This window comes from Lutra lutra, chromosome 15 (genome assembly GCF_902655055.1).
Source record: "Lutra lutra chromosome 15, mLutLut1.2, whole genome shotgun sequence".
In the NCBI taxonomy this organism is placed as follows: Eukaryota; Metazoa; Chordata; class Mammalia; order Carnivora; family Mustelidae; genus Lutra; species Lutra lutra.
Window position 1 is genome coordinate 68,196,717 of NC_062292.1, and position 133,537 is coordinate 68,330,253.

The 133,537-nt window shown below is 57.4% G+C and overlaps 8 protein-coding genes and 1 non-coding gene across 31 annotated transcripts; 6 read left to right on the forward strand and 3 right to left on the reverse strand.

Annotated features, from left to right (window-relative positions):
* Nucleotides 1-2,004: 2,004 nt before the first annotated feature.
* Nucleotides 2,005-12,384, forward strand: MEX3A (mex-3 RNA binding family member A). The gene is made up of 2 exons (XM_047705347.1): nucleotides 2,005-3,202; nucleotides 6,749-12,384. The coding sequence occupies exons 1-2, from the start codon at nucleotides 2,749-2,751 to the stop codon at nucleotides 7,852-7,854; spliced, it is 1,560 nt and encodes a 519-aa protein (XP_047561303.1). The 5' UTR covers nucleotides 2,005-2,748; the 3' UTR covers nucleotides 7,855-12,384.
* An 865-nt stretch (nucleotides 12,385-13,249) lies between these two features.
* Nucleotides 13,250-18,971, reverse strand: RAB25 (RAB25, member RAS oncogene family). Its single transcript, XM_047705349.1, has 5 exons — nucleotides 18,671-18,971; nucleotides 15,691-15,886; nucleotides 14,781-14,974; nucleotides 13,913-13,993; nucleotides 13,250-13,511 (listed from the first exon to the last, which is right to left on the reverse strand). The coding sequence occupies exons 1-5, from the start codon at nucleotides 18,711-18,713 to the stop codon at nucleotides 13,384-13,386; spliced, it is 642 nt and encodes a 213-aa protein (XP_047561305.1). The 5' UTR covers nucleotides 18,714-18,971; the 3' UTR covers nucleotides 13,250-13,383.
* A 1,083-nt stretch (nucleotides 18,972-20,054) lies between these two features.
* On the reverse strand, nucleotides 20,055-22,754 carry LAMTOR2 (late endosomal/lysosomal adaptor, MAPK and MTOR activator 2). Its single transcript, XM_047705350.1, has 4 exons — nucleotides 22,617-22,754; nucleotides 22,252-22,414; nucleotides 20,437-20,526; nucleotides 20,055-20,243 (listed from the first exon to the last, which is right to left on the reverse strand). The coding sequence occupies exons 1-4, from the start codon at nucleotides 22,682-22,684 to the stop codon at nucleotides 20,187-20,189; spliced, it is 378 nt and encodes a 125-aa protein (XP_047561306.1). The 5' UTR covers nucleotides 22,685-22,754; the 3' UTR covers nucleotides 20,055-20,186.
* UBQLN4 (ubiquilin 4) lies at nucleotides 22,683-37,596 on the forward strand. 2 transcript variants are annotated; one of them, XM_047705345.1, is made up of 11 exons: nucleotides 22,683-23,228; nucleotides 25,174-25,325; nucleotides 25,876-26,093; nucleotides 26,678-26,940; nucleotides 28,270-28,428; nucleotides 32,416-32,641; nucleotides 33,628-33,767; nucleotides 34,152-34,235; nucleotides 34,356-34,468; nucleotides 34,647-34,836; nucleotides 36,088-37,596. In XM_047705345.1, the coding sequence occupies exons 1-11, from the start codon at nucleotides 22,683-22,685 to the stop codon at nucleotides 36,238-36,240; spliced, it is 2,244 nt and encodes a 747-aa protein (XP_047561301.1). In that variant the 3' UTR covers nucleotides 36,241-37,596. The 2 variants fall into 2 exon arrangements, with proteins under 2 accessions (XP_047561301.1, XP_047561302.1); XM_047705346.1 differs by lacking the exon at nucleotides 22,683-23,228 and adding an exon at nucleotides 23,617-23,784.
* Nucleotides 37,597-42,102: 4,506 nt separating this feature from the next.
* LOC125086173 (uncharacterized) lies at nucleotides 42,103-43,984 on the reverse strand. Its single transcript, XM_047705351.1, is given in 5 exon segments — nucleotides 42,103-42,496; nucleotides 42,784-42,843; nucleotides 43,355-43,445; nucleotides 43,447-43,481; nucleotides 43,580-43,984. Coding segments are annotated over 5 exon segments (609 nt in total). The 5' UTR covers nucleotides 43,628-43,984; the 3' UTR covers nucleotides 42,103-42,121.
* Nucleotides 43,985-49,670: 5,686 nt separating this feature from the next.
* Nucleotides 49,671-53,827, forward strand: SSR2 (signal sequence receptor subunit 2). The gene is made up of 6 exons (XM_047705412.1): nucleotides 49,671-49,825; nucleotides 50,733-50,831; nucleotides 51,244-51,250; nucleotides 51,884-51,985; nucleotides 52,640-52,717; nucleotides 53,286-53,827. The coding sequence occupies exons 1-6, from the start codon at nucleotides 49,671-49,673 to the stop codon at nucleotides 53,394-53,396; spliced, it is 552 nt and encodes a 183-aa protein (XP_047561368.1). The 3' UTR covers nucleotides 53,397-53,827.
* Nucleotides 53,828-60,996: 7,169 nt separating this feature from the next.
* Nucleotides 60,997-100,154, forward strand: ARHGEF2 (Rho/Rac guanine nucleotide exchange factor 2). 18 transcript variants are annotated; one of them, XR_007122956.1, is made up of 27 exons: nucleotides 60,997-61,118; nucleotides 63,335-63,630; nucleotides 64,842-64,959; nucleotides 72,843-72,960; nucleotides 73,541-73,580; nucleotides 74,916-75,009; nucleotides 85,348-85,492; nucleotides 87,485-87,552; nucleotides 87,837-87,900; nucleotides 88,472-88,601; nucleotides 88,824-88,933; nucleotides 89,017-89,163; nucleotides 89,622-89,872; nucleotides 89,973-90,098; nucleotides 90,427-90,544; nucleotides 90,646-90,894; nucleotides 92,310-92,386; nucleotides 93,123-93,292; nucleotides 94,657-94,724; nucleotides 95,979-96,176; nucleotides 96,496-96,615; nucleotides 96,708-96,790; nucleotides 96,899-96,934; nucleotides 97,091-97,193; nucleotides 97,344-97,787; nucleotides 97,959-98,142; nucleotides 99,049-99,080. XR_007122956.1 is itself a non-coding variant. In XM_047703922.1 (27 exons), exons 2-27 carry the CDS (start codon nucleotides 63,356-63,358, stop codon nucleotides 99,092-99,094), a joined length of 3,516 nt encoding a protein of 1,171 aa, XP_047559878.1. In that variant the 5' UTR covers nucleotides 60,997-61,118; nucleotides 63,335-63,355; the 3' UTR covers nucleotides 99,095-100,154. The 18 variants fall into 18 exon arrangements, 17 of the variants coding, with proteins under 17 accessions (XP_047559878.1, XP_047559880.1, XP_047559879.1 ...); XM_047703922.1 differs by having other exon boundaries at nucleotides 98,025-98,142; nucleotides 99,049-100,154; XM_047703924.1 differs by having other exon boundaries at nucleotides 97,143-97,193; nucleotides 98,025-98,142; nucleotides 99,049-100,154.
* Nucleotides 100,155-115,373: 15,219 nt separating this feature from the next.
* KHDC4 (KH domain containing 4, pre-mRNA splicing factor) lies at nucleotides 115,374-133,233 on the forward strand. Of its 5 annotated transcripts, none has more exons than XR_007123041.1 (14): nucleotides 115,374-115,820; nucleotides 116,398-116,614; nucleotides 119,708-119,836; nucleotides 120,197-120,276; nucleotides 121,835-121,887; nucleotides 122,159-122,322; nucleotides 123,078-123,289; nucleotides 123,826-123,886; nucleotides 126,444-126,501; nucleotides 126,740-126,993; nucleotides 128,525-128,698; nucleotides 129,597-129,681; nucleotides 130,859-130,950; nucleotides 131,943-132,000. XR_007123041.1 is itself a non-coding variant. In XM_047704898.1 (14 exons), exons 1-14 carry the CDS (start codon nucleotides 115,633-115,635, stop codon nucleotides 132,140-132,142), a joined length of 1,995 nt encoding a protein of 664 aa, XP_047560854.1. In that variant the 5' UTR covers nucleotides 115,376-115,632; the 3' UTR covers nucleotides 132,143-133,233. The 5 variants fall into 5 exon arrangements, 2 of the variants coding, with proteins under 2 accessions (XP_047560854.1, XP_047560855.1); XM_047704898.1 differs by having other exon boundaries at nucleotides 115,376-115,820; nucleotides 129,569-129,681; nucleotides 131,943-133,233; XM_047704899.1 differs by lacking the exon at nucleotides 115,374-115,820 and adding an exon at nucleotides 115,837-115,939 and having other exon boundaries at nucleotides 129,569-129,681; nucleotides 131,943-133,233.
* LOC125086480 (small Cajal body-specific RNA 4) lies at nucleotides 122,608-122,736 on the forward strand. The gene has a single exon (XR_007123218.1). It is a non-coding gene; the product is annotated as a small Cajal body-specific RNA 4 (non-coding RNA).
* Nucleotides 133,234-133,537: the final 304 nt, after the last annotated feature.

Genomic DNA, 133,537 nt, shown 5'->3' on the forward strand with positions numbered 1-133,537 from the left:
CCCCCACCGTGCTACAGGTCCACGTGCGCTCACACCCCTATAGCCTGTCCTCCAGCCGCACGCCTTCACTTCTGCCTCTCCCAGCCTTGGGTATGGGTCTGGAGCCTCAGTGGGACCCGGAGGATGAACGCGGGGTGCATGAACACATCCAAGGGGCTGATTCGTCTTTGTTGGCCTCCCCTACCCCGCTCCTTAATCTACCCCTTCCTGTTCAGCAGCTGTCCCCCTCCCCACTCACACACACTTGTTTCTGTCCTTTGTTTTCCACCCTGGCCAAATCCCCAAGGCTTCTTTGGTCATTAACCTCCTGCTTTAATTAGCTTAGTAGAGAGGAAGGGGGAAGCAGGGCAAATTCAGGGCTGGGTGTCAAGGGGGAATCTTGTTTCGGTGGGGACAGGAAGGCTCAGACCAGCTGGTGACAAAAACGCCTGGCTCACAGTAAGTCCCATGGAGCTGGCTGCTATTTCTCTTAAGGTGAAAACCAATCACCCGGGCCGCAGAGTAGGAGCCCCCCCTCCCCGTGAGAGCCCCCAGTCCCCAGGGGCACAGGTTCCCCAATCCCTGTTCCTGGGGCAGAGGGACCAGGGACAAGAACCCACCTCTCCACCCCCTCTCCCACTCAAGCCATAAAGCTTGTTAATGTTACATGACCTCCCCCATCCAGGGGGAACCCCTGCCCAACGCTGGGGCCCTCCAGGGTCTCCTCGCAGGCTCCCCTCCCCTAGACCTTCCGCTGAGCTGAGCGGGAGTGGGAGCCGGGCAGGGTGCCAACCCCTCCTGAGACCCTCCAGGGCCCCCATCCTCTCCACGGTGCTCAAACCCACTCTTCCCAAGAACCCGCTTAGTGAGCTGGGCTGCACAGCTGGCCCTCGTGGCCTCACAGTGTGGCCTCTGTGAGGCCACCACCTCCTTGGCTCCCTGCCTCCAGGCAGGACTCTACCTCACAAACCAGTTCAGATGTTTGGTTTCCAAGGCACCCCAGAAAAGGACACCTTGCCACGGGAGGCTCACCCACCCATTCCCAAACAGTTATTTTGGGAAATTCTCCTTAAAGCCCAGCCTCCAGGCCTCAAGCTGCAGCGTCTTCTTCCGTGGTCTCAGAGACCCGGCATGAGAAGGGCAACAAAAGAGAGGCTGGAGGTCCGGGGGACGGGGAGGAGGGGAGGAGACACCGCATCACACTCCGACTTCCCGAACTCCCTCCAGAAGTATCCTACAGTCCAATTCATGCCTCAAAAACTTATTTTTTACTTTCACCAAATGTCCAGAGTCAAAGGAGCTGCAGTAATGGGTTTTCAGTGGGGGGGGGGGGGGGAGCCGCGTGGAATGATGGTGGAGGCCAAAGAGCAGACGCCCCCCAACCCCCAGCCGTCTGCGGGGCCCGGGCCTGAAGCAAGTTTGGGTCCCGAGTCGACCCCGTCTCCCCTCCCTCCTTCTGCCGAGCCCTGAGCTCAGGGCTCTCCCCCGAAACCGTTCAGTCCCATCTTGCCTTTAAGACTCCCCCTGCCTCCCCACTCCCTGCCCTCCGCTTCCCCCTCTCCCTGCACCCGCCCATCCTCCACAGTCCGCCCGCTCCCCTCTGCCGCTCGGAGGGACGAGAACTAACTCACCTCCCAGTCGGTGCCGCTCAGATCTCCGAGACTGGGGGGCGGGAGGGCATGGGGGGCGGCCTGCCGCTCGCCGGGGAGCGCACCCTGTCTTTTGCCAGGGGGTCCCGCCCTCCAACCCCGCAGCCCATCCTGGCCTCCACCGCGCGCACGGCCCGGCGGCGCCCGCATCGCGCTGCGGGCTTTGTCTGCTCTGCGGAGAGGCTGTCCCCGCGGCCCGCAGCCGGGACGACTCCGGGGGAGGGAGGGGCGGGGAGGCCGCGCGCGGGGAGGGGGCGAGGCCGGGGAGGGGGCCGCGGCGACCCGGCCGGGCGGCTCCCGCCCCTCGCCCCCTCATTACCATAAGAAGGGGGGACCCGGGCCGGCCGGGCGGGGGCGGGGGCGGGGGTGGGGTAGGGGTGGCGGTGGGGGGGGACCCCGTCTGGGGAGGGGGCGCTCCGCTAGCCTTTTCCAACCCGCTCCGTTTCCGTCCCCCGCGCCCGCCCCTCGGAGAAATTAGGGACCTCGCCTTCCACCCCGCCCCCCGCTTCGCCTCCGAGCGGGGCTAGAGACCGAAGGCACGTCCCCATCCTCCGCGGGGCGGGCAGCCCGAGCCCGCGCCCCCGAGGGCGGGAAACTACAACTCCCGGCATGCCCCGGGCGCCCCCGCGGCCCCCCCGCAGTTCCATGCTGCTCCCTCCAGTTCATTTAAAACAAAAGAGTTTGAGCGCTGGAAGGGGCTGGGCTCGACTGGGGGCCACTGGGCGCCGCTCCCGGACCGGGGCTTGGTGCGGGAGCCCGAGAGGGGCGTCTGGACGGCGGGGTCTAGAGCCGCCCGGGTCGGAGGCGGGAGGGGTGGGGGCAGAGATCCCGCAGCCCCCCGCCCCGCGTCACCCCCGGAGAGGAAAGGAGAGCTGCTTCCTCGGTTTTGCTTCTCTTTCCCCCACCCCCACCCCGGGGGCTGGGGCGAGGGGAGTCGGGTTACAGGGTGTTTGGGGAGGGGGGCTTAGGGGGAGGGTCTATCTTTCTATCTCGCTTTCTTCCCCCCTCCCCAGTTCTTTGTTCCCCCTCCCCACACGCCCCCCTCCTCTCCCCTCCCCTCCTCGCTCCTCTCTTCCCTTCCACCTCCTCTCTCCCTCTCTCCCCCAGCTTTTGTTTCGCCATGCCTAGTCTAGTGGTATCTGGAATAATGGAAAGAAATGGGGGCTTTGGAGAACTAGGATGTTTCGGGGGAAGCGCTAAGGACCGAGGGTTGCTGGAAGACGAGCGCGCCCTTCAGCTGGCTCTCGATCAGCTCTGCCTCCTGGGTTTGGGGGAGCCCCCCGCCCCCACGGCGGGCGAGGACGGGGGAGGTGGGGGGGGCGGCGCCCCCGCGCAGCCGGCCGCCCCCCCGCAGCCGGCCCCGCCGCCGCCGCCTGCGGCGCCCCCGGCCGCCCCGCCGGCGGCCCCCGCGGCGCAGACGCCCCAGCCCCCCACTGCCCCCAAAGGGGCCAGCGACGCCAAGCTCTGCGCTCTCTACAAAGAGGCCGAGCTGCGCCTGAAGGGCAGCAGCAACACCACCGAGTGTGTCCCCGTGCCCACCTCCGAGCACGTGGCCGAGATCGTGGGCAGGCAAGGTAAGCGGGCGCCGGGACCGCGGAGAGGGACTGGAGTGGGGGGCACCCCATCCCAGCACCGAAAGTTCATTTCCTCTCTCCTTGCCCGCCTCTGGCTCTGTCCCTTCCCCACAAAGGGGGACCCGCCCCCTACCCCGATTCCCGAGTGCCACAAAGTTCCCTGCCGCCCCCAGTCGGGACTGTTCTTCAGATAGTTCCTTCCCGAGGGCCCTGACTGTAGACAAAGGAATACCCTCTCCTCGAGAGAGGGAGAAGGGAGGGGATCGGTCTCCCCATCCTGGAGGCTGTCCGGAGGGGATGTCCACTCCTGGCCAGAAAAACTGGCAGAATGTGCAAAGAGTTACTCAGAGGCCCCTGCTCCAGGATCCGCTGGTGGGCTAGGGAGGAGGCACCCCTGGGACCCCCTACAGCTGGAGTTACAGACTTTGGGGGAGACCTGGCAGGGGAAGCCAGACTGAGTATCTGTCTCTTTGTTGGGCTGAGTGCAGGAATGGAAGGGGGTGTGGCTCATGGGAGGGTCCCAGCCCAGGGGAGAGGTGGGGAGGGGGGCTGCTGGGAGGAGGGAGTCCTGTGGTCACCCACACACCAAAGTTGAACGGTCTGTGGGGTTTGGGAAGGGTTGCCTCCGGAGAAGTGCGGCGTCCTGGCGTGGACCTGTCCTCCTCTCTCTCAGGCTTTTGTTCTGGGCTGGCCACGGCCAGGGGCCAGAGGCCTGGCGAGGGGTCTCTCCTAGTTCGAGAGTAGGACGGGGCAGGAGGGGGCATGCCGGGCGGTGGGGGGGGCGAGAAACCTTCACGTGGAGGCTTGGTCAGAGGGCGTGTGTCTGGGTGTGCTGTGGGGTGGGGGGGTGTAGAATTAACCCAGCCTAGTGTGTCTGATACCACACCCTCCTGGGCTCCAGCATCCCTAGGCGGGTGCGGGTGGGAGTGTTGGTGAGGGTCCAGATCGAGCAGACGGGATCTTGGGGACCTTTCCCTCTCCCGGTTTCCCAGAGGGGAGTGGGGGGGGCGGGATTTGGAAATTGCAAGAGGGCTGGGCTGGGGAGGTCTGGGGTGGGGGAGGAGTGGGGGAGGAGCTGTCCCACAGTGGGGAACAATAGAGGGGCTGCATTCCGGCTGGGAGTGAGGGAGGAGGCCCGCTGCCGGCAGGCCGGGGGGTGAGGGGAAGCGAGGCCAGGGGGGCACCCCCCCAACAGCACACCCCGTCTCATCTCCCCGAAGTGCTTGGGGGTTGGAGGCATTTTGCAGTGAGATCCAGAATGGAGGAAGGGAAGATACCACTCCCCGTGCATGGCCCTCATCCCTCTGGGGTGCTCCATCTCCTGAGATTTCTGGTTCAAAAAGTTGGATCTCCTCTTGTTGCCAGAAACTAGGGACCCGGAGCCCTGGAACTGGGTGGGGACACTGATATTTTCCCTTGGGCGGCTGGCCTTGGGAGGCCCCAGGATTTCATGGAGTCATCCTTCTGCCTCTCAGCACATGGGCCTGTCTCTCTTACAAGTGGGGACATTTCTCCTATTCTAAGAAAAGAGGCTTCCCCTTGGTCCTTAAGTACGTGGAAGTCCTTCCTCTTGTCTATCCTCCCTCCCCCGCTGCAGTGCCAGCACGCCTCTTTCTGACCTCTGGAAAGGTGAAGTCCCGTGGCCTTCCCTTCCAGACGTGTTTGTCCAGGGCTCCAGACCCCAGGGTGAGGTCCACCCGTTCTGCACCTCCGGGCCCCGCCTGTCTGCCTCACCCCAACCCCCAAAGATACCCAGCTCCCACTTAAGTTGATGGACCCAGAACTTAGAGCCAGCACCCAGGTGCCTCTCAGAGGTCGTGGGAGTAGAGAGTCGTAGGAGGAGTCAAGGTTCCTCACCCCTTGGTGCCTCACACTTAGGATGAACACTGACTGCATTAAAGCAGCAAGGATGTGGGCTTGACAACAGGTAGGACTTCTCACCTGCCAAGAGGTCTGAAGACAAAAGGAGGAGCAAATTCTCCTTCCTGAGGTCTCTTGAAGGTGAGGAGCTCCGCCCCCAATCCACTCCGTCCCCCCACCCACCCCCACCCCCGCCATCGTGGGGGGGATAGTTAGAGAAGAAGCCTGTGAGCTCACCGCAGGCCTGGGGCTGGAGGCCTGGGGCTGGAGGCCCTGGGCAGAGTTTTTGGGGGAAGAGGTCATGTGGTGGGGGGATGAGAAAGGGGTCAGGGAGTGTGTACCTGGAGAGGAGTGTGAACATGTGTGCAGGGGCCTGGGGGGCAAAAGTTGTGGGTGTGTGGAGGAGTGTGCCGTTTGAGGGCCGGGGATGTTGGAGGTTGGAGCGTGGGGCGTATGGAAGGTCAAACACAGGCCATCCGTGTGCGTGTGTGTGTGTGTTGTGGCACGTGTGTGCACGTGCATGTGCACGCGTGTGCACCCTGGGTGTGCACCGCCAATACTGTTTAGATAAAGGCACACAGTTCATCGTGACTCTTAGGTCCATGTGTGTGCGAACTCACACACGTGTAGCATGTGTGCCCCGAGAAAGCGCGTGAGCCTGGCTGTGCGTGAAGCTCGGGGCAGGGAGAGGGAACTTGGGAGAGGAGGAGAGGGGCCCGCCCGTGGGCCATCGTGTGACCGCAGCCTCGAGAGATGCCGTGGCGGTGCCAGCCTCCCTGACTCTTCTCTTCCCCTTCTCCCTCTTTGTCTCTCTTTGTCTTGGCTTTCCTCTTTCTCTTCCTGCCTCTCCCTGCAGTCTTAGAGCTGGAACCCACTCCTGCTTCAGAGCACGAGGATGGGTCCCCCCAATGCCTCAGTCCCCAGCCCGGCTCAGCTCCCCTGCCCCCAGCGGACAGAGTGGCCGGAGTGTCCATGGGGGGTCAGGGGTGGGCCCTCAGACACCATTCTCTGCATCTTCATACTTCTTTCCCTCTCGAAACTCTGGTTCTCAGACCCTTCCCAGTCTCCCACACTCAGCTAGCTGCTGCAAACTTGCTGTGAATCTGGGGCCCTCTGAGAGGCATTCATGGGTGGAAGGCATGGGAGGGGGTCATAGGTCACACAGCAAATGGGTGCCAGTGGTCCCTGAGTAGACCGGAGGACACTTTTAATGAATGGAGCTCAAGTCAGGAGTAGATTGTGGGGTTTTTGAGTACTTTGGGGTTCTGTGGAAAGCTCAAGGTCAGTGACAGGCTTCGGTGGTGGGAGGGAGGGGTGTGTGAGGAAGTGATCTGGAAGTCTGAGTGGAGTCAGAGAAATTGAGGGCAGGGCACATGGTTGGGTGGAGTTAGTCGATTTGAGGTTAGCAGCTTGTCTGGGAGGGTCAGTGGTTTTTTTCCTGGTTGCAAGGAGTGATTGGGTTGGGAGGGTCCTGCATGGAGCCGGAGGGAAGGCTGGCACATTTGGAAATCTGTGGTTGACGTGGCGGAGATCCGAGAGGCGCTGGGCGGACTGCTGGAGGCGGGGTGCGCTCGCCCCCGCGGCCGGGAGTCTCGGGGTGGCGATGGGGGAGCGGACTGTCCCCAGCGCAGACCTTCTTGCCCTGTGAGTTTCCTTCTCTCTGCACTCCCCCCCCCCCAATCCCAGGCTGCAAGATTAAGGCTCTGAGGGCCAAGACCAATACGTACATCAAGACGCCGGTGCGCGGCGAGGAGCCCGTGTTCATGGTGACCGGACGGCGGGAGGACGTGGCCACAGCCCGACGGGAGATCATCTCGGCGGCCGAGCACTTCTCCATGATCCGCGCCTCACGCAACAAGTCCGGCGCCGCCTTTGGCGTGGCTCCCGCCCTGCCCGGCCAGGTGACCATTCGCGTGCGGGTGCCCTACCGCGTGGTGGGGCTGGTGGTGGGCCCCAAGGGGGCCACCATCAAGCGCATCCAGCAGCAGACCAACACGTACATCATCACGCCGAGCCGCGACCGCGACCCGGTGTTCGAGATCACGGGGGCGCCGGGGAACGTGGAGCGCGCGCGCGAGGAGATCGAGACGCACATCGCCGTGCGCACCGGCAAGATCCTCGAGTACAACAACGAGAACGACTTCCTGGCGGGGAGCCCCGACGCCGGGCTGGACAGCCGCTACTCCGAGGCCTGGCGTGTGCACCCGCCCGGCTGCAAGCCGCTCTCCACCTTCCGCCAGAACAGCCTGGGCTGCATCGGCGACTGCGCCGTGGACTCGGGCTTCGAGGCGCCGCGCCTGGGCGAGCAGGGCGGGGACTTCGGCTACGGCGGCTACCTGTTCCCGGGCTACGGCGTGGGCAAGCAGGACGTGTACTACGGCGTGGCCGAGACCAGCCCCCCGCTCTGGGCGGGCCAGGAGAACGCCACGCCCACCTCGGTGCTCTTCTCCTCCGCCTCCTCGTCGTCGTCGTCGTCCGCCAAGGCCCGCGCCGCGCCCCCGGGGGCGCACCGCTCCCCCGCCGCCTCCGCGGGGCCCGAGCTGGCCGGCCTGCCCAGACGCCCGCCGGGGGAGCCGCTGCAGGGCTTCTCCAAACTGGGCGGCGGCCTGCGGAGCCCCGGCGGCGGGCGGGACTGCATGGTGTGCTTCGAGAGCGAGGTGACCGCCGCCCTGGTCCCCTGCGGACACAACCTCTTCTGCATGGAGTGCGCAGTACGCATCTGCGAGAGGACGGACCCGGAGTGTCCCGTCTGCCACATCACAGCCACGCAAGCCATCCGAATATTCTCCTAAGCCCCCTGCCCCGGGCCTCCGGGCTCCCTCCCTGGGCCGAGGGCGCCCCCACCTCCACCCCCTGCCCTGGATCTGTTTTCCACCCGGGCCTTTTGGAAATCAGTGGGCTCAGTGGGCAAGGTGCTTAGACGTACTCGATCCGTGGGGAGGGGGCGGGGAGGCGACGGTGGCTGGGGTGGGGTGGGGTGGGCCACCTTCAGAGCCTCTGGCCACCCCGTCCTGGAAAGGTTGGGAGGGGGCCAGGCAGGAAATTTTACTAGAGTTACAACTCTGATACCTCAACACACCCTTCTATCTGGAAGCAGCTACGAGAAAGTTTTGTTTGGCTAGAGGGGGTCGCTAAGGCATTCTGACCCCCTCTGCCCAGCCCCCCATCTGCACCACACCACCCCTTCCTCTCTGGAGGGGATTGGGGAAAGGGAGGGGGAGAATTACCATCTGTATCTGGAGGTGCTCTTTCCAGCCCTCTCTGGCCCTGACCTTTGACCTCCTTATGTGACCCTTTAGACCCCCCACCACCACCCCCCAACCGCCATATCCCTGTTTGGGCATCTGCTCCTGGGTTTCCAGTGGTCTGAGGGAGTTGGGGCCCTTTCAGAAGTCTGCACAGATTCCCTGGGGTTGGAGGGGAGGCGTGTCCATCCATAAAGGGCTCAGAGCTCATCTCCCCACAGAGCTGGATGGAGGGGTGTGGAGAGCAAGCTCCTCTCACCCTCTCTTCCCCATCTCTCCTCCCCTTGGGCTGTCCTCTCCTCTCCGCTCCTCCTCCCGCCAGCTCTCCTCTTTGCTTCCCCTTGAGGGCTGTCGTCCCCAGCTCTGTCCTCCTCTGTCTCTTTCTTCCCTACTCCCCCCTCCTTCCTGCCCCTTCTAGTCCAACTTTGGGCTCACCATCCCCTGGGGGAGAAGTAGGGGAGAAGAGCATTTGGATGAACCCCCCCTTAATTCCTCTTCTGGCACCTGGAGGCCCTCCCCACTCCTCCAAAGAAACACCTCGAATTCTTGATAGAATGTATCCCCATTCTCAGTGAAAATTTGAGGAGGGGACTAATATTGGGGTACATCAGGGGTCAAACCTCTGCCTCTACCATCTTTGGGCATTGTATTTAGGGAGCAGTTCTTGGGCTGGATCTTCTGGCGGCAGGCAGAGGAGAGACAGGGTCGCGTGTCTGCTATTGAAGGGACAGGAAGGAGCCTGAGGCAGGTGGAGAGGCTGGTGCATGGAGGGGCTGCTCCTCCCCCTGCCGCTCCCAGGGCCTGTGCCCCCTCTCTGGACCTGACCCAAACCCCTATTAGCAGGCAAATCATGAAGTCTCTGTCCCACCCATTGTGGTTGTGGGGAGAGGCTGGGGCTTCAGAGAGAGTTCAGTCCTGGACCAGGCAGGATTGGGGTGCGACATTTTGGTCCGGTATTGCTAACAAGCCTAGGACCCCACCCCCCCCACCCCCACTGCTTCCCTAAGGCTCACTTGGGGCTGCCACCAGCCTCCCACCCTCCTGGTTCCGCTGGCCGGGCCAGGAGAGGGTGGGGGGTGGGGGTCCCTGGGGGGTTCCCAGGTGATTCTTGTATATAGCGGGGTAGGACTGTCCTAGGTGATCTCTGAGCACTTAGGCTCGGGGAGTCCCATTCTGTCTGATGGAGAGGGGGTGCAGGGATGGAGGTATGGGGGGATTTCCTCCTCTCCTTCCTCCTGTTGTGAATTCACTCACCTCTCCTCAGCCTGCCCCTCCAGACCACCAGCCAGGGAGGGGAGAGGAAGGAGGTCACAGTCAGGAAAGTGGCCTGTGACAGCTTCCCTCCTTCCCGCCAATGTGAGCCATCCCGAGATGTGTGTACAATAGAAACCAAACCAAATGGGTGCTCTCGGCCTGTCGGTCGCCGAGGGGGGTGGGGAGGGGGGTGGGAAGAAGGGATGTCTGTCTGTCGCTCCCCTCCCCCTCTCCACTTCTTACCCTCAAAGGCAGAAGACTGTTAGGCTAGGGGGCTCAGAAAATTAAGTCCCGCCCTGGCTAATTGAGCCAAACCTAGAAACCAACGCAAAACACACATAGTGAGAGACAAAACAGAGGAGAGAAAGAGCGTGAGAGGGAGCGAGATAGGCAAACAACACAGAGGAGACAAAACAAAAATAGCAAAAAAAAAAAAAAAGCAGTTCTTTATAATTTAATATTCTATTTTAATAAAGGCGTTTATTACCGTATAAATGTAGCAAAGAACCTGGGCTAATATGAAAAAAAGACTTTTTATTAGGTAATTTATTATATGAAAAGGATATTTTATTTTATGATAAAGTGATCCTTAAAAAAAATAAAAAAACTTTAGAAGGTTTAGAATATATGTAGGGAGAGAAGAAGAAAAAAAAATACATTTGTATTCAGAGTTAAATCTTAAAAAAAAAGTGTTTTTAATATATGTTCGGGTTTACGTTCCTTTTTTCCCCCACTTTTATTTGGGGAGGAATGTCATTTGCTTTTTGTGGGGAGCGTCCTGGGATGTGTGGTGGAGATGGGGGTCCTGGGGGAAACCTGGTCCCTCTGGGGCTCCAAGTAGATTGGATTTCACTCCATGGGCCCCCCTCCCCGCTCCCCTCCCCCTCGGGGGGAGCCGGCAGAGCCAAACAAAGAAAGGGATTAACAAGAAAGGAAGAGCGCTTGGACTGAGGATCCTGGGCTGCCCCCCCCTCCCCTGCCCTGTCCCAGGGGCGAGTGGGGAGGGGAAGTCCAGAGCTGAGGCCTAGCAGGCCTGCGGGAACCCTCAGAGAGGTGCGAGATTTAAGAGAACTAGTTTTGTTTTGTTTTGTTTTGTTTAACCAAAATGAGAGAGAGAGAGAGAGAGAGAAGAAAAAGAAAGAAACCGAGGGGTTTAAAAGAAAAGAATACTACAAAATAATAATTATTAATAATAATAATTCAAATTTATTTCATATAATCCTAGAGAAAAAGAAAGAATTACTAGTTACTTAGTAGACGATATTCAGATAGCTTAAAGTTTAGTAGCATCGAGGGCCCCTGGGTCCAGTAGAATGTATAAAAGTTGTAACGAAAGGAAAGTAGATGAGGGACGCGGTCAAGTGCACCCTGCATGTGGGGAACCCCATCTCCAGATACTGGGCAGGAGCAGGCTGCTAGCTGAGCTCAGAGCTTCTGGTCTGCTGGGGTTGATTCTGAGAATCCTTGGATTTTTAAATTGTAGGACAAACAGATGAGGGGCTCCGTCCCCTGGGTCTTTGAAAGATGGACACTGATCCATTTCAACTACATGGGAGCTGGGCCGGCGGGGGGCGGAGGGGAAGGTGAGCGCCTTCGCCTGTGCCCTTGCCCCTGGGGGCCCACCACCCTGTCCGTCCCCAGGTCTCTGCAGAGCAGTCCTTACTCCTAAGTGCTGTGTCTTCTTGGGGCTCTCGGGGAGGGTGGAGGCTTCCCAGCTCAGACCCTCCCGGACCTGCTTCTCCCAGGCCCGAGGAAGTCCTTCTTAAAGTGTAGCCTCGATTCACCCCGCGGGGAATTGATTCAAGAGCCTGGTGGGTCATTCTAGAAACAGACACGCACACACCCCACCTTTCTGGGGCTTCATGAGGGCTGGGGGTCAGGCCCCTGTCCTCGCTCCCACCCGGTATCCCACTTAGTTTTTGCCCTCCGTGGGATTAACAATCTCAGTCATGGCTCTTTCTCCGGGCCTGCTTTGGCTCCTAGAAGTTAGATTCCAAGAAGGACTTCCCACCCACTGGGGTACAGTGGAGATACTGTCCTTGAAGGCCTGGGAGAATGGGGGCCCCCAGGGGTATGAAGGCAGGGGGTGGGCAGCAGGGACTGGGTTGGGACTGGGTGCTGCCCCTAGCCCTGTGCTCCAGGCCACCTGCAGCTCTAAGTGTTCCAGACGGGGCGCCCCCGGTGCCCTGGCCTGGGGGCACCTCGCCCTCCCCACAGGAAACCTGGGAGCGTGGCTTTGCATGTGAGAAATAACCTCCTGTTTTCTAGCACTTGCCTTCCACCAGCCCCGCTCAGGGCCGGCCCTCCTTCCCGTCCCAGGGAGCACAGGGGACCTGCTCCAACGTCATACTTGAGGCTCCGTCGTGCCCCTCCCCGGCCCTCAGCCCCCAACACATCTCCCTCTCCCCAGTTTACTCTTCTCACCCCACCTAGGGAGAGTCCCCCCTGCTCTTTTTGTCCTAGAAACCCCGCTAGTTTGGGAAGGTAGAGTCTGGGGTGGGGAGGGCTTCCCCTTCCCACTGGAGGGTGCGGGTGGGGTAGGGTGGGAGGGGAGACAGCCCTGGGGCAGGGGGGTGGTCTCCACTGTAGAAAGTAGAGTAGGATTGTGGTCAGACTTAATTTGAGGCATCTAGTGAGGACACGTAAAAATCCACCAAGGAAAAATATTTCAGAAGCAAAATAAAGGCAGGAAACAAAACGAACCCATGGATAATCAAGTCAAAGTGATGTTGCACAAAACGCAGAGAAACCAAGAAGGGGGAGGGCTACTGTATTAAATGTGCTATTAAGAACTTAATTTTATTAAAAGTATTATTAATTAAGGCTCTGGCCTCTTTCTCCACGTGTGGGTCTGACCTGTGGTGGGGCAGAGTGAGGGGGCCACCTCGGGAATCGCCGGGATGGGGGCAAGTGACTCTGGGGGCCCTGCCCCCTTGTGGGAAACGCCATAGGGTGCTGCTTGAGTCTCCAGGTCCCTCCCTTTCCTTCCCATTTACCACCTAGTCCTCCCAGGGGTGGCGGTGGGGGTGGAGGGCGCAGCTTGTCCTGCAGAGCAGGGGACGGCCAGGCCCAGGACCAAGTGCTGGGAGACCCTCCCCAGTCATCCCACTGGAGTGGGGCCTTCGCCATACCCCACACCCCCCTCTCTGGGGTCAGGACTGCATACTGGGCAGGAGGCTCGGACCTCCCACATCCAGGTGCACACAGACAGGGCTGGCTGTGACCCCCCTTCTCTCTCAACACCCCCCCTGCCTCCTCCCCTCACCCCTGGCATTGGAGTGAGCTCACTTCTTGGCACCAGGGCCCTGGGCACCAGATGGCGCCTCACGGTGATTTCCTTTGTCTCTCCTTCCAGATACCCCTTCTTGGCCATGCTGCCCCCCTCCCCCACCTGCCCTGGGGGTTGGCAGAGGGAAGGGTGGGCACATCCCTCCCCCTTGGCACTGTCCCCAGACCACAGGACTCCAGAGGCAGCTGGCCCTGGGGGGCAGTGGGTGTGGTGGGGAGGCAGGGGGGTGGGGGAGGGGAACAGGAGCTCAGAGGGGCCAGAGGTGAAGGGGAGGCAGGGATGGGAGGCAGCAGGCTGGCCAGATGTTGGTACAAAACACAGCTTTATTTGAAGGCTTGATCTGTGTGGTGGTGGCAGGGCAGATTTGGGGAGGGACAGGTAATAGAGATACAGGGGTGGGGGGAATGGGAAGCTCGTGGAGCTCCATGGGGCCACTCTGACATCTGGAACCACAGGGCAGGGAGAGATCCTGGACTCGGGGAGGGAGCGGGGCACCAAAAAGCCAGCGGGGGCCGGGCAGGGGCAGGCCGGGGTCAGAGGCTGATGCAACAGGCCCTCTTCTCACCTGGGCCCGGCTCCTGCCCAGCCTGGGCACCGCCTAGAGTGATGGCGTTGGTCCGGCTGCTGCTTTGCCTCTGCTTGGACACTTTGGTGAAGATCTCTGAGGGGGTGCGGAGGGCAGTGATGAGGTCAGAAGACAGAGAGCCCGCACTCCCCCTACACACACGGCGCAGGCTCACGGAGCACAGGGTGTGACCACACTTCAAGGAGGCTTTGCTGGAAGGAAGTGGAGTTTGGGCACCTTCGTCCCTTCTACTGACTTGGGTGAAGAAGGGCTAATGCTTAGCTCTGTGGGAAATGTGGCCTTCTGGTTCCCTCCCCAAACCTCAGGCTTGGGGGTGGGGTGGGATGGGCGCTGAGGAGGCTCTGAGGAGGCTGGGGGCCCACGGAGGGGCGGAGGGATCATTGGGGTAGGCCAGGGCTGGCGGGCTACACTCCAACCACTGCCCACGGAAGCCTCGGGACCGGAATGGGGCCACCAAGTGGAGGCAGGGCTCTAACCTTTGAGGACCGTCTGGAAGGCCAACTCGACATTGGTGGAATCCAGGGCTGAGGTCTCCAGGAAGAGCAGCCCATTGTTTTCTGGCAGGAAAGGCAACACAGTAATAACAACATTGACCCTGTGTTTACTGGGTACATTTGCAAGGTGCTGACCCCTTGGCATGTGCGGCTCATTCCACGGTTGAAACCACCTGCCAGGGAGATTTGAATAGGATCCTGGTTTCGAGCAAGAGGAAGGTGAAGGCCAGCGGCACAGAGAGCTAAACAAAGGCCCGGCCAGGCGAGGGCGCGGGACACCAAGCCTGTACCCTTGACCGTCTGCTTCTTGCCTCTGACCCCAGAGGCCTCCCCGGGAGATCATGAATGGAGAAGGTCATGGGGAGCGCACTTCCCACACCCCGGGGTCTTGTGGAGTGGCCCACTTTAAAGTCAATGACAGGGGCGCCTGGGTGGCTCAGTGGGTTAAGCCTCGGCCTTCGGCTCAGGTCATGATCTCAGGGTCCTGGGATCGAGCCCCGCGTCGGGCTCTCTGCTCCGCGGGGAGCCTGCTTCCTCCTCTCTCTCTGCCTGCCTCTCCCCCTGCCTGTGATCTCTCTCTGTCAAGTAAATAAATAAATAAAATCTTTTTAAAAAAATAACATAAAATGAAGTCAATGACAAATAATTGCCCATAAAGACAATCCTGGGGCAAGTGGTGGGACACCATAAGGGACACAGGGCGACTGAGAAGAAGGGCTGGAAGACTGCGAGGAAGAAGTGACGCACGTGGGGGCTCTGTGGAGGAAAGCCAAGCTGGGGCCCCAGGGCAGGAGCAGGGGCTGGGGAGGTGGGAGCTGGAGGGGCCGGGCTGGTGGTGGCGGGCTCTCACCGGCAAACATTCGGGCCTCTTCTGTTGGCACCTCCCGGGCCTGCTGGAGGTCACTCTTGTTGCCCACGAGCATGACCGCGATCGTGGCCTCGGCGTGATCGTAGAGCTCCTTCAGCCAGCGCTCCGCCGCAGCGTAGGTCTGGTGCTTAGTGACATCAAATACCAGCAGGGCCCCCGCCGCGCCACGATAGTACCTGGGGGGGTCGAGAGGGGGGCAGAGGCAAGATCAGAGGTGAGTACTGGAGATGGAGAAGTATGAAAGCTGAGGTCAGGGGACCCACGTCTCCAGGCTCTGGGCCTGACACTGAGCCCTTCTGGGTTGCTGGTATGGCGGGGCAGGGGGGACCCCAAAGCAGCCCCTCCTTCTCTGAAACCACCGCCTCCATCCTGCCTTTCTAGCCACAATTTCCTTGGGTCTTTTGTTCCGATGTTAGCCCTCGCTGTCCACCCACGAGCACCTGGGCCGCGATCAAGTCGGCCTCCCGGATCCCACCTTCAGTGGCACGTTCCTCACGTTCCTCCTGCAGGGGGAGGGGGGGTCTGCCCTTCAGGTGTGTCGAGAAATGGCCAAATGTGAAGCAGACGTGAGCCCGCTTCTCCATCCATCCCACAGCCTCCCCCATCCCGGTGCCTCTGACACCCCTGCTTGAGCCTGGGGTTCTTGTATTAAGCAGGGATTAATTACAGCATCTTAGTCCTCCGGAACTTGGAGGATTACACCACATGTCCGACGGAGAGTGCCTGGTACCCCACTCCCGGCACGCAGCAGAGGCTAGGGCAGTCGGTACCACTGTACCCGCACATGGGGCTCACGGGAGGGGGGTTAGGGGCACGGAGCGCAGGGCCCCACGGCCTCTCCTCCGGAGGCACTCCCGGACTTCCCCAGCGCCCCCCAGCCCCGGGGGCTCACGCGGAGGTGATGGCTCGGTACCGCTCCAGGCCAGCCGTGTCCCAGATCTGCGCCTTGATGGCGGCCGTACCCAGCATGACCGTGCGGGTGGAGAACTCGACCCCGATGGTGGTGCGGCTGTCCTGGCTGAACTCGTTCCGTGTGAACCGGGACAGCAGGTTGGTCTTCCCCACGCCCGACTCGCCGATCAGCACCACTGTCAGCCAGGGAGAGACAGGGCTGAGCTGGGGGCCACCGTTCATCGGGAGCGGGAGCCGAGCCCAGGAAACTGAGGGAGGAGCCCAGCCTCCTGGCGGAGGGTTCCAGACTCCCGGGTGAGGGGCCGAGAGTGGGGGCTGCAGGCCTGGCAGGGCTCTTGGTCTGGTCAGCCTGCACTTCCACTGAGGGGCGCCGGCCACCGGCTGTTCATGGGTGTCGGTGCTCAGGGCTATGAGGTTGGCAGGGCGTGTGGATGCGGCCAGGGCGTAGGTCTGGGAGGGCTCCCGTCTAGGCAGTGTGACGGCTTTGTGCCTGCCTGCGTATGAGCCGCAAGGACAGGGAGGCTCCGTGTGCAGGTGTGCGTGCGTGTGCGGGTGCACGTGTGTGTGTGCACATGTGCGCGCGTGCATGAGGGAGCTGCCATGTGAACGCGAATGCAGGGAGAAGAACATTTGGCAGCGACACATCTGGGGAGGGAGGAAAGTTCGGGGTAAGAAGTTAGGATCCGAGGGGCGCCTGGGGGGCCCAGTCTGTTAAGCCTCTGCCTTCGGTTCAGGTCATGATCCCAGGGCCCTGGGATAGAGCCCCACATCGGGCTCTCTGCTCAGCGGGAAGCCTGCTTCTCCCTCTCCCACTCCCCCTGCTTGTGTTCCCTCTCTCGCTGTCTCTCTCTGTCAAATAAACAAATAAAACTTAAAAAACAACAACAACAAGAAAACAAGAAGTTAGAATCCAGCTGTCCCCAAGGAGGGACAAAGTTAAGAACACGGGGCTGGCCTACCCTGACATGTGTTTTCACAGGAAACATGGGAATAAAAATACTATCTCTTTTCTAGATTGTTGTGAGAAGTGAGATACTGCTCAGGCTGATTGTTGGGGGCCGGCCGGCCGCGCTGTCACCGTCGTGTTTCCAGGGGCCAGGATTTGCCGGGGGCTGTGAAGAGCCTCCGGACTGATGTGCGACCTCCAGGGCCCAGCTTGACCCGCGGGGCAGAGCTGGGGGCTGGCTGGGGGGTGCGGGGCCGATACAAGGACAGCCCACAAATTGCGTCACCCCGAGCAAACACCCGGGATTCTGGGAGGACCCCCAGGATTACAGGAGGACCCCCAGGCTGGTGCCCGGGGAGCCACATTTTTTGGGCACTGGTCCCCACTTGGCCTCTCACTCGCTAGAGACCTCGAACAAGCGGCTCAGCTCTTCTAGGTCTCGGTCTCCTTGTTACAAAATCTAAAAAGTCCCCTGGAAGGTGTGCAGGGCGGGAGGAGGGCTGGGAGCACTGTGGGGGTGGGGGGTGTGTGTTCCTGATCCCCCGTGCCCCCGTCCCCCGGCTGGGACCCTCCTCCCGGCTCACCAGGCTCAACCCTGCCAGTGGGCGGGCTCCTCGCGCTGCCCTCATGCCCAGAAGGTGCTCCGGGCAAGGGCTTTAGAGCCCCACACACTCGGGTTTGAGGGTCAACTTTGTGACCGTTTCAGCTACCCCCTCCCTCATCCTCATCCAGATCGGAGACACCAGGTGGTGGCAGCGGCTGAGGGCCTACTATGTGCCGGCACAGTCCTGCAAGCCTGACACTATTGATTCCTCTAGTCCCCAGCATGGCGCCATGACGCCAGTACCACGATCATGATCACCCCCTTTCACAGATGCGGAAAAGCTGGCACCAGAGGGAGAGGGGCTGGCACCAGACAGCACGGCCGGCCTCGCAAACACAGAGCTGTGCTGCCCCAGTCTGCCTCCGAGGAAGGCCAAGCCCCCAGCCGCCAGCCCCCTCCGCGACACCCTGTACCCCGACTTCTCAGTGTCTGCTTCCGGAGACCCCCACCTGCACGAGCTAGTCAGGGACGGAGCAGAGATCTGAAGACTCAGTCTGGCCTCTGGCTGCCGTGCTTGCAAAAGCAGAGATGTGTTTTAGGGATGTTGTGGAGGCTCCCAAACCCCAGGCTGGCACAGAGAAGGGCTCGGGGAAGGGCAGCAGACTGGCAGCCGCCGCCTGGCCTCCCCTTCCTGGAACAGGGGCCCGGAGTACAGCTACCCCAACCGGAGTGGCCTGAGTCCCAGCTTCCAGGAGGGTGGGGCGTAGGCTGGGAGAGGCAGTGGGGTGGGGTGGCTGCCTCTGTGGTCCACCCCTCCCTGAAGGAGACAGGGAGGTGGGGGTGCCGGGGGCTGGGGTCTGAGGGGTCCTGCGCAGGGGCGGAGGTCAAGGAGTAGGAAAGATACCTGTGTGCCTCCAGGATCAGCAAAGTGGACCCTATGCCTGGCATTTGGGCCCAAAGGGGCTGCCAAGGGACAGCAGACAAGGCCGCAGCCCTCAGAGTCTTCCGGGCTCTGTCAGACCCTGCTCTCAACCTACTACATCTTCCCTGCCTTCACCCCGAAGTGGACAAAGCTCTCCTTTCTCTTCTTGCCTGTGTGTCCACCCGGAAACAGGACTTCCTTCCCTCCAGGTTATTCCCTCTCTTCTCCGGAGGGAAGTCCCCTCGGAAGTCTGACCATCTCTCGTGCTACCACGCTTGACGGCTCCTCGGGGCTCGGGCTTCCTCCGCCAACCAAACAGAGGGACCTAACCCGGCCCCACCAGGGCAGTGGCCAATATCATTCCCTTCAGGGCAGGGCACCCCGGCAGTTCCAGAACTTCTGTCCCAGTAACCAGACCCTCCCCGACTCCCTGCAGCTTGCTCTCCTCTCTGAAGGAAGGACGGCCCCGGGAGGCTCCTAGGAACAGGTAAAAAGACAGGAGACGCGCTCTGGCTCTGTCGTCTCGCTCCCTACGGACCCCAACTCACCCTTGAAGACAAAGTTATAATCTTCCTCAGCTCTGTTCCCCATCCTGGCTCTGCATGGAGGGGACGAGTGGCTTCAGGGGCAGAGGTGACAGGTCTACGTGTCGGCTCAATGCCCTCCACCCCTCGGTTCTCCGGAGACCCGGATCCGCAGCTGCACTCATGGGGGGTGAAGAAACTTCCGCAGGCAGAGGACTTGAGGGCCTGCTAGAGGCTGGGGAGGGCCTGGGAGGCTCAGCTCCGGCAGGTGGGGTGCTGTGAGGAAGACAAGGGGAGGAAGCTGAGAACAGGAAGAGCCGGTGCCAGACCTGCGGCCCAGGTGGGCGGAGAGAAGATGACGTCAGACAAGTTAGGCAGGTTCAGTGTCTGCTCTCTACGCCCGCCCGCCCGAGCGAGTGGGCGGTCCAGGGGCTGGGGACGCAGAGCTGGGGGGAGCTGAGACAGGCACAGGACCTTCAGAGAGCAGCTGAGGGCTGAGTACGTGGTGCTAGGGCTCCTGGGGCCAGGGACCAACCTGGGCAGCCACCAGTGAGTGAGAAAGAGCCTCTCAGGCAGAAGCCTGCTTCTCCTGCTTTTCCTTCAGCGCCTCTGGTTGGGGGGTGATTGGGGGCACCAGGGGAAGGGCTGTTGGGGCGAGGGGCCGGGGCTGATGGGTGCCATCCACCCTGCCGCAGTTCAGAACTCTGGGAGCAGCACTGTGGACAGGGCAACTTCTGCCCCTCCTGACAGCCCAGGGCCTGGGATGGGCCACGTTCCTCACCCAGGGTGAGGCTGAGACTCGCAACCTACCTCCCCCCTGGGATGGTCCCTTCCGGCGGCGCCCGGCTAAGGGCTGGTAGCACCCTGTCCAGACCCGCTGTAAGGACCCAAGCTGGGGGAGACCTGCCGCAGAAACAAGACAGGCGAGCTGAGGAGGCTGAGCGCAGGGCGGGATCTGGAGACGGAAGGCCCCTGAGAGGCCTCGGACTCCCTCCCCAGGACCTGCAGTCCAACCTGCCTGCAAAGGGCTTCAAGATCTGGAGGGTCTATGTGAGCGGGGGGGCCCTGGTAGGCGGCTAGTGCACACTCTTCCAACCCCAAGAGCAGAAAAGCCACCCCCCCCACAACTTGGGACTGAACGATGCTGGCCTTACAGGGCCTTATATTCTTGCTGTCCAACACGACCACCACCAGCCCCCCAGCAGCCTGCTGCTCCTCCGAGATCACTCCCAAAGGTATGCCAGTCAGGGAGCCGAACTTCCAGAAGCTCAGAGCGCAGGGCTGAGCCAGTCGCTGCGGTGCCCCTGCTGTCAGAGGACAAGGTGCGAGGCAGGTTCTCCGGAGCAATGCTCGCTCCATCCCACCTCCCTGGGCTCCCCAGGGTCAAGAAAGCAGTCAGCACGCAAGATAGGAGTTCAAGTTTATTCTTGGAAAAAGCAAAGTCTCGCTCTCCCCCCACCACCCAGAAAGGGTTCCTAGTGGGCCCTGCCCCTCCACACGGTCATTGCTCTTTTCCGAGCCCAGCTTCAGCCGAGGCTCACTAGGAGGCGGCCACTTGAGTTAGGGGTTCCTCCAGGTACCGCACCAAGGCCTGGGCCTGCAGGAAGGGAGGAGAAGTCAGGCCGGCCCGGGGTCCGCTGCTGGAGGGACTCCCGCTGCTGAGCACCCCTCCCCGCCCCGCTCCTGGGAGCTGGCCCACAGCGGACTCCAGGAAGGTGGTGGGGTGGGAGTGGGCCGTGAAGAGCACAAAGGCTGGGCCCACAGGCCCAGAGGGACGGGCATATACACACCTTGGCCTTGAGCATTCCAAAGCCCACTGTCTCCTTGGCATACATACACAGCAGAAGGTTGGCCACCCGGGTGATGGCGACACGGCCCTCCTGGTGGGGGTGACATGGAGGGATGTGAGGTTCCACTTGGCACCCTTAGCCCTCGCTTTTGCCCAAGGGCCCCTCTTCAGAGCCTATCATCTTCCTTCCATGCCCTGGGCATGGCAAGGGCTTCAGACGAAGGGCTCTGGCCACAGCCCTGGACGTGGGGTCCTGAGCTCAGACTCCAGGATCAGCCCCTGCTAACTGACCTCCCCTAGGAACCTCGACCTCGCAGAAACTTGGTTTCTCTTCCCATGACTCCAGTGTCCTCCCAGCTGGTGAGGGTGCTGGTACACAGGACGGAGTTTTGAAACTGGCCAGGGCTGTCCAGATGGGTGATGTCATTATCATGGGTACATCCCAAAGACCCCGAAAGGAACATGCAAGCAAACCCAATGTAGAGTTCTTTTTTCCTAAGGTAAAGACTTTCTAATTGCAGGTCTGACTCTAGGGTTCGATCAGTTAAGGAGGTGGGTCGGCATGGAAAAGAGTAACGGAGCACACTGCATGTTTGTCTTAGTTGGGGGGTGTGGGCTCTGACTTCACAGGTACTTCTTACGGCTGGGGCGCAGACAGGACATTGGAAAGCTACGGCCCTACAGCACCAATTCGAGGTTAGGCAGCGCGCAGGAGTCGTCAGCAGAACGGAAATGGCATCCTTGGTTGGACATGGGGTGAGGACGAGGCAGGGAGCCCCAGGACAGTGGAAATCCTTTGGGAAGAGTTCACTCTGGGCCTTTTCAATTTGGTTCAGCACACTTCCACTGGGCATCTGCTGTGCACTGGGGCCCAGGGGCAGCACTCCCTGCCTCTCTGGCCTCCCTCCTACTCACCTCCCCCATTCCCAGGCCGCTTGAGCTACATCAACCTGTTGACCCTCGACCAGACATTAGTGCACCTCAGGGCCTTTGCATCTGCTGTTCTGTCAGAACTGTTCTTCCCCTAAAGGACCGTACGGCTGGCCAACTTCCTTTGGATCTTTAATGAAATATCTTTTCAGTGAGACTGTCTTGAATACGTGCCCTCCTCACTTCCATTTCACGTAGCATTTTCGATATCTTACGTCCTAGTGTTCTGACTCACATACATATTTTATAATACACATAAAACCCTGAGCTGCCGTGAGACGTCAGGGCCGCAGTTTCGGTCCTGTTTGCTCCTCTTTCCCTAGTGCTCGCGAATACCACAGGGACCTCAACATCTGTTGGCTGAACAAACGAAGGTGCATGAGACAGTTCCCAGAAAATTCACAGTCTAATGGCTACTTCCCCTTTCTGGACTGCAGCTCCTTCTTCTGTAAACTGCAGGGACGGCCTAGGGTCTGGAGACTCTGCTGTGCTTCCGTGAGCCTGTGGCTCTGGGGTAACGACACTGCCCAGTTTACATCCTTTCTCATGATCTTCACAAGCTCGTGTGCACGAGCTCCTGTTGGGGGTATTACTGCAGCGTTAGAGTCGCGGTAAGGAAGTTCAGAGAGCTTCCCAGGCGCTTGCAGGGCTCCGGGACTGACCAGCGGCCAGCAGAGACCAGAGGCCCAGGCAGACACTGGGGCCCCAGCTCCCTGCTCACCACCGCACGCTGCCTGGGGTCCTGCCTACCACAGAGCTGCAGCAGACCAGCTCTTAGTAGCCCTCGGAGATCCTGTCCCTGCCCCTCCAACCATCCAGGCTGGGAGCGAGGTCGCCCCACGGGGATCTCCTCGGGGGACAGAGGGAGTGGCTCCCTTCTCCATACCATGCAGTCCATGAGGATGAATTTGAGATTGTCTTCATTAAACGCTTGGTTCCCGTTGCGGTCGTAGGCGGCCCAGATGTTGCTGGCGATGGCCGCGGTGACCCGGGCGTCCGTGTCCCCGTAGCCGGAGTAGGCCAGCAGGGATCCCTCGTTATTCAGCAACCTGGTGGGCGGCGGTAAGCGATAGGGACGCGCTCGGGCGGCGAGAACAACGCCTGCGCTCTCGCCCCACCTCCCGCCGGGGCGCGTCCAGAAAGCAGGGTCCGGGCAGAGCGCGGTGCTCCCCGCGGGCCGCGGCCGCTCTGCCCCCGGCCCTCCCCGAGCCCCGTCCCCAGCTCCCCTCCGCGCCCTCCGGCCGCACTCACAGCGTGCTCTGGACACCGCCGGTGTTGGCCTGGCTTAGCACCTGGGTCAGAGCCTTGGGACGCAGCATGCCTGCGGCTCCCAGGCCCGGGCCTCCGCGCCAGGCCCCGCGCTGCCTCCCGCGGGCCTCCGCGGGCACCTCCCCGAGCTCCGGTCCGCTCCGGAACGCCGCGCGACCCGGAGGTCCCAGCCCGACTCCGGGGAGGCGACGCAACGCCGCCCCGCCGCGGGGGGCGCCGGGAGTTGTAGTTCCGTGGGGCCTCGCGGCGCACCCTGGGAACTGTAGTTCGCCTTTCCCCGGGGACCACGCGGTTGTTGGGGGGAAAAGAGCGGGAGCGAAAGGACGAGGACAGGACCGGAAGGTCGTTGAACAGCCCAGTCCCGTCCCCGCCCCCCGGGGAGAGAAGCGTCAGCATGCCCGCTTGACAGTCCACGACCAGAAACCGAAAAAGCAACCCCAGTCTTTGTCAGGCACACGTCCGGTTACTTTCCCGAGCGGTTCCCTACGTCACGCACGGCCCCGTGAGACGGGCCGAGGCTCCGAAAGGCCCCGGGAACCGCGCTTAGTAGACTCGTGCGGGCCACGGCCTCCGGGGACGTGGTCGGTCCTAGAGGTGAGACCTGGGCGGACGTCCAGACGCGGGCCAGCCCAGCCTTCGGGTCGGGAGAGGCCCGGGGCGGCGCGGCGGCGACAGGGACATGGCGCTTTGTCCCGGAGCGTCAGTTGCCGGGGAGGCTGCGGGTCCGGGCGGGCGGCTGGCTGTCTCGGGGAGCCCGCCCCGCCGCGCCCTGCCCCGCCCCGCCCCGCCCCGCCCGCGAGGCCCGCCCCGCCTCGGCTGCAGTGCCCCCACCAGGCCGCCCGGGGCGCTGTGGGCGCGGCGGGTCCGGAGGGCTGCGGGGCCGTGGGGAGGGGAGGGCAGGGCAGGGGAGGGTGGAGGCTGGAGGGCGGAGGCCGGAGGGGCGGAGGCCGGAGCCGAGCCGGCCGGGCTGCGGGGCGGGGAGGAGGAGGAGGAGGAGGAGCCGGGACGGGCTGGCGGGCGGCCGGGTGGCGGCGGCGGCGGCATGGCGGAGCCGAGCGGGGCCGAGGCCAGGCCCCCCATTCGGGTCACCGTCAAGACCCCCAAGGACAAGGAGGAAATTGTGATCTGCGATCGAGCCTCCGTCAAGGAGGTAGTGCGCGCGGCGAGGGCGGCGGCGGAGGGGTCTGCGGGGAGAGCGGCGACTCCGAGGCGGCGGGCGGGGAGGGCGGGGGCCCCGCGGGCTCTCGGAGGGGCGGCGGGGCAGGATCGCGGCTGCGGGCGTCCCGCGCGGGAGCTGGGGGAGCGCGGCGCGTGCGGCGGACGCCAGGCCGGGTCTCGCCTTGTGGCCTGGGCTGGGGGCGTGGCGGAGAGCGGGGAGGGGGCGCCTCGCACCGCGGAGGGCAAGGACGCGCGGGCTGAGGGCAGCGTGCGCCCCGAGGACCGGTCGGGGGGCCGGGGGGCTGCGGCCGGCCGGCCCCGGCCTCGGCGCTGTGCCGGGGGAGCGGACGGGGGGCGGCCCCGGCTGCCAGGGCGCGGGCGCTGGGGGAGCGCTTCCCTCGGTGGTCGTTCGTCCCACAGCCTCACGCTGAGGGGGTTCCAGTGGGCCCTCGGCCCCTCCGGGGCTTGCGGTGTGCAGTAGGTGCTCAGTGAAAGCGCGTTGGTTGAGTGAATGAGGGGACACGGCCCGTGTCCGCCGCCCCCCGCCCCGTGGCTGCTCCAGGATTTCTCACAGGCGGGGCGTGAGGTAGGCCGTCCGGTTGGAGGGAGGGGAGCTGGCAGCCGCCTCGCGGAGCAAGTGCACTCTGGACGGAGAGGGTCCCGTTCGGGCTGCTTTGGTTGTTTCTGGGGGGGGAGCTGATAGATCCGGGCGGTCCGACCCTCCCAAGCCAGTCTCCGGGGCCATCACTGCCCCCTCCCCTGCCGTAGAATGCCAGTGCCCGCCTGCCGCAGAGCTCCGTTGGGAATCAGCTTAGCTCAGAGCCCTGTGTTGGGTCAAGAGCCAGGGCTTTGGTGTCAGCGCCCAGTTCCAGGCCGCCCAGGGCAAGTTACCTAACTGTGCTGATCCCCAGTTTCCTCATCCTGAAAGTGGACGTGGAACTTCTTATCTGTCTCACGGGACAGAGACTAGCTGCTGTGAGATCACCGGGGTCTGGGTGCGGTGATGGGTGCAGGAAGGCTGGATGGCAGGAGAACCCGGAGTCTAGAACCGAGGGCTGAAGGGAGGCAGGCCTGGGTCCAAGCCTGCCGAAGGAGTTGGGACAGAGAGACCCGCGCACAGCGCCATGGTCCCCAGGGGCTGGGGGAAGGGGCGGAGGAGGGAGGCAGAGGGAACTGGCTGGGCCTTCTAGGGCGCACGACCGTGGGGTTAAGCTGAGACAGGAACCTGTCCCTGGTTGTCTCTTAGGTTAACAAGGGAGCTGCTCGTGGCCGCTGGGTGGATGGGGCCTTGACTGCAGAGGGGACTCCCCAGATCAGAGGCAGGGTCCCTGTGGGTGGAACCCAGGGGGGCTGAGCCGTGACCTCTGCCTCTTGACCACAGTTCAAAGAGGAGATCTCCAGGAGGTTTAAGGCTCAGCAGGATCAGCTGGTCCTGATCTTCGCAGGCAAGATCCTCAAGGACGGGGACACCCTGAGCCAGCACGGCATCAAGGACGGGCTCACTGTCCACCTGGTCATCAAGACCCCGCAGAAGTAAGTCCAGGGCGCCTGCGGGGCGGTCAGTGAAGCGTCTGCCTTCTGCTCTGGTCGTGACCCAGGGTCCTGGGATCAGTCCTAAATCGGGCTGCCTGCTTGGCGGGAGCCTGCTTTTCCTTCGGCTTCTCCCCCTGCTCCTTCTCTCTCTCTCTCAAATAAAGGAATAAATAAATAAAATAAGGAAGAAGTAAGTCCCCGAGAGGACCAGATACCGCTGCGGACTGGGCTTCCCCATCCAGGCCTCACTCTCACCTGTGGCTCCCCGAACCCGGAGGGCCATGCGGATGCCCAGGAAGGCGGCTCCCAGAGGGCTTGCCAGGCAGCCCTGGGGTCTCCCCTGCAGGGGAAAGGAAGCTCACCTCCCTCTCCGCAACACCCCAAGGCAGATAGATAGGTGGTACCAGTTCCTCCCTCCTGATCTCCCCCCCTCCCCCCGCCCCCAGCACCACCTGTGGTTCCTGAGGCCGCTAAGGTTAGGGCAGGAGGTGCCCCGAAAGGAACTCTGTCTCCCCTTGCCGGTTCACCTCAGCTAGGACTTTGTCCTCAGGGCTCAAGACCCAGCTGCTGGCGCTGTGTCCTCCCCCTCCACTCCGGACCCTGCCTCGGCACCGTCCACCACGCCTGCCTCGCCTGCCACCCCCGCCCAGCCGTCCACCTCTGGCAGTGCAGCTTCAGACGCTGGCAGCGGCAGCCGGAGGAGCAGTGGGGGGGGGCCCTCCCCGGGGGCTGGGGAGGGACCCCCCAGTGCTGCTGCGTCCATACTCTGTAAGCCCTCAGGGAGGAGTGCTCTATCCTGTCCGGGGCTGGGGAGTCAGGGAGATCCAGGAGGAGGCAGGAGTGTGGTCCCTGCTCCCGGGCTGGTGGGGCGAGGGACCCCTGGGCCTGAGGTTCCAGACACTGGGACTTGGGTGGAGCTGGGGCAGAAACTGGCCTCCCAGGGCCTCCTGGAGGAGGGGAGCATGGATGAGCGTTAAGAGGGAGGGCAATGCAGCTAGGGGTGTGGAGCACGGAGGGTGAGGCTATCGGAGCGGGGCTGGGGGGCAAGGGGGTCCAGCAGCAACTGGTTGGGGGAAGTTTGTTGTTCATTCGGCAGGCCCCCTGCAGGGCACCCCCTCTCTGCGCTGTGCCCAATGCTCAACCTGTGCCACCAGCGAGGTCTGAGGTCTCCGTCTAGGAGGGCAGTGGAGCAGGGTGGGGGTGCGGGGGTGGGGAGGATGGAAGGACGGACAAGGGGAGAGGCGACAAGTGGAGGAGCAGCTGGTCCCGGAGCCCTGAGCACGTGGCCGCCCTGGCTGCGGCCTGGTGGGGGCGGGGTCTCTCGGCCGCTGGTGACCCCGCCCCTCCCGCAGCTGGCTTCGGGGGCATCCTGGGCCTGGGCAGCCTGGGCCTGGGCTCTGCCAACTTTATGGAGCTGCAGCAGCAGATGCAGAGACAGCTGATGTCCAACCCCGAGATGCTGTCGCAGATCATGGAGAACCCGCTGGTCCAGGACATGATGTCCAACCCCGACCTCATGCGCCACATGATCATGGCGAACCCGCAGATGCAGCAGCTCATGGAGCGGAACCCCGAGATCAGCCACATGCTCAACAACCCCGAGCTCATGAGGCAGGTACGTGGGAGGCACGGCGGGGGTGGGGCCGCCTCCTCCCGCCTGGTCTCATGTGCACATGCACCGCCCCGTGCACCTGTGTTGTGGACCCCGCAGCGGGAGGCCTCGCTTTCCGGGAACATCCGGTCTCCGAGGTGAGTGGGCCAAGCGGGCTCGTGGTTATCATGCTGAGCAGTGGGTGCCATCGCAGAGGCACCCGCAGGAGCTCCCAGGAGCCCGGACAGGGCTCCCAACCCTGCCCTGGGGCTCAGGGGAGGCCTCTGGAGAAGGTGTCCCCAGAGCTGAGACCCAGAGGAGGAGAAAGAGGAGCGCGCCCAGGGTGAGGGACAGCAGGTGCGGGGGCAGGAGGGCACTCTCGGAGCCCCGGGGCTGGGCAGGGCTGGTGGCAGCCAGAGACCCCGCAGATGCAGTGTCGCGTTGGCCTTTGGGAGCTGCGGCTCACTGCCCAGCTCAGCGAGGGACACAGACAGATGCTGGCTGCAGGGCTGTGGGCACCGGGCTGGGTTCACTGGAGAGAAGTTCCCTCAGGGCGAGGATTTGAAGGTGTTGTCTTCACCGTCTAGAGCAGTGCCTGGTGCGCGGAAGTCCCCGGGGAAACACTGAGTGAGGGCGGGAGTCACAGGACCAGGAGTCAGGGTCCCAGCATGGACATAAAGGTGTGGCAGAGAGGCAGGTGCGGAGCGGGCTTGGGAGTAAGGACAGGAAGGCATCCCCAGTCCGTGGGGATAAGGCACAGTGTGTGGCTACCTGCGTCACGGACTGCTTGTCTCCTGGCCGACATCCACACGGGCAGCCCTTAACTGACACTGAGCCTTGCTGGCTCCAGAGAGAAAGCCCCCATCCTCGGGTTTCGTGTGGTCTGGCCAGCCAGAAACCCCAGGCCAGTGTGAGAGGGTGTGGGGAGTGTTGTCCTGGCTTGAATGCCTTCCCTCCCCGACTCGTGGTCATCGGCAGGAACCACAGTCGGTCTCGGGCAGACAGACCTTCCTGGCCCGGAAACCTGGTTCCACCACTCCCTGGCTCCGTGTCCCCAGTGAGTCTCAGCCGGTTTCCTCATCTGCAGAATAGGGACAGGAATGTCTCCTTGGGACGAGTGTTGTGGGGATGCCACGACTTCGGTCGAGTACGTGGCTGTGCCTGGTGTCTGTATGCAGTAGGTGCTCAGTAGCTGTTGATTTCCTCTGCTGCCTCTTCCTCCTTCTCATGTCCTTTCTTACTCAGTTTGCCCGCCTGATGCAGGACCCCCCCGCCCCTTCCAGGGCCCACCCTCGTCCAAGCTTGGTACGTCCCTGGTGCTAGGATTCTTCCTGTCTCTCCCTTCCCCACCAGACCATGGAGCTTGCTCGGAACCCAGCCATGATGCAGGAAATGATGCGGAACCAGGACCGGGCCCTGAGCAACCTGGAGAGCATCCCCGGGGGGTATAACGCCCTCCGCCGCATGTACACAGACATCCAAGAGCCGATGTTCAGTGCTGCCCGGGAACAGGTGGGGCCGGGGGCCGGGCTAGGGGCGGGCTGCTGGGGCTCAGGAGTCCCTCCCCCGACCCAGGCAAGCCTGGGGTGATGTCTGCTCCTCTTTTCTGCTCCAGCCCTCCGAGAGTGGGCCTGGGCTTGAAGCACTTCTGCAGCATAGGCAGGGACGGTCCAGCCTGGTGAGGGGCCAAGGCAGTGGGGCGGCTGGTAGCGGAATTCCCTGGGGATGCTGGGCAGGCGTGGTGTCCAAGGGATCTGACTGTCTCGTGCACCAGGGGCTCAGAGGTCATGAGGTAGAGCTGGGGTGGGATTGCTGAGCCCAGCACAGTGTGTCTCCTGTGTGGCCCACAGATCACCTGTGTCAGCGTCACCCCCGGGGCTTATCAGTAAGGAGCTTCCTGTCCCCTTCTTTGAGCTCTTTATTGGTTTAGTCTCTGGGATCCAGCTTGGGAAGATGCGCTTTCGAAAGTACCTTAAGAATTATTCCAAGTGGGGGCGCCTGGGTGGCTCAGTGGGTTAAGCCTCTGCCTTCGGCTCAGGTCATGATCTCAGGGTCCTGGGATCGAGCCCCCGCATCGGGCTCTCTGCTCAGCGGGGAGCCTGCTTCCCTCTCTCTCTTTCTCTCTACCTGCCTCTCTGTCTACTTGTGATCTCTCTCTGTCAAATAAATAAATAAAATCTTTAAAAAAAAAAAAAAGAATTATTCCAAGTGCAGAAACAGTATAGGAAAAACACAGCGTTCTTTTGTGTCCCTGCTGCCCTAACGTGCTGACACGTGTAGCTTCATAAGAGCTTTGGCTCTTTTTTTAAGTTTAATTTATGCTAAATATGTTATACATTTATACACTTCCACGTTCCGAAGTTACACAAGGTAAACCAAAGGGGTCCTTCTATTTCCATGTCCCGGCCACCTCTTGTCCACCTCAAAGGCACCTGATGTTAGTATTTTTTAGTTTCCTGGACGTGTTTAGTATTTGCAAATAAGATGTTCCAGATAGAATCGCAGCCTCCAGGTACCCCTGCCCCATTTTACCCTTTTCTGTCTCTAGAGCGAACTGGCTCCAGGAAGTTGGGCTGTTTATCATTTTCCTTCTTTCACGGCCTGTGTTTGTAGCCTTTAAGAGCCCACAGCACTGATCTGCATGTCTTTAAACCTCACAGAAGTGGCATCCTGCTGTTCCTTTCATTTTTAACTTGCTTTTTCAAAAACGTTTAAAAAATGTCTTTCTGGAGAGTAATACGGCTTCGGAAAGGTACCCCTGTTGTAATGTGTGTCTTGATGGAGTTTCGCACACTGAATGCCGCCCACCCTCTGCCCAAACCTTTGCCCAGGTGGGAGGGTGGGGTCCCACGTGACCTTCTCCTGGAGGAAGAGAAAATCCCTGGCTCCTTGTGGTTCATGGTAACCCAACAGATTTCCTTGCCCGCGCCACCTCCGGCCTGCGGCACATCTCCACACAGATCAGTGTGTGTCTTGCTGACTGTCCAGGGCTCCGCTGGTCGGTCTGTCCCTACAGCAATACCGCGTTGTCTTCACTAAGTCTGGGTTCCCCCGTAGAGTAAACCCCCGCCTTATTCTCCAACGTCTTCTTGGTTATTCTTGGCATTGCTCTTTCAAATTTAGAAAGTGCATATAGGGATCAATTAGGAGTCTTTTAAACAAATTTCTTCTTTTTCTTCTTTTTTTTTTTAAGAATAAGCTTTTTTCTTTTTAAAAGATTTTATTATTTGACAGACAGATCACAAGCAGGCAGAGAAGCAGGCAGAGAGAGAGGGAGAAGCAGGCTCCCCGCTGAGTAGAGAGCTCAATGTGGGGCTCGATCCCAGAACCCTGAAATCATGACCTGAGCCGAAGGCAGAGGCTTTAACCCACTGAGCCATCCAGGTGCCCCTAAACAAATTTCTTCTTAAGATTTTTCTTATTTACTTGAGAGAGAGAGAGAGCACGAGAGGGAGGAGGGTCAGAGGGGGAAGCAGACTCCCCACTGAGCAGGGAGCCTGATGTGGGACTCAATCCCAGGACCTTGGGATTCTGACCTGAGCTGAAGGCAGGTGCTTTACCGACTGAGCTACCCAGGCATCCCTTAAAGAATTTATTTTAATAAAAAGTTATATAAAGAAAAAAAGGAACTTATTTATTTGAAATTACATGTAAGTAGTTAATTAAAAATGTTCATAAAAGTAATGCGTGCACATGGTTAAAAAAAACCCAGTAGCTGAGAAAGGCTCCCGGCAGGCACTCTGGCTCGCTCCGACACACGCCAGGCGCGGGAGCCCCGGGGAGGAGCGGAGAGCTGGCGTCCGCGAACTGGGCTTCGGGCTCGCCGGTTCCTGGTGGTGTGGGCGGGTCCCTCCTTCCTGAGACTTAGCTTCCCGCCTGCAGACTGGAGACGACGCAGTAGAGCAGAGGTTCCTGCTCCTTGGGGCCTCAGACCACCTTAGACGCTTAGGAACCTGGGGACCCAAAGAGCTTCTATTTCTGAGGGTTGGAGCTGTCCCTCTTCACCGCATCTGAATTACAGCTGGGAAACGCAAGGAAGGTGTAGTAATTGGTTTTAAAATAAGAGGAAATGTGCTACACGTTAACATAAACGGCATAATCTTCTAAAAAAATGACTTCGTTTTCCTAAACAGCACGTGAGCGGAGCGTGGCCTTGCTTTAACGTTTGCCGACGTCCTTAAGGTCTGGCTTTACCGCCGGCCAGCTGGACTCCCAGCCGGGCTTCGGAATTCGGGCTCTTGCAATGTCCCATGTCACGGAGCCTCTGGAAAAGGCCACTGTGCAGTCAGAAAGACAATAAAAGGGAAGAAAAGCAAACAACCCCCCAGAGCTATACAAAGCCGTGGACGGGCCCCAGGACCACACTTTGAGAGCTGGTGTATCGGAGGGCTGCTGTAAACATTAGAATAAATGTGCCAGGCACAGAGTAGGTGCTCCATAAATGGCGCTGTTACTGCTGGAGGGAGGTTGGAAAGGGGTTTGGTCCCCAGAGCGTACCAGAACCCAGCCATGGTGGGTGTGGGGCATCAGGACAGGACGGCAGAAGCAGGCACAGAGCCGTGGGGTCGTGCGTGGGCCTGGGCCCGTTGTCAGCAGGCATCTGGTCAGACCAAGGAGGCGTGGCTCAGGGCTGGGGTCCTGGTGAGCTCTGCTCCCCGTAACAGGAAGTCCCACGGCGAGTTCAGTGCCTCCTGCTTAGGTGCAGCCTACCCAGGCCCTCCGGAGAGGGAGCCTGAGCGGGAGCATAGGGTGCGGATACCCCCGCACAGGGCTCTTTCCCAGGTGCAGTGGACCCGGAGGGAAGGACTTCCAGGGCTGCCTTAGGCAGCACACCATCTGATGGGGTGCAGACCCCCGGGGCAGTGACACAGCGGGGAGCCTGGTGCAGAGGGCCTGTTTAGCTGAAGCAGGCCTAGGAGGAGGAAGCGGTGTGGGAAGCAGCGGGGGGAGGGAATGCTCAGCCAGAGATGGGCTTGTGGCCCTCGGGGGATGGAAAGCCATTTAGGGGCCCCGGTGGAGGGGGGCAGATTCTGGGGAGTGGGTGCTAGAGCAAGACGGCTGGAAAAGGGGAAACCTGGAGGCCAATCTGGGCTGAGCTAGAGGCAGCTCCTGTCAAGCCAACAATTACATCAGGGGAAGGTGCAAAGAGGAGCCTGTCTCTGCCCCTTAAGAGCTAAGGAAGACAGATATGTTGTTTTGCAATGGGAAGGGTGCGTGTGGAGTCCCACGGGGCGCAGAGGAGACTAGAAACCAAAAGTTTAGAGCCACCGGGAGGGACGGGAAGTTTCCAGTTATCTGTTGTGACCCGGGTCGCCAGCACTGGCCAGCTCCTACGCTGCGGGATGAGGGGGTAGCTGCCCATTGTGAGCTGCCCTTGGGGGTCTCAGGCCCCTGTCCCTTTTCCAGGGAGGGGAGGCTGTTAGGAGAGAGGACGCAGGGGCCTGGCCCTAAGCCCTGGTTTGTTTCAGTCCTTAACCCAAAACCTTTCCCTCCTCCCAGTTTGGCAACAATCCCTTCTCTTCCCTGACCGGGAACTCCGACAGCTCGTCCTCCCAGCCTCTGCGGACTGAGAACCGAGAACCCCTCCCTAACCCCTGGAGCCCCTCGCCCCCCACCTCCCAGGCCCCCGGGTCCGGTGGGGAGGGCACCGGAGGATCGGGAACCAGCCAGGTGCACCCAACAGTCTCGAACCCCTTTGGGATCAATGCGGCTAGCCTGGGGTCAGGTATGTCCTAGGGGGGAAGGAGTTTAGTGGGGTCATCAGGGTGGTCCCTGTGCCCCAGGACTGAATGGGGTTCACACTGCCCCAGAGTATGAAGACAGGTGAGACTGTATTGAAGCCACGGAGGGGGCTCTGCAGCCTCAGAGGACGTGGGGTGGTGTGGGCTGCGTCTCCTGTCCCTGGGAGCAGCCTGAGTGGTGGCTCACCTCTGAAGTTCTTGTAGCCCCTAATGGAGCTGTCCAGCGGCACTGGGTCGGACTGGGGAGGAGCTTGCGAGGGAGGACTCGGGGCACACATGGGGCAGACAGGTGTGAGGCTGGGGGAGAGGGATGTGCAGAGCTGCACGGAAGGGGGGGTTATGCACTGCACAACTGTTGGGGATGCCCTATGTATCTGGGCTATGACTGTACGTATGAGCCCAGGGGTATCTTTGGTAGATGCCCTGATTTCTCTGTGCCCCAGGCTGGGGGTGGGCAGGTACCTTGATCTGAAAGTCCCTTTCCCTCCGTATGCTTCATTTCCCTTGTTTGTAAAATCAGGGATTTGATCCTGATCCACTGCTTTAAAATTGTACTCCAGTCCTGGGGTGCCCGGGCCAACCCCGGGAGAAGGAAGGACCAAGTGGGAGGGGCTCCAGCCATCCTGCCGGGCTCTGAGCAGACCATTGGCCTACTTGGTTTTGGAATGAGATGTGGATTGAGGAAAGGCTTCTGGCACTAAGACAAGCCTGCAAACTGCGAGTCTAGGTGATCTCTGTCAGACCCTTTGCAACCCTGACGTCAAGCCTGGGGTAGGAGCAGTCGGAGGGGCATGAATGAGAGAGACCCAGTTTCCAACCGGGAAGAGGGACCCGTGCCCCTGTACTTGGGGGCCCGTGTTGCCCTCTGAGCCAGGTAACCGGGCAGCATTACAAGGAGGGAGATGGAAGGGCGGCACCTGGTTTCCATCTGGACCCCTTTTCTCCTGTTGCCTTTTCTTCCGTGTGCCAGGGGTGTTCAACAGCCCAGAGATGCAGGCCCTTCTCCAGCAGATCTCTGAGAACCCCCAGCTGATGCAGAATGTGATCTCGGCTCCCTACATGCGAGGCATGATGCAGACGCTGGCCCAGAACCCCGACTTTGCTGCTCAGGTATGCAGCTGCCCTGAGGGGTGCGCCGGGGGCAGTGGCTCGCGCTGGGCCGCTGGGTCCCGAGTCAGCCGCGGGGCGTGGGTCTCAGGCCCACACGGAACCTCCCGGTTTGTTGGCTTGCCAGCGGTCTCGGCAGTGGCTCCTCCATCCCGGAGCTGTGCAGGCTCCGTGAGTTCTTAGAAGTGCCCAGAACGGGCGTGGCGCAGTGAGCGCCGTGACCTTGCGGACACTGCCATCAGCGCCCAGCGTGGGGTGAACACCTGGGCTCGCCGCCCAGGAGTATGCCTCCGGGGTACCCTGAGAGCCACGCGTCCCTCAGACCGGGGCAATGGGGACTCTTGAGGCGGACAAGCCCAGCCTCCCCTGCTGCCTTCACCCCTGCAGATGATGGTGAATGTGCCGCTCTTTGCGGGGAACCCCCAGCTCCAGGAGCAGCTCCGCCTGCAGCTCCCTGTCTTCCTCCAGCAGGTGAGTGAGGCCCTGAGCGCCGGCTTGGAGGGCAGGGCAGAGCTCTGGCCTTGGGGCGCAGGTGGCCTCCTCGTCCATCAGGCCACCTCCCATGGCCTTCCTGTGCCTGTTTCCCACCAGATGCAGAACCCGGAGTCCCTGTCTGTCCTCACCAACCCCCGCGCCATGCAGGCCCTGCTGCAGATCCAGCAGGGCCTGCAGACCTTACAGACCGAGGCCCCTGGGCTGGTACCAGGTGAGGGGGTACCCCGGGGGGCAGCAAGGTTCGGGCTCCTCCTCCCTTCCCCCTCCCGTGGCGCACCTCACAGCCACCATGGTCTGCTCTCCTGTTCCCGCCCCTCTTCCCTCTGGACCTCATGCGCCCATCACAATCTCAGAGGCTGCCTCCCACCTCTTGGTCTCTCCTGCCTGCAGCCTTGGCTCCTTTGGGATGTCCCGGACCCCAGCCCCCTCAGCAGGCAGCAACACCGGGTCTGCACCCGAGGCCCCCACCTCTTCGCCCGTGCCCCCTGCCACATCTTCTCCAGCGGGGGCCCCCAGCGCTCAGCAGCATCTCGTGCAACAGATGGTCCAGCTGTTGGCTGGGGGAGGGGGCTCACAGGTACGGGGAGTAGGGCTGCACTGGGGGGCGGGGCCGCAGGATGGAGACAGCGGACCATGTGCAGTCAGCCAGCCCGGCCTCAGGCTCTAGTTGGCCACCCGCTGGCCTCGGATGGGCTGCTGCCTTCCCCATGTTCAGTTCCCACTGCCACGACATGGGGCTGAGACTAGTGACCGTCCCTCCGGGCTGCCACGCACCGTTCTGAGCACCTTCTGTGGGAGGGCGCGTTTGCTCCATGTTCTCCCAGCCATGAGAGGGGAGACAGAGGCCCAGAGAGGCCAAATGGCTTGCTCAGAGTCACACAGCCAGTAAGTCGGTGACAGAGCCGAGATTCTGACCGAGGCATGCCGGTTCCCGAGTGGGAGCGTCAGCCGCTGTGTCCCATCGCTGGTGCTGCCATCAGGGGGCTCTCAGGGACTGCAACCGCCTCCAGCGCCAAGGAAGGGGAGGAAGCTTCTGGGGGATGAGGTCGCTAGAGCCCTGGGGCGCCAAGTCAAGGCCCGGGCATCAGCTGGGGAGTCGGGTTGACCCCGGGTGAGGCCCTTCTTTTTCTGGCCTTCGTACCTCCCCTGGGAAAAGCCTTTCAGCAGAACCTTCAGCGAGCCCAGTTCCATAGGAGGCTCTGTGCTGCGGAGCCCGCAGAAAGCTGGCGCCCAGAGTCCCCGGGGCCTGGCCTGCGGTGGGCGATGGCACAGAACACCGCCGAAGGTTCTCGCACGTTTCCTGTGGGGGTGCCGCCGTCCCGTCAGAGGACGGTGGGCTCCTGAGTGAAGATCTAGGCTCCTCCCGCCTCCATGTCCCACAGGGAAGCACTTCCAGATGTTTACAGGAGGGTCCAACACGAAAAGCCTTCGCTTTTCTAAATGCGTGTATTTGTCGATTGGCTGAGCAAAACCCAATGGGGTCTTTCTCGCCCAGGCCCTTCTCCGGCCTCTTCCCTGGCTCCGTGTGGACGCGGCTGGGGTTGGCTGCATTTGGCTTCCAGAACTCCGCGAACGTGTCCCGAGCGCTGAGGGGAAGCGGTCAGGAACGTGGGCGGATGAGTCGGACGTGAGACACGTCCCACCTTCTATCCCAGTCGTTTAGTGGCCTGGGGTGCGGGCTCCTTGGCCCCTGTTGGCTGATCACCCCTCCCTGGCCACTGGTTGACCATGAGGACATGCGAGATGACTTCCTGCTCCCCCTCCCTTGGCCCCGGGGTGTGGGTCCTGTGTGTCCCTCACAGGTGTGTCCCTCACCTGTCCCCTCCAGGTGCAGACACCAGAAGTGCGGTTCCAGCAGCAACTCGAACAGCTTAATTCCATGGGCTTCATCAACCGTGAGGCCAACCTGCAGGCCCTCATTGCCACAGGAGGGGACGTCAACGCAGCCATTGAGAGACTCCTGGGCTCGCAGCTCTCCTAACCGCGCGCCTGCGTCTCCCGCCTCTCCCCTTCCCGGGCGCCAGCCCCTGCTCTCTGTGCCTGCCGTCCCCATCTTTCCCCATCCTCTCCAGAAAGGAGGTTGGCTTCAGGGCCGCAGGCCTGGCCCCGGAGCTCTGACGATTCTGGTTTCACTTGTACATCTCCTACGGAGTCTTCTGTCCGGGTCCTGCAGGGCTGCGCGGGCTGTTTTCACAGTGTCACGGCCCAGTCCCTGCTCCTGGCCCCCCTGCAGGGCCCCTCGTGCAGCCTGCAGACGTCCCGGAGGTGGGGCAGGGATGGGGTCTTCCTCGTGGCCCATAAGGGCTTGTATGGATGCTCGTGGGGACTCCCCCTTCCTCCGCCCCCCTCCTCTCACCGGCAGCCTGACCCGAGCCAGGGTCACACGCTCGGAGGGAGGAGCAGGTGCACAGGCTCTTGGCGTCCTCACCCCTTGTCCTGGTCCCCTCATCCAGGTTTTGTTGGGATGTCCCAAGAGAGGAAGCAGCCTGTCTTCCCTGCCTGAAGGGGGAGGCAACCGCCCTCTCTGTACAAGGAGCTAACGAGCCCCGGTCCAGCCCTGTGGAGATCCGCTGGAGGAAGGGAAGGGGGGAACGACCGAATCAACGGCTCAGAAGTTGGACTTGACACTTGGGGACAGAAGCCCTGCAGCTGCTTTAGGTGGGAGAGTGCGGGCTCAGGCCAGGTAGAGAAGGCCTCGAGATGCTAACAGAGCTGGAGCTGGAGGAAGGGGCTCCTCCCGGCTCCGGGGCAAGGACCCGCCAGTGTCCCCGCGTACCACTGGTTGGAGCCCTCTCGAAAGACGTGAAGGGGTTGGGGTCTGTCCCGGCAGTGGGTGTGTGTGTGCGCGCGTGTAAGTGAGTTGCACAGGGGGTATTTTTTTGGTTCCGCGCTCTCTCCTACCAGAGAGAAGTGGGCAAAAGGGCCAGTCTCTGGCGGGAACACAAACAGTCCAGAGAGCTGGGCCCCTCGGGCCCCTGGTGCTGCATCCCCGAGGGTAGTGTGGCCGCTCCTCCGCCTCGTGGGAGGGGGTCGGTACAGGAGGCTCCCCCACGCCCCCGCGTCCTTGGCCTTTGGAGTCTTCACTGTTTGCTTCCAGGCCAGAAAGTTCTATTTGAGGAAGGAAGGGACAGGGCGGCAGTCATGCCTCTGATCTGGAATTGGATGTGGCTCTCGGAGCGCGGGGAAGGCTCATGCACAGCTGAGCGTGCGGAAGTAGGGTCTCCTCCAGGTGGGAAAGGGTCCCAAGAAGTCCAGAGAGGATGGCTGTGTGGCTTTGCCCTCCCTCCCCAACGTCCACACTGGCCTTTGTAAATAAATGACGTGGTCTTTGATGTCACTGTGTCTCTCGGAGTCGTTTTTTGGGGGCGAGGAGGCTCGCCGAAAGCAGCTTGGTTCCAGGGGTTTTACCAGGCGGGACCTGGAAGGAGTGGCCCTTGGGTTCAGTCCACCAAGGTGCTGAAGGTGCTGGGAGGGCTGCGGGTGCACAGCTGGTCCCCAACCCCTCCGGGCTGAGGGAGGAGCGCAGAAAGGTCCTTCCTGCCAACCAATGCGATGGCAAGACTAGCGCCCCCTCACCTCAGGGACAACGGTCAAAACAGTGGGGGGCCTCTCCGCCCAGCCCTTCTCCAAGTGACTTCTGGTCTTGAGCTCCGAGACCAAGCGGGGCCGGCTTGTCCCGCTGCTCATGCCAACTGAGGAAAGTCAAGTGATGATGGTGTCCCATGCACGAGGGTACGGACTAGGCCACAGTGCGACACGAGGGAGCCGTGAGTGGGAGGCCCCACTTCAGGTAACGTGGGCTAGACGTCCCTCGCCAGCACTTCAACTACACGGTTTTGGGGTTTTTTTTTTTTAAGATTTTTAAGTTTATTTGACAGAGCAAGAGACCACAAGCAGGGGGAGGAGGGGGGGGAGAAGCAGGATCCCCGCTAGGCAGGGAGCCCGATGCGGGGCTTGATCCGAGGACCCCGAGATCATGACCTGAGCCGAAGGCAGACGCTTAGCGACGGAGCCACGCAGGCGCCCGCTACAAGTTTCCAGAGCCGGGGGAAGAACAGAAAGAGCGTCCAAGGGCCGACAAGAACCCGTGGGGCCGCCGCGGACAGGGAAGGCCACTGGCCTGCAGGAGCCGTGCCTCGGACCCTGCGGCTGCTGCCCTCGGGGAACACGGCCGAGGGCTGAGCTGTGCTTTGAGAGCCTGGAAGGACGGGAGCCGCGGGAACAGCAGGCCGGCGTCTCCAGGACCCTGGGATCATGACCTGAGCCGAAGGCAGAGGCTTAACCCACTGAGCCACCCAGGCGCCCCTCAACAAGATTTTTTATTTATTATTAGGTATAGACCACAAGTGGGGTCGGAGGGGCAGAGGAGAGGAAGAAGCAGGCCTCCCGCTAAGCAGAGAGCCTGATGCAGGACTTGATCCCAGGACCCCGGGATCACGACCGGAGCTGGAGGCAGACGCTTCACTGGTTGGGGTCCCCAGGCACCCCCGGGATGGATGTTTTCTCGCTCAGCAGACAGAAGCACAATGTGTTCCTGCCAAACGACTGGAGGGAGAAAATAAAGTGAGGGCTCTGAGGCAGGACAAGAAGGAAACACCATGTCAAGAAATGCGGGAGCTTTCCCAGCACAGCGGAGCCATCGTGCACAGTCCTGTCCTGGTGGATACGTGACACCGCCCGCGCATTTACCAAGACCCATAGAACCTTCCAGCAGAGGACCCTAGGACATGCAAAGGAGAAACATGTCATCTAGGAGGTCAGGGGACCCCAGGACGGGATGAGGAATGTAACCAGAGGCTCAAACTGTGTCATAAATGAATGAAATCAGCTCCCTGAGGAGGGGCGTAGCTGTGGACCCAGGAACTCAGAAATGAGCGGCATCTGTGAAACAGCGGCAAGGAAGGCTAGCCCTGGGCTCTGGCCGCTACGCATCCCGCGGACGTCTTGTTAACAAGCTCAGTCTAGCCCGCTGGGTTAGACCTAAGTAAATGCCAGATCTCTGGGGCGCACGGTGCTCCCCGGGGGAGCAGGAGTCTACAGATAAGTGAGGGGCTGAGTCTAGAAGGACCCGAGTCATCATGGATTAGAGGTGAGACACCAGCGCGAACTCATGTTTAGCTTAATGCAGCCGCAGAGGGAAACACCCGGGGAGCGTGAGTTGGCACCGCCTGCGTCCTGGTTCTCTGTGGCAAGGGGCCTGAGGAGGTGTGACACGTGGGGGCGTCTTGGGCACCTGGCAGCCAGGTCTTGGTCTCTGACGCCATCCTCCAGGGAAGTTCCCCAGGTTTCCCAGAGGAACGGCCGATGCCGGGACAAGACACCTGCTAGATGAGCGGGGAGCACACCAGGGGGACCGGCAGACCCACAGCGACCGGGGTGTGGCAGAAGTCACGCGGGAGCCCCTGGAAGGCCTCCCAGTGGCGGCGTAGAATTGAAACCCAGAGTGTAAAGTACATGTCCATGAATCTACTGATACACGTCAATAATGGAATAAAAAATAGGTGAAAAGAGACAAATGTGTGCAGAAAAATTCCCAACAGCTTATGTCAATATTCCACCTAAAGGAGGTTGAGCATATCTGCCCACTGCCCGCTTCTGGCTGTGGGCTGTACAGGCCTCCCTTTCAGAGCAGGGAAAGGGCACGGCCGGATGACTTTAGAGAGGGACGTGACCTCAGCATGGGGATGGAGGTCAACAAGAAATCGCGCTGGTAGCATGTGCTCATGACAGGAGGCGATAAAAACAGCATTTGACCTCTGTTCTCTTCTCCCCCAAAACTCATAACTCCCGTCTAATCACGAGGAAAACACCGTGCTGTCCCGTCTGCGTCCTCCTCAGAAACGTCAAGGTCATCGGAAACAAGGAGAGTCTGAGGAACTGTCAACGGTCGTGAGGAGCCTAAGGAGATGGGACCATCAAATGTGATGGAGCATCCGGGGTGGGAGCCCCAGAGAAGACATTAGCTAAAAACTAGAGAAATCTGAATGAAGTACGGATGTTACTAATAACAATGCATGAGCCACGCAATCGCAGTAACACATGTGACAGTAAGGGTTACCGTAGGTGGGGGAACCGGGCCCGGGGTCTGTAAGAACACTCTTTGCTTTAAGTTTTTTTATAAATCTAAAATTTTTCATAATAAAAAGTTTATTTAAGAGAGAGGGTGCCTGCATGGCTCAGGGGGTTAAAGCCTCTGCCTTCAGCTCACGTCATGATCTCAGGGTCCTGGTATCGAGCCCCGCATCGGGCTCCGTGCTTAGCGGGAAGCCTGCTTCACTCCCTCTCTGCCTGCCTCTCTGCCTCTTTGTGATTTCTCTCTGTAAAATAAATTTTAAAAATATCTTTAAAAAAATTAAATTAAATTTAAAAAAAAAAAGAGGGGCACCTGAGTGGCTCAGTGGGTTAAAGCCTCTGCCTTCAGCTCAGGTCATGGTCCCAGGGTCCTGGGATCGAGCCCCGCATCGGGCTCTCTGCTTGGCGGAGAGCCTGCTTCCTCCTCTCTCTCTGCCTGCCTCTCTGCCTACTTGTGATCTCTGTGTCAAATAAATAAATTTAAAAAAAAAGGAAAATTAAAAAAAAAAAAAAAGAATGTAGAAGGCTAGGGGCGCCTTTGGCTCAGGTCATGTCCCAGGATCTCAGGGTCCTGGGATAGAGCCCCACAGTCAGGCTCACTGCTCCACAGGGAGCCTGCTTCTCCTTCTCCCTCTGGCCCTCCCCCACTCGTGCTCTCTCTCTCTCTCTCAGAAATAATTAAAAAAAAAAACAAAAACAATAACGGGGTGTCTGGGTGGCTCAGTGGTTAAGTGTCTGCCTTTGGCCCCGCCTCGGGCTCCCTGCTCCTCCCTCTCCCACTCCCCCTGCTTGTGTTCCCTCTGTCTTTCTCTCCATCCAATAAATAAAATCTTAAAAACAAACAAGCAAACAAAAAAACAACAGCAGCAATTGCTGGTGAAGATGTGATGAAACTGGACGTCAGCACTGTTGGTGAAAATGTGAAATGGTAGAGCAGTTGTGGAAGACAGGGTTGCAGCAGCGTCTCAAAACACGAAAAATGGACCTAGCACATGGCTCAAATTCCACTTGGGTCTAAGCTCAAAGGAATGGAAAGTGAGGTCTTGAAGAGATGTTCGTACACCTGTGTTCATAACAGGATTATTCCCAAAAGCTAAAACGTGAAGTCAGCCAGCTGTCTGCCCATGGGTGACAGGAGCCGCAGAGTGAGGCAGAGGTCATCGCGGGACTGTCGCTTGGGCCTGAGGAGGAGGGACCTTCTAGTTTCGCTGCGACAGACAGGCAGGAGCGTGGAGGACGTCACAGCGCCTGAGATAACCGGTCACCGTTAGGAGGAGCCCAAGCGATGTCCCTGCGGGCTGCCCTCCCAGCCAGCCACATGCGGGGCAGGGGCAGGAAGGAGGTCCTGGAGGGAGAGGCCCCCTGTGCCCCTCACTGAGGCGGGAGGCCAGGCGGGTTTCCTGGCAGGTGAGGCGGGCCAGCAGCCTTTGTTCCCGTCTCACCTTTTGCTAAGTGAGGAGCCCACAAGCTTTGTTTTGAGCTGAGGGTCTGGGCGAGAGCCAAGCTCTGGAGGGGGTGGGGGGCTGAAGAACACCCCCCCTAGGCCTCGCCCTTCACTGGTTCCCTTCTCCAAGCCGCAGTCCCCCCCACACCAAGGCCTCACCCTAGAGACGGAAATTCAGATGCAGCTGGAAAGGGTGCTCAAGGGTCCAGAGACACGCGGGACGGGAGGGAGAAAGTGGGTGCGTGTCCCCCCAGATCAACCCACCCACCATCCAGTCTGTCCATCGGAGACAACCCGCAGTCAAGGGGCTGGGACCTGCCATCCTCAAACATAAACTGGGCTTTATTTACAAAGGATGACCGTCTGGGGTGCCCGGCTCTGGGCCGGGCCTCTCCCTGGCGCAGCCCCAGTGAGGCCTAGCCGTCGGGCCGGGGGTCCCGGATCCCGACCCCCGCCTCGGCCTGCGAGCGCAGCAGCAGCCGCACAGACAGCGGCGCAAGCCCGCCAGGCTCCAGCGGGAGGCCGGGGCTCTGGGGCGCGAGGCCGCCGGCGCCGCTCCCCAGGGCGCTGGGGCTGGGGCGCTCCTCTGCCGTGACCTCCGGGACCTCCGGGGCGGGGGGCCCCTGTAGGCCTCGTCCTCCTCATGCTCGTCCTTCTCCCCCTTGTGCTTCCTCAGGCTCCGTTTCTGCCTCCGGGCCGGTGCCAGGCTGGGCTCTTCTTCCTTGGGGAATCCGAGAACGAGGTGTGACCCAACCCGCGACCCATGGGCCTCGGTGTCTGGGGGGGCAAGTGAGGCAGAGAAGGACCAAGGTCGGAGGGGAGGTCAGCAAAGCCTGCCCTTCCCCCTTGGGGGCCGTGGGCAAGTCCCCAGACAGCCCCTGCCCAGGTGGGGTTGCTTCGAGGCTCCCGATGCAGATGCTGTGGTTAAACAAGACTCATTCTGCAAGGCAGATCCTGCCCCCCGAGGGGTCCCCTCTGGAAATCCTGGCTGCTCCTGCTTGGGGGGACGGATATTTCTCCCGTGATTGTGATGGTTTCCGAGTATGCGCACCTTCCTCCTAGGCAAACCTGCACTTCAGATATGAGCAACTTGCGGGTCAGCGACCGCGGCCCCGGACAGAGCCCCCTCCAGCCCACAGGCCACTAAGTCCCTCCACCAGCCGGTTTCCTGCCCAGAAATGTTGCAAGGAAGCCCTGGAGGAGGGGTAGAAAGGTGGTCCGGGACTGAAGCACTTGTGGGGGAGGACCTGGGGTCAGACACCCGGCGAGGCACCGAGCATCTCTGCTTCTAACACATGTCATCTTGGGAGAGTTATGTCCCTTGCCCGTGCTTCAGTTTCTTTATCTGAAAAATCGGGACAATAATAGCATCTACCCAGAGTGGCATATGTAAGCTGTGCTTTCGATTACTGTTGGCCTTTTATTCTGGAAGCAGTAATTTGAGCCATGCTTAGTGTGGATGTGGACTGGAAGGATGCAGAGAAGGTCGGGAAGGTGGCCGCAGGACATTGCCGCGCAGTGGCGGAGCACGGGCTGTGGGCCCCCAGGGGAGGCGGGGTGCGGGGGAGGCGGCACTCACGCTGCTCAGCTCCCGGCTCCCTTGGTAGCTGAGGTCATCCGTGAAGCTGTGGACAGACGTCGAGGATCCGGCACAGGAGTTAAGGAGGGATCTTCCGTCCTGGGGCTCTCCTAGCTTCTTTGGTCCCCTGAGGGAGAGGAGGGATCAGGAGGGTGCAGCTCACACTGAGCAGGACCCTAGGGTCAGGGGCCGTGCCCCTGTCTGTGCCCCAGCCTGCCCCCTGACCTTGAGGGTGGAAGATAAAGACGCATTCTCTTTCTTCCTCATGATCATGAAGTTCTGGGAGCGCGAATGCGGAGTCCGCAGGTCCCCTCCCTGCCCATCGCACACTCACGATTCTAATTTCCATGTCCTCACAGAACTGGCTGTCATAGCAACAGGAGGGGGGGGGCCCAGGGCCCGGGGGTTCCGGGGGTGGGGGCTGCTCTGAGGGGCCGAGAGGGCACGCTCGCCCATGCACACACACACTCCTGCTTCGCTTCTCTCAGGAGGAGGCTGGAAATGCTCACTCCCCGGCCCCGACCCACCGGGGCTGGCAGAAGGAAGACTGGGCTTAACTACAGACTGCGGTCCGATTCCGAGAACGGCGCAGACCCTGCAAGGGCTTCAAGACGAGGCTGACGTAGCCAGGAACTTCAGGTGCCGGGTCTGTCTGAGATACTCAAGGGCCCCTCGGATGTCTGTGCCAAGAGCCAGAGCCACCTCTCCCTCTCTCCTCTCCCTCAAATGGGACACTGCGATATGTAACCCTTCGCAGGACCTTAGGGTCTCTTTGAAAGTTCCTAGAGGGTGTTTGGGAGAAAACTGAGTATGGACTCTGTAGCAGAAAATCGTAGATTATGTCAGCGTCAAACTTTGTGGGTGCAATAATGTTATTGTAATTATGGGAGAAAAATCTTGTTTTTGGTCCGCTCTGTGATATGCCCAGGCAGGGGGCCTAAGGCATCCTTCAAAATTTCTGCTCATCCCAGTTTGCAGATCTGAGGAATGCTCTCGAGTAGCAAGGAAAGAGGGATTGGCTTGGAGAGGCCAACCAAGTCCGCCGGGACGCAGGAGAGGAGGGGAAGTAGAGGGACAGAAAGGGGGGAAGGGGACTATGCCAGGGAGCCTGGGATAGGGCTGAGGGGCTGTGGCTGGGCTCAGAGGGAACCTGTAGTCTGAGAACACACAGGATCAATGTCTTTAATGGATACCAGAAAGGAAAAGTATTGATAACCAGGGACACCTGGGTGGGTCATTCGGTTAAGAGACTGACTCTTGATTTCGGCTCAGGACATGATCTCAGAGTGGTGAGATCAGGCCCCACATCAGGCCCCACGCTCGGCACAAAGTCTGCTTGAGTTTCTCTCCTTCTCCCTCTGCCCTTCCTCTTTCTCTCTCCTGCCTCTCTCCCTCTAAATAAATAAATAAGGGGCACCTGGGTGGCTTAGTTCAATAAGTGTCTGCCTTCGGCTCAAGTAATGATCTCAGGGTCCCGGGATCGCGTCTCGCATTGAGCTCCCTGCTCAGTGGAGAGCCTGCTTCTCTCTCTGCCTCTGCTCCCTCTGCTTGTGCTCTCTCTCTGTTAAATAAATAAATAAAATCCTTTAAAAAATAAATAAAACACTAGATGGCAAAGAAAGGTATACTTTTTAGGGGCGTCTGGGTGGCTCAGTGGGTTAAGCCGCTGCCTTTGGCTCAGGTCATGATCTAAGGGTCCTGGATCGAGCCCGCATCGGGCTCTCTGCTCAGCAGGAGCCTGCTTTCTCCTCTCTCTCTGCCTGCCTCTCTGCCTGCTTGTGATCTCTGTCTGTCAATAAGTAATAAAATCTTAAAAAAAAAAAGAAAGGTATACTTTTTAAAATAAAATAAATAGATAACATCTTTAAAATATACTCTCCTGATGGTTCCTAAGGACTTTCCATAGTTAAGAGAGAGAAAAAAAAAAGTGTTGATCACGAATCATCATGCGTCTGGCACGTCAGGAGTCCTCCCAAAAAGTAGAGGTGGCTCTGGAGAAAGTGACCAAGAGTCCGTGCATTAACAGAGATCAAGTTGTTGCTAGTCTGTGGAGAAAGGGCTGGACACAGAAATGCCGCTCGGTTCCAGAAGAACGAAGCAGCAGCCAGCAGTTCCTGGGCATCGAAATTTGCATCCAGACATTTAGACTCACTATTTCGGTATTTGATTTTGTTTCACTGAGAATATAAGCCTGAATTATTTGTGTAAAATAAAACGAGTTCATTGCATGATTCCACTGACAGGAAGTACCTAAAGTAATCAAATTCATAGAAACAGGAAGTAGAGTAGTGGTTGCCAGGGCTGGGGCAGGAGGCAGGAACGGGCATTCCTACTTGGTGGGTCTGGAGTTTCAGTTCACGAAGTTGAAAACTTTCTGGAGAGAGATGGCTGACAACGAACAACGGGGACGTTCTTCATGCTACTGAACTCTATCCTCTAAATGGTTAAATGGCAAATCCCGTGTTCGATATATATTTCCCGCAATAAAAAAGAAAAAAGACTCTAAAGAGAAAAAGTTAAGCATTGCTGTCATCCTGTGATTCTGGATGCTTCTTTTTTTTTTTTTTAAGATTTTATTTATTTATTTGACAGAGAGAGATCACAAGTAAGCAGAGAGGCAGACAGAGAGAGGAGGAAGCAGGCTCCCCACCAAGCAGAGAGCCTGATGCAGGGGCTCGATCCCAGGACCCTGAGTCCATGACCTGAGCCAAAGGCAGAGGCTTAACCCACTGAGCCACACAGGCGCCCCTCCGGACGTTTCTTGAAGAGTGGCGTGGCTCCGAGTTAATCCATAACCACTGTCGGAACGCCCCCCACTAGCTTGTGCCCGTCAGAGCCGCCTTCATCTGGCAGTGAGGCTCTTTCCGGGTGCCTGTCAGGCCGCCAGCCAAAAAACAGTTGGCCATTTCCTTCTCAGCTTAGCCACACACTATCTTGGTTTCTTTCTTGTTTCCGATCCCGAAAGAGAGGTCAGTGGGCAGCGTGGGCTCCATCCTGACCATTAGGGGGAACAGGGCAGGAAAGCAGCAAGCGGTCACACGGTTCCCTACACCCTAACAAGGTTCTGCCCAATCTCTTGGTCCTGTGGTTCCTCTGAGGTGGCAGGAAGGAACCGTATTTTGTTTGGGAGTCTTTCAGCAGAAACATTTCCGTCTACGATTGGTTGTGAAACCTCTTCTCTCGCCGGAGCAGATTCTAAGAGGGAGAATGTACACAGAGATGGTGTGTCTTCACCGGCCCTGGCCCCGTCCGAGACTCTCCCATCCGCACGGGTGTGGCAGGGTGTCGGGAGTGAACTGGTCTGTTAACCCAGCATTTTCCAAGGTTTTCTCTGGTTCTAGAGAAGTAAAGGATAAGCTGTCTATAATTCCAAGGGGTTTGCGAAGCAGCCTCACTTGGATATAGGTCCCTTTAGTGAACCGTGTTCGCCACTATCGGTAGGGGACGTAGGTGACATGTTCTGTCCTAACTCTGGTGTCTATTTCTTTCCCGAACGTCCGCCGTCCACATGTGGGCCCAAAGCACCAGAGGCAGACTTTCACAGGCAGAATGAACTGTGTGTTAGAGAACATTATAATTAAAATGAAGAATCCTTATTTGGGAAAGACACAATGAAGAGAATGTGAAGGTAGACCAAGTCTTGGAAGCCCCATACTAACCTTTTTCAGTACACTTAGTACAGGGGTGCCTGGGGGGCTCCGTGGGTTAAGCCTCTGCCTTTGGCTTGGGTCATGATCTCAGGGTCCTGGGATCGAGCCCCGCATCGGGCTCTCTGCTCAGCAGGGAGCCTGCTTCCCCCTCTCTCTCTGTCTGCCTCTCTGCCTACTTGTGATCTCTTTCAAATAAATAAAATCTTTTTTAAGAAAACCACTTAGGGCAGTGTAATGAGTGTGTTTATCTGTCCCCCATCCCTGGCAGCCCCCCGCCCCCAATTTCAAACTCTTCTGAGTCAAATGCATCTTCTACGTGCTTGTTCTCTTGGAAACTAGCATGGGGCTGGTGACATTAAGAAGTCAATGAAAACAATTGCTTTTTGTCCCAATAACTCGCACTGATCAAAAGTTTGAAAGTGAGAAAGTGGGCAAGAGAAATGGTTGTTTGGCTAAAGCAGAGAGGGGTCGGGATGACAGTGAGATCTCGGTTGTCAGACAAAGTGATATGATCCATGAACAATGTGAAGCAGTGGTGTGTGTGTGCGTGTGTGTGCATGTGCGTGCATGTGTGTTTGTCAAATCGTACCTGACATTCCATTCACCTTTCACACTAGTCATGGGGCTATCTGACCCCATTACTAGGTTCTAAGCTTCTTGAGGGCATACCATACCCTATCTCTGTGTCTCCACAGTAACTATTGCAGCTCTTGATACATGACAGGTGCCCCCCAAACGGAGGCTCAGTAGATCCATGCATGAACAAGGGCTCAACGAGAAGGGGCAGAGGCAGAAGGGTCAGGTATAAATAGGCAAAGTAAGGATGGAGACATTTCTGTCCTGGATCCAGAGTGGCTATTGGTAGGAGTGTCCACGGCGTGTGCTGAAGATATATTCCTTTTGCGTGCAGCTGAGTCCGAGAAACAAGGACATCCACACTTGGTATTCTCCAAGCCTGGGAGAAATTGCCATGAAACAATGCTTTGAAAAGGAAAAAAATAAAAGTTCCTCATCAACAAGGATTTTTTTTTTTTTTTTTTTTTTTAGATTTTATTTATTTGTGAGAGAGAGCGAGAGAGCGAAAGAGTGAGCACAGGCAGGCGGAATGGCAGGCAGAGGCAGAGGGAGAAGCAGGCTTCCCCTCCAAGCAAGGAGCCCGAGGTGGGACTCAATCCCAAGACGCTGGAATCATGACCTGAGCCGAAGGCAGAGGCTTAACCCACGGAGCCCCCGGCGGCCCGGGGACTTCGGGAGCACCTCCTTTGCGCGCAGCAGCGCTGCAGGACCGAGGGCTGAGTGCAGGGGGGAAACAGCGTGTCCTCACGAAGACGGAGACCAATGGAAGGAAGCTCAAGGCCGGCGCTGGAAGGAGCGACGGGGTCCGGCAAAGCCGGGGCAGCCTGCGGGGGGTGGGACGGCACAAGGCTGGGGAGCGGAACGCAGAGTGCGCCCGAACGAAGGCAGAAAACGTGCGTTTCTCGTGAAGCCCCAGCAAGGAGGCTCCTCCGTCCCCCTCCGGACCCGGGGCAGCGCGGGCGCAAGAATGGCGTCCCGAGGGCAGACGCGCCGCCCGCAGACCCAGACCGGGTAGCGCTGTGGTCGGCCGCACCAGGCACCGTCCGCGACCTGCACGCCCGGTACTGCCGGGTCTCGTCATAGACCCGAGCACCGGGACAGAAGTGACCGCCATGAGGGTGCGCGCCAGCGGCAGCCCGGAGCCCCCGGCTCCCGACGCGGAGCCCCGGACACCCTCTCCCGGAGCGCGGCCTGCGGGGTCTGCCCGGAGGAGCCCGGACGCGCGCGCCCTGCGAGAACACGGCCGCGGGGCTCCCGGCGAGCCCGGCGAGGCCACCACTGCCCTTCCCGGCCCTCGAAGGCTCGAGAATCTCGGGGTCCGGCGACTTCCGGGATGCAGGGAGGACCACGTCCGTCGCCGGGAAGCAGAAAGGATGCCGGTAGCCCTGGGGGGAGGAGCCTCCCCTGGCTCGAGGTTCGCCGGCGCCCGCGACGCAGCAGACCGCGGACCCAGCCGCAGGGCACCTGCCCCGGGGCGGCCGCGCGCGGTGGCGCAGGCCCTCTCGGGTCCCCGGCGCAGGAGGGCGCCGCAGAGTTAGAGGCGGGGCCTGGCCCGGAACTACAATTCCCAGGAGGCATCGCGCGAAGCACCGAGATTTCCGGCCCGAGCTCACTTCCGGCCTTTGGGCTGCTGACGCTCTCTTCCGGTCTTGGTGGCTCCCGGAAAGGCCTGTGGGATGCGCACGGTGAGTGCCGAGCCCTGCGGGTGCGGGCGGGGCGCCTCCCGGGTCCGCGCGGTGGCCGGCGGCGGAGGGGTTTCTCAGCCGCGGCTGGGACGGGAGGGACGCACTGGCGGGGGAACCCTAACCCGAAGGGACCCACGGAAGGGAGGTGGGGGCCCGGTCAGGGGCGTGGGGAGGACCCCGCGGGGCTGGGCGTAGGACGCCTGTGCGGGGGTCCCCGGCACCCCCCACCCGCCGACGGCAAAAGGGCGGTGGGGCTGAGAGGTGGGCGATCCCGGCGTGTGGCTCAGCCCTGCTGGCTGATGGGGAAGGGGCTGCCGCTTTGCTAGACTTGGTAAGGGGCTGCCAGGAGGACTGCGGTGCGCTTCCGTGCTGGGGCTGACCGCCCACGGGCGTTTTCCCGCCAAGATGAGGCTGCTGGCGTCCGTGGTGTTGGTCCTCTGTGCTGCCAGTCATGCGGAGGAAGGAGCGCGGCTGCTGGCCTCCAAGTCGCTGCTGAACAGATACGCCGTGGAGGGGCGAGACCTGACCTTGCAGTACAACATCTACAATGTCGGCTCCAGGTGAGGGGGTCGGGGGCTGCAGGCGGGCCCTCCTCCTTCCCAGCGGGCGGACACCTGTGGGGGACCTGCAGCGACAGATGTCCGCATTGAGTGAACGCTGCTGGACCCAATTCGCCCAAGCTCCCAGAAACCTCTCCCACTTGTGGGAGCTGGGAGAGTGGCTCAGGTGGGGAGGAGGGAAGGACCAGCGTGCAGTGGGGAGCGGAGGAGGAGCCCCGTCCTTCCCTGCCTCGGGCTTGCAGGGTTCGGCTTCCTCCCTGCCATTACCCTGTAAGTAAGCACGTGTGTTGCCTTCTAAACTTTTATTGCTTCCATTCTCTCTTCCATGTGTGTCCTGCTCCTCGTCCCCTCTGTGCATGTGACACACGTACACACAGAAAGTGGGGCAAGAGAGAAGGTGGGCCCGTTCCTTCCGTGGTGCTTCTCAGCCAGAGAATCCAATCCGTGACCCGGATTCTCCAAACCCAGCTTACTGTGTGACTCATACCTGGCTTTTGTAGTTCTGATTTTTAGGACAAGTAGGCAGATTTAATCGATGATTACTTTTTTTAAAGATTTTATTTATTTGACAGAGAGAAAGTGAGAGAGGGAACACAAGGAAGGGGAGTGGGCAAGGGAAAAGTAGGCTTCCCGCCGGGCAGGGAGCCCGATGGGGGATGCGGGGCTTGATCCCAGGACTCGGGGATCTGGACTCAAGCTGAAGGCAGACGCTTAAGGACGGCGCCCCCAGGCGCCCCAAGAGTTTATTGTTAAGTCACCTCTCCACCCAGCAAGGGGCCCGAACTCAGAACCCCAAGATCAAGAGTCCTGTGCTCCCGCGACTGAGCCAGCGGGGCGCCACCAGTCGCCGGTTACTGTACTTCTGGGTCCGTTGCTTACTAAGCTCTCTTGTCCCTCCGTTGCGCAGCGCTGCGTTGGACGTGGAGTTATCGGACGATTCCTTCCCTCCTGAGGACTTTGGCATTGTCTCCGGAATGCTCAATGTCAAATGGGACCGGATTGCCCCGTATCCTTGACACTGGGTGGTGAAGGCTGGTGTTGGGGAAGACACGGACACATTGCCAGCCAAACAGCAAGGTCATTTCACGTAGTCTGGCTGCGGGTGGCTGTTCCGTCACCTCTCCTGAAGAGACGGGACAATAGAAAATGGAGTGTGATCGAGGGGAGACCTGGGGAAGGAGGGTCCTCGAGGTCCGGTTATAAGGTACTACAGCACACTCTCTGGGGAACAGGTGGGCATTTAGGAGACGGTTTGTGGCTGGACGAGGGTATTTAAGCTGCTTTTAGGAGAAGGTCAGTTGAGAGCTAGCACGGAGCCCCAGGGGTGGGTCTCTTTCTGGCCTCCACCAGTTAGTTTCCGAGTGGGATTAGATAAAACTCTTCCCCCGTGAATGAAAGTATTTAGATTTTCTGGTGAGGGTAAGCGTTCTTTCTTCCTTCCTTCCTTTCTTTCTTTCTTTCTTTCTTTCTTTCTTTTTTTTTTAAGATTTTATTGATTTGTTTGAGAGGGAAACACAGTGAGGGAGGGAACACAGGCAGGGGAAGTGGGAGAGGGAGAAGCAGACTCCCTGCCCAGCAAGGAGCCCGATGCGGGGCTCGATCCCAGGACCCTGGAATCATGCATGACCTGAGCTGAAGGCAGACGCTTAACAACTGAGCCACTCAGGTGCCCCTCTTTTTTTGGTTCGTTTGTTTTGTTTTGTATTTTCGGTCCTCCCTCAGTCAGTGAAAGGATTTCTGTGAAAATGACTTTCCCAGTCGTCGTATGTGTTGCTTTGAACGCTGACTCCCAGAAACCCCGGACCGAGTCCAGCTTGAGGCCTGCGTATTGTGTGTCTCGGAGACCCCTTGCGCTGGGCTGGGACGACGTCCTCTCACACCCCGCGCTTCAGGCCTAGAGAACGGTCTGTGCTGATCACTCCCACGGAGGATCGCAGGCACGAAGGCCCCGTGTGGGCCCCCCTTCCTGTGGACGGCGCGTCCGGCCTCCACGGTGAAAGGACGCCTCACCAGCTTCGCTGCCTCTCCTTGCTTCCTTGACGGTCGGGCCAGCGCTAGCACGTCTCCCACACCGTGGTCCTGCGCCCGCTCAAGGCCGGCTATTTCAACTTTACCTCGGCCACCGTGACCTACCTGGCCCAGGAGGACGGGCCCGTCGTGGTAAGTTGCCCAAACCTTAGCCGGACGGCCTAGATCTGCCTTTAGAAACTTGCAGAGACCGGCCAAGACGGCCGCCGCGCTCTCAATGGTAAGACAGCCCTGGGGAAGCAAGGCGGTTTCGAACTCGAGGCGGTTGAGATGGTGGGAGAGGAGAACCGCAGCCTCGCCTCCTCATTCTGCCCTGGCTTGCCTTAACCTGGACCGTGCTGCTTGCTGCGTGGTGGGCGGTCGCGGGTCGCCCGGGCCCCTCCCGCCCCACTGCTGTGTCCTCGGCTCCTTCCCAGCCTCCGCCGCGTCCGCGGTTCCCTTGCTTGGGCCGTTCCTGCTGCGGACGCTGCAGTGGTGTAGCTGGTCTCTGCCTCCAGCTTCCTGGCACATTCCGCCCACCCCGCCCCTCTCTCCTCCTCATTCTCTCTCTGTTGGAAGGGACCCCTCCTCTCAAGGCCCAGGTGTGGACTGCATGCCCTCCTTTCTGTCTTCTGCTTCTACACCCCTCGGTTCTGTCCTGCTCAGACTCTCAGCAAGCGTTTGCTGACTGCACAGAAGTTTCCTCAAGCCCTGATGGCCTCCTTGACTGGAAAGTATGATTGTCTGCGATCTCCGTGCCCTGATCCCCAGGGATTTGCCCTGATGCCCGTCCTGTCTTCCTTTCAGATCGGCTTCACCAGCGCCCCCGGACAGGGAGGAATCCTGGCCCAGCGCGAGTTTGATAGGAGGTTCTCCCCGCATTTTGTAAGCTCCGCGCTGTCCTCTCCCTCTTTCCCTGGGTCCCTTTCGGTTGTGGGACCTCCTGGTCTCCTTAGAAGATCGTTTGGTTGGTTCTTGTCACACCTGCTTTCTCAGGTGTCACACAGCCACCACCGAGTGTCCTCACTTAGCCGCGATTAGAGATTCTTGGCCGTGAGATGACCATGACCAGAACCAAAAAACTGCCCTTTTCTCTGTGCGTCCTCGAGTCCAGGCCCATCTTGGAGTCTTGGATCTGTTTTGAGGTTTACAAGAACAAGCGTGTAGACTCCCAGAGTTGCAGAGCACTGGGAAGGTTGAGTGGGAGCACTAGTGGTCTGGAGAAGCTTCTCGTCCATTCTGGGTCGGGTCAGGCAGGGCCTGGGGCTCCATAGCTTGGATGATAGGTCGGTCTGGAGAGAGCCCTTCCTGTCGGGAGCAGTCGGAGGCGCCTCTGCCGGGCTCTGCCCAACGGGCCAGCCGCACCGCTCCCTCTCCTGCTGCTTTTCTCCTTCCCGGACCTGCCATGGCCTCGCCCAGACTTGTAAACAGGGGCCTCTGTCGTCCTCCACAGCTGGACTGGGCAGCCTTCGGGGTCATGACGCTGCCCTCCATCGGCGTCCCCCTGCTGCTGTGGTACTCCAGCAAGAGGAAATACGACACTCCCAAGACCAAGAAGAACTGAGAGCCTTCCTCGGGCCGCCCTGCCCAGGAGGTCCGGGGGCTTTCCAGACGCCGGAGGGTCTCTCGAGTGCAGTCTCTGGCCCCGCAGCCCTGCCACCTTCTGGATCCTGCCTGCTCTTAACCAGAGTGAAGCACTAGGCCTCGGGTCTGTGAAAGCCTCCTCGTTGACCCCGACGCCATATGGCGGGAACGCCTCGGGCAGGGAGCCTTGAGGGCCCTCCGTGCCCCTGCAGGGCGCAGTGTGAACTCTGAGGGGCGCAGGAGGGGGCACCCTGGAGACTAACTCGACCCCCTTCCCCTATCCGCCCCTCTCGGAAGAGGCAGGAAGATCGGACGAAGGCTGAGGGACACTCTGAGGCTACCCAGTCTCTGTTCTGGGTCGGGGGGGATGCTGACCAAGTGGGGTTTTCTAATAAAAACATGCCACGCTGACTCGTCTGCCTCCTCGTCACCACTGGGCACCCCGGCTCCTGGGCAAGTGAGCGGACCTCCTGCCTGCTCGCTGTAGGCCTGTGGTTCTGTCTGTGCGGACGTCTGCCCCCCCGGATGCCCTTGCCTGCGTCCCTCCCTTCCCTTTTCCGCTTTCGCCGCACCGCTGCCATCACCCTGACCCGTCCTTGCCTGCGATCTCTCCACGGCGAGAGGACGCAGGGTGAGAGGAAGGTCATCGATGCCCTGTGAGACCTTCTGGTCTTGATTTGTTCACTGACCTTGAAAGGACTACCTCTTGACACCTGGTTCTAGCACTTTCTCTGTTTAACAACTAGCTTTTCTTTTTTCCTTTAAATTGTTTATTGGATCTCTACACCCAAGTTGCGGCTCGAACTCATGACCCCGAGATCAGCAGTTGCGTGCTCCCCGACTGAGCCAGCCAGGCGCCCCAAGAACTAGCTTCTCTTGAATTCGTTTTAGTTCTGCACACCTGCAGCCCTCGAGCTGTGCCCTCATCACGGCCTGTGGCAAGGCCGTGGTTCTGGCTGCCGGAGCAGCCTCTCTGAGTTGCCTCGGTCCGAGCCAGAGCCAGGAATGCCGTGGTCCGAGAACAGCCTCCAGGCAGGAGGGAAAGGCAACAAACACCGGCTTTGTTCCTGCCGCCGAGTTGCCCAGTTGAGATGCTGTTGGGGGTTGAGGGGGGAGAGACTGCCCAACCGGTTTAACCTTTCCTGGGCCCAGCACGCAGAACCCGGGCCCCAGGAAGGATGAAAAGGACATGGAGACAAAGGGAGGCTCCCAGTGGAGTAGCCCTCCGCCAGCTCACCTCCCTCCTTCGGGGACTGCGGCTCGGACACCCCAGGACTGGCCAGGTCAGAGGGCGAGACGTTTGCTCTTGTTCGTTGTGTTCTGGGGGAGACTGGGGCTTTGCAGAGTGGGGGAAATTAATAGGTCAGAAGCTTGAGGTTGAGAACAAGGGCAGGGAGGAAGCATGGGGCTGGCCGGACAGTGATCGGACAGTGATCGTCTTGCTCCCGAGGACTGGAACACTGGTCTTCGGAGGAGGGGACACACTCCTCTGTCCGCGTGGTCCCCGCCGGAAACGCATTCACCTACAGTGGGAAGCGCTGCGGTTTAGAGGACAGGGTAGAAGCCGGGATAGGGTTCCTAACTCTGGAAGGTGCCACAGGAGCCTTCTTCCTAGCCCGAGCCCCAGGTGGTAATCCTTTCCCTCCAGCTGGGGCGGTCTTCAGGGAGAACGACGGCACTTCTGGGATGGAGGAGGAAGCGGGGGGCGGGAGGCACCCAGGTCTGACGCAGATGACAAGAGAAGCATTGAGAAGGCAGCTGTTGCCACAGGCCCCTTGAACAAAGGCCAAAGCCAGGCGCTTCCTCTGGAGAGATCAGGCTTCCGGCAGTCAGGATGGAACGGGAGGCTCGGGCTGGAGGCTGGCACAGCCCGGGGGACCTGTGGGCAGACGTAGCAGGGATAGCTGGCCCTGGCTTGAGCCCTCTGAGCTTCTGGAAGAAATCTAATGGGAAACGACCAGCAGACGGCACCCCCCCACCCTCATGGAGACCACCGGAGGAGTGTGACCTGCAGGCAGTACAGATGGGGGACCCAGCCGTCATGTCCCAGACCCTCCCACCCCGGCAAACCAGCCCTCCATGCTCCACGTAGGCCAGACCTCCAGCTGGTAGTGGCTCCCCCAAACCCCACCCTGGTGCCAGGAAGAGCCAGGGGTCCAGATTTCCACGCGCTTCACAGACTAGGCCCTGGGACTCCCCCTGTAGAAAGTCTGCGGGGACCAGGTGGAGGAATTCCCAAGAAGCCAACAGGACCCCTGGGTTCTCTGGGACTTACCCTGTGACAGCCCAGAATGCTGCCCACCTCAGAGTCTGTGTCATCTGGATGCAGGTGGTTCGAGGGGAGGGTCTGCAAGGACCCCCACCCATAAAATGAGGCGGAGTCCCCTTGTGTTCTTGTGAAGCGAGGAAGAGCCCTTGGGGCTCCTGTGGTTTGGGGCCTGGCCCCGGGAAAGGACAGGGTTTTCACGTGTGATGGCAGCTGTCCCATCTGAATTCTGGGGCCAGGTCCTCTCAGCAGGGGTCGTCTAACTCAGTCCTCTGGTGTCCCTGCTCAGGACCCGGAGCAGGGCTTGTCCGGGAACCACGGCGAGTGGCAGCTGGCATGTCACCTGCACGAGGGCTGTGGGTGCAGCATTCCTGTCCCACTGCGGGCACACATGTCACTCCAGGTCCCTACTTTACAGACAGGGAGACAGGCTGCCGGCTTCCCTGTGAGGCCCTGGCTCAGGGAGCTGGCAGAGCCAGCCAGGTCCTTGACCACCAGGCGGGGAGGGCCCTAAGGTCAGGACCTCCTCTGCCAGGGGGAGTGGTGAGGGGACTCAGCCCCCAGAAGCTGGGATGGGATGGGGGCAGGGGAGCCCACACACACCCCGCCCTCCAGGCTTCCTGCCAGGGCCTGGTAATCGGCCCTCCCCTGCCCCCCCACCTGGAAGCTGCCTCTTAAAGGGACCAACAGGAGTTTTGCAGCTGAATTAGAAGACAAAGGTCCTCCCTGGCTCTAGGAGGACCCTGCTGTCAAGTAGGTTTCCAGCTGTGGGCCTTCCCCTGGGATGCTCTCTTTCTCCCCCCTCAGCTGTCCCCGACCCGCTGGAGTGAGGGGGACGGTGCCCAGAGAGTCTCCAGGTCACCCCAGCTTAGCTTCCTCCACCTGTTTCCATGTGGGCCTGAGTCCAGTGGCCACTCTCTGTTCAGGGAGTGCTGAGGTCAGGGGACCCAGGGATCTTGGGGACCTGCCACGGTATGCAAGGGGTTAAAGGCCTGGGCACAGCACCACCGGCTGGGGTGTTTGAAGTGGGGGGAGGGCTGTCTTGGATTGGAAGGAGTGTCCCCAGCTCTGACGGCAAACTCCTGGACCAGCCCCCACTGAGGTGTGGGACTGGGTTCCTAGAGAGGCTCCCTGGCTTGTCCCTGTGCTGAAGCCAGCAGCCCACAGAGGAGCAGGGTCCCCATCTTTGGGATACCTCCTGGGACCAGTGAGTTTCCCTCTTCCCTTGCCCTGGGCTCTCACCCCAGGAACGGGGATGCCCCTGGAAGCAGAGCTCCTAGAGCCCTCAACACCCAGGAAGAGGCCACGCGCAACTGTCCGGCCGGCTCCGGCTTTCAGCGCCCAGTTTTAATCAGAGAATATCGTGTCTTTGCAGGATGGTGCAAGTGTGTAAATGGGGGCTCTCAAGTTCGGCCAAGAGTTCACACTTACTCTCGGGTGACAGGTGATGCCAAGTGCATCCTTAGAAGCCTCCCGATCCCCACTCATCCGGGCTCCCCTCTCTGGGCATACCCTCGGGCACCCACTGAGAGATTTCAGGGGCCACAAGCTCCTGCCAGAGAGTGAGGGACTCCCAGCTCCCAGGTCACCTGTCCCGTCCACCTCCCACTGTGGCTGTCCCCTGAGACCTGATGGGTTCATTCCTTGGGACGCAGTGGCCAAAGTCTTCTCAGGTGTGTCCCTCTGAACCTCAGAGCCTCTCTCGCCCCACCCTTCCAGCGCGGAAAGCGGACCGTCTACCAGGGAGCGAGCAGGCTGGAGGCTGGAGAGGACTGGCGGGCCCTGCCCCAGGCTCTCCAGTCTGAGGAGCCCCTGGTAGGGTGAGTTCGCAGGCCCAGGGAGGAGAAGGCGGGCCCCTGGCTTCAGTTTGCAAACCAATTAAACAAAAAAAGTGGTCAACCTTGGAAGCCTGAAGCAGCACAATTCCTGATCCCTGAGCCTGGCGATTCCAAGAGGGGCGTTTCGGGCGGGTGTCTGGAACACCCTGACTGCTGGCTTCCGCAGAGGGAGGTGTGCTCACCGGAGAGGGCTGGGGACGCCCAGCTCTCTGGCTTTGGACTTCCTGAATTAAGTACGAACAATAACATCTATACCTCCGCCCTGTGGGTCCTGCACGCAGGTGGGCGCCTCTCAGAAGTCAGCCTGGGGGGCCTCTGGGGGGCCCAGTGGGTTAAGTGCCTGCCTTCAGCTCAGGTCATGATCTTTTTTTTTTTTTTTAAGATTTTATTTATTTATTTGACAAAGAGAGATCACAAGTAGGCAGAGAGGCAGGCAGAGAGAGGAGGAAGCAGGCTCCCAGGACCCTGAGATCATGACCTGAGCTGAAGGCAGAGGCTTGACTCACGGAGCCGCCCGGGTGCCCCAGCAGGGCATGATCTTGGTCAAGTCACGGTCAGACTCCTTCTGCCCCTCCCCCTCCCCTCGCCACTGGTGTGCTCTCTCAAATAATAGATAAAATCTTTATTTTTAATTTTAATTTTTTTAAGGATTTTATTTATGTATTTGACAGAGAGAGACACAGCGAGAGAGGGAACACAAGCAGGGGGAGTGGGAGAGGGAGAAGCAGGCTTCCCGGCAAGCTGAGAGCCCGATGCGGTAAAATCTTTAAAAAAAAATTTTTTTTTTAATTAAAAGAAAAGAAGTCATCCTGGAAGCCAATGCCGGCAGATAGACGGCTTTTGCCTGTCTTGACCCCGACACGCTAAGGTACCGACAGTGCGGGGTTTGTGCACAGACCCTCTGGGTCCTCCTCTCCAGTGAAGGCAAGGTCTGCTGAATGCACACCAGCCCTCGGCACATACCCTTGGCCTTTGGACTGTGGGAATCGGGATCCTACTGTCCAGTGGTTGGCAGGACACCTTAGCGACATCTCATGTGCTCCCCACCAAGAAACAGAGTCGTGGGAGGTTGGGGGTGGGGTGCTGGGGTCCCACCATAGAACGGGGTCAGGGGAGCGGGGCGGAACCAGCTGTGGCTCCTGCGGTTTCCTTGATCTGAGGCAAGGAGAAGCCTGGCTCTGGCCATGTCTGGGGTCACTGCTGGATTCATGACTCACTGTCCAGGGCAGAAGCAGCAGGAAGGTCACATTTTGAATCATCAAAGGCTTTTTTTTTTTTTTTTAAGATTTTATTTATTTGTCAGAGAGAGAGGAGAGCGAGCGAGCACAGGCAGACAGAATGGCAGGCAGAGGCAGAGGGAGAAGCAGGCTCCCCGCCAAACAAGGAGCCCGATGTGGGACTCGATCCCAGGACGCTGGGATCATGACCTGAGCCGAAGGCAGCTGCTCAACCAACTGAGCCACCCAGGCGTCCCTCATCAAAGGCTTTTCCATGACCCTGTCCCCCCAGGGCTGGGAGAAGCCAGCCAACCAGGACATCTGGCTCAGTCTTCCTTCCCATTCTTTATTATCTGGTTCTTTTGGGGGTCTTCTTCCTGACTGTCACCCTTGGGGAGACTCAGGACCCCAGGGCCAGGCCCAGGAAACCCCCAGGTTGTGAAGGGGGCTGAGCAGCCTCCCCCACAGTCCACTCTGCCCGGCCGGGTGGGTGCGGCGGTGGCGTTCACAGAAGCCCCGCCTGCCCTCCCCCAGTTTCTAAGATGACAGAGGGAGTAGGAAGAACAAATTCGATTTCTCTGGGAACCCATCTAATTGCCTCCTTTCTTGGGCTGGTGAAGGGGCAGACACGGGGGCGGGCATTGAAGAACAGCCGCACTGTGGGGGGCACCTGGGTGGCTCCATGGGTCAAGCCTCTGCCTTCGGCTCAGGTCATGATCCCAGAGTCCTCAGCAGGGAGCCTGCTTCCCCCTCTCTCTGGCTGCCTCTCTGCCTGCTTGTGATCTCTGTCAAAGAAATAAATAAAATCTTTAATTAAGAAAAAAAAAAAAAGAAGGGCGGCACTGGGGATGCTGTATTTCAAGAGATGACTGTGAGGGTCCCACAGGACAGTGCGGGCGCCGGAGGGAGGGGTTCCCGAGACAACGCGGGCTCTGCACAGCTTAGCTCCTCCTTCGCAGGCTCCAGTTCCTGTTTAGGAAAGGCTTTGGGACTTCAGTGCCCTGCCCCAGGCCTGATGCCCAGTGCCTGCTCGGGGTGCCCTGGACCTCAGCAGCCCCCCTTGTGCTCCTTCTTGTCCTTCCTGAGATTTGGAGACCCAGTTGCTCTAAATCAGGAGTCTGCAAACTTTTTCTGTAAAGACCCAGATACTAACTATTTTAGGCTTTGTGGGCCAGACGGTCTGTGCTGCAGCTACAACTTTGCTGCTGTAACGCCGACCCAGCCGCAGACCGTATGTTAGTGAATGAGCGGGCCGTGTTCCAAAATAGCCTTTATTTATGCTCACTGAAATCTGAATTTCATAGAATTTTTATGTGTCACAAAGTAGTGTTCTTCTTTGGATTTTCCCCCCAGCCATTTAAGAAAGATAGCAGGACAGATCTGGCCCACAGAGTCCACTAGCCGCTGCCCCTGTGACCAGAGCACTCTGCCCCCTCTTCTCCCCCAGGATCTGCTGGCCCTTCTCACCCCAGATGCTGGCTACGGCCTGTCCTTTCCATCAGAGGGCGTTCATGGCCACAAGTCCCCATCGTGCTGTGTTACTGCGCGCCCGCGAGCTCTCCAGACGTCTCGGTCTCAGACTTTTGAATAACAGAGATCTCTCTCTCTCTCTCTCCCTGTGTGCTCCCGTCCCAGCACCCCGGTGTGCCCCACAAAGTACGGGTGACCCGTGTGGTCAGTGGACAGCCCCCACTCCGAGCAGGGGCAGGAGATGCTGATGGTGTGCGCTGCTGGGGAAACCGTTCAATCCAGAGACAAGAAGATAAAGCGACTTCTTAGAACCCCTTCCTGCTTTCCTCCCAGGCCTTCCTCTGGAGCATCTGACCCCAGACCTATTTCAGAGTGTCCTATCTCTGCTCCGCAGAAGTGGGTAGTGACATGATGGGATCTCATTTGGGGGCTAAATAAAGCCATTGTGCGAGAGCCAGCCCTGGCCACTGCCCGGCACCATTTCCTGAGCTCCAGAGGCTGGGGGAGCCGGGAGGGGCCTGGTGGGAGCTGGCGGAGGAGAGGGAAGAAGGCAACCATGCGGGCAGCTTGCATCTCAGAAAGTGGAAGGAGGAATGTCTCCGGGAGGGGCTGAGGGTGCCCTGCTACACCTCATCCCTCTGAGGGACAGAATGGGCATTATTGACATTGTGGAGTGGAGGGGCGGGGTTGAGAGACCAGGACAAATGGAGAGAAACGGAATGAAGATATGAGGCAGAAGGAGCCCCATCGGGTACATTTGCACAGAGGGCGGAGGCCGGGAATGAGTGACGCAGGCGCTGGGCAAAGGTGGGTCTCCCAGAAGAGGCCAGACTCCAGCTGGTCGGAGCCCGAGGAAGAAGGGTGGGATTTCAGGACCAGAGCCCCTGTCTACCACATACCCTCTGCAGCAGGTAGCATCCCCAGGGACAGAGGGGAGGAAATGCTTCCCACCAAATCCAGCGCCACACACCCCACTGGGGCGGGCATAGTAGACAGAAGCTGGGGCTGGTGACTCCGGCCCGTCGGCCTCTTTAGTGAGGTCTCTGCCCCGTTTCCAGCTCCCCTTGCTCCTCTGTTCCCAGGGAGCACCCCAGGTCCTCTTCTAGCCTCCACCCCAGCCTCTCACAATACTTTGTGTGCCATTTCCCCCTCCTTTCCCCCGACCACCAGCTCTGGAGACCCTTAGAGGGCAGGCTGAGGCTCTGGCCCTCGGACTGTGCCGCACTGGCTGTGGCGCAGCCCGTCCCATTTCTAGCCGACAGGTCAGGTGCACCAGGCCGTGTTTGCAGACGCAGAGAGAGTGGACTTGTCCTGGCGGCTGGCTGCGGGCCCCACGCCCACCCCCACCCCTGTGGCTCCCCGGTGTGAGGAGCAAGGCCCAGCTTTCCAGGCCTCTCCCTTCCCCCTCTGTCCCCAGAGCCGTTGGTGGGGCCGCAGGTGCACCTGCCTTGGCCCGTGCACTCACCCCCTTCCTTCCTTGCTGTGGCGGGGACTGCAAAAGGGCCTCTCTCTGGTGCTGGGTGGAGCGAGGGTTGGGGACAGGTTGTAGGGACAGTAGGAAGAGTGGCTTGAAGGAACCGCCTTCTGACAATGGGACTTCTGGTGTGGATGGTGAGGAGTAAGGTGACAGAGGGAGGCTGGGTGCCCTCGTGGAGAGCCTGTGAGTGGGGGGAGGACTCTGGCTCCCCGCTTGCTGGTCCTTCGGGGCCCTCCCAGCAGCTCCACTAGGAGACTCCAGCTAGCAGAAGACCCCGCGGGGACAGGGCCTAGGAGACAGCAGCACAGGGACCGGCAGGAAAGGAGAGGTCCCGCCCGCCCCCACCACCTCTGGTCCTTGGTACCTCATTGAGGAGTGGGGCGTCTCAGCTTCAACTTTAAGAGCTCCTGAGGGTTCTTAACTCTGAGACACACTGAGGCCGGCCCCGAGGGCCGCCAGGTGCGGGAGCGTTGGGCGCCAAGAATAGTGCCCACGTCGGGGACAGAAGACACTTCCAGGTGGCAGCCAGTGGTGCCCAGTGCACTGCTTCTGAAGAGAAGACTTTCAGCTCTGTTCCTTCCACATGACCAGCCTTGGAGGGGCGAAACCAGATGCTCTTTTGTGAACTGTCCTCCCCGCCCCTCTGTCTGCCTAGACTCCCCCCTTGAAGCCAACCACTCACCCCTCTAGACCTCTCAAGGGCCACTCACTCCCTTCGGTTCCCTCTTCCTGAGTTTCTTTTCTTTTTTTTAATTAAAGATTTTATTTATTTATTTGACAGAGATCACAAGTAGGCAGAGAGGCAGGCAGAGGGAGTGGGAAGTAGGCTTCCCGCTGAGCAGGGAGCCCTATTCGGGGCTCCATCCCAGGACCCTGAGATCATGACCTGAGCCAAAGGCAGATGCTTAACCCACGGAGCCACCCTGGCGCCCCTCTTCCTGAGCTTTCTAAGGAGCTACGAGCTCTGGGGCGCCTGGGTGGCTCCGTGGGTTAAGCCGCTGCCTTCGGCTCAGGTCATGATCTCAGGGTCCTGGGATCGAGTCCCGCATCAGGCTCTCTGCTCAGCGGGAAGCCTGCTTCCCTCTCTCTCTCTCTCTCTCTGCCTGCCTCTCCGTCTACTTGTGATCTCTCTCTGTCAAATAAATAAATAACATCTTTAAAAAAAAAAAAAAAAGGAGCTACGAGCTCACTCCTTCCACAGCCCACAGCCTTCTGCGTACCTCACTGGCCACTACGGCCACTCAGTCATCTGTGATTTGGGCTTCTGTCTCTGCACACGCACACGTGTGCACACACGTGTGCACGCGCGCACACACTCCTGCAAACACACGCACACGCGTGCGTGCACAAGGGCTGTGAATTCCTTAAGGACAGGAATGGTATCTGTCTCTTTGCTTGGCTGGGTTTTCTGCTGTGCTGGTCAGTGCTCAGGACATGGGAGCATCCTGGGGGAACGAGGATGTCCTCACGCCCTGGAGAGAGCACTGGGCTGGGAGTCAGCGAAGCTGCTTGCCCCTCTGGGCTCTGGGCCAGCCACGCCCCAGCGCCTGGGGAAAGGAAGGGTTGGCTGTGATAACCCCCCAACCCCTCCTCCATCCCAGGATTCCAGGATTCTAGAACTCCTCTCGCCCCTTTGTCTTCTTGACTCAGACTGGCCCGTGGGTGCCTCCCATGAACGGAGACGTCCCAGAGGTGTTCCTCGCAGGCGGAGACCTGGTGTCCCAAGGCCACACTCGCCGCTGCCTGTCTGCAGTCGAGTCCAGAGAGCAGCTGGAGGAAGACAAGGAGGAAGAGGAGGAGGAGGAGGGAAAAACAGAGAAGGGAGATGGCTTCCACGCTGTACCCCTCCGGAGGTCGGGGGCCTTCCGTGCCCATGGCCACAACCACAGCCCGTTCAAAAGACATAGCTGGGGGCCAGGCAGGGAGCACCAGGATCCACTGAGCAGGTAACCCCCGTGGGCCCCTGCCCCTCCTTTCCTCAAGTCCCAGACCCTGGAGAAAGGGGTTAGGCAGGGATGCCGGGAGCTGAGGACACCTGGGCCCTGGCCCTCCCTGGAGAGTCTGAACCCTGCCTGTTTCTGGCTTTTGGGGGAGATGACCCTGCTTTTCAAAGTGCGGCCCCCCTCGCTCCTCTCTGGCTGGTCTGGGGGCAGGTGGGGGAGGCCGTGGAGGGGAAGGGACAGGCCATATTGCCTCCACCTCCCACTCTGGGTTTCACTGACCCATAGAGCTGGACGGGACTCAGGGATCGTGGGGCCCAAACTTGTCCCTGTGCAGCTGAGGGAAGTGAGCCCAGAGAGCTTTGGAGACTCCTTGGGCAGCGTCCCTGGGCTGGGGCATTGCTGGTTCTAGGCTGACCCAGACGCAGGATGTCATAAGCATGTCCGTACAGCCGGCACAGGGCGGGGGGAGGTCTGTGAGCGTCTTTCTGCTTGGCCGAAGACGGAGACCAGCTCTCCTCCTCTTCTGGAAAACCCCCAACCACTTCCCCAAAGACAGGGGAAGTCAGAGAGAAGGTCTGGGGGTCAACATGGAGAACTCAGTGTAACGGGCCTCTGAGAGGAAGGGCACTGACTGCTCTGGCCGTGGTCCCCAGGGGCAGGTTTGCTCAGCTCAGGTGAGTAGACCAAGCTCCTGGGCCCAGCTGGCTGAGCTGGGGGGAGGAGAGGACCCTGTGCTGGGTCCCTGAACGGACTCAGCTGGGAAGCCTGGCCCACAGGGCTCATGGAACCTTCCAGAGAGCAGCCTGTCGGAGGCAGAGATGCCCTGGGGATCCCCATGGGGGGCCAGCTGTATCGCAGGGTCTTTGAGGGGTCACCTTTCGCCATCAGGCACTGATTCTGCCCCTTGGACTTTGGAGGGGCAAAGCTGGGCATCAGAATCCGGGCAAGGAATGAGACTGCAGCTTGCCGTGGGGTCTGGCGAGCACCAGTGTCCTTTCCGAGGACAGTACTGCCCCGTGGCCAGCAGGGGCCACCCTTGCCCGCAGCTTCGCAAAAGCACAGCCCCCCCCCCCCCCCCCCCGCCCCCCAAAGGCCCAGTTTGGGTCTGGGCTGCATCTGTGCCATCAGGAAGGGCCCGGTGGGGCGGTGTCCCTCCCTGGTGCCCGTCACTAACCACTAGGCACTGAGGGCAGTGGTGACAATGTGTGTTTCAGGCACGAACTGCAGGCACCGGGATGCACAGGCGCCAGGGAGGCCACCTTGCTGCAGAGCCGAGAGGAGCTGGACAACTTTCTGGGACCACAGTGCCAAGGCAGTCAGCCCGCCCACGCGGTATGGACAAGCGTCCCCACGGAGGCCAGAGCCTTCTCCCCGTCTCCTGCCCCCTTGCTTGTCCAGCCACCGCTCTGTGCCCCTTCTGTCCTGCCAGCTGCCGGGTCTCTCTGTGCCCGGACCTCGTCCCAACTCCGACTCACTGAGGCTGTGTCTGCTGTGTGTAGCCCTCTGTCCGCCTCCCCGGGTCCGCGCGCCCGGTCCCCCACTCCTGGTGTCCTGCCCCTGCCTCTCTCTCTACGACTCGCTGTCCCCACCTTTCTGAGTCTGAGCTCTGCACTGATGTGGGCCTCTCTGCTCCTCTCATGAAAAGGCCCCTGTTCCCCTAATTGTGATAACCACTTCTTTCTGTGGGCCCCACATTTCTCAGCTTGGAGCCCAACTTAGAATGTGTGGGATGAAACCAGGCGTCTCATGCCCTGAAAGGCAGTGATCTCTAACAAGAGAATCATAGACTGGTGAATGAGAAGGGGCACAGAGTCTGCCCTGCCTTCTGGCTTAAGGGAACGCATCTGGCGGATCTCAAGCCAGGACCTAGGGACCCCTGGGGATACACAGGCCTTTAGGGGCACCTCTGGATCGGCCAAGCTCAGTCCTTCCAGCTCCTCCTCTAGCTGGCCAGGGACCCCAACACCAGCCTCCTAGGGCCAGCCTGTGGCTTGGGGGAGAGGGCAAGGGAGATGGGCCGCTGCAGGCAGTGGCTGGACCCTTCTCATCCCGCCGGCATCCCCACGGACCCCCCCACCACAGCGCGGTGCTGTAGGAGGAACAGGGTGGGGAGGCAGACCAGCTTCCAGATCCTTCACGTACCTGCTAGAGGACCTAGCTCATCTCTCCAAAACTCAGGATAATAAAAACTGTCTTTTAAAGTTATGATTATTTTGAGGGGCGCCTGGGTGGCTCAGATGGTAAGGCGTCTGCCTTCAGCTCAGGTCATGATCCCAGGGTCCTGCTCAGCATGGAGTCCACTTCTGCCCCTCTGTCCCCACTGCCTGCCCTACTTGTGCCTCTCAGTCTCTCTGTCAAATAAATAAAATCTTTTAACCATTAAATTAAATTAAATTTAAATTTAAATTAAATAGTTATGATTATTTTGAAAAGAAAAACAAAAAAGGAAGGAAGTTCAAGGCCCAGTACAGAGGCTGGCCCTCAGGCTGAGCTCGAGGACACGCAGATCCTCTCCCCTGCTCTCCCTCAGCCCCACCTGCTCCCTACCTTCCTGCCCTGCTCTCGTTCCTCCCCTCCCCTCCCCTCTCCTCTCCCCTCTCCTCTCCTCTCCTCTCCTCTCCTCTCCTCCTCTTTAAGCCCTCCCCCTTGTGTTTCTCCCTGTCTGCCTGTTGCTGTTTTTGTTTCTTCCTCCAGAGCCAGTGCATACAAACACCACCGAGGTCTAGTGGCCAAAAGCTCCAGGCTCACGAGGGTGGCCCTCGGCCTGCAGAGGGGGGGCCTGGGGCTCCCAGGAGGTATTCTGTGTGGCCAATGCAGAACGGACCCCTCTAAGACTCAGTCAGTAGAGCACGTGACTCTTAATCTCCAGGTCGTGAGTTCCAGCCCCACATTGGGCCTAGAGATAACATTAAAAAAAAAAAAAAAAAAAAAAAAAGAGGGGTGTCTGCGTGGCTCAGTGGGTTAAAGCCTCTGCCTTTGGCTCAGGTCATGATCCCAGGGTCCTGGGATCAAGCCCCGCATCAGGCTCTCTGCTCAGCAGGGAGCCTGCTTCTCCCTCTGCCTCTCTGCCTCCTTGTGATCTCTGCCTGTCAAATAAATAAATAAAATCTTTAAAAAAAAAAAGAAAAAAAAAGAAAAAATGGGCAGAGGATCTGAATAGACATTTTATTAAAAAAAAAAAAGATTCAGATGTCTTTTTTTCCTTCTTCTTAACCAGACGCCACACCCAACGTGGGGCTGGAACTCAGGACCCTGAGATCAAGAGTTGCAGGCTCCGCCCCAACTGAGCCCTCCAGGCTTCTCCTAGGTTCAGACTCTTAAGTGGGGCCTGCGCTCTTCCCTTTGCCAGAGTGACTAGGACGCCCTGCTGTATTTCCCTTTCTGTCTCTCTCTCTCTCTTTGTTTTTAAGATTTTATATTTATTTATTAAAAGATTTTATTTATTTATTTGACAGATCACAAGTAGGCAGAGAGGCAGGCAGAGAGAGAGAGAGGGAAGCAGGCTCCCGCTGAGCAGAGAGCCCGATGCGGAGCTTGATCCCAGGACCCTGGGATCATGACCTGAGCCCAAGGCAAAGGCTTTAACCCACTGAGCCACCCAGGTGCCCCTAAGATTTTATTCTTAAGTCATCTCTATCCCCAACATGGGGCTCAAACCCAGAACCCTGAGATTAAGAGTCCCTTGCCGCACCAGCTGAGCCAGCCAGGCGACCCTCCCTTTCATCTTTAAGTCCGTGTTTGAAATCGAATGCCCAGTAAGTCAGCCCCCACCTCTAGCCCTCGAACACCACCAATGCCTGGGGGGTCTTGGTCTTGCCTTTGTCCGCTCTGCTGTTCCCTCACCTGCCCCACCAGAGATAATCACTACCTTGAATTTTCTTTATAACCCATCCACATTTTTTATAGTTTAACACAAATATATATACATTACCTAATAATATGTTAATTTTAAATTTTAAAATTAATTTTAAAACAGTGATGTTACGTGGTACATAATGGTCTATAATCTGCATTTTCAGTCCACACTGTATCTAATTTTTATCAATGTGTTGCCGACAGTTCCGGTTTATTCATTCTCATCCCACTCTGTCCTCGAACGTGTAGATAATGTCCGCTCTGTTGTCCCAAGCAGTGTCACCGTGAACCTGCTGTGATCAGTCTTCTGGCGCACATTCGTTAAGCGTTTCCCGAGGGCAGACACCTCGGTGGGGGGAGCTGTGGGGTGACAGCGCGCCTCAAACTTACAAGATCATGGCAGACTGTTTCCTCCCCCTCGGAAGTATGGGAGAGGTCCTCTTGATCCTCATCTTTCCCAGCATTCAGAGGCATGAGACCTCGTAATGCTGCCAGGCTAGTGATTATAAACCTCACTGAAGCACTGACCTTGACGGTGCGCGCGACGCGTGCTATTAAGCATCTTCTCCTGTGCACACAGGTCCTTTGTGTTTCCTCTTCCTGTCTTCTTCTGTGTTTCCTCTTCCTGTCTCTGCCCATGTCTCCCCTTTGTTGTTATATACATTGCAGTGATCTTTTCACCACATGGAGAAAAATGGTTTGTCTTTCCCTTCTCCTGTGGTGACTTTACATAAACAGAACTTCCTAATTTTTTTTTTTTATTTTTAAATATTTTCCTTTTAAAGAATCTCTACACCCCACGTGGGGTTCAAACTCACAACCCCCACATCAGGATTCACATGCTCCACCAACTGGGGCAGCCAAGCACCCCTGAATTTCCTTTTTTTTTTAAGATTATTTATTTATTTATTTTCAGACAGAGATCACAAGTAGGCAGAGGGGCAGGGAGAGAAAGAGGAGGAAGCAGGCTCCCCGCTGAGCAGAGAGCCCGATGCGGGACTCGATCCCAGGACCCTGGGATCATGACCTGAGTCGAAGGCAGAGGCTTTAACCCACTGAGACACCCAGGCGCCCCGCACCCCTGAATTTCTTAATTTTTAAAAAGTAAACATTTATCGAAGTATAACATGTATACAAAACATGCATTAAAACATGTTTGAGATTTTAATTGGAATTGTAATGAATCTAGAGAATAATTTAGGGAAAGTTGACATCTGTATAATGTTGCTTCTTCCTTTCCATGAAGATAATATACCTCTCTAATTTCTTTTTTTTTTTTCCCATACAGACCTTGTGGATATAGATGTATTCTTAGGTATATATATATTTTTAAGATTTTATTCTTAGGTATATTATACTTCTTTTGTTGTTTTAAATTTTAGTCATTCTGGTGGATGTCTTAGAGGTATCTCATTATGGTTTTAATTTGCATGTCCCTGTTGAAACAGTTTGTTGGGCATTTTTCTTTCTTTCTTTTTTTTTTTTTTTTTTTGAGAGAGATTGAGAGAGAGAGAGAGAGAGAGAGACCATGGTGGGGGAGGGGTAAGGGCTAGGGAGAGAGAGAGAGAATCCCAAGGAGACTACAAGCACAGCACTGAATCTGATGTGGGGATTAACCCTGAGAAAACAACATGAGCTGAAATCAGATGTTTAACAGAATAAGCCATCCAGGCACCCCACTTATTCATATTCTTATTGGCCATGTATATATCATCTTTTGTGAAATATCTGTCCAAGCCTTTATTCACTTTTTATTTATTTATTTATTATTTTTTAAAGATTTTATTTATTTATTTGACAGACAGAGATCACAAGTAGGCAGAGAGGCAGGCAGAGAGAGAGAGAGGAGGAAGCAGGCTCCCCGCAGAGCAGAGAGCCCGATGTGGGGCTCGATCCCAGGACCCTGAGATCATGACCCGAGCCAAAGGCAGAGGCTTAACCCACTGAGCCACCCAGGTGCCCCCTTTATTCACTTTTTAAAAAAAGATTCTATTTTATGGGGTTCCTGGGTGACTCAGCCATTAAGCATATGCTTTTGGCTTGGGTCCTGATCTGGGAGTCCTGGGATCAGGCCCCACATCAGGCTCCCTGCTCAGTGGGAAGCCCGCTTCTCCCTCTCCCTCTCACCCAGCTTGTGTTCCCTCTCTCACTGTCTCTGTCTCTGTCAAATAAATAAATAAAATCATTTTTTAAAATTCTACTTTATGGGGCACCTAGATGGCTCAGTTTTTGGACTTCTGCCTTTGGCTCAGGTTATGGTCTCAGGGTCCTGGGATTGAGCCCCGAATCAGGCTCCCTGCTAGGCAGGAAGCCTTCTTCTCCCTCTCCCATTCCCACTGCTTGTGCTCCCTCTCTCTGTGTGTCTCTATCTGTCAAATAAATAAAGTCTTAAAAAATAATTAAAAAAAAAGGAAAAAAGTCTATTTTATTTATTTGACACAGAGAGAGAGAGAGAGAGAGAGAGAGAGTGCAAGCAGGGGTAGTGGCAGCTGACTCCCTCCTGAGCAAGGAGCCTGAGGGGGTCTCAATCCCAGGACCTTGGGTTCATGACCTGAGCTGAAGGCAGAGGCTTTAACCCACTGAGCCACCCAAGCACCCTATACTCATTTATCTTGCTAAACTCTCTCTTGTTTCTTGTTATTATATATATTTTTAATGGAATCCTCCTTTTTAAAAAAATATTTTATTTATTTATTTGACAGACAGGAATCACAAGTAGGCGGAGAGGCAGGCAGAGAGAGAGGGGGAAGCAGGCTCCCTGCTGAGGAGAACCTGATGTGGGGCTGAGGCTCGATCCCAGGACTCCTGGGATCATGACCTGAGCCAAAGGCAGAGGCTTTAACCCACCCACTGAGCCATCCAGGTGCCCCTGTTATTACAATTTTTTAAAAGATTTTATTTAGGGCGCCTCATATCAGTGAGATCATATGATAATTGTCTTATGATAATTGTCTTTCTCTGACTTATTTCGCTTAGCATAATACCATCTAGTTCCATCCACGTCATTGCAAATGGCAAAATTTCATTTTTGATGGCTGCACAGTATTCCATTGTAGACATATACCACATCTTTATCCATTCATCTGTCGATGGACATCTATGGCCTGGTGCATTTTGTTTTATTTATAGAAAGATTAATTAACTACCAATTCCATTTCTTTAATAGGACCATTCAGACTTTCTATTTCTTCTAGACTTAATTTTATTAAGTTATATATAGATACACATACACATTTTTATAGGGAATTTTGTTTGCATTTTCAAAATTGCTATCATCAGGACGCCTGGGTGACTTGGTTGGTTAAGTGTCTGCCTTCAGCTCAGGTCATGATCCCAGAGTCCCAGGATCAAGTCCTACATCACCCAACGGGGAGTCTCTGACCCTGCCCTTCTCGTGCATGTCTTCCCTCTCTCTCACTCTTTCTCTCTCAAATAAATAAATAAAACCTTTTCTATTTTTAGAGAAAATTTTATATCACCACTCATCAATTATTAATTTTGAATCAAAAGCACTTAGTTTAATAAAAGTATAAATAAAATCTTTCAAAAAATTGCTATCATCAAGTTGTGGGCAGTCTTCTCCTGCTTTCCCTTTTTTCTTTTTTTAAAGATTTTATTTATTTGACAGAGAGAGAGATCACAAGTAGGCAGAGAGGCAGGCAGAGGTGGGGGGGGAGCAGGCTCCCCGCTGAGCAGAGAACCCGATGCGGGGCCCAATCCCAGGACCCTGAGATCATGACCTGAGCTGAAGGCAGCGGCTTAACCCACTGAGCCCCCCAGGTGCCCCTTCTCCTGCCTTTCCAATCACTGGGTCTGCCCCACATTCTTCCTCAGTTTGTCCCTTCCCTCAGTCTGCCCATCTTACTGGAGGTTTGTCTACAACTTTTGGCTTTATTGATCCTGTTTTGTGTTTACTGCTCTGTTGATTTCTGCCTTTTTAATTTTTTTTTTTTTTTAATGTAATCTTTCTGCCCAACATGAGGCTCAAACTCACCTCCCTGAGATCGTGATTCACATCCTTGGCCAAATGTGTCACCCAGATGCCCTGCTTTCCGCTTTTATCCATACTGTATCCTTCCTTCTGCTTTCTCTGAGCTTGTTCTGTTCTTTTTCTAACCTTTTGAAGTTGACCTAGTTCATTAATTTTCAGCTTTTAAAATTTTTTGATATAAACATTTTAAGGCTATGAATTCCTTCCAAAAAACTACTTTGGCCATTTCCACAAGTTTTGCTCTGTGGTTCTAAAGTATTTTCATTATTATTGTTATAAAATATCTTTTTAAAGAGATTTTATGGTTTATTTTTTAATTTTTTAAGATTTTATTTCATTTACTGTTGTTATAAAATATCTTTATTTTTGAGATTATATTTTTAAGTACTCTGTACACCCAACATGTGGCTCCGAGATCATGACCTGAGCCAGAGGCAGATGCTTCACTTACTGAGTCCCCCAGGCGCTCCTAGTTTTACGTGTTTTAAACTTTATATGAATGTAATCATACAGGACATGCCTTTTTTGTGTCTTGACTCTTTCCGTCACTGTTGTGCTTGTGAGATTCACCCTTATTGTTAGGCAAGCTACAGCGTGTTTCGTTTTCTCTGTTGACAAGAACTTTGATGTGTTACACCCCGGGTCCCTTATCCTGTCCATTGGAAAGGGATTTCTGGCTTGTTTCCTGTGGTCTCTATGATACAGGTGATTTGAAATGTGTTGAAATTTGCCTTATGACCTGATACGTGACCAGTTTTTGTAATGCTTCATGTAGGCTTGAGAAAAACATTTATTTCCGAAGGGTTGGGTGTGTGGTTCATGAATGTTCCTGCTCCCTTTTGTCTTACCCCCAGGCTGTCTCAGTCGTGTCCTTTCCTTTTTATTACCTGCCTGGCCTCTATAGTTTGAGTCTGTCGTGTCTGGAAACCCTTTGGGGTACATTTTTTCTTTTTATTTATTTGACAGACAGATCACAAGTAGGCAGAGAGGCAGGCAGAGAGAGAGGAGGAAGCAGGCTCCCCGCCGAGTGGAGAGCCCAATGTGGGGCTTGATCCCAGGACTCTGGGATCATGACCCGAGCTGAAGGCAGAGGCTTAACCCACTGAGCCCCCCAGGCGCCCCTGGGGTACAATTTTCCTAAGTGATTCTCTGTGCTGGCTTGAGCTGCAGCAGAAGGCTGAAGGCTAAGTGGCAGGAATGACTTGCCAGGGATTCCCGGTGGAATGTCGCAATGTCGCAGATGTGGGGAGTACAGAGAGGGTGGGAGGCCTGAGGGTGTGAGGTAGGCCCTCTGCGGGAAAGTAGGAGCACAGAGAGCGGAAGTGGGATGAAGCCTGACCTCCTGTGGGGGTTCTCCACGTGATTCTAGGATCAGAATTGCTGTCATCCGTCTGTTGGCACTTTGGCCCACTCGGCCCCTGGCGTGCTCTCCAAGTCTGTATCCATGAGTGGCATCAGTAGCCTCTTGGGATGCTCTGATCCAGCTGGTGAGTGGGGGTGGAGAGCGAGGCAGCGCTGGCCCCTTCCCTCTTCCGTCTTGCCACCACCCCTCCAGTGCGGCCGGACGTTCCTGGGTTCCGTTTAACCACACACCCTTGGCAACACCAAAATGCTTCTGTTCCAGTGAGAGATCTGAATTCAGGACTTTGGCATTCTAAGACTCTCCTTCCAATGAAGGAGGACATAAGACAGATTGCGGATCCCCAGCTCCCCCTGTCCCTGGAGAGGGAGGACACTAACCTGTGATGGACCTTGTCCTCAGGAGGACGCCCTGCGAGCTGGGAGCTGGGGTGAAAGCTCTGCTCTCTCCGTTCCCAGAAGCAGGAGTGAGACGTCCATCCTCCACCCCTGCTCTGCAGAGCCCTCCCTCTCCGCTCAGTTCCCTGGTTTCTTGGTCCCTCAGCTCTGGTCCACTCAGACCCCAACTCCTTCCCTCCTCCCAAGCACCGGCCCCCAGGAACTGCTGCGGGAGCACCTGCAGCTTGGGAACCTGACCTGGGTGGAGGGGGCGGGGGTGTCTTTGTCTGGCTTTAGCCAGACACCTCTCGTCTCCTTCTGTGTTGGCAGGGACCTTACGCCAGTCCTCCGCCGCTGCCCTCAGCCAAAGGTAAGTTTGGGAGACCCGCAGCCCTTCAAAGGCCTTGCTGGAAGAGGGGTGATGGGCCTGGACCACGGATGTTGTAACTCCAAGGGTCTCTGCTTCCTGAAACGTCACTCCCCTTAACATTTTTTTAAAAAGATATTTATTTAGACCAGGTGCATGTGAGTGGTGGGGAGGGGCAGAGGGAGAGGGAGAGGGAGAACCTCAAGAAGACTCTGCGCTGAGTGGGGAGCCCGATGGCGGCCTTGATCTTTCGACCCTGAGATCATGACCTGAGCCAGAATCAAGGGTGGGACACAACCTCTGAGCCACCCATGCGCCCCTCCCCTTAACATTTCTGTTCAAAACCCTCCAAATGTCCCTCTCTCTGAGCTGCCCAAGAATTCGCCCTCTTCTCATTCTTCAGCCAAGGAAGAGTTAGAAATTTCCTAGCAACTCCATTGGATAGTAAGGCAATTAGGTAAAGACAAGTTGTATCCAGACCCCAGGTGGTCAGAGGAATAAGACAGCGGGACTCGTTTGCTGTTGTCACTGACAGAGTGCTGAGTGGGCAGATGGGCTGTTGGACCGTCCCACGGAGAGACGGTGGTCAAGGACCCCACGGACAGCTTTGGAGGCTCAGATCATTGACCAATGGGGAGTGGCTGGGGAGGGCAGGGGCTGCAGGCCTAGCTCAGGAATTGTGGTGGAGTCTGGGAAATTTTTGTGGCCATGAAAATCAGTGGATCGAATCAGCACCTGTCTCTTTGGCTCCTGCCACCCAAGCCGGGCCGGAGTGGCTTGGCCCTCCAGATAGTGCTGCCGAACCCGCTGGCCGTGGCCCTTTAAGATGCCGAGCTCGGATCCATGTCCTGAAGACCTCCGGCTGACACATCCTCCTGGCTCTGGGTTTGGGATTAGCTCATGGGATGGGGCTGATGAAATCCCAGGAAATCCACTCCTTATTGGCTTCAGGCCCAGAGGCCCTTTCCAGACACACAGAGGGTCGCACAGAGGCGCTTGTGTTTTGAGGCGAGCATGGAGCATGGCGCTCTGGAGAGCCCTCGCCCTGCATCGGCCCCTGGGGAGCAGAGCAAGAGGAGACTGAGTTAGGTAGGAGGGTAGGGGAGGAAGCCTGGAGTCCTCCTCACAGACAGAGGGGCCTGACCACATCTGTCTGCATCTGAGAAGTGGGGGTGGGCTGTGGGGTCCCTGTCTCCAGGCCCTCCAGGCTGTCCTCAGACCTCCAGGCCAAGGCACCTGCGCTGGCCGCCCGACTCTCCGTCTCTCCGGGAGCAGCTTCTTTTCCCAGCTCTGTTTCCCTCTCTTCACCTCTCCTTCCCCACCCCCTCTCCCCTGTAGCTGTAGCCAACTGGAACGGGGCTCTGGAAGCTGGACAGGATCCCCTCTGCAGCGCACCCTCAGCTTCCTCCTGGGCATGACCGGAAAGGCCAAGGTAGGAGACGCTGGGGAAGTAGGAGGCCTGGTCCTCCTTGCCCTCCCTGCACCCCTTCCTCCTCACCCCCTATCCGCTCCCCTCCCCAGCTTCCCGGGAGACAGATGCTCAGGGCAGTGGTTCACATGCTAGCTGTCCCAGACTCCCTCCCTGTATCCCAGGGCATCCGTCAGCTTTCCTGGGCTCTCCCCAGGCCTCCCCACTCAGCGGCCAGCTTTAGCTGTGGACAGCTGGAAGAGGGGAAGGGCAGAAGTTTCAGAGGCTGACGGGCGCCCAGCCCTCCCTCCCTCAAGGCCTCCCGTAGCTACCCAGGTGGACAGCAGAGATCTGAGCTGTTGGATATAATCATGATCATAATTATAGCAAGCCTTTTTACTTCTTTGGAGAGTATTAGGGTTTGCAAAGTGCTTTTACACTGATAATTGTATGGGTGGATGCGGCAGTTGAAGGAGTTGAAAGGAGACTACAGGCAGAGGGGCAGCCTGGGGAGTGTATGGTTTCGGGAGCACACGCACACCCGCGTGGTTCTGCCCCTAGGAAGGTGAAGGTGTTCTGCCCTCCCACTTCTTAGCACCGGGGTCTGTGAAGCTCTCTGTAAAACCGGGAGCTCTCCCGCTCCTTGAATCCATTTCCACTTCCTTCATTTATGGGCAGAATGAGCCACCCCCTTTTCCTCTCCAGATGCCCCCCCAAGTATGCAAGTACTTTCCAACCTGGGGCTGCTTCTGAGCATTGAGAGAAGCCCCAGCAGAAACACCCTCCTGTGCAGCTCCAAGAGCCTTGGGACTCTGACCCAGGAAAGTCTCTGGGCTCCCTGCCCCCCTCCTGCCCCCTTCCCCAGTCCAGGCTCACCCCTCTGCCAGCCTCAGGAATGTGTGTGCGCCTCTCAGGGCCTCCCCGCTCCGCTGTCCCTCCCACTCTGGGCTCTGGACTGCAGTGAAGCAGGTAAACACGGGGGTGGGGCTGGAGAGAAGGCCAGCAGTGAGAGAGGAAGTGGCTTATTCCTTCCTATTTGACTAGAGTCATCATGTGGACAAAACACTTCTCCAGAGGTCATCTCATTTCGTTCTTACAACAAAGATAAGAATTTTAATCTCCATTTTGCAGACGAGATAACTTTAGGGTCCCACAGTTATTAAGGGGCAGAGCTGTGTTGGGGACCCTGGGCTTTGACTCCACAGGCCTCTGTCAGCGAACCTCCCCTCACCTGCTCCTCCCCTCTCTTCCCTTCCACCATCTTGGGATGGATGGCCCCTGGAATCAGTCAGGCCTCAGTCTTTCTGTCCTGGAATATACAAGGTCCAGAGCCACGGAAAGAACACACACACTCGTGGGCACTGTGGCTCTCAGGCCTGGGCGTCACTGGGACTCTGACTGTCCATCTCCTCGCCAACACCAGGACCCTGCCTGGGATGGCCTCCCCACCCATGAAGTGTACCGACCACATTTGTCAAGTTAAAGGAGCTATTTTATTCTATTTATTTTTAAATAAATAAAAGGGGAGGGAGGGAGAAAGAGAAGAGAGGGAGAGGGAATCTTGAGCATGCTCCGCCCTGAGCAGGGAGCCCAATGCCAGGCTTGATCCCACCACTGGGAGACTGTGACCCCAACAGAAACCAAGAGTCGGAGTCTCCACGGACTACACCACCAGGTGCCCTTTAAGATTTTATTTGCAAGAAATCGCTACACCCAGAGTGGGTTTTGAACTCACAACCCCGAGATCAAGAGTCGCAAGCTCTGGGCGTGGCCACTTTAAGATTCTGGCCAAAATTAGGGCTGCCTTTTGTTTCAGGGTATCTGAAAAAATAATTTCTGAAAATCTGGGAAGTATCACTGGATAGGAGTGGGGTGGGGGTGGCTGGAGGGATTGGGATGCAAGTGGGGTGGTTTTGGAAGCGATCCCAGGGCTACAGAGGATGAATATTAAGTCAGGCAGCTGGCCTAGCTCAGCGAAAGTCCAGGTGTTTCTCAAGGTGGACAGGTTTCCTGTACCCACTCCCAAGCCCCTGCCACTCATTTCCTAATGGGAAAGGGCAGATATAGGGCGAGGGGCAGGCTGGGAGGCAAAGCCCACTGGAGATGGGGTAGAGGCAAAAAAGGCTGGAACCTTAGGTCTGCTTCTTTCATGGAGACCTTCAGAGTCTGGGGCCTGAGAAGCTCTCAGACCGTGGGATTCTAGTCCTGGCCTCACGGTCCGCCCACTGGGTCCCCACACTGCAGCATATGGGCTTTTAAGATTCCATCCGTAGCCTGTGGCACTCTCCCACCCCACGCCTGGGAGAAAAGCTGAGGTCCTGGCCCACCCCTGGTCTCTGGGCCCCTAGTGGGTGGAGCGGGAGGCCTGGATTCTGGCTTCTGGTTGTCTGGTTTTAAATTTAGTACATTCCTCAGCCCTGCCTGCTGATTGCGGGGAGGGTAAGTCTGGGGTTCCAGGCCAGGATGGCTGGTTGGGGGGAGTTCCTAGGGCCTTCCCATAAGGTCTCCCCCACAGGTGCAAGCCTGGAGGAACCAGCCTCTCTGCTGACCCTGGGAAAGTCCTTTTCTGCTTTCTAATTTCCATCCAGCCTGGGCTGGGTCGTCCCCTTTCCTCTTGTCTGGCCTTTGCTGTGCGCGGATCCTAAAAGGTGGAATGGGTGAGGAAGACGGTGATGAAGGAGTTGTGAGGCAGGAGGCCGGCTAGAGGAGCAGTGTGGGGGTGGTGCTGGGGGGTGAGGAGCCCAACGCGCTCAGCCTTAGTGAGACATGGAGCCCAAAATAGTGGCAGAGGCTAAAATTGGCACCTACAGGAGTGCTGAGTTGGGCTGGGAACCTGCTGCAGCTAGGGCGGGGCGGGGCGGGGAGCCACAGGCTCTGGGCTGGGCCTCCTGTCCCTCCTCCCCTCACACCTGCGGGGCGCCAGAACGAGGCCGGATCGCGCGCGTAGGATGCTCTGTCCCAAGGCTCTCCAGAGATGGGGGAGCCTCAGGGACCGAGATGAACTCTGATGTGGAAGGTTACACTGGGCGGGGGAGGGGGGATCCCAGCATCGGGAAACTCAGCTAAGGTGGAAGTTTGTTCAGGCTTCCGCAAAGGGTCCCGAAAGAATGCCCCGGTCCACCCCGCCTCTTGCGGGGAGACGGGCCAGACCCCAACTGCTCCCGGCCGGGGGCGGGCGGGTGTCTAGTCCGCTGGCTCCGGCCTGAGTGACAGCGGAGGGAAGCGGGGTTAGACGCGGGAGGACTTTCCCGGCCTCCCGGCACCCACGGAGAAGGGGGCGGGGCGGGCCGGGGCGGGGCCGGGGCGGGGTCGGCCCGGGGGCGGGGCCGGGAGCGGCCGCGGCGCGGGGCCGGGCGGGGCGGGGGGCTGGCGGGAGAGCTCTCGGGCGCGCACCCTCGCCTCCACGCCCGGTAAAGACCAGCCTTTCGCTTCCCCCGGCGTTCCCCGCCCTCCCCCTGCCCTGCCCCCAGCGGCGAGCGGGGCCTGGCGGCGCGGGCAGCGCGGGCGGCGGGGCTCCCTGCAGAGCGCGCGGGGCTCCGGGGCCGAGGTCGGCGCGGGCAGGGCGCGCGGGGCCGACGGGGCGGCGGGAGGGCGGGCGGGCGGCGGGGCGAGCGGCGGCCCCCGCCCCCGGCCCGCAGGCAGGCTCGCGTTTGAGGAACTGCGCGGGGCCGCGCGCGCGAGCCGCCTTCCTGTCCCGGGACCGCCCGCCGCCGCCGCCCCGACCATGTCTCGGATCGAGTCGCTCACTCGCGCGCGGACCGAGCGGAGCCGGGAGCAGGCGAGCAAGGTGGGCTCGGGGCGGCCGGGCCGGGGTGGGGGGTGGGGGGGCGCCGGGGTCCCGGGGGGGGCGCACCGATCGCGCCGCGTCGCGCCCCCCCCCCACCCCCGGCCCGGCCGCGGGGGAAGAAAGTTGCTCGGGCAGGGGCCGGGCGGGAGGAGGGAGGCGCGCGTGTGGTCGGGCGGGCGCCCCTCGGCCCGGGAGCCCCGCGTCCCGCGGTCGCCGGCGTGGTCGGCCCCCTTTGTCCCCGCCATCCGGCGCAGGGCCCGGGAGGGCCGGTTTCCCGGTTCCTCCCCGCCTGCCCCGCCGCCGCCCCCACCCCCCAGACAAAAGTCAGCCCCCCCCCCCCCCCGCAAAATGGACTTTCCAGCTGTGATTCACTTCTCCCCTCGGGTGGGCGGGTGGCTGGGGTCGGGACGCGGAGGGACCGCGCACTTCCTCCCCGAGCCGTCAACCTCAGCCGCCGGGAGCAGAGGTCTTTGTGTCGCCGGGACCCTTTTCCTCCGCCCTTGCGGCCCTGAGCACACCTGCTTCTGGAACAGGGGGTCTCAGGTCCCCGTCCCTGTCTGGCCCGCCCGCTTCCGAGCCCCAGTTCTCCCAGCCCTGAAACCGCGCCCGCCGCACTTTGCCTCCAACCCTCCTCCTCTCCCCTCTCCTGTCTTCGTCTTGAGACCCATTCACCTACCACTTCAGAGCCTGGGCTGCGATTATCCTTGGCCCGCACTCCTCCCCAAGTGTCCTTTATTCCTTCTGTGTACCCTGGCGCTCTCTCAAAGGCCATGACCTCTGCACACCCCAGACCCCAGGAAGTGAGGTGGAGATGAGAAAGTTAGAGCTGGGAGCGCAGGCCCGCGGGCGGGGCCCCTCCCAGCTTCGGGGCCGGCCGAGCACACTGTACCCATTATCAGGAGGGCCAGGACCCCGCCAATGGCTGGTTTAATCTCCAGCCTCCCTATGATCCCGGTGTCCTGCCCCGGGTCCCAGTCTGTGCTTGTCACCAGCGCTGTTCTCCGGGAAAGGGGGCAGTACCCTTTGGGAGCCCAGGAAGATGGTGGAACGCCCTCCCCATACCTCCCTCCTAGCTCCTAGCCTGGCTGCCTATCTTGAGGCTGAGTTAGGAGGGGTTCCATCCTGGAACTTCTCCTTTAGGGGCTGGGATGAGCTTCTGCCAACAGGAAAGCAACCAGGGATTTGAGTAGGGCCTAAGACAGGAAGTGTGCTGGAGCAGGGGGTGGCCGCCGGGCTCTGGTTAGGCTCGGGCTCCGCTCCTCTCACCCCTGCCCGGGCCAGGTCCCAGCCCTGAAAGTCTGTTTATTTTTCGGCCGTTGGAGCTGAGACCCTGGAGTAAAGCCAGCGGGGGCAGAGAGGTTTTATGAAACCACGGAAATTTGGTTCTACCCTAAAAAGGAAAGCCAAGAGGGAGCCGTTGGGGGCAGACCTGGAGAAGGGCTCTGAGAGGGTAGATACTGGGGTCTTTTTTCATGGGGAGGAGCTGGGGGGCCAGATACCTGGGTCCTCATGCCTTGTGTTTTTGGTGATGGGGGGACCAGGACTCCCGAAGCTTGGCTCTTTCTGTCCTGGGCCGGCCCTGGTTTGGGGAGTGGGGGGTTTGGGGGGGGACCGAGTGGGTGGATCTGAGGGCAAAGCGCCGCTGGAGGAGGCTGGAGGAGGGCGGCTGTCGGTTTGGGTTGGTCGGAAGGGGAGGGCCGCCTCCGGAAAGCTGTGGTTACAGAAGGGGGGAGTTGGTGCTTGGCCAACAAACCCTGGATCCCCTCTCCCCCTCCCCCAGCACACCAGCTGTCTCTTTTCTTTTTATACTGTGGTGGGAAGTGGAGGGGGGCCTGTTGGAAATGAGATTGTTTGAGGAAGATGGTCTCCCCTGGTACCTGTTTGGAAGGCTGGGTTAGACCAAGCCCTGAGACCACACACCTGCCCCTTTCCTTGCCTGACACCCTGGAGCCTCCTTAGAGAAGGAGAAATGGGGGGGGGTGTACCCCTTCCCCCCATCCTCACCAAGGTGGACTGTGTGGCCCCTTCCCCACGCTTCTCTTCTTGTCACCCCTTCCTCTCCACTCCTCATTCTCTCTGCTCTGCTTCCTACCTTCCCAGGCCCAAACCCCATAGGCGCCTTTCCCTCTGGCCCCCTGCTCTTCCACCTCCTCCGCCAAATCCTAATCTTCATATCTCCCAGAACAAAGGGTCCTTTCCTGTCTAGGAGTGTGCAGGGGCCTCCAGGATGGTCCAGGAGGCTGGGGTCCCCGTGGAGTCTCCAGGACCCCAGCCCTGGAGCGTGCAGGGCAGGTGGAATGGGAGAGAGGGAGAGGCGATTTCTTTGTTCTGAGTAAGGAGAGGTGGCTGGCTTTGTGTGCAGGACGGACTGGGAGAGGCGCCGGAGCCAGAGAGGAGGGGTGGGTGAGCAGGGAGGGGCTGGCAGTTTTGCCAGAAAGTTTGGCAGGAATTGGGGGTCCCTAGGAGGTTGCAGCTTGTAGGGGCACAGGAAGAGGTGCTGGAGGTCATGGCGTTCTGGACAGAGCTGAGGTGGGGCAAGTTCCAGAGAGCTGCAGGTGCGGGGTGGGGGGTATTGTGTCTGGGGAAGGCTCCCCTCCCACCCCCCAGCAGAGGGCTGAGACAGGGACCTGAGCTCAGGCCTGGCTTCCCTGGGACTGACCTTGGATCCGGGAGGGGACAGGTGTGAATGTGTGACTCCCATGCGCGCGTGGGACCTGTGTGTTGGGCGGTGTGTCTGTCTGTCCCCAGACGTTCCGGGTTACTGTTTCAAGCGGTGGTCACCAGATTTAAGGGTCCTGCTTTCTGGAAGTGTTTCCATTTTGAGTTCCTGTCTCCGGCGCGAGGGCCGTCTGGAGCCTGAGCGGGCAGATTGGTCAGGGCTCCCGGAGCCGGTGAGAGGAACGGCCGGAGGAGCTGGCCGGACCCTTCTGGTTTGTTTGTGTCTCTGGGGGCGGCAGTGTGGGCGGCCGCCACCCCCTCCCGAGTCAGCGGCCTGCCCTGTGCCAGGAGGGCAGGGAGGCCTGGTGGCCATTGTTTGCCCGCACAAGCGCCTGTCTGTTTGCCTCCCCCCTCCCCTCCGCCTCTCTCTCCTGACCCGACAGGTGTGGCCGGGCAGGGGGCAGGCTGGGAGCCAGGAGGCCTGGGTCTCCGCTCCCCGAGGCCCCGGGCGCCCCTCTGGTGCTTGGCCGGTGCGCCCGCCCCATTGTCTGGGGCTCATCCTCTTTCATCCAGCAAGTGTTTAGTAAGTGCCTTTGTGCGCTCCGCGGGGCTTTTCGTCTCGGTTCTGGCTTTGGCACTCGCGCCTCCGGTGGGCCACCTTCTCCCCGGCCTCTGCTGTCACCTTGTTCCTGGAAGCCGGTGCAGAGCAGAGCCCGGCTGAGGCCATCCTGAGCCCGGGGACCCACTTGTCTCCCCAGTTCCCGGCCCCGAGCTCCACCCCAGGACTCAGGGCCCTTCTCAGCCCACAGCCGCGCCCCAGCTGGTCAGGGGCTGGGCCACAGGTGACAAATCCCAGTGCAGCCCCAGTGCGCCCCAGCAGGAGCGCAGAGGCCTCCCCATCTTGGGGAAGGGGCAGAGGGAGCACGGGTGACTCTGAGCCCTGCGAGCCGAGGCCATGGTATGTTCGCCCCTGGTGGAGGAGCGGGCCCCGCAGAACTCCTGGGCCTTGCTGCAATGGGCGTGGGCCCTCAGGGTGAGCTCTGGTGTCGCCTTCTTCACGTCTGTCACACACACAGGAGGCAGAGTGCTGCTGTCCTGGAGCTACAGTGCTCTCGGCCCTTCGCCCGAATTTCTCTGCCCGGCTCGACTGAGATCTAGAAGGACAATGGAGGGAACCCTTGGGTTGGCCTCTTCTGGCCTCCGGAGGAAACCCCGCAGGGCCTAAGCTCGAAGGAAGCGGAGGAGGAGCAAGATGGGGAGACGGGGTGGGTTTTAATGGCACAGGGCGAGGGAGCTGCCGGGACCCTGTTTCCCTCATCTGTCCGTCTTCCCACCCGTCCGTCCTTCCCTTCAAGCGCCGTCGACTGCCTGCCGTATAGGCTGCGGGCCAGGGGCTTGGAGTGACCTCCTCACGGCCTCCGGGGCTGGACGCTGGCCGGGCAGCAAGGGGCTCGGAGTGCGGGGGGTGGCTAGGGTGGCTTTGCCATCATGCCCGTGTCTCACTGCAGGGGCTGGGCATGGAGCTGAAGGGCTGTGTCCGGCGGGTGGGCGGGTAGAGCGGAGACCGGTGGGACTATCTTAATGCCTGGAAGACAGTAGGACAGAACCAAACAGAGCCAAGCAAAGCCCACTCACTGCATCTCGGGAGCAGGGCCACACACACACACACACACCCCCGCCCCCGGGGCCAGCCCTGCATCCTTCCACCCTCCCGGCCGGGTGCTGGGCAGCCACACTGCCCAGGACAATAGCACTAGGCAGTGCCAGGGCCGAGCAGCAGCTGAGCTGGGATGTGCCTGGGGGTCCCTCCGAGAGAGGCTGAGTGTGGGGAGCAGGGGAGGCTGGGCCCAGAGCACCAGGGCCTTCTGGGGCCATCGATGACAGGGAGGAAAGGGCCTGGGATACTCCGTGCTCTGGCTGCCTGCCCCCTCCCTCCTCCTCCCACCTCTTTCCCAGGTGAGTCTCCAGGAGGCCCAAGGGCAGAGGCCGGAGGGCGGAGGGCGGAGGGCAGTGAGAATGGGGACCTGGGGCAACCAGGGCCGATCTCCAGCACCCCCCTTCTGGAGTTCAGCCCGACCCAGATGTATTCTTCTGCATGTTGGCTGAGTGCGCTGCTTTCTATGCAGACGCACTGACTGCTCAAAGTCATTTGTGTCCTAGAGAAGGCTGGGAGTGCCGGATAGGAGAGACGGGGTGTGGCAGTGAGGAGAGACCTTGGGACCTGGTCATTGAGGTCCCATGTCATTCAGAGGAGGATTTGATCTTCCAAGGAGCTATAATTTGGAGCAAGACAGATGGAAGTTAGACCAGAGAGAGAATTTTCTAGTCTGATAGGTGCTAGAGTGGGACGGAGGCCTCCAATGTTGGAGGCTGGTGCTGGAAGGCTGGGCTTCCCTAACCAGTCTTGGGGGAGGGGAAGGGAGAGAGAGGGGCCACCTGGGCTGTAGTGAAGCCACTGGGGGAGGAGGTGAGAAGGGGAAGGCTGAGGGGAGGGGAGGTGACTAGGAAATAGGAAGAGGAGGAGGAGGGGAGAACTAGGTGATGCAAGTGAGGAGAGACATGCAGACCCCAGGCTCTGCCTGTCAGCAGATGGAGCCTGGGGAGAGGGGACCCCTGGCCCCGGAGACCTCAGGGCACTGTGGCCCAGTGCCCTCCGGCCCCCTACGCGGTTGACTCAGCTCCTGCATACTTCCCCTTTCTGCCCTGAGTGCCGAGAGCCCTGCAGAGAGCCCTCCTCTCACCAGCCCTGTGTGGTTTCCCTTCCAGCCTCTCAGCTGCTCTGGTGTGGGAGCCAAGTCGGGCACAAGCCTAGGGCTCTCGCAGGGCCTCAGCCAGTGTCCCCCAGCCTGGGGTGCCTGCTCTCAGCGTCGGCCACCTGGACCCCACTCCATTCCTAGGAAGCTCAGAAGTCTGGGGAGCGGGGAGTTTCTTGACAGCTCGGTGCTGTTCACTGCCCTGGTGGGGGGGGGGCATCAGGGGTCCGAGGTGACCAAGGAAGGTCCCGGAATAGGTGGGAAGAAAGGTGTCTCACTCAGCCTCTTGGGGACAGAGAAGGGGGGAAATGACTTGACCTGCAGCTGCTGGGGCAGTAGGGGTGGGGACCCCTGGCCTCTCTGAGCCTAAGGAAGGGCATAGTGGGCAGAGGGCAGAGGCCAGAAAGGACTGCGGTGGGAGCCCAGTGAACAGAGGGAGCAGGAGAAGGGGGAGGTCGGTTTCCGAGAGGCGAGCAGAAGGAATAAAAGTCAGACTTCCTGCCGGAAGGAAGGAGACCCGTGGGCTGTGGGCTGCATTTCCTTCCTCAAAGAGCCCAGAGCCAGGCTCCGGCCTCCCACAGGGGCCCTGGTGGTTTGGGGTCCAACCTCGGGGGTGGGGGCGGCCACAGAGGCTCTGGAGGGGCTCTTCTGGCGACCCCCCCCCCCCCCCCGTTGTGGCGGAGGAGCCCGCAGCTCCAGCCCCCGTTGTCATGGTTATTTGAGCAGCCAACTCCCCTAGATCGGGGAGCGCTGGTGAGCTGGCACCCTCTGCTTGGCCCGCTCTCCCCTCCTCTCTGCGCATCTCCCCCAGCTCAGAGGAGAGCGCACCGCGCACACCGCGGCGCACCGCAGCGGGGGCGCTCGGCCTGGGAGGTGCAGGGAGGACGCGGGCCTCTGAGCCTCCGAGCCTCCGGGGACATGAGCGGCCACAGGAGGCAGCCTAGCCGCCGGGGCCAGGTAGGTTGGGGGCGGCTGGGCTCCTCAGGGCTGGCCAGGGCCCTCACAGATGGTCGGCGGCCTCTGGCGCCCTGTGGCGGGCCCTTCTTCGGGAAGTGGTGTCTTTGCAGCATCGCTCCCTGGTCTCTGCCTTCCGCACGTCTCTGGGCGCCCCAGGCGCCTGGCACCATCAGCCTCACTGCCTGTCTCTCTCTGCCCCTTCCACAGACCCGGGAAAAGGAGAAGATGAAGGAAGCCAAGGACGCCCGCTATACCAACGGGCATCTCTTCACCACCATCTCAGTCTCGGGCATGACCATGTGCTATGCTTGTAACAAGAGCATCACGGCCAAGGAGGCCCTCATCTGCCCCAGTAAGTTGCCTGGATCTGACTCACTGCCCGCTGACCCTCACCTTGCTCTCTGTCCTTTCTGCCCTGGATCTGTAGGGTTACTCTCTCGGAGCCCCAGTGGGGCCCTGGGCCACATGCCTGACCCCTCGCCCCCCTTGCCTCCCTCCGCGGGATACAAGCAGGGCTGTGGGAGTCGGGAGAGGGGAGGCTGGGGGGGCCCCTTGCAGCTGTTGTCCACTGGGTGTCCCCCGGGTGTCCCCTGGCTCTCTGAGCAGCTGCTGAGGGTTAGGGGAACTGCTTGGAGAAGGATCAGGAATGTCCTGCTGTGCGGGGAGCTGGGCAGGGTGGGGTGTGGGGGGTGGGGAGGTGGCTGGCCACAGCCTTGCACCTGCTTCTGCCTGTCTTCCAGGGCAGATCTGCAAGGTCAGGACTCGAGGGTCCCCTTTCCCCTCCCTTTCTCTTGACTGGGTGGAGCCTGAAATTTTTCGTCCCTGCAGTCTGAAGTAGAGGACAGGATCAGGGCCCTGTGTCTCAGATTTCCAGCGTGACCTGATAGAGCGTGAGAAAGGGAAAATAGCAGGAGAGTGTGTGTTGGGAGATAGAGGTTAGAACTCCCAACCTTCGCCCGCATCTGAGGCGGGCCAGGGCACTCGTCCTTCCCCAGGGTGCTGGGATGCCTGCACAGAAGGCTCCTTTCCCCCCTAGTTTATGGCCCAGCTGCCTCTGGCTGGGGCACTGCTGGGTCTCCAAGCTGCTGATGGCAGGCCTGGGGCCCCAGCTCTCGGTCCCTGTGCAGCTGGAGAGCCATCTCAGAGTTAGGAGGTTGAGGAGGGAACCCCCAGTCTCGATCCCCCTAGACCTGACAGAGTTCCCCATTGGCAAGCTTGTTGCCAGGGGAACCGGGGAAGCAGGCGGCAAGCGCTATTTTGAGAGCAGGTGGAAAGCGGAGGTTTGATCCAGAGACACTGGGTGCTGGGGGTAGAAGAAGGGAGCTCTAGGGGAGTGGGGCAGCCCCAGCCCCCTCCTGTCCTCCCCCCACCCCATCCCGCTTGCCTTGTATTTGTGGAAGTGAGCCTGCTGCTGGGTATTGTCTGCGGGAGCCACAGTTTCCTGTGTTGTTGGATACAGCAAAGGGAGCAGGAGAGAGCAGAGGCACGTTGAGGACAGGGACAGCGAGCGGTCCCACTGCCAGGGCCCAGCCACTCTTCCTCTCCTGCCCCATGGCAGACAGAGTGTGGGGACCGTGGGTTCCCTGGACCTGGAAGTGGGGGGAAGGTAGGGGTCAGAGAGGAACTACGGGGAAGGGGGCCGGCTTTTTGGGGGCGCGGGACAGGGTCTGTCCCCACTCTCGCACCGGGGCCAGCAGTCTGTGAATTGCTAGGGCCTGACCACAGTTCATGGGCGCACACGCGGCACAGCAGCAGCGGCCTGGTGTCGAAACTCAACCAGGCCGGGGTTTTGGTCCTGACTGTGCCACTGGCTGCCTGAGCTCTGGCTGGGGGCTCTGACCTCTCCAGGTGGCGGGCCCCTCTCTGTGAAATGACGATCCTTGACTCTACCCCAAAGGGTTGTTAGGATCAAGTAAACATGGGCCACGTGCTGGGAGCTCCGGGGATGCGAGCCACCCCCTGCCCCTGGCCCCCACCCCAGCTGCTCCATGCCTGGTTCTGTCCCGTGGGCGTCCTCTCCCATCTGTCACTCTAAGCCACCCCTGTGCTCCTTGAGCTCGTCTCTGGCAGCCAGGAACCCCTTCTTCCCTCCTGGGCCACCCTGCAGGTCACCTTGGGGTCGGGAGGGCCACCTGGGCCACTTGCCTGCTTTCCTGCTGGAAGGAAGGGGGAGGAGGAGGTGTGGGGAGCGTCGGGTCTGGCAGTGGCTGGAAGGCCTGAGAAGAGGGGCGTCAGCAACTGTGTGGCTCGGGGGGGCGGGGGAATGGGGGGAGGGGAGCCAGGTGTCTGGATGCGGGCATGGCCCCCCTCCACCACCTCTCACCCTCTCTGCCCCGCCCCCCAGCCTGCAATGTGACTATCCACAACCGCTGTAAAGACGCGCTCGCCAACTGCACCAAGGTCAAACAGAAGGTGAGATGGAGGGCAGCGGGCTGGGGAGAGGGTCGTGTGTGCGCCCTTCCCGTTCACTCCTCCCCTGTGCTCACCGTGGGGCAGCCCGCACCCTGCGCTCCAGGCCTTGGGCCCTGCGCTGCCAGCCTGCTGCTCTGGACACAGCCCTGGCGCTGGGCTCAGTGTCCCTCATGCCCGGGATCACTGTGCCCTGAGGGGCCAGCCACCCAGCTCCTGCCCAAGCCTGTGGGGGTGACCCTTGGTGATAGCTGTCCCCGGTGTCTCTCTTTCACTCTGTCCCGCAGCAACAGAAAGCCGCCCTGTTGAAGAACAACACTGCCTTGCAGTCTGTCTCCCTTCGCAGTAAGAGTGAGTCTTGGGGGCACACAGGACACCCGTGCAGGATCCCCCTCCATGGGACCCCAGGCCTCTCTCAGCCTGCGGGCTCTGCTGCCCCCCACAGTCATTCCTTGGACGGTACCCTCCTCCCCTCGGTTGGACGTGGGCGGCGGCCCAGTAGGGATGTCCAGCCTCTCGGACTGAGGAGCAGGGCAGGAGTCTCACCGGGAGGAGGCTCAGGTTGGCTGGTTGTCTGAGCATGCATCCCGCACTCGGGAGCGTTGCTGGCGGCCACCCAGTGCCAGTCAGGCAGCTTTGGTGCCACAGAAAGAGCAGGGTCCGGTGCCTGCCCCGCTGAGCGCCCTGGACGAATCCCCCAACCTCCTGAGCCTCAGTGTGCCTTAGGCTTGTTTTGGGGATGAGATGAGCCAGGACATATGTTAGGAATAGTGCCCAGGTGTCCCCCAACCTTTCCTGGCCTGGGGGCCGGGCGGGGGATGGGGTGGCGGAGGAGGCCTCATTTCTAGTCCACGAACCTGGGAGGCCTGGATTCCGGGAAGCAGCAGTGATGACGTTCGGCCGCTCGCTGTCCCCCCTCCAGCCACCCCCCGGGAGCGGCCGAGCTCTGCCATTTACCCCTCGGACAGCTTCCGGCAATCCCTGCTCGGTTCCCGCCGCGGCCGCTCCTCCTTGTCACTGGCCAAGAGTGTCTCCACCACCAACATCGCTGGGTGCGCCCCTGCTTGGGGAAGGGACAGCCGGGCGGGGGCGTGGAGGGTGGAAGTGGGGACCTGGAGGCCTGCAAGGGCGGTCCCTCCGGGCCCTGAGCTCGGGGCCATAGACCGGGAAGGAGGACTCAGGGTGCCTGCCCCTCAGACCCCAGCCCCGTTTCCCCATCTGGGGAGGAGGGCTCCGTCCCCCAAGTCGGGGTGACGCAGACCCTGTCGCCTCAGACATTTCAACGAAGAGTCCCCCTTGGGGCTGCGGCGGATCCTGTCCCAGTCCACGGACTCCCTCAACATGCGGAACCGGACCCTGTCTGTGGAGTCCCTCATTGACGAAGGTGACGGCCGGTCCGGGCAGGCCTGCGGGGGGCGGGGCCCAGCGAGGGGGATCGGGCTCAGCGTGGGCCCTGCTGACGTCCAGGTGCAGAGGTGATCTACAGTGAGCTGATGAGTGACTTTGAGACAGACGAGAGGGACTTCGCAGCTGACTCGTGGAGCTTGGCCGTGGACAGCGGCTTCCTACAGCAGCAGAAGAAGGAGGTGATGAAGCAGCAGGACGTCATCTACGGTGAGCCCAGGCCGCTAGGATCCTCTTGCTGACCAGGGCTTGTCCATGACCTTCCTCCCGCCGGTGGTCCCCCCCAGGGCCCTGTTAGCCCACAGACCCCCCAGACCCTTGCCTCCAACCTCTGCATTGCCGTAAGGCTCCCACCTTTGGGGGCTCTTGGTCTCCCAGGCCCCATCTTTACTCCTTCCTTCGAGTCAGTTCTCCGCCGTTGCCCCAGTCTGGTTCCACCCCTGGCGCCATGCTGGGGACCCGTGGCTCTTGCCCCAAACAGCTTATGGCCTGAGATGACGGGGCATAAAGGGAAAAACACGGTTAAAGAAACACTCAGACCACGCCAGTGCAGAATGTCACCATGGAGGGGGCCTGGGAAACCTCCCACCAGGCCCCTGGTCCCCAGCCTGGGCCCTGCCCATGCGGCCTGGCCTAGGTGCGGGGTCCCATGAGCCGTCGCCCCGCAGAGCTCATCCAGACGGAGCTGCACCATGTGCGGACGCTGAAGATCATGACGCGGCTGTTCCGCACGGGCATGCTGGAGGAGCTGCAGCTTGAACCCGGCGTGGTGCAGGGGCTGTTCCCCTGCGTGGACGAGCTCAGCGACATCCACACGCGCTTCCTCAGCCAGTTGCTGGAACGCCGCCGCCAGTCCCTGTGCTCCGGCAGTACCCGCAACTTCGTCATCCACCGCTTGGGTGACCTGCTCATCAGCCAGGTGGGCAGGGCCTCGGCGAGCTGGTGGGCAGGAGGCCAGAGCGAGGCCGGGGACTAGGCCGTGGCTTTGCGGGACCCGCTGAGATGCCCCCCCCGCCCAGTTCTCAGGTCCCAGCGCCGAGCAGATGCGGAAGACCTACTCCGAGTTCTGCAGCCGCCACACCAAGGCCTTAAAGCTCTACAAGGAGCTGTGTGCACGCGACAAGCGGTTCCAGCAGTTCATCCGGGTGAGCGGACCCGGCGCCACGAGCCGACCCCGCGGCCCGAACCCCGCCTGCCCATTTTGGGGGCCATGGTGCGCTGCTGCTGGCTCAGCCGGTTCCCACCAGCCCCTGTGGCGCGTGTCGGTGATAGCCCCCTCCCCCGCCAGCGATAATCCCCGTTCACTTCTTGGTCTGGCTGGTCCTCATCCTCAACCCAGGGCGGGGCGCTCCCCATTCCCAGACACAGTCACCTAAGGCCGTGGGAGGTCACCGGTGCTTGAGCTCCAAGGGCGTGTTCTTGGACCCCCCTCCACGCACGCGCCAGCCCTGAGCCCCGTCTGTGCCCTTGCAGAAGGTGACGCGGTCCGCGGTGCTGAAGCGGCATGGGGTGCAGGAGTGCATCCTGCTGGTGACCCAGCGTGTCACCAAGTACCCGGTGCTCATCAGCCGCATCCTGCAGCACTCCCACGGTGAGGGCGGGGCGGGCTCCCCGGTGGGGGGGGCGCCCCGGTGACCCAGGTCAGGGCGGGCGGGGCACCGACTGGCTGCGCCTGATGCCACCCCCGCACAGGGCCCGAGGAGGAACGCCGGGACCTGACCACTGCCCTGGGGCTGGTGAAGGAGCTGCTGTCCAACGTGGACCAGGATGTGCACGAGCTGGAGAAAGGAGCCCGCCTGCAGGAGATCTACCATCGCATGGACCCGCGGGCGCAGGCCCCGGTGCCCGGCAAGGGCCCGTTTGGCCGGGAGGAGCTCCTTCGCCGCAGACTCATCCACGACGGCTGCCTGCTGTGGAAGACGGCTACCGGCCGCTTCAAAGGTGAGCGCGGGGCGGGCGGAGGCTGAGTGGCTTGTGGGGAGGGAGGGGCCTCCAGCCTGAGCGACTTGTCTGCACAGGGGGCCATCTGGGGAGATGTGGTCTGGGGGGCCGGCAGCAAAGTCCAAATCCTGTATTTCTGCCCGTGGGCCACACAGGGCTTCCCTGCCAGGATGGGCCCCTGCGTGCCCGGAGAGCTACCGGTTTGACGAGGACAGAGAATCTCCATGATGGGGGTGGGGGGGTGAGAATGAGGCACCTAGCAGGGCTCCAGAATGGGCATCGGAGAGACAGCCAGGAAAGCCCGGGCAGGAAGCTGAGCCAGAGGAGTACAGGAGGGACGGAGAAGACAGAGCAGAGGGGACTGGGGTGGGGGGGGGCACAGTTTCCTATCCTCGTTCCCCAGACCTGGCTGGCCCCGGCTTTCCCACCTAGAGCAAGGCCAAGAGAGCAGCAGCCTCGGCTTTGGGTGTGAGCCTGCCTGAGCGCTGTCCGCTGCCATGAAATCCCCTCTCCATGGGCTGGGGGATGGCAGCGCTTACTGGTCCCTTCTTCATCCCTTTCTCTCTTTCCCATCCCTCCCACGCAGCAGCTAAGAATATAAACCGCGGGGGTTAAAAATAGCAAGACTGGAGAGCTTTATTTCTGAAGCATTTAGCAAAAGCCCTCCCCTCTGTGTGCCCACAGTTTAGTAAGCTCTCCAAGGACAGCGGGTGAGCATGTGTTCTCTTGACTGTGACCTCTGAGTTCTAGGGACTTGACCTTTAATCCCCCCCCCCACCAGTGTTCAGATGGGGACCTCAGGATCAGCGCAGCTGGAGGGTGGGGCAGAGAAGGGCGGTGAAGGAGGCTGTGGGGTCCAGGGAGGTGGGGTTACTCAGCTGTGGGAGGGAGGGATGGGAAGCCCGATCAGCTTCGGGCAGAGGGATTTCAGGGCGCACAGCTGGAAAGCTCTCCCATTAGCTGCAAGGTGGGGAAGCCCCTCCTGCTCTGGGAATGCTTTGGACCCTCACAAAAAATTTGCACCGTCTCACCGGGAGAGATACATGTGCGTGTCGTATTCCTGTGTAAAAATACGCCACCTCGGGAGGTTTGCAGAGCCTCCGCGACCTGGCAGTGGACTTGCTTGGGGTCTCTAGTCCCCAGGTGAATCAACCAGCCTCTGCTGGGTGAAGAGAGTTTTCCTCTGATGCACTGGTGACCCCTTCCCGGCTTCTTGAGCCGAGATGCTCTTCAAGCTTGTAGGAAGGGCACATTTCCCCCTGGCATTTCCGAGCTGGAAAAACGGGCAGGTGGGAGGCTGCAGAGGGAGGACGAAGCAGCCCAAGGCGGGAGAGGCCGGGAAGGGAGTTGTCGGGGCCCCTGAGAAGGAGGCCAGCTGCTGCCCAGGCCTCTGACACTGCCTGCCCTCCCTTCAGACGTCCTAATGCTGCTGATGACGGACGTGCTGCTGTTCCTGCAGGAGAAGGACCAGAAGTACATCTTTCCTGCCCTGGTGAGCTCTTCCTCCCCCTCCTCTCTCACCACAGACAGGGGTCACAGGCCCTTCTTCCTTTCCTACCCAGGCCGGAATCCCCCAGAGCCCAACAGTCAGGATTGTAATTATTACTACAGTATCGTGAAGAGTAAAAACAGCTAATACCGTGCACGGACACTTACGCGCTGTGGGGAAGGTCTGGCATGATCCCTTTTTCGTAGACGAGGAAAGTAAACCCTAAAGGTGTTTGGGGTTTTTTTCCCCCAGTTTATTTATTTATTTATGTTGTTATTATTATTTTTAAAGACTTCATTTATTCATTTGAGAGAGAGAGATCAAGAGCAGGGGAGCAGCAGAGGCAGAGGGAGAAGCTGGCTCCCTGCTGGGCAGGGAACGGGATACAGGGCTTGATCTCAGGACCCTAGATCATGACCTGAGCTGAAGGCAAATGCTTAAATGACTGAGCCACCCAGGCGCCCCTGAGTTTATTTATTTTTTAGTGATCTCTACCCCAACGTGGAGCTTGAACCCACAACCCCAAGATCAAGAGTTACACAGTCCCCCGCCTGAGCCGGCCGGGCGCCCCAATAAACCTTAATGTCAATGAATTTGTCAGAGGTTACGTGTGCTGCCAAGTGCCCTCTGGCCGTGCCAAAGCTGGGCCTCTGGAGTCCCTCAGGTACTGCAGAAAGACCGAAGACCAGAGACCCCAGGTCAGGGTTCCCAGGCTGAGTCCTTCCTTTCTGACCCGCAGGACAAGCCCTCCGTGGTATCGCTGCAGAATCTGATTGTGCGGGACATCGCCAATCAGGAGAAAGGGATGTTCCTGATCAGCGCTGCACCCCCTGAGATGTATGAGGTCCACACAGCGTCCCGGGATGACCGGAGCACCTGGATCCGCGTCATTCAGCAAAGTGTGCGCGTGTGAGTGTGCGCGTGGCCTCCGGGATCCCGCAGCTTCGGGCCCGGCCACAGCACTCCCTAGGGGAAGAACCCAGGGTTCAGAGGGGGAGAAGCACGGGGGCCCCGGGGCAGGAAAGGTCATCTGTGCCGTCACACTGAATGTGCTTGTGCCGTGACACCTCCAAGAGCTTCTTGGGAGTGGGAGTCCTGCAGTCTCGCACCTGCTGGCTGGCAGGACGCCCACAGGGACAGGAGCGCCTGAGGCTGCAGCAGCGGACTGTTGCTGGGACTGTATTGCATTTCACCTTTATTTTCTAAAAACAATTGGAAAAGGAAACGAAGTCCCTGAGACTAGAGCCCAACCCCACACAGTCGAGGCAAGAAGGAAACTGTCCCGTGTGCTGAGGCTGCAGACTTCCAGCTTCTGGGGGACACGCGTGGGATTTGAGGCCCTCGATGGTGCCTCTTTGTAAACTGTGTGCACAACGTTCAAAACGGACTCTTGAAGATTATGCCAAAAAGAAACTCAATCGGGATATTTGTCGGTTCTTTAGCATTAGAAATGGGTTTTCTCCGCTTAGTAACGTGTGAGTTTTTGTTTTACTTCTGTGATTCAGACTTTTGAACCAATTTTTGAGAAACACACACGAAGGAGGACATCGGCGGCTCTAGGAGAACCGTGCCAAATCCCGTCCTGCCACATGTGGGCCCGTGGAGGCCTCTGTTAGCATATTAATATTTCTCATGGAGGAAATTACAATTCATACTTCCTGATTGATGTCTCAAGCTTCTGCCATGTTCAGAGCATTGCTAGATTTTTCATTTACTTTAACAACAATAACAAAAACAGTGAAGAAGATATCATACCCATTTTATTTATTTATTTTTTTAAAGATTTTATGTATTTATTTGACAGACAGAGATCACAGTAGGCAGAGAGGCAGGCAGAGAGGAAGGGAAGCAGGCTCCCTGGTGAGCAGAGAGCCCGATGCGGGGCTCAATCCCAGGACCCTGAGATCATGACCTGAGCCGAAGGCAGAGGCTTTAACCCACTGAGCCACCCAGGCGCCCCTATCATATCCATTTTAAAGATGAGAAACAGAGGCTACCGTCTAGTAAATAGTGGGGCCAGGATTTGGGCCCAGTTGGCTTCATGCCAAGGCCTGTGGTGCCTGTCCTTGCGATGCGACCCCTGCAGGTGGCCTGTGGAGGGGCATACAGACCAGGAAATTGGGGTGATAGGTGTGAAGAAAAGCAGGGGTTTGGGAGTGAGCAAAGCCAGCGCTTGGGGCTGGAGAATCTTCCAGGGAAGGACTATGTTCAGGAAGGAGGCTGATTCCAGGCCCCTCAGCCCCGCCCAACCTCACCCCACTCTTACCCTTTAGGTGCCCGTCCAGAGAGGACTTCCCCCTGATTGAGACAGAGCACGAGGCTTACCTGCGCCGAATCAAGAGTGAGTCTCTCCAAGTAATTTATAATGCATCCCCGTGACGGATGGTAGCAGACCTGGTTCGAGGGTCAGTGCTGGGGAGGACTGATGCAGACCCATGACCAGAAGGGATTGTGGAGTAAAAAGAGCAAGGCTGAACACGACATAGGGTGTATGCTACCTCTGGCGTAAAAATAACGGGGATAGGTGTGTGTCACATGTGTTGTGTGTGTGTATACATGTGTGTAATATCTCCAAAAGGGGAGGACCAGGGTAGAGACATTAATCTACTTTTTAAACTTTTATTAGAGTATGAACTAACTACTATATAAAAAGATCAACAAAAATCAGTTGTTTTTTGTTTTAAAGATTTTATTTATTTATTTGACAGAGATCACAAGCAGGCAGAGAGAGAGAGGAGGAAGCAGGCTCCCTGCTGAGCAGAGAGCCCCATGTGGGGCTCGATCCCAGGACCCTGAGATCATGACCTGAGCCGAAGGCAGAGGCTTTAACCCACTTAGCCACCCAGGCGCCCCTCCCTACCCCTTTCTTTTAAGGGCAGATCCGGAGAAACACTCATGTCCATTGACCACAGTTTAGTCCCGTGGCAGTGTCTAGCCAAAGGTCAGGCTTAATTGGATAGCCATGTGCCCAGATGAAATTTGTACGGACTCTCCAATTAAAGGGAGATGGGAGAATGAAAGTGGGGGGCACCTGCTGTCTCGGGCACAGATGGGGTTAGTTTTGTTTTGACAACAAAATGGCTCTGTCAGTAGAGCCTGCGACACTTGATCTCGGGGTCGTGTGTTTGAGCCCTACAATGGGCATGGAGCCTACTTAAAAAAATGAGAATTCAGGGACCCCTGGATGGCTTAGTCGGTGAAGCGTCTGCCTTCGGCTCAGGTCATGATCCCAGGGTCACGGGGTCAAGTCCCACATTGGGCTCCTTACTCAACAGGGAGCCTGCTTCTCCCTCTGCTGCTCCCCCTGCTTATCTCTCTCTCTCTCTCTGACAAATAAATAAAATCTTTAAAAAAAAAAAGGGAAAAAAAAGTTCATATATTACTTTTCCCAAAAAAGGGTTTTCTTTTTCATAAATGCCAAAAATCCAGAATTAAATACTACCACTCAGCCTAGCCATGGGCCCCGAGCCCTCACGCTGCCCTTCCAGCTCAGCTCTCTGGCTGCACATCCCAGCGGCCCCCAGTGCCCTCCCCCGGCCTCCCTTCCCCACCCCCCATCCCCTTGCCGTGTGCTCATCTGTCCCCATATCCACAGTGGAGCTTCAACAGAAAGACCAGGCCTTGGTTGAGCTGCTGCAGGAGAAGGTCGGGCTGTTTGCCGAGATGACCCATTTCCAGGTGGACGAGGATGGTGGCGGCTTGACCCTGCCTGCCCTACCCAGGGGCCTTTTCCGCTCCGAGTCCCTGGAGTGCCCCCGCGGAGAGCGGCTGCTGCAGGATGCCATCCGTGAGGGTGAGGGAGCCCTGAGGGGGAGTCCAGGGCCATCCGCTCAGGCTAGACCGGGGCACAGCCCCACTGTCCCTAACTCCCTGTGGCACCCAGTGTGGGGAAGGCCGGGGAGGAGGCACGGTCCTTGCTGCTGTCGGACACCTTGTCCTGCGTACGTTTGTGGTGCCCTTTCGGTGCCTTTCGGTGACCTTTGCCCGTGCAGGGTGGTATGAGTGGTTCCCCCGGGTGCCTGACTGCTGCGTGGGCCTTGGGTGGAAGGCGTCCTGTGGTTCCCTGCAGGGTTCTGTGGGGCTCCCGCGCTTACCTCCCCCCTTCCTCGTAGTGGAGGGTCTGAAAGACCTCCTGGTGGGGCCCGGAGTGGAGCTGCTTCTGACAGCCCGGGAACCAGCCTTGCCCGGGGACCTGGACAGCGGCGGTAGCACGAGTCCTGGGGTCACTGCCAGTGAGTGCCTGGGCTGGGGCCACGGTGATGGGTGGGAGGGAGGGCCTGGACCCAGGGACGAGAGCTCAGCCCGTGCTCTCCACTCTCCGCAGACGGTGAGGCCGGAACCTTCAACGGCTCCACTGAGCTCTGCGGAACTGACTCGGACTCCAGCCGGAAGGTGGGCCTCCCGCAGGTGTGAGCGCTTGCCAGGGGGCAGGAGGGGCCTAGGGCCTGTGGACGCCTGACACAGACCTGTGGGGGACAGGTGCCTGCGACTCCCCGTCCTTGCCTCTCTTTGCAGGACCGGAACGGAAATCAGCTGAGAGCCCCCCAGGAGGTGAGGTGGGAGGCTGCTGGCGGAGCCCCCCCAAAGGGCGGGCCTTATGGCTGAGAAATGCGAGCCCAGTGTGGGGTGGCGGTGGGGAGAGCCGACATCTGAGAGTGTCTGGAGGCCTGCTGGCCCCAGACCCACATTTAGTCACCTTCTGGCCAGCTCTCCCATCCCGAGGCTTGGGCCCTGTCCCCACCCTCTCCTCTGTCCTCAGGAAGCGCTGCAGCGACTGGTCAATCTCTATGGGCTTCTGCACGGCCTCCAGGTCAGCGGGGCCGGGGCTGGACCGGGCAGGGGAGGAGCCTGAGCGGGGCCGCCTGTTCACCGGGGTGGCGCGTTCCGTGGCCCCAGCCCGGGCCTCAGGGCCCCGCAGCGAGGGCTCTGACGCACCCGCGGGGGACCCCCTCGCCCGCAGGCGGCCGTGGCGCAGCAGGACACGCTGATGGAGGCGCGGTTCCCCGAGGGCCCCGAGCGGCGGGAGAAGCTGGCACGTGCCAACTCCCGGGACGGGGAGGCCGGCCGAGCCGCGCCCGCGCCCCCGGCGCCCGACAAGCAGGCCACCGAGCTGGCGCTCCTGCAGCGACAACACGCGCTGCTGCAGGAGGAGCTGCGGCGCTGCCGGCGGCTGGGCGAGGAGCGCGCCACCGAGGCGGGCAGCCTGGAGGCGCGGCTCCGCGAGAGCGAGCAGGCGCGCGCCCGGCTGGAGCGCGAGGCCGAGGAGGCCCGCAGGCAGCTGGCGGCGCTGGGCCACAGCGAGCCGCCCCCCGCCGAGGCCCCCTGGGCGCGCAGACCCCTGGACCCGCGGCGCCGCAGCCTCCCCGCGGGCGACGCGCTGTACCTGAGCTTCACGCCCCCGCAGGTAGGGGAGCGGGCGCTGGCGGGGGGCGCGGGGGGGCGGGCGTCGGCGGCGCCAGGAGCGCGAGCGGCGGGAGAGCTGGGGAGGCGACCCGAGTGCCGGCGGGGCATGGGTGCTGCGGGCCCGGCCGAGCTCACTCCCCGGCCCGCTGCCTTTCCTGCCGGACCGTCACAGCCCAGCCGAGGCCACGAGCGCCTGGATTTGTCTGTGACCATTCGCTCTGTCCATCGACCCTTTGAGGACCGAGAGAGGCAGGACCTGGGCAGCCCCGAGGAGCGGCTGCAGGACAGCAGCGACCCGGACACGGGCAGCGAGGAGGAGGGGGGCAGCCGCCTGTCCCCGCCCCACAGTCCGCGAGGTGAGGCCCGAATGGCCGTGGGGGGGGGGGGCTCCCGGGACGCTTAGGGGGGCCCGACCATCACGTCTGAGGGCGCCGGTGACTCTTGGGAGGGACACACGGGACACACCTGCAGCCTTTTCCCGAGCAGAGCGGGGAGTGGAGCTCTAGGAACCAAAGGAGGTAGCAGACCCCGCAGTAAGTCTGTGATGACAGCCTTTTTTTCTTTCCTTTTTTTTTTTTTTAAAGATTTTATATCTTTGACAGAGAAATCACAAGCAGGTGTGGGGTGTGGGGGAAGCAGGCTCCCCACTGAGCAGAGAGCCTGATACAGGGCTGGATCCCAGGACCCTGAGATCATGACCCCAGCAGAAGGCAGAGGCTTTGACCCACTGAGCCACCCAGGCAACCCGATGACAGCCTTTTTAAGTAGACATAGTTGTTTTTTTTTTTTTTTTTTTAATTTATTTATTTGACAGACAGCTCACAAGTAGGCAGAGAGAGAGAAGCAGGCTCTGGGTTGAGCAGGGAGCCTGATGCCCCGATCCCAGGACTCGATCCCAGAACCCTGGGATCATGACCTGAACCGAAGGCAGATGCTCAACCAACTGAGCCACCCAGGCGCCCCTAAACATAGATTTCTAAGTAAAAAAAAAAAAAATTCCTAAGACTGTTGAAGTTCTTATAGTTGATTTAGGAAATACAGAAAGCTAGTATGACTTTATATAACAATCTTAAAATATTTTGCATGGTATTAGCCAAAGTGTATCTCCCTATCCTCAGGAAGGATACACAGTAGGCAGGTGTGGGCACATTCCTTCCTGTGTGGACAGAGGTTTCGGCTCACCCATGGGGTGCTGTTGGCGCAGGGGTGTGCCTGCTGGCCAGAGCCTGTGTCCTCCCGCTGACTGCCCCATCCCCCTGCAGAATTCACCCGAATGCAGGACATCCCAGAAGAGATCGAGAGTCGTGATGGGGAGCCTGTGGCTTCAGAGAGCTAAGGGGGCCCCTCCCTCCGTCCTGTGCCCCCAGGAAGAACACACCACAGGAGGCAAACTCTGGAGCCTCCAGTGTGCCGTCGGCAAGGGAACATTCGAAAGAACTGTGGACTGTCCCTGCCGGCTCTGGGGCTCCTCGGACACCTGGGGCCACTCGGCTGAAGCTGGGGGGAATTGGGCCACAGCACCTCCTGCTGGCATCCGGGAGCTACACCACAGATGCCAACTTTTCATGCCTTCTTCCCTCTACTTTAGGAAAATTTATTTATTTATTGTTTATTAGTTACACAGGGAGTGGGGAGATTTAGAGGACCAGGGACACGGGAACCAAGCCATAGGGATGAGGGGGCCTTGTCCTGCAACACTACTGGGGCTTATTCAGGCTAAACAACCCCCGCCCCCAGCAACACCTGAGAGGCGGCACCAAGGACCAGGCCACCCTTCCAGAAGGGCTGTGGGCGGGGCCGTGCTCCCCTTCCTTCCCCTGCTCACTGCTGTGCTCCCCTCTCTCCATCCATCGTGGAGACCCCAGGGAGCCAGCCTGGCTCCCCGGAGTCGGAGGCAAGGGAGTAGAGGGCAAGGTGGCCGTGATGGCTCTGTTGGAGGGTGAGGGGAAAGCCCACGGGACCAGAATGTTCTTTGTTGTTTTCTTTTTTGTACCAAAGCCAACTGCACGTGTTTTGTATTTTTAAGAGATGATTGTAGGCAATTAGAAATCACAGCCTTCTATCTGCGCTTATCAGAAGAGCTTGCGGGGTGGGGGGAATGGCGTCCCCTCACCAGCGGTAACGGGGGACCTACTCTGACCTCTTCTCCAGCCATTTGGGAAACAAGTAGGGTGAGTTGGGGAGTCTCTGTGAACCCTGACCTCATCCACACCTCAGCAACCGTGACTGAAACCTCATTGTGAATTTGGGGGATTTTCCAGTGGACCCCCCAGTGCCCACCAGCCCCCGCCATTTTCTGCCAGTTTGATTGTTTAAAAAAGAAAGAAAAGATAAAGCAAGGAAAATTAAAGACCTGGAACCCCCACGAGTTGCTGTCTCTCCATGCTTGCCAGCCCTATGGGCCGCACCAGTGTGGCCCCCAGAGGAGGGGCAGGCCACCTCCCCCGGCACAGGCCACTCCCAGAAGAAAGTGCCATGAGCCCTTGTTGTGGGCGCTGATGACCGCAAATACATTGGTCAAAATGAAGGGCACTTAGGGTCCAGGAACTGTTGGGGATTCCAGAATTAGAAAACTGGTCTCCGCCTCATTTGCATCCTTCTCAGAAATGACCTCAGCCAGTGGCCCCCTCCCACCAGGGGGCCCAGTTCCTGCTGGCCTCTCCCCAGAGTCCTTCGTTTTCAGATTCAGCCCCCGGCTCTGCCTCGGTCTTCAGTGTCAGCCCTGGGGCAACCTCTTCCAGGGGCAGCGAGAGATTAGATTAGTTTCAGTTCTGGGTTTTGCTTCATTTCACTTCCTGTTTCTGGCTACTACTCCTGGGGCTGGGGGAGGGGCAGAGGGAGGGCAGCGGGGCTGCCCAGGCTGGCCCCTGCGCACACCTCCGCAGCGGAGAGGAACTGAAATCATCAGGGCACCTCTCCCGTGTACCCCACGATCTGGCCTTCAGCAGGTGCTGTCTTGTCTATACAGGGTCTGCAACGGGGCGGGGGGCGGGTCTGGAAAGGGACCCCCCCCCCCGCACCAGGGTGGCCCAGCTAGGCAGGCCCTGGCCCTCCACTTCCCTCCCAGCATCTGGCTTCCGGACCTGAGGCTCCACAGTGTCTGCAGCATCAGCTGGAAGCTGGGACCCCTCCAGGGTGCAGCGGACAGAGGAAGACCACAGTGTGGGTGGGAGATACTAGCACTCAGACCAAGAAAGGGGAATGCAGTTTCCTCCAACATGGTCTGATCCGGTGAAGGATGCCAGTCAGGAGAGATGCAGGGACCTGGAGACACAGAGCACAGGGCGGGTGTGGAGAAACCTGCAGCCCAAAGGGACAGCACTGTGCATCCCCATTAATGCTGTCTCTCTGCCACTCCTTGACCCCAAGACCTGCTGTCCACCATTCTCTGATGCTGGACATGAGTCTGGCAGTTTTGCCCATTCTCTCCCGAGGCCCTTGCTAAGCCCTTCAGAAATCCAGTCTTAGCCTCCATCCTTTCCACTGTGGTTTCAAAGCTCTCCGGCTGCTTGCCGCAGGGAGCCAGGCCCAGTGTCACCCCAGTGCTCACCTTCCTCGCCAAGGTGTGCCTAGCCCCCTGCCCAGTACTCTGCCACACCACTCCTTCCCCGCCCACCCCTCTCCATCCGGCGGTAGGTTTGCGTGCAGTCACTCATCTAGGACTTGGACCTGTTGAAACTCTGCCCCAATACTTAACCTCCAGGCCCCATGAGGAGAGATGTCTCCCGCGGAGCCCTGAGGGGGGCTGCCAGGGAGTGGGTGGCCAGAGAGGGGTACTTAGATGGGGAGGATTTTCCATCCTGAATTGACTGGGAACAGACCTGGAGTTTTGGAACCGGTTTAAACACAAAAGGGAGGAAATTAAACATCAAGAAGCTAATTAGATCTTGTTAACATTGCTTAATGCATCATGATCTGGTGGCTTTGGGGAGTCCCTTCTGCTCAGCAGCTGGGTGTAGCCAAGGGTGCACTCCCGGCTTTGCTCTGGGCCCTTCGGAGGCTGGAGTGGTCAGGTTGGTGGTGGTGATGGGGGCAATGGGAGTGGGAGCTCCAGCCTGTCTGGCTTCTGCCACCTCCCTCCTTTCCAGCGCCTGGCCCCCAGAAAGTCCCTTCTGATTGCTCTCCGTCATCGCTGCTGGGTCTCTATGGGGACAGAAACCAAAGGCAGGACCACCCCCCCTGCCCCTGCCCTGGAGAACTCTCCTCAGAAGGAACTGGAGGGGCCAATCCTTCACTCAGTTCCTGACCTACAACTTTCACTTCAGAGTGTGGAAACATCATTCCAGATGAGACCTCGCTGGCTCCCGGTCCCCATCTCCCAGTTGCCCCCTTTTCGTCCTCTTCCTTCTCTGGGATTCCATTTCCCATGCAGTATTAAGAGCAGTAGCCAATACACTGCTTTGGCACCGCTGAGTCTTCAACACCCCATTTTACAGATGAGAAAACCAGTCCAGAGAAGTAAAGTGACTTACCGAGGTCCCTCCGCTGGTTCCAGTCGGAGCTCGGATGTGACTCCAGGGCTCTTGATGGCGCCGTGCATGGGACAGGGAGGGAAGCTCGAGCCAGGCTCCCACTCTGGTTCCCACGTCTCTTGACACACCTGTGGCCCCTCTTCTCCCCACTCCTTCCCCACCTCTCCCCTCCATACGCCCCACCCACATCCTTGACTTGACTTCTCCCTGCAAACTCTGGTTAGAGGATAGGCGGGGTTTTACATTGGGGCTGGGAGGATGCCAGGGGTCCAGCAGTGTTTCACAGGGGGCTCTCCGTGCTGGGGGCTCCCTTCCCAGGGAGCCTTCTCAGCTGGGGGCTGCAGGCACCAGCTTCTTGTGGGCACCACTGGGATGCTCTGAGGCAGACACAGCACTAGGGAACTAGAGATGCAGCGTTTAAGGTGAGGGTAGGGGTGTGGGGGAGGGCAGACAGAGCCAAATGGGCACTGACCTCTGATCCGTTAGTCTAGAACCCTTGGGAAATTCTCACAGGAGGCAAAAAAAGGGGCAAAGAATCCTTTTGTCCACACTGAACCAGAGGTGGAAGCCGGACAGAAGGTCGAGACTATTGTGACGATCCAGAGGCTCGCTCTGCAGTCCTCTATCTTTCCTCTGTCCCATCCGTTCCTCCCCATGACGGAAGACCCGAGCTCTGGAGCATTCGGCCCCAGGTGACCCACCAGCCGCCTTCAGCCACACCCGCAGGCCATTGAAGACCACGCTCCCAGGGGGCAGCCCAGGCCGGCTGCATGGTTCTGCCCCCTCCTCCCAGGTGTGTCCGTTTGTCCCAAGCGGTAACCGCGGTCAGAACCCACCCCCACCACCGCCCTGCCCAGAGCGGGCCACCCGCCGCCTGCCTCTGTCCTTTGGGGCCAGCGGTTCCACCCGGCCCCGGCCCTGGGCCACAGCCTTTCTGGCTGATTCCAGAAGGTGTCTGCTGGGCCCCATCAGGCTCCTGCCTCTGGAGACAGGACAGCTGGGGCTGAGACGGCAGCTGCCCAGAAGGGGAGACTGAGAGCCGGGCCCCTGTCTGCCACGGCCAGGAGCTCCTGGAGCACGCGGTCCAGCAGCCAGAGCACGACCAGGTTCTCCAGCAAGCCAGCCGCCCCCACAAGCCCACTGGCCAGGGCGCCTGAGACCCTTCTCAGGGCCAGGAACTGGACGGCAATGGCCACGGCCACGGCTGGTGCTTAGCACACCACCTCCCAGGGGATGTCCCGGACCGTGGGCAGCAGGGTGTGGACACTGCCGGGCATGAGAGCTGGTGCCCTGGAGCCTCGGAGGGCCCGGGGTGGGGGCGGGCGGGCATGGGCGCACCTGTATGCAGGAGGGGCTCTACCGGGGGGAGCGGGAGGGGCCGAGGGGGAATTCTCCGCCGTGGGGGGCAGCCCCAAGCCTCCATGCCAGGAGAAGGCCAGAGGTGCCCCATCCGTCTGAGGGGTGAAAGTAACAGGAGCCCCCCCTTTCCCTGACCGCAGGCAGAAGCTCCCTTCTCGGCAGAAAGTGCTCCCTTGGGGCCTGGGGGGAGGGTGAGCGACATGGAGCCATGGAACCCAGATGGGTGTCCTCGAGAGAGCAGACTTCCGGAGTCCCAAGCCTGCCCCTCACTAAACGTGTGGCTTTGGTCAATGACTCCTCTGAGCCCCGGTTTTCTTGTTAGAAATTTCAGACAAAAGTCTCTGCTCCACAAACACGGGAGGGGCGCCTGGTGCCTCAGGCAGGATCTCAGAGTGCGGCGTCCGGGGTCCCGCATCGGGCTCCCTGCTCAGCGGGGAGTCCGCTGCTCCCTCTCCCTTCTCCAGCCGTGGCCCCCCCATACACATGTGCTCCCTCTCTAATAAATAAAGCTTCAAAAAATAAAATACCACGTGAAAAAAGTACTTTGTCCATTGCCATTTGCATGGAGGATCATTATTTCAAGTTTGGGGTGTTCATCGCGGCAAGGAGCCGGGCATCACATGGCTATCTGTTGTCACGATGGCCGGGGAAGAATGCCAACGCAAACACGGGTCACAATTCACGGCAGTAAGTGACTTTGAGGCTCCAGGCTGGGAGGGAAAGGGCAGAGGAAGTCACTGCTTCCTGTTCTCCCCGCTTTGGGAGCACAGCCTGTGGAGACCTGAGTGGCATGCCCTCCGCTCTGCTCCTGCTCCTGAGGCGGGGAAGGGTCCTGCCAGGCTGTGTCGCTCCCCTGCCATCTCACCCTTTCCTGCTCTAGTCTGTGGAGCCCGAGGCCCGCGGCACCCCCACCCTCTCCTCTGGCCCCCACGCTCCTGTCAGAGCTATGGGTGCTGAGAAGCACCCTCACCACGCCTCATCCTGTCTCCCCATGGTCTCTGTCCCAAATGGAAAAAATGCTTCCCTGGGTCCTCCCCTTTGTGCCCATGTCCCTACCCTTCGCAGATTGTGCTAGGATGCGGCAAGAGAAGGTGGAAGGTGAGTAGATAAAAGAGAGGGACTTTTTTGAGGATCCAAAATATTCAACACCTTCCTGCCAACTGCCCACTTATTAAGAGACCTGATGTTTAACTGCCTCGGGGTGCTGGGGGAGGAGGAGGTCCTTCAGGACAACCAACCAGCCGTGGGTTCGATGAACCGCATAGGAGAGCCCCAGGCCAGGTGCCCAGACGTTTCAGTCTTCTGGCAAGGGATGGATGTGAAATGGGCGGCAGAAGAGGGATGCCCCATCCCAGTGCAGGGGAGCCCCCAGGCTACCTCCTGGCCTCAGGGGCTGCTCCCGAGTGCCCCACGTCAGTCTGTCTGTCAGGGCTGTGCGTTCTCTTCCAGTCCATCCCGCACCATCTTGCCTGTCTGGCAGCGAGGATGTCTGTCGAATCAGACGCTGGGGCAGGATCCCAGCTTCCTGCTATCTGTGTGAAATGCAGGTCCTCTGATCGTGGGCTTCTGTTAGCTGTGTCCATTTCTTTCTTTCTTTCTTTTTTTTTTTTTAAAGATTTTATTTATTTATTTGACAGAGAGATCATAAGTAGGCAGAGAGGCAGGCAGAGAGAGAGAGGGGGAAGCAGACCCCCCTGCCGAGCAGAGAGCCCGATGGGGGGGTTGGTTCCCAGGACCCCGGGATCATGACCGGAGTCAAAGGCAGAGGCTTAATGCACTGAGCCATCCAGGCACCCAGCTGTGTCCATTTCTAATGGGAGCCCTTTCCTTGGTCTGAAACTAGCAGAGAGGTGATGCCACCAGCTGGCTCGTCTGAGCATTCCGCTGGGGAGCCTTCTCTGTTGCTACCAGTTTGTTGGTTCGGGTGTGCGTTCATTCATTCATCGACTAACCGCAGCGACTCCTGAACCCTCGCTATGTGCCAGGCCCTGTGCCAGATGCTGGGGAGACAGAAACGACTGTATGGTCTTCTCCTCATGAAGTATAATACACGTTTTGAGACGGCTGGGCTCTCTGTGATCATCTAGTTCAACTTCTCAGAAGGAGAGAAAGTGACTTGGCCAAGGCCACTAGGGACACAATGGCAGAGTCAAGATCTGAGATCACAGGCTCTCGGTCCTTGACTCTCTCTACAACATTACAAACCCTTTAGGCATTGCTTTTCCCCCTGTGTGGGCCTCAAGTGCCAGGATGTGGACAGAGGGACAGTGACAACTCCTCTCTAGACGGGCTTTGGTCACAACCGCTAGCAGAGAGGGGGAACTGGAGCTTTACCAGCCCCGTTTTTTCTCTCAGTCAGACTCCCAGGACCTGCAGTGGTAGATCATGGAGTCTGCCTTACGTGGAAAGGACATCTAACGGCTGGACCTTCTCCTTGGTCCCCGGAATATCCATCCCTCGCTCAGCTCACGCGTTCCTCCAGCACTGCCTCCCTGAGCCTGCACTCCCACGCCTGGGCAAAGAGGAACTGGGGAGGCAGGAGGGACTGAGCTCCCCCCAACACACCTGAGAGCAGTACGAGAAGGAAGCTTTGGGTTTGCGCTCGAGGCCGAGACCATGCTGCAGAAGCTCGGGGACTACACATGGTGGGAGCAGGAGCCCTGACCCTCCTCCGGATGCCCCCGCACTCAGCCCAGCACACTCCTCCACTGTTCACCGCGACCAACTGCAGAAACTCCTGCCGCCTCGCCTTTCTCTCAACTTTGTGTTTTGGAGCAGTTTCAGACTTTACAGAAAAACTGCAAAGGCAGTGAGCCATCTGTGTCTTTCATTGTCCACGTTAAAATAAAACCGGCAGTCGGGGCACCTGGGTGGTTAAGTGTCAGACGTCGGCTCAGGTCAGGATCCCGGGGTCCCCGGATTGAGCCCCGCACTGGGCTCTGCACTCAGCAGGGAGTCTGTTTCCTCCTCTGCCCCTCCTCCCTGCTCTGGCTCTCTCTCTAATAAATAAATAAATAAAAATCTTTATTTATTTATTTGAGAGAGAACACGAGCAGGGCGAGCGGCAGAGGGAGAAGCAGGCTCCCCCCTTGAGCAGGGAGCCTGATGCGGGGCTCAATCCTAGGACCCTGGGATCGTGACCAGATGCTTAACCCACTGAGCCACCCAGGAGCCCCTTCCGCTGCTTTCTAAAGAGCTTCCATTTGTTCCACTGTCCACCCCTTCCCTACAGAGAAGCTAACTTCACCCCAGACCGAGGCTGATCACAACAGAACCAGCCTTCTTCACAGTAACTTGCTCAAGAACCAAGGTTTCAGCTAATCAACACCCGACCTCACGCCGGTGATGGTCATTAGCTCTCAGGTTGGTCCAATCAGATGGCAGCGGAGGAAGGATTTTGATTGTGTGAGGGGCAGAGATTGCTTTCTCCTGTTGAACCGAAGTGCAGAAACATGGGCCCTAGCGCGTGCTGACAGATTGCTTGTGACGGTGATGGAGGCCAGTGCAAGGAAGACCTTCCCGTGCAGGCAGGCAGGCAGAGCCCCGAAGCACACACGGTCTTTGGGCTTCGAGTTGTAGGCGAGAATACGTTTATTATCGCTGAAGCCGTTGGGAGTGAGGTTTTCTGTTACTCACAGCGCAAGCATCCTCATTCCAGCCAGAAGGTGATGCAAAGTTGGTGAAGGTTATATTTTAGGGCAGAAGGAAGCAGAAATGTTTGCCGAGTGCACTGCTTGCTGCTGTGAGAGGATGTAAGGAATTGCGCTCGGATGTAATTCCTCTGAGCAAAGCAGACTGTAAAGCCGCCCCTAGAGCTTGGCGGAAGCTGGAGTTCAGGGATGGGCAGGTTTTCAGAGGTGAGAGCTGAGTGGGGCACACAGGGAGCCCTCCTGCGAGCCTGGGTTGACGACTAGCCGGCACTCTCAGCCCGGTGGCCGGGGGGCCATGGGACTCTGAGAAGCCAGAGCCTGACTCTGTGGGGCGTCCGCTCGCAGGGGTTGTGGACTGACTCAGTGGGTTTAAAATAGGTTCCCCATGGAGCAGAGAGCCCGATGCAGGGCTCGATCCCAGGACCCTGAGATCATGACCTGAGCTGAAGGCAGAGGCTTAACCCACTGAGCCACCCAGGCACCCCATTTTTTTTTTTAATGAAGATTTTGTTTACAAGTACTCTCTACACCCAACATGGGGCTCAAACTCATGACCCTGAACTTACGACCCAGGAGTCCTGTGCTCCTCTGACAGAGCTGGCCAGGTTCCCCATATGTTCCCATTTTTTACTGCTGTTGTAGCCCTCTTCTTTTTCTTTCTTTCTTCTTCTTTTTTTAACTTTTAGTATTTTTTCTTTTGACATTATTTCAGACTTAGAAATGGCACAGAGAATCTCTGTACACCCTTTACCCAGATTTCCCAAATGTTAACATTGTGTTTTCACATTTACTTTGTCCTTTTCATTCTGAATATATGTATGTATAAATTTTTTCTAAATAGTTTGAAAGTAAGTTGCAGACAAGATGTTCTTATACCTTTAAATTATTCAATGTGTTCCCTAAAAACAAGAATATTCTTTCTTTCTTTTCTTCCTTCCTTTCTTTCTTTCTTTTTTCTTTTTGACAGAAAGAGAGCATGAGCAGGGGGAGGAGCAGAGGGAAAGCAGGCTCCCAGCTGAGCAGGGAGCCCCATGCAGGACTCGATCCTAGGACCCTGAGATCATGACCTGACACTTAACTGAATGAGCCCCCCAGGCACTGCTAAACAAGAATATTCTTTAAAAAAGAAAAAAAAAAAAAGAGTATTCTTATATAGCCACAGTGTAACGATCAAAATCAACAAGTTAACAATGCTACAGTAATATTATCTAATCTGGAAACCTCCTTCAGATGTTGCCAAATGTCTGTCATAATATCTTTTGTAGCAAAAGACATCTCAGATGTGTGACATTTGCTCACCATTTCCTCATAGTCTCCTTGAGCCTGGAACAGTTCCTCTGGTTTTGTCTTTCATGACATTTTGAAATGTTAGATATTTTTAAAGAGTAAAGGTTAGTTTGGTTTTTAAAGATTTATTTATTTATTCCAGGAGGGGGAGGGGCAGAGGGAGAGAGGGATTCCAAAGCAGACTCCGTGCTGAGTGTGGAGCCCGATGCGGGGCTCAATCCCACGACTTGGAGTTCATGACCTGAGCTGAAATCAAGAGTCGGATGCTCAACTGACTGAGCCACCCAGGTGCCCCTGACGGTCAGCTGTTTTATGTGACATCCTCAACTTGGACTTGTCTATTTGCTTATGATCACACTTGGGTTATAACGTTTTTGGCGCTGTGTTCACTTAAGAGTATTCCAACAGGAGGTGCGTGACATCTATCACTGGTGACGTTAGCTTCCATCATTTAGTTAAGAGGGCATCTGGAAGGCTCCCCCCTGGGAAGGCACCACTCTCCCTTCTGTAACTAGTACGTATCTTGCCAGGAGCTGTTCTGAGACTGCGCAAGTCTCCTGTCCTTCCTCTAGCCTTGACCCAGTATCTTCAGCATCCACTGATGATTCTCGTCTGAATCAATCCTTCCTGTCTCCGATGCCCGACGCTGATTTTGAGGCGGCGGTGTTAAAGCCGTAGCCTTTTCCTGACGGGTGTGATTTCTCTGGGACATGCAGTCCTGTGGGAGCCGGTTGCCGGGTGGAAACACACCCCTGCATTTTGCCCACTTCCCTGCTCTCCTCCCAGCGCTCACGAGAAACTGCGTCTCAGAACTGCTGTCGTTTTACGTATCACCTCCAAGCACACTCATCACAACCCTCCGAGAGTCATCATTTGGTCGGGGAGAGGTGCCCTGAGAAGTGTTTTTGAGCACCCAAGAGGATAGGGCTTCCCCCTCCTCTTCTGCTCTCCCGGAAACCCACACTCCATGGCCAAGAGCCTAGCCAGGGCCAGTCTGGCATTAGCTCAATCCCAAAAATTTAGTACAGCAAAAGAATTCACTGGGACCTGGAATTTGACAAGAAAGGGGTTAATGTTCCTCGACCTGGCCTCAAGTAGTTTCAGATGACAGGAACAGTTTTCTCCAACAGGATTACATAACTGCACTGTTTTTCTGCTATGCCTGGAACAAAATGTTGATCTCTTTTGGGATGGTGCTTTTCCTAAGGCCCTAAAGAATAATCACACACTTTATGACCCTCCCATTTTGCTGCCGGGACCTCCAGAGCGGGACCCTGGCTCCTAGCTGTTTCACTGGGGCTGACTTCTCGGCCACAAGGGGCTAGCCCGCTGCAGCCAGCTCCCCCATCCCACTGTGGGTCTGTGACTTCTCCGGGCTCCTGGAGGCTGGCTCAAGGGGGAGGGGGAGGGGACCCTGCAAGTATCTGAAGCTACACTGGACACCTCCAGGCTAGGAGGAAAGGCACGAAGGACAGGCAGGTCCCCCATGCTATCTGTGCTGCCTCTTTTCTCCCCATTCTTCTTTCTTGACGGATTTCCCTTGTAAGGTGACAGAAATCACAAAGCTATTTTTAGAAGTGACAGAAGACTGCCTCCTAGGAAATCCCCTTGTTTGGAAAGATCATTCCTTAACTGCTTGAGGTAGAAGGTGGCACCCCAAAGGGTGGCGGTGAGCACACTGGAGACCCTGGGAAAGCCTGCTGTCAGTCTTTTCTCTGTCCCATCACAAGTCCCACTGCTGTGGGGGAGGACGGGGCCCCTAGAGCAAGACCCAGCTCCAGCACATTCCATGTTCGGGCTGATCTGCACAGATTCTGGGCAGGTATCCTGGAGGTGGGTGTGGGGCAGCACACCTGGACAAGAGCACGCTGGGCTGTTCATGGTAAGTGCCACGGGACCAGGAGCCAGTGACAGGTGTCACAGGGCGGGAGGGGATGCTGACAGCTTCTGAGTTTGATATCTGCTCCCCACCCCCAGCTGTCTGACAGGTGGCAGTAGGGGGCCTAATCATCCAGAAGCGAGCCCTAGGAAGTGCCCAGCCACGGGGGTTCATATGGCAATTTTTTGATTCTGCACCAAACAGGAAGGAAAAACCACCTCAGACTAACCTCTTAACCTCTCTCACTGTAGAGACTTTTTCAATCAGCAGTGTAACAAAGTAATAGTCTTTTTTTCTTTTTTCTTTAAAGATTTTATTTATCCATTTAGAAAGGGGGATAAAGAGCCCATACACAGCACGGGGAGGAGCGGCGGGAAAGGGAGAATCCCAAGCCAACGCCCTGCTCGATCCTTCCATGGAGATCAGTATCTGAGCAGAATGCACGAGCCGGAGACTTCCCTGGCGGAGCCACCCAGGCGCCCCTACGAATTCTATCTTATATCCACGAGATACTAGCAATACTTATTATACCTGCAGTATCCAAAGAACCTTTTATATTGATTCATACTGCTCTTACAACTCTGTGACGCAGGCACTATTTCTGCCTCCCTTTCAAAGATAAGGAAACTGAGGGGGCGTCTGGCCGGCTCAGTCTGGGGAGCTCCTGATGCTCCATCTCCGGTATGTGAAGTCAAGCCCCACACTGGGTGTAGAGGTTACTTACAAATAAAATTTTTAAAGATTTTATTTATTTCGGGGCGCCTGGGTGGCTCAGTGGGTTAAAGCCTCTGCCTTCGGCTCAGGTCATGGTCCCAGGGTCCTGGGATCAAGCCACGCATCGGGCTCTCTGCTCAGCGGGGACCCTGCTTCCCTCTCTCCTCTCTCTGTCTGCCTCTCTGCCTACCTGTGATCTCTGTCAAATAAATAAATAAAATCTTTTAAAAAAAGATTTTATTTATTTCTTTGAGAGACACAGAGAGAGAATGAATGGGAAGGAGGGGCAGAGGGAAAAGGAGGCACCTGCTGAGCAGGGACCCACTGCAGGGCTCGATCCCAGGACCTGGAGATCATGACCTGAGCCAAAGGCAGACATTTCACCGACTGAGCCACCCAGGCGCTCCCAAAATAAAATCTCCAAACAAAACAAGAGATAAGGAAACTGAGGCCCAGAATTTGGCCCAAGTTCACCCAGTAAGTCAGTAGTGACTTTGTGATTTGAACATAGGCAACATGTGCTCTTGTCCATGACAACATTTTATCAATGCAAGACATTTAGCTACAAAATCATTAGGACTATTTAGGGTGTAGCAAGGGGGCTAGTTATAAAAAAACCCAGTAACTTTTTGTAACAAAGACTATATGCTTAAATACAATTAAGTGTCTTTTCAAAATAGCAGTCAAAAAATTTAAAATACCTATGCATATACTTGCAAAGAAAGAAACAAAAGCCTAGATGAAAAATAGTAAAGGATTTACTGGAGGCCAACACATGCGGATCTGGTACGCCGCACCCCTGGGCAGGACACTCATCACAGTGAACTTGTCAATGCGCCCAAGTCTAAAAATCAAAGGCTTCATCAAAACTACAAAATATTTATGTTTCAAAGGATGCTAGCAAGAAAGTGGAAGGACAGCTCGTAGAGCAGAAAAGGCTTACAAATCCTGTATCTGAAGTACTTGGCTTCGTAACAAAGAATTCATTCTTACAACTCAACAATAAAAAGACAATCCAACTTTGAAAAGGGCAAAGGATTTTTTTTTTTTAAAGATTTTATTTATTTATTTGACAGACAGAGATCACAGGTAGGCAGGCAGGCAGAGAGAGAGAGAGGAGGAAGCAGGCTCCCCACTGAGGAGAGAGCCTGATGTGGGGCTTGATCCCAGGACCCTGGGATCATGACCTGAGCCGAAGGCAGAGGCTTTAACCCACTGAGCCACCCAGGTGCCCCAGGATTTTTTTTTTTTTTTAAGATTTTATTTATTTGACAGAGAGAGATCACAAGTGGGCAGAGAGGCAAGCAGAGAGAGAGAGAGAGAGAGAGAGAGAGAGAGAGGAGGAAGCAGGCTCCCTGCAGAGCAGAGAGCCCGATGTGGGACTTGATCCCAGGACCCTGAGATCATGACCTGAGCTGAAGGCAGAGGCTTAACCACTGAGCCACCCAGGTGCCCCAGGGCAAAGGATTTGAAGGCATTTTCCCAAAGGTAGAAATGGTGACTACTGGAGCACCTGGCTGGCTCAGTCGGTTAAGTGTCCGATTTTTGGTTTCGGCTCGGGTCGGGATCTTGGGGTCATGGGACGGAGCCCCATGTCTCCCCAAGTTGGGCTCCATGCTCAGCATGAAGTCTGCTTGAGATTCTCTTTCTCCCTCTCCTCCCCAGGCTCTCTCATTAAGTAAATAAATCTTAGAAAAAAAAAAAAGGAATGGTGAGTATCTATAAACACCTGAACAGATAGAGTTGTGGTCTGTCCATACAATGGAATACTATTTGGCCGTAACAAGGAATGAAGGACAGACACGCCCTACAATATGTGTGACCCATGAAAACATGATACTCAGTGAACGAAGTCAGACGCAAAAGGTCATATGTTCTATGGTTCCATTTATGTGAAATGTCCATAATGGGCAAATCTAGAGAGAAGGCAGATTAGTGGTTGTCATTAGCAGGGGAAAATGGGAAGGGTCTGATAATGGGTGTAGGGTTTCTTTTGGAGTGATGAAAATGATGTGGAATTATGTAATTGTGGTTCTTGCACAACTTTGTTGTGAATAGAGCACTTCAAGTGCACTTTTATTTTTACTTATTTTTTTAAGTAGGCTCCATGCCCAACAAGGGGCTTGAACTAATGACCCTGAGATCAAGAACTGGATGCTCTACCTGCTGAGCCAGCCAGGTGCCCCAGAACTCTTTTAAAAAAGGTAATATGGGATGGGGCGCCTGGGTGACTCAGTGGGTTAAGCCGCTGCCTTCAGCTCAGGTCATGATCTCAGGGTCCTGGGATTGAGTCCCGCATCGGGCTCTCTGCTCGGCAGGGAGCCTGCTTCCCTCTCTCTCTCTCTCTGCCTGCCTCTCTGTTTACTTGTGATCTCTCTCTGTCAAATAAATAAAAAAATAAAATCTTAAAAAAAAAAAAAGGTAATATGGGGGCGCCTGGGTGGCTCAGCCGTTAGGTGTCTGCCTTTGGCTCAGGTCACGGTCCCAGGGTCCTGGGATCGAGCCCCACATCAGGCTCCCTGCTTGGCAGGAAGCCTGCTTCTCCCTCTCCCGCTCCCCCTGCTTGTGTTCCCTCTCTCAACTTTGTCTCTCTCTGTCAAATAAATAAATACAATCTTAAAAAAAAAAAGTAATATGGTTTATAAATCCCATCTCAATTTTTTAAAAAAATTATTTATTTGACAGATAGAGACAGGGAGAGAGGGAACACAAGCAAGGGGAGAGGGGGAAGCAAGCTCCCCGTTGAGCAGGGAGTCCGATCCAGGGCTGGATCCCAGGACCTCTGGATCATGACCTGAGCCGAAGGCAGACAACTAACTGAGCCATCCAGGTGCCCGGACATCTCAATTTTTTTTTAAAAAGGAAAAAATAATGTATTTTTTTCTTTTCTTCCTCTCTTTTTTTTCTTTCTTTCTTTCTCTCTCTCTCTCTCTCTCTCTTTCTTTCTTTCTTTCTTTCTTTTTCTAAAAGCAAGCTGCATGTGCCACGCGGAGCCCAGCTTGGGGATTCAGGTCACCACCTGGAGATCAAGACCTGAACTGAGATTAAGAGTCACAGTCTTCCAACTGAGCCACCCAGGCACCCCCTAAACAATGTATTTTCAGACTCCCAACAGCATTGTATTTAGGGATAAGGAGCAACAGGAAACAAAGCTGTTTAATCTGAAATTCTGTGGAAAAATACACCTGTCAGAATAAGCAAGAAACATAGAAGATGATGGGACTTGGCTTGCCCTAACAGATATTAAAACATAGAATTATTCAATAAGATCCTGTAGCAAAAGAATACATCAATGCAAAAGAATGAAAAAACTTAATATTGTCTAAATAAAATTTCCTATATGATAAAGGTGCTGTTTGTACTGAAAGGACTTTTTTTTTTTCCCAAGGATTTTATTTATTTATCTGAGAGAGAGAGAGAACATGAGATGGGAGAAGCAGACTCCCCGTGGAGCTGGGAGCCGAATGAGGGACTCGATTCGAGACTCCAGGATCATGACCTGAGCTGAGGGCAGTTGCTTAACCAGTTGCTGAGGCAGTTGCTTAACTCCCAGACGCCCTGGAAAGGACATTTATTAAATGCTGAAGGGAAAACAGGAATTTGGATTTCAAATGAATCTGCATTCTATGAATCTCACCAGGATGTAAACTCATTCGAAAAATAGCACTGGGACGCCTGGGGTGGCTCGGTGGGCTGGGCGTCTGCCTCCGGCTGTGGTCGGGATCCCGGAGTCCGGGGATGGAGCCCCACGTCAGGCTCCCTACAGTGGGGAGCCTGCTTCTCCCTCGCCCTCTGCCTGCTGCTCCCCCTGCTTACGCCCTTTCTCTCTCTGACAAATAAATAAATAAAATCTTAAAAAAAAAAGAAAAAGAAAAAGAAAAAATAGCACTGCAAGCTATCCATCCAACCGAGTGTCCCTGCAGTCCAAGACCCCCAACACGGTCGTGCGCAGCGACCAGCACCCACTCCAGGGCTCCCCCAGGCGAAGCACCCGGGCCGGCCCTCACTCCGCCACCCACTGTCCACCCCGAGCCGGCCCCTCCCCTCCCCACCTCTTCCCACTCCTCCCCGCCCCTCCCCTCCGCCGTCCACCCCGAGCCGAGCCCTCCCCTCCCCTCCGGTCCACGATCCGCTGTCGGTCCCGAGCCCGCCCCTCCCCTCTCCTCCGCCGTCCGCGGTCCACCCCAAGCCCCGCCCTCCCTCCGCTCTCCGGCCCGGGCGCCGGCGCCCCCTCCCGGCGCACCTCGAGCCCCTGCTCTGAAAGCAGTGGCTGGCGCGCAGACGTAGAACCAGAGAAAGTCTTCACGTGGCCTTTGGGACGAGCCACTGGCCTTTTCCTAAACAGGTAACGGAGACGTGAGGCGGGCCAGAGTGGCGGAAGGCTCGCTCCCGGCCGGAGGTCGTGGCCGCACTCAGGGAGAAACCCGTTCGGTTCCCGGACTCCTGCGCATTGTCTGGCCGGCGACCGCCGTGCCCACAACAAACATGGGCCTGCTCGCCCCGATCCCGCCGGGACGCGCGCCTCGGCAGCCATCTTTCTCAAGGGCAGGGCGCGCGCAGGAAGGTCAGGCCCTACCTGTTTCCGATGACGCCGGCCGCCTGGAAATCAACTGGAGTCCAATTGGAAGCGACGCTTTTACCGGAACAGCGTCTCCTTACGACCGGAAGGGGCTGTGCGTGAGGGCGTTGGGGGCGGAAGTGACGGGAAGGTGGTAGCGGGGTAGTTGGCGGGTGGTTGAGCAGAGCCGGTCGCCATGTCCGCGGGGAGCGCGACACATCCCGGGGCCGGCGGGTAAAGCTTCGCGGGCGGCGGCATCGCAGCGCGCCGGGGGCGGAGGAGAGGCGGGGGGGCCGCCGGGAGCTGCGTCCGGGCGGGGGGCGCTCCACTGGGCCGTGTGCGCGCCGGAGGGCCGGGCTTTCGGGGAGAAGGGTGGTGAGCAGGCCCTGGGGCTCCCGAGAAAGGCCGGCGGGGACCGGGGGCAGGAGGGAAGCAGGGACCTCGGGAAGGCCCGGCCGAGAGGCAGAGGAAGCCGCGGGCGTGTGGGACGGAAGGGAGGGTCGGAGAGGGAGCGCGGAGCGGAAAAGGGCTTAGAGCAGTGAGCAGACTTGCCGCGACTGTCGCGGTCGAGATGGGGATCGGAATCTCGATCGGAGACTCGGGGCTGGGAAGGCCGCGTCGGGGAGGCGGGGTGCCGAAGCGGAGCAAGGGAGCAATAATCGGGGCCTGATGTGTTCCTTTCTCTTCTGTAGGCGCCGCAGCAAATGGGACCAACCCGCTCCGGCCCCCCTCCTCTTCCTCCCACCGTCGGCCCCAGGCGGGGAGGTTCCCAGCAGTGGGGGAAGCCCTGGGGGCTCCGCGGCCGCTCCCTCTGGCGCCTTGGATGCTGCTGCTGCTGTGGCCGCCAAGATCAATGCCATGCTCATGGCCAAGGGGAAGCTGAAGCCGGCCCAGAACGCTGCTGAGAAGGTAGGGAAGCCGGAGGGACTCTGCGAAGGCCCACTTCAGTAGGGTTACTTTGTAACCCTGTAGTCACACAGTTATTTGTGTTAAGGAGAAAACAGGGTCACGGTAATTTAAAGATCACTTAGTTTTGGAGTGCCTCACATGACGTTTTGTCATTTGCTTTTTACGAGGCAATTTTGGTTGGTTTGGTTACATTTATGGACCAGATCGTTGATTTTGTCTTTGTTCACTTAATTCAGCTTACTTTCTATTGACGTAATGATGTAAAGGGACAGTGTAACATGTTTTTCAATACATGTGCTTTTTCACTGAGGTCAAAAGAGACCTTCATGTAAATCAAGGGAGCTTTAAAATGTTGTTCGGGGCGCCTGGGTGGCTCAGTGGGTTAAAGCCTCTGCCTTCAGCTCAGGTCACGGTCTCGGGGTCCTGGGATCGAGCCCCAAATCGGGCTCTCTGCTCAGCGGGGAGCCTGCTTCCCCCTCTCTCTCTGCCTGCCTCTGCCTACTTGTGATCTCTGTGTGTCAAATGAATAAATAAAATTAGAAAAAAAAGTCTCTAGTCAGCTATACTAAAAGTAAATGGATACATACAAAGTTCTCAGACTCTATAGGTTTCCAGTGACTGCTTACAGTGTAATTGAATGTGAAATGAAATGAGTAACTGATATGTTGGTGGTTTTGCTGTTTTCACCGAAATTGAGGAAATTGTTTGGTCATTTTACAGAATTTCTGGTATAATTAAAATATCAAAACGAGGATGGATCTGAACTTTGAAGTCTTCAATTTATGCTGCCATAGGGGACAAGAGTCCTATAGAACAATGAGTGTCGTGGCTGTTTGTGTTGCTGGAGTGCATGCTTTGCCCTCAAGACAGACTCTGCAGCAGTGTGACGGGATGGATTACTGTCTCCAGTTTACAGAGAGAAATGCAGCTCCTGAGCGTAAATTGTGCACAATCAGTCACACATGTGTCTGACTTCAGAGTCATTTCCGACAGTCGGGCTTTAGCTTTCACTGGAAAGCCTCTTCCATTGGAGAATTCAGTGTGTTCTGAGGCGGCTCATTGCATTATAATTCTCATTTGAAAAAAAGTTCTTTGGGCTTCAATTAAAAATTGCCTTCCAATTTTCCAATTTTTCCAAAACAGAGATGGGTTCTGTGTTTGAAAATGCAATTTGGGTGAGTGACGAATGTATAAATTAGCATGTTTGTGGCGATTATACCCAAACGTCAGGTGTTCACCTTGAACGTGGACAGTTTTTACTTGTCAAGGACATTGGTATAGCTGGGGGGATGATTTTTTGTTAGTCGTCCAGTGTATGCGTGTAATAGCCACAGAATGGCCATTGTCTGTCTGGATGTTTAAATACTCAAGTTGTGCAGAATCGTTGGGAACTTCTAGTGAATTGGAAGTTCATTTTTCATTGTACTGTTATTTGCAAAGACTGAGCGAACTGTGCATTTCTGAGTTCTGCAGGGAAGTAGTGACGGCGCACTGAGGGGGAGTGCTCCTTGAATGTTAACATTCTTAACACTGATGTTTGTCATTTATTCACGTGTTTCCTCTGAGAAGCAGTTGAGCACAGCAGGAGGGAGCGTGGATTTAGAACCAGAATACTTGGGCTTGATGCCAGGGGTCCTCAGTTACTGGCTGTGTGGCTTAGATACGTCGTGGGGCCTCAGTTTCCTCTTCTGATAGGGTTGGTGACACACACTTGCGTGGTCCATGACAGTAGTCAGTAGCCACATGTAGCTATTTAAATTAAAATTTGGGGGCGCCTGGGTGGCTCAGTGGGTTAAGCCTCTGCCTTCTGCCCAGCTCATGATCTCAGGGTCCTGGGATTGAGTCTCGCATCAGGCTCTCTGCTCAGCGGGGAGCCTGCTTCCCCCCCACCCCCACCCTTGCCTGCCTCTCTGCCTACTTATTATCTTTGTGGAATAAATAAATAAAATCTTTTAAATAAATAAATAAATAAAATTTAAATTAACATTCAAAATTCAGTTCCTTGTCACAGCCTTTGGACATGGGGCTGTGGCCCTGTTTCTCCCAGGCAGGTAGCGAATACCTGTGTCACCACAGGGAATCCCGTGCGGTAGCACTGATAAGCACCTTTGATGATGGCCAGGACTGAGCAGGGGCTGAACAAAGACGAGACATTGTAGAGTTGTGTAGTTTGTGCATGTTGTGAAATATTGTCTGATGTGGGACGCCTGGGTGGCTCAGTCCGTTCAGCATCCAGTTCTTAATTTTGGCTCCAGGCCTGGTCTTGTGGCCACGAGGTCAAGCCCCATGTTGGGCTCCAAGCTGGGTGTGGTCTGCTTGAGAGTCTCCTTCTCCTTCTCTCTAAAATAAGTAAATCTCTCTTGAAAATGTATCTAACACATTAGGAAGTGAACTGTATTTTATCTCCTTTGAGCAGATTCGCGGAACATTGGTCCAAGGCCTCAAAGGGTTGTGGAAGGCCATCTTGGGATGAACATTTGTTCAGATAACTCTGATCCGGTATCTGGAGTTGTCCGTAGATTAAATTGAGAGAAACTGGATCAGATTTCAGGATTTTGCTTGGCATTTCGTTCATTCTCTTGGTTCTTCGTTATTAGAGAGTAATGGGTTGTCCATTAGATAAACTTCGGATTTTCCGGATCGTTGCGAGGACGGGGCCGGTTGCATGGGATACGTCGCAGCTGCGGTGTTGGCACGAAGGCCTCGTCCAGTTCCCCAAATGAGGTGCGTGGGTTGCTTTGCGCCCTGGACTCTGCCCTGTACTGGACTGCACGCAGCCTTTTAATTTTCCTTGTGGAGATGGCAGCTTCTAGTCCGTAGGGTTTCTGGGGTTATGCGGTCATAGAAACACACACGTGGCCAAGGTTCCAGGGAAATCTGAGGATTGCCTTCAAGTAAATTGACAGTACTTGATGTCGGCTTAGTGAGGTTTTGCTCACTTGTGATTTCGTCTTCGAAGAATGAAGAGGAGTGTTTCCAGGTGTGTTCGGAGGCTCGTGAAGGGAGCAGTAAGATGCTGGTGGGGGGACCCGGGAAGGGGCGCTTGTGGACTACACAGGAGCGGTCTTTCACCTTCCGGAGTTTCTCTTGTAGCTTCAGGCGGCTGGCAAAGGGCTCACCGGCAGTAAAAGCAAGGATGACCTGGTGGTAGCTGAGGTCGAGATCAACGATGTGCCTCTCACCTGCCGGAACCTGCTGACTCGAGGGCAGACTCAGGACGAGGTGGGCAGACATTGGGCCCTGGGGGAAAGGTGGCCGGTGGCTGCAGTCGGGAAAGCAGGACCTCTGACTGCAGACAGACAGGAGTCACACATGTTTATGGGTGGGTTTGGGTCATGCTCTCCAGAGTCAGGATTGGGTTCAGTTAACTGCAGAGGAAGTTCTCAGGGAAGGTAGAGAAACAGGTGTGAGTGGGCTCCCGGGTCAGCTGAGCAAGAAACAACGGAGTTGAGGTTCTGGATGCGGGAGGGTACTCGTTCCTCGCTGGTGGTGTAGCGAATGATTGGGGGGGCGTCCTTTCTGCCTGTCATTGAAATAGGTCCATTGCCACATCTTCTTTTTGATAGAACGTTTCCCTTTCAGATCAGCCGACTTAGTGGGGCTGCCGTGTCAACTCGAGGGAGATTCATGACCGCTGAGGAGAAGGCCAAAGTGGGACCAGGGTGTGTATGCACATCCTCTGCTTTGGGGAGAGTTTGGACACGTAGCTCACGTTAGTTTCATATTTTTTGTTCGTAGGCGATCCGTGCAGACACTGGGTTAGTAGCTCGGTGTGTGTGTATACACACACTGTGTAGTAGAATTTGGGACGTCTCCAACATGCATAAGGGTTGGCGGCTGCAGTTTGCCTTCCTGTTGCTGTTTGGATATTTTTATTTCACAGGTGACTTTATTGGAGGAGATAATTTATGGAAAAGTGTAAAATGAGATAATTGCTACATTTAATATATATGCTTCCAAACTTTTGTATGGGAATGCTTCCCCCAACAAAAGGGTCTGTACTTTATTGTAATCTCCCTTTTAAAAAATAGGTCCTGGGGCGCCTGGGTGGCTTAGTGGGTTAAAGCCTCTGCCTTCGGCTCAGGTCATGATCCCAGGGTCCTGGGATTCAGCCTCACATCGGGCTCTGCTCAGCGGGGAGCCTGCTTCCCTCCCTCTCTCTCTGCCTGCCTCTCTGCCTGTTTATAATCTCTGACAAATAAATAAAATCTTTAAAAAAAAAAAAAACCAAAAAAACCATCTCCTTTCATCAGACAGCTCGTTGCCTCTCTGATGACTGTGAGGTTTTCAGCTGACAGATTTTGTGCCTTATGGTTAACTCCTTCCCATGACTTGGTTTTGAGGGCAGGTAGTCAGGTACTGTGACACTTGCCACGTTGGCTTAAACTAAATATAATTAGGAGGCAAAACTTGGTCCCCACCTGAGACGGGGCGCCTGGTTGGCTCAGTCGGTTGAGTGGCTGCCTTCGGCTCAGGTCGTGATCTTGACCTTCGATCCCAGGGTTCTGGGATCGAGCCCCGAATTGGGTTCCCTGGTCGGTGGGGAGCCTGCTTCTCCCTCTCCCTCTGCCTGCCTTTCTGCGTACTTGTACTTGTACTCTCTATTTCTCTGTCAAATAAGTAAAATCTTAAAAAAAAAAAACTTGGTCCCCACGTGAAACCGGGAACATATTTATGTTGGAACACATCTGTGCTATTTGCTGTTTGGAACTTTCTTGTCTTTAAATACTATTATTTTATCTACAGCTTTATATTAACTGTATGGTTTTTGATGATCTTCATTATTATAATCAAAATCGGAATCTAAGCCACTTTACATTAAAAATCTAGAGTCCCCTGGGTTGCGGGCATCGCAGACGTGGTCCACAGGCTGCTGTCACTTTGCCCCTTTAATTTGGAGCACAACTGCCCCTCCCTGTTAGACAACCAACAAGAAGGACTTTTGTTCTCAGACATCAGGTTGTTTCCATTGACTACTTGCCAGTGTTCATGAGCCCACAAGAACAGATTTGATCCATGTGTGGACGAGTTAACGTGAAGCAGCCAGGAAAGCTCATTTATTAGCTGTAAAACCACGTTCGTAGACGTTGGCGACAGCCATCTTCTTGTAGGTAGTCCCGTTTACTTATTTGGAGACTAAACGTTGCAGACTGGATTGGGTGCCGTCTGGTTCCTTTGCTTGTGTGCGGTGTGGGACCATCGCTTTTGTTTCTCTCGTAGGGATCGTCCGTTATACCTTCACGTTCAGGGCCAGACACGGGAATTAGTGGACAGTAAGTAACGGTTTGGTTCACATCCCCCTTTCTGTGAAGGACAAAGCACAGGGCAGTATAGAGTAACTTGGCAGAAGGTTGCGGGCGGCTGTCACAACTCGTGTATGAGCTGCTCGTGCGTGTGCTGGGGGAGTGGAGAGGCCAAGGACCGCGTGTCGGGGTGTCCTGCAGCCTGGGTTGGTACAGGGGTAGTTCCGGATTGGCCTGGGCCTGTCCGCGGGTTCTAGTCAGTTCATTTATTCCTCTGTATCGTATCTCACTTTTTCCGTAGGAGCCGTAAACCGAATCAAAGAAATTATCACCAACGGGGTGGTCAAAGCTGCCACGGGGACGAGTCCAACTTTCAATGGTGCAACAGTCACTGTGTATCACCAGCCAGCGCCCATCGCACAGTTGTCTCCAGCCGTCAGCCAGAAGCCTCCCTTCCAGTCAGGGGTATGTTCAGTGGAGAGCTCACGAGCAGCTTTGTCATTTCTGTAGAGGTGATAACATGCCAAATAATACGGAAAGTGTGAAGGAACGTCCTGACGGCCAGCCTGAGGCTGACCGGCTGACGCATCCTGTTAAGGGACCATTTCATGTTCCGTGATGCAGTGAACGTCGGAACACACATCTGTTTACTTTGGTATATTCTAGAAAGGGCATCGATAGATGCAGGCGTGCCCACAGCGTACATTTGGAAGGTAGTGGTTTGCTTACATGTCTGTCCCTGTGACGGCAGCTGGAGGACTAAGAAGGCGGAGTCTGGTGAAGTAAGACTCTGCTGATACAATCCTCCTAGAAAACAGGGTGGGAGAGAGCAGCCCTCGGTGGAGGACACCACAGGGCTGACTGTACGACCCGACATGCCTCTTTCGTTTCACAGAAGACTGTGCTCTGGGTTCCCACTGACTTACAGCCGTCAGCGGCCGTGGGTGCTCTTAGTAGTAAGTCTTTGTACCTGTTAAGTAGATTTTGCTGAATGGAGGAAGGGGTTACTGTTCTAGGTAGGTACGTAGCCCGCGTAGTGCTCCTCCAAATGAAGCTACTTTATAAGTTGGTTTCTGTGGGCTCGTGGGGAAAATTCCAGGGGATCCCTATTCTGGCAGGGATTAGAAGTGTCTGGACTAGTAAAGTTTTCTGCAAAACGATTTTCAGGATTAGGACTTCACGTGTGCCATGTGTTTAATCTGAGCTGTTCTGTCCTGTAGATGCATTACGTTCAAGACAAATTATTTGTGGGTCTGGAGCATGCTGTGCTCACCTTCAATGTCAAGGAGAAAGTGGAAGGTCCAGGCTGCTCCTATTTGCAGCACATTCAGATTGAAACGGGCGCCAAAGTCTTCCTCAGAGGCAAAGGCTCGGGCTGCATCGAGCCAGCATCCGGTCGAGAAGCTTTCGAACCTATGTACATTTACATTAGGTACGTGTGGTGCTGTTGACCGCTTGCCGTGTGAACGCGCGTCCGCTGCTCTGCACGGGCAGGAGCAATGCCGTGGGAGGAAGAAAATAGGTTTAATTAATGGTAACCTGAGGACTAGGGGCCAGTGCTGGGCAGTGACTGCTTCATCGTGTCCGAAGTAAGAGCTGTTGAATTAGGAGGTGGGATTGTCTTCTTTAGTGTTCAGGTTCTTGGGTTTTATACCGAGCTGTGACCCTGAAATGAGCGGTCATGAGCCTAACGTCGTTTTCATTTAAACCTTTGGTGATATTAACGCATTTTAGGGCTGTTTTAGTGACTGTTAAATGTTTTTTAATACCTGTATCTCAGACCGATACAATATTAGTCCTCACGATGCTACTTACAGGTTAAAGGGTTTAAGAGACATTAGGTCGTGATTTTCAGCAGCTTATGTTGGTGCTGGCTTGAGTATGTTGTTTGTGAGCAGCGTGCAAAGTGGAGTCAGCATTCTGTATCCTTTCCTTGTATTTGACTTCTCGGACCTTACTTCTTTGCAGTCACCCCAAACCAGAAGGCCTGGCCGCCGCCAAGAAGCTTTGTGAGAACCTCTTGCAAACAGTGAGTGACGCCTGCGCCCGCGCGTGGAGGAGCGCTGCTCTGCAGGGCTGGGTCTCAGCTGTTTGCCCACCTTGTTGGTCCCTCAGGGCTCGGCTCCCATACCAAAGGCCCACACTGGGGGACTTAAAACAACTGAGAGTTATTCTCTCGCTGTTCAGGAAGCCAGACAGACACTGAGAATCAAAGTGTGGGCAGGGCTGGTTCCTTCTGAGCGAATGCCGTGAGGGGGAATGTTCCATGGCTCTCCCGGCACGCTGGCCGCTGCACTCTCTCCCCATGTCAGCAGAGCTGCATTCTCTGCCCCGTCATCTCCTGGCCTACTCCTGTGTCTCCTTGTCTGTCTGTCCCTTGAAGGGTCACAGTCCTTGCATTTAGGGCCCCCCACGAGCCCGTATGACTTCATGCTAACGCCCTGTGTCTGCAAAGACCTGGTTTCCAAATACGGTCATGTTCTGAGGTTCCGGGTGGACGGGAGTTTCGGAAGCTGTTCACCATTCTAGCAACTCACATTCTCGTAAGGAAGACAGACATCCCCGGCCGGGGTCCTGGGTGGCATGTGTTTCTCCTTTACGGACTGTTTCAGTGTAGAATTTTGAAACCCGTGGCACAGCGTATAAAATCATGTGTTGTGGGTTACTAAACAGTGCTTTCGGTCTTGGCCAAGTTGCTTACCGTGGGAGTTCCAAATTCTGCTTGTTAGTAAGGGTAGAGCTAGAATAGTTTACGACCGGTCAGCAGAGCCTTCGGGCTCATTGTTGATTTGATTGTGTGTTCTTTCTACTCTGTAGTCTAGTAACCGAAAGTGGAACCAGTAGGGCCATGGGTAGAGCCCCTGAAGGCAGTCAGGAGTGGGGGTTGCATGTGTTCAGTCTTTGTTATTTGGTACCTTAAGGGCGCCCTTTCGGGAAGCTGTGTCGTTTGCTTTCGGGAAGTAGCTACTCTGCCGTCCCTTGCACCAGGGCGCTTCCCTGGCCATCCCCTGTCACCACGTGAAGTTACTGACTCGGGCAGTTTCATAGCGAACAGCTGGACCGGGCTGCACTAACCCGTGTTGAGCCCTGAGCTCTCTGAGGACAAGTCCAGTGAATAAAAGAACAAGTGAGTTCGCAGTAGGTATACTGACAACTTAGGAATTTCCTAACTTTCCTTCTGGCTCTGGGTGATTCTGTGCCTCGGAACTGAATCCAGTTTGCCGACTTAGGAAGCTCCTGATGTCCGTGCTCCTGAGTGCCAGGTCCTGGCTTAATAATTTGTAGGGTGTGCCTTATTAAAATTAATTGATTTATTGATTTTTGTAAAGATTTTATTTGACAGAGAGAGCATGTGCGTGTGCATGGACAGGAGCTCCACACGGGACTCGATCCCGGAATCCCGGGATCCTGACCTGAGCCGAAGGCAGACATAACTGACTGAGCCACCCAGGCTGCCCCAATTGATTTTTTAATTTTTTAAATTTTGTTATTTTTAGAGCGGGAGGGAGGGGTGGAGGGAGCATCTCAAGCAGGCTCTGTGCTGGGCTTGAGCCTGGTGCAGGGCTCGACCCTGTGACCCTGAGACGACAGCCTGAGCTGAAAGCAGGAGTTGGATGCTCAGCCGACTCGGCCACCCAGGCGCTCCTTGGTTGATGGATTTTTTTTTAAGATTTTATTTGAGAGATAGAGAGAGCATGAGGGGGGAGGGTCAGAGGGAGAAACAGGCTTCCTCCTGAGCAGGGAGACCGATGTGGGGCTCGGTCCTAGTACCATGGGATCAGAAACTGAGCCGAAGGCAGACGCTTAATGACTGAGCCACCCAGGCGCCCTTGATGGATTTTTTTTTAAGATTTTATTTTATTTTATTATTACTATTTTTTAAAGATTTTATTTATTTATTTGACAGAGAGCGAGATCACAAGTAGGCAGAGAGGCAGGCAGAGAGAGAGGGGGAAGCAGGCTCCCCACTGAGCAGAGAGCCCGATGCGGGGCTCGATCCCAGGATCCTGAGACCATGACCTGAGCGGAAGGCAGAGGCTTTAACCCACTGAGCCACCCAGGTGCCCCTAAGATTTTATTTTTAAGTAATTTCTACACCCAGTGTGGGACTTGAACTCACAAGCCTGAGCTCAAGAGTCCCATGCTCCACCGACTGAGCCGGCCAGGCGCCCCGGGCCTTATCAAAACTTAGCTTAAACAAGGCTAAGTTTGGTTGAAATGTCAATGGAAATTTTTTTCTTTTTTAATCAGTAGAAATAGTTTTGTTATTTATTTTTTATTAAAAGGTTTTATTTATGATAGAGAGATAAAGCGAGAGAGGGACCACAAGCACAGGGGAGCTGGAGAGGGGGAAGTAGGCTCCCCGCCGAGCAGGGAGCCCGATTCGGGGCCCGATCCCAGGACCCTAGAATCATGACCTGAGCCGAAGGCAGAGGCTTCACCCACTGAGCCACCCAGGGGCCCCTAATCAGTGAAAATATTTTTCATTCTTAGCTGCTTTGGTTCTAGAGTTGTCTCATCGACCTTCGCGAGTACTCTGTGAATCGGGACCCTCCGGTATGAATTTGCTTTCCCTTCTCTTGCAGGTTCATGCTGAATACTCTAGATTTGTGAATCAGATTAATACTGCTGTGCCCTTACCAGGTGTGTATGTCTCAAAGTATTTCAGCAAAAGAAATAGTTTGTTAGTGGTATTTACGTATAGAATAGGATGTTTAAGGCTGGCCCGTGCTGGGGCACTGATAGTGTTCCCGTCAGCTTATGGTAATTTGGGAAGCCATTCGTCCCTCAGTGTTTTTCTTCCCTAGAGAGTAGGTTAATATTCAGCTAAAATGTCTCGTTTTGCTGCAGCTGATTAAACACTTTTTTTCTTCCCCCTCAGGCTATACACAACCCTCTGCTCTAAGTAGTGTCCCTCCTCAGCCACCATATTATCCATCCAATGGCTATCAGTCTGGTTACCCTGTTGTTCCCCCTCCTCAGCAGCCGGTTCAGCCTCCCTACGGAGTCCCAAGCATAGTGCCACCAGCGGTCTCTCTGGCACCTGGAGTCTTGCCAGCATTACCTACGGGAGCCCCCCCTGTGCCAACACAATACCCGATAGCGCAAGTCCAGCCCCCCGCTGGCGCTGGCCAGGTAGGCCGCCGGGTGCGAACTGCACCACTGACCTCAGGAGAGGTGGCCCGGGGAGAGGTGTGGAGGTGGCGGTGTCCTTCAGGAGGAGAGAGTGGGTTGGTTCTGTGCGACGGGAGGTACTCTGTCCCCAGCTCGCGTGGGTGCGTGGACGCAGCCCCGGGTCTCTGGATGCGTGTCACGGGCCCCCCACCAGACGGAGGTTTAGATGAGAGTCAGGAAGCTTCCTCGGCAGGGCCATGCGGCCAGCGGGTTAGGCGTGGCGGGCCACGCGGGCTCTGAGAACACTGGATCCCCCCGGCAGGGGACGTGCCACAGGCCGGTGCTGGCGATGCTGGTCTTCCACACAGACGCCCCCGTGCAGGAGTTCGGGGCCGAGAGATACGTGCACTTTGCCAGCTGAAGGATTCTGAATGCGGTTGTGTAGTTCTCAGACCGCGCGCGAAACTGGACCTTGAGGGACGGGTGGTTCCGGCTCATCCAGGTGGACGGGCGTGCAGCCCTGCTCTAGGGGAGAAGCGAGTGAGCGCACGCAGGTCCATTGATGACAGGCTCCTTCTCCGCGGGCCTCTGGCCGTATACCCGGGCCAGGGGAGCTTGTGGCCTTACACTGTGGCCCTGGTCCTCACTGGTGGGCTGTGAGCCCCGGAGGGGGCTGCCCAGTATGAAAGAGCAGAAGGCTTCCCTAAACTCTGGCTGGGACCCCTGGTCCTGACTACCTGGCTGCTGCGCTTGGCGGAGCCGTAGACCTCCAGCTTTCTGCCACGTTGCTTTGTCACCAGTAAGGAGTGTGACCGAGCCGGCCCTTAGGGTTGGGTTTTAGACATAGGCTGCGTGGGTCCTCGTGCTTTCCTATGATCCAGCTGTGTAATCCTGGGATGGGACTTGGCCTATCCAGGCTTTGGTTTCCTTCTAGAAAATGGGTGAAGCGTTACTGAGAGATTGCAAGGGTTGAGTGAGATGACCCAAGCATTCAGCAGGTTTTAGCCGTTGGTTTCATGAGAGCAGTCCTCTGAGAGGTGCTTGTTTTCTCTGATGCGTCCTGGATCAGTCCTTATTCCTTTCTGGAACAATCTCTTAAACATTGGATAGACTCTCTGTTGCTGTAACAATTCTCCCTAGAAGCGGCAGTGAATTCGCCTTTGCCAAAGCGTTAGCAGCCTTTTTAATGCAGAAAGAGCTAATCACATTGATTAGAGAGTTCTAAGTCGGAGAATGTTCTGCTTGATAACTTCTGGACTGAGTGGCTGGAATTTTTATTTGTTGGTCCTGTTTGCCCCTAGTAGCCCCAGGGCACAGCAGGTTTTTCCTGAGAGTTCAAAGCACTGGAGAGATTGTCAGTGTCACATTTCCCTACCATGGAGGTGGGGAGGCCAGGCTCTCTCGTCAGCGAATGATCCTGGAGGGCAGCTAAGGACCAGAGAGACAGGATTTCTAGGACACGTGGATCATTAAAGTCTGTTCTGATTTTGTTTTTCTTATTATGGCTGGACATTCTCACACCTTTCCCCCCCTTGGTTTGTTTTGGTCCCAGAGTCCGCTGAGTGGGCCTTTCATTCCTGCTGCTCCTGTCAAAACTGCCTTGCCTGCGGGCCCCCAGCCCCCACCCCCGCCCCCGCCCCCACTCCCAGCTCAGCCCCAGGCGCAGAAGAGGCGATTCACAGAGGAGCTGCCAGATGAACGAGAGTCTGGACTTCTTGGATACCAGGTTAAATGAGATACCCTTATTTTCGTCATCTTATCTACTGTATTCTCCCTTGAAAGAAAGATCAGTTCACGTCCGTATGAGGCATCCTCCCAGTACTGGATTTCTGTTTTCTGGAATCCTTTTAGATTAGGTTTTTTCCCCTTGGGGGATTAGTTTAAATCAAGAGGGACTCCCTTTGGGTGGGTTGGTCTTTGGGGCAGTAGAAGGAAATAACCGCTGCAGGGGGAGGTGGAGGGTCTGAGACTCGACAGAGAAGGAGGGCTGGAGAAGGAGGGCCGTAGAATTCCACGCTTGCTCTTACCCGTGCGGCGCTCCTGATGGCCGCAGGTGGTTCTGACTCACCTGCTACGTGGTTTGTACTTGAACCTGGGCTCTCAGTTTATCGTTGCTCTACAAAGGAGAGCAGTAGCTTCTTCGGGTCCCCACCGCGCGGGACGGAAGGCGGGTGGAGATGCAGTGGTTCTCTGCACATGTCACACAAGTAGTCATTCAAGTAAAGAGATTTTTAAAATACTGTTTCAATGTGAAGTTTTAACATAAATAAATGTATAGTGTTGGTGCCCTTTATTTTATCAGGAGAAGCACCTTTACTTTTGGCCAGAGCCCTTGAAGTGCTCTGTGAAACAGACTGTGGCGCATTATTCTAGTTTATGAAAGGACAGTTGGAAACAGACCCGCATAGCATGAGCAGGCGCTCCGGGGAGAGACCAGGTCTCCTCCAGCTGTGGTTATGTCCAGGTCCCAGAGGGCTGGGTAGTGAGCTCACCGCCATTGACCAGAAAGACGAGGCACTTGACAGTTACGTTGAGGAGCTGAAGTCACTGCAGCAGTCGTAGGTTTGCTAATGCCGCTGTATTTTTCTGCTCATAGCATGGACCCATTCATATGACTAATTTAGGTACAGGCTTCTCCAGTCAGAATGAGATTGAAGGTGCAGGATCGAAGCCGGCAAGTTCCTCAGGCAAAGAGCGAGAGAGGGACAGGTGAGTGCGTTGGAGCGCGATCGCGTGACTGTATCCAGGTGTCCTCGGTCTGCACTGTTGCTCCATTGCCGTGAGCTTCCGTGTTCTCAAAACTGTAACGTAGGGGCGCGTGGTGACTTGGAGGTTGAGTGTCAGACTTTTGATCTCAGCCCAGGTCTTGATCTCGGGGTCGTGAGTTCACTCCCCACACTGGGCTACATGCTGGGTGTGGAACCTACTTAAAAAAAAAGTAATCCATCGATCAAAGTGTAATGCAATCCTTTGGCTTAAACTGCCCCCCCCTTTATTCTTTGATAATCGCTGCACTCACGGAGGGTGCTGCCCCCCCCCCGCCCCGTTCACAGTCACGGGGCAGTTACCCTGGGCTTTGAGTCACTCCCTGCTTGTGTTGGGCGTCCTCCTCTGCTGCCCTGTATGCAGCGCGGCCATGTTCCTAAGTGTAGGCCGTGACTGAAGTTTTTTTTTTTTTTTTAAGATTTCATTTATTTATTTGACAGAGATCACAAGTAGGCAGAGAGGCAGGCAGAGGAGGGGAGGGGGGAAGCAGGCTCCCTGCTGAGCAGAGAGCCCAATGCGGGGCTCCATCCCAGGACCCTGAGACCATGACCTGAGCCGAAGGCAGAGGCTTAACCCACTGAGCCATCCTGGCGCCCCAGTGACTGAAGTCTTACCCAAGCTGTGTTTGCGACTTAGAATCCTAGACTATTGGGGTGCCTGGGGGGCTCAGTCGGTTGAGTGTCTGCCTTTAGCTCGGGTCATAATCCTGGGGTCCTGGGATCCAGCCCCACATCGGGGTCCCTGCTCAATGGGAAACCTGCCTCTCCCTCTCCTCTGCATTTCTCCCCGCCTGCCCCACACCCCCGCCGCCGCTCCTGTTCTCTCTGTCTGTCTCAAATAAAATGTTTAAAAAAACAAAAAAGAATCCTAGAATCTTATGGACTGAGGTGCTTGAACGGGGCCAGCTTCCATCTGGTGCTTGCCCATGTTGTTCTTTCCTCCGACGGGACTGGTCTCCCGAGCAGTGCATTGCCTTGGCGGGGCCTGGCTAACATCTTGCGCGCTCACAGCTTGCTGACGGCTCGCGGGGCGCGGCCATGGGTGGCTCCGACAGTCCACCAGAGAGGAGCGCAGCCCGCGGAATCCGTCTGAAAGGCTGTCCTGGTTTCTCTTCTCACAGGCAGTTGATGCCTCCACCAGCCTTCCCAGTGACTGGAATGAAAGCGGAGTCTGAGGACAGGAATGGGTCTGGGGCCGGCGCAGGGGGCCACGGTGAGTGGGGTGCGGCTGGGGACGCGCGGGCTGCTGAGGCCACTCCTAAATTCTAGTTGTCCAGCCTGACGTTCATTCAGGCGTCAACTCTGACTTCTAAATTCCACAGGCTAAGGAGGATACTTTTTCTTTTTTTTAGGAGTACAGCATATAGTTACACAGGCTTTTCGAATTTTGTCTAGAAAAGTTAGTCAAGTTACATTTTTTACATAGCACCATGAAAGCCCTAGGAGATGCTAACGATGGGTAGGTCATTTCCAGATTTTGTCGCTGTCTGCATTTGCTGTCTGCATCCCTGGGGGTGATCGGACACAGACTCAAGGGTTGTGATTCCAGGCGCCCGGCGGGCTCAGTCCGTGGAGCGTGGGACTCTTGACCTCCGGGAGATGAGCTCAGGCCCTGAGTTGGGCATGGAGCCTACTTTAAAAAAAGATTGATTTTTCTTTATATTGGGACCGAGCTACATCTCTCCTCATAGCTCTTTTGGTTGTGAATCATCAGCCTGTGGCTGTTAAAAAAAAAAAACGTTGCCTCCTAGTAACCCAGAATTTAGAGGAATGTGGGATCACTTGCGTTCTTTGCCTGTAGTCCTAATAAAAACGAACAGGAGAAAATACATTTTCTTTTCTTAACTTCTTTTCTTTTTAACTCTTTAAAAGGTGAAGTATCTGCCTCCAGAGACTCACTTGCTAACTTTCCTTTTTTTTCTTTTTTCTTTTTTTTCTTTTTTTTTTTTTTTTTATTTTATTATTTTGTGTTTGTTTTCTTTCTCTGTTTTCTTACATGGTTCTGGTGGATTCACATTTGCTGATGCTGGTGCTGTTTTTCGTGTGATCTTCAACGTTTTTGGGTGACCATTGACCCTGTGACCTCAAAATGGTGTCCAACTAACCACTTACAATTAACATCTTTTTTTCATTAACGAATTTATGGTATCTTTTTTTTTTCTGTCTCGGTGGGGGATGGGTTGGGGTTGTTCTTCTCTATTTTAGATTATCCGGTCAAGAAGATGAAAACTGCAGAGAAGGGCTTCGGGTTGGTGGCGTATGCTGCAGATTCGTCTGACGAAGAAGAGGAGCATGGGGGTCATAAAAATGCAAGTAGTTTTCCACAGGGCTGGAGTCTGGGGTATCAGTACCCTTCATCGCAACCACGAGCTAAACAGCAGATGCCGTTCTGGATGGCCCCATAGGAGACAGCGGAACAGAGCTTTGACCCTCGGTGACTCTCTTTAGCAATAATGCATGCATTTGATTTAATAAGACTCTGGGGCCTGTACTGGGAACCATCATGGACCTTTGCAGAAGTTAGAGATGCAGTGTCCCCTTTCTTAAAGGGGTCTCTTTCTTTTTTAAACGTCCTTGTTTCTGCAGTGGCGTAGTATCTTAAAATTTACTTAGAATCACAAACTTGTCTCAGAAGCTCTTTAAACGTCGGTGAAATGTGGTTGCCCAGCGTGTCCCAGCAGGGCCTCCAGTGTACAGTTGACCTGTCCAGCCTCTTCCACAGGAATGACCCCAGTTCTGACAAAAAGAAAGTTTTCTTTGTAGTTTACTACTGTTTGGTCCATTTTGCTGACAACTGGTTACAAACAAAGCCTTCCTGTGTATTAGTGTGGAGATGATTTTAAGTCCATCCTTCCCTTTCTGCACCTTTAAAACTAAGAACAGTTCATCCTTATTTGATTTTTGCATTCTTTTCTGTTTTGGAAAATGCAGTTTTACTAATTTAAAGCTGTTGGATTTAGCTGGATCCTGTGTAGGAAAATGGAGGGTTTTCCCCTTCATTATGTCTTTTTATTGGGATGATACGAAGCAGGCACCCGCAGGCTCTCTAGTCCCGGAAAGTCATTGCAGTTTTTATTGCCCTTTTCATAAGCTCCGTGTGTTCGGCTGGGTCCGAGAAAACTGCTTGATCCAAAGCTGGTCAGAACTCAGCACAGAAGTGAAACACAGTGGTCTGTCTCAGAACTGGTCACAGCCAAAGTAGAGATTTGACTGCTCACGATAGGACGGATGGTGGACTTAGTGACCGAAATGGCAACTTGTCCTTTTTCTTGGCATGACATTACAGGTTTTGCCAAAAGAACTTTTTTGTATCAAATACTGATGTGTGAAAGGAGGAGCTAGTCTGCTGAACCCGGAGTAGTTTGGGATACGAACTGTCAGTTTTTGCACATTTGAATCCTTTGCAGGCTGGCTTTGTATAAACATATTCTCTGGTTTCCTATATGTTGTAAATACTTAGACCATAATTTCATTATAAATAAATGTATAAATACTCTGCGGTTTCTATTCTCTCTTGCACAACCTACCCGTACGCTGGGATTTACAAACCTCTCTTGATGAGTGTGACAGGATTACGTATGACCCAGCGGGGAAACGAAGCCGGGGGCTGGCAAGTTTGCACGAAGTTCCTAGAGTAAGCCCTTCCGAGTCCGGATGAAGACCAGGAGGTTCCGACGGACTCGCCCCCCCCCCACCGACGTTAGTGCCCCCCCTGCGAGTGCGGTCCGTGGGGGGTGACACGCGCGTCCTTCACAACCTCCCTCCCAGACGGCTGGGCGGAAGCTGGCCAGCTCCTCCTG

What these genes read in the sequence shown, in the direction of transcription:
- UBQLN4 (XM_047705345.1), top strand. Translation starts at nt 22,683, where the DNA reads ATGCCTGCGGCTCCCAGGCCCGGGCCTCCGCGCCAGGCCCCGCGCTGC. An exon ending in GTCATCAAGACCCCGCAGAA is followed by an intron (nt 25,326 to 25,875) that starts GTAAGTCCAGGG and finishes CTTTGTCCTCAG; the next exon opens with GGCTCAAGACCCAGCTGCTG. An exon ending in TGCGGCTAGCCTGGGGTCAG is followed by an intron (nt 32,642 to 33,627) that starts GTATGTCCTAGG and finishes TCCGTGTGCCAG; the next exon opens with GGGTGTTCAACAGCCCAGAG.
- ARHGEF2 (XM_047703918.1), top strand. Translation starts at nt 63,356, where the DNA reads ATGAACGGAGACGTCCCAGAGGTGTTCCTCGCAGGCGGAGACCTGGTG. An exon ending in GGCTTCTGCACGGCCTCCAG is followed by an intron (nt 97,194 to 97,343) that starts GTCAGCGGGGCC and finishes CCTCGCCCGCAG; the next exon opens with GCGGCCGTGGCGCAGCAGGA. An exon ending in TGAGCTTCACGCCCCCGCAG is followed by an intron (nt 97,788 to 97,958) that starts GTAGGGGAGCGG and finishes GGACCGTCACAG; the next exon opens with CCCAGCCGAGGCCACGAGCG.
- LAMTOR2 (XM_047705350.1), bottom strand. Translation starts at nt 22,684, where the DNA reads ATGCTGCGTCCCAAGGCTCTGACCCAGGTGCTAAGCCAGGCCAACACC. An exon ending in GGCGGTGTCCAGAGCACGCT is followed by an intron (nt 22,415 to 22,616) that starts GTGAGTGCGGCC and finishes GCCGCCCACCAG; the next exon opens with GTTGCTGAATAACGAGGGAT. An exon ending in TCATCCTCATGGACTGCATG is followed by an intron (nt 20,527 to 22,251) that starts GTATGGAGAAGG and finishes CACCCCCACCAG; the next exon opens with GAGGGCCGTGTCGCCATCAC.
- KHDC4 (XM_047704898.1), top strand. Translation starts at nt 115,633, where the DNA reads ATGGGCCTGCTCGCCCCGATCCCGCCGGGACGCGCGCCTCGGCAGCCA. An exon ending in CCCAGAACGCTGCTGAGAAG is followed by an intron (nt 116,615 to 119,707) that starts GTAGGGAAGCCG and finishes TTTCTCTTGTAG; the next exon opens with CTTCAGGCGGCTGGCAAAGG. An exon ending in TACTGCTGTGCCCTTACCAG is followed by an intron (nt 126,502 to 126,739) that starts GTGTGTATGTCT and finishes CTTCCCCCTCAG; the next exon opens with GCTATACACAACCCTCTGCT.
- RAB25 (XM_047705349.1), bottom strand. Translation starts at nt 18,713, where the DNA reads ATGGGGAACAGAGCTGAGGAAGATTATAACTTTGTCTTCAAGG. An exon ending in AGAGGCCCGAATGTTTGCCG is followed by an intron (nt 13,994 to 14,780) that starts GTGAGAGCCCGC and finishes CTTTCCTGCCAG; the next exon opens with AAAACAATGGGCTGCTCTTC. An exon ending in CTTCCAGACGGTCCTCAAAG is followed by an intron (nt 13,512 to 13,912) that starts GTTAGAGCCCTG and finishes GCACCCCCTCAG; the next exon opens with AGATCTTCACCAAAGTGTCC.
- SSR2 (XM_047705412.1), top strand. Translation starts at nt 49,671, where the DNA reads ATGAGGCTGCTGGCGTCCGTGGTGTTGGTCCTCTGTGCTGCCAGTCAT. An exon ending in ATCTACAATGTCGGCTCCAG is followed by an intron (nt 49,826 to 50,732) that starts GTGAGGGGGTCG and finishes TCCGTTGCGCAG; the next exon opens with CGCTGCGTTGGACGTGGAGT. An exon ending in AGGAGGACGGGCCCGTCGTG is followed by an intron (nt 51,986 to 52,639) that starts GTAAGTTGCCCA and finishes TCTTCCTTTCAG; the next exon opens with ATCGGCTTCACCAGCGCCCC.
- MEX3A (XM_047705347.1), top strand. Translation starts at nt 2,749, where the DNA reads ATGCCTAGTCTAGTGGTATCTGGAATAATGGAAAGAAATGGGGGCTTT. An exon ending in CGAGATCGTGGGCAGGCAAG is followed by an intron (nt 3,203 to 6,748) that starts GTAAGCGGGCGC and finishes CCCCAATCCCAG; the next exon opens with GCTGCAAGATTAAGGCTCTG.